The sequence below is a fragment of the Trachurus trachurus genome, assembly GCF_905171665.1.
Source record: "Trachurus trachurus genome assembly, chromosome: 9".
NCBI classification, from domain to species: Eukaryota; Metazoa; Chordata; class Actinopteri; order Carangiformes; family Carangidae; genus Trachurus; species Trachurus trachurus.
Genome location: NC_139895.1, coordinates 31,774,177 through 31,916,386, shown reverse-complemented (window position 1 = coordinate 31,916,386; position 142,210 = coordinate 31,774,177). Strand labels below are relative to the sequence as shown.

Below are 142,210 nucleotides of genomic sequence, written 5' to 3'. Positions count from 1 at the left end.
AAGAAAGCCTGCAGCGTGCCAATAATTGCACACTCTGAGTCCCACTGTGCCCCCCCTCCCCTCCCCTAATCAGATCTGAACGAACGTTGGTGTGTACGTTGCCCCTCTGTTTCTGCTACAAAAAAGAGCAGTAAGAGTTATCCACAAGGCAGGTAATAGAGATCCCTCAAATAGATTTTTTATTTCTGCAGGTTTGTTGAAAATGGCCGATATAATAGAATACAGACCCTAAAAATAATGTTTAAATGCATTTACAAAGCTTGTTTAAATTGGAGGAAGGGGACAACAGACTGAAGCTTGATTTTAAACATACTTTGCAAGGTTAAGCTTAAAACAAGTATGTCTCAGTTTAAGAAAATGTTTAAAAAAGAATAAGCATCTACAAAAAAGAAGAAGGAGAAAGAGAAAAATAAGGGGAAAAAAGAAAAGATAGATAGATGAGTGGTGTCTACCATTATTTTATTTTATTTTGTTTGTTTTCTTGTCATTACTGTTTCATCATTCTTAACATTTTGAAACAGAGAATAATATTGGTGTTGAAGTAAGCCAATGTAATTGTAACAACAGAGAGGTATAAGTTTTCTTCATCCTGCTCCTTTTCATTCATGGTGAAAATGTGTACATTATGTAAATATGTGCTACCATGTGAGAATGTATACCATCACTGAAATAAATCCAAATGAAATGAACCTAGCCCTGAATTTCCCCAGTGAGTTTACTCAGGATTGCTCAAAGGCATCTTGAGTTGTGAGCAATTATGTGATAGGCCGCCACGCCCACTTGCACCATGTGGCACTCCATTTACTATGCAGGAACTATGCATGATTTATACCTTAACTATGCTACATTTTTACCTTGATTAAACAGCTTTGGAGTAATAGTGCCAGTTAAACCAATGACTTGTAACTAGTTCCAGGGAGAATGGAGGCTCTCTGCCTTCCACCTAGCGTCTCTTGGCTGAAAACCAACCTTGTAAGATCAGAGCCTCTGCCTCTTGTTTCTGCGGCACCGCAACACCCGAACTGTAATCTATTGTTTATGACAAATATGATAAATAGTTATCCACTGTTCCATGGATTGCTTTCTTGCCAGCTTCGTTGAAAACAAACAAATGCACATGGCCGATGAGTAGGGTTAGCAAAACAGCGGAAAAGCAAACAGACTTGCATAGTTCCCCTTTAATACTTGAGCCCAGAGTATAAACACCAATTCTGGTGAAATGATGTCCACTGGGCTTTTAGATACACATTTGTGGCGCCCCCTATGGGTTGAGCTCAAAATGCTTTGGTAGGCATATTCCCAATCCTGTTGTGAAGATAGCAACCAAGATTTATGATGACGTGACAAAGCGTTAAAGGGATAGTTCACCCAAAATTGAAATTTCACTCATTATCTACTCACCCTCATGTGGACTAAGGGCTGGGAGAAGTTTCAGAGTCCTCCGTGGCTTCTCTGAGTTACAGGGGGTCTCGGCGTAGCAGTGCGTGTCCATATAACGGTTGCAAATGGATACCAACTGTCTTCGTAACAAAAAGACACACCAAAAGACATCCAAATACCTCCATGCTGCTCGTATGTAATGTCCGTCTTGTATTGAAGCCCCGAAATGCGAAATTGTCCCGAAAAAAAGTCTATTTTTCAAGCTTGTTTGTAGCGGAAGCTCCTCTTCCAGGTTCGTCAAATTTGGATGAACCAGGGTCTGTCCTCTTCCCAGTTCGTCCAGAGACGAACCGGGAAGAGGAGCTTCGAGAAGCTTCTGCTACAAAACAAGCTTGAAATATAGACTTATTTAATTTTTTTCTACAATTTCGCATTTCAGGGCTTCAATACAAGACGGACATTACATACGAGCAGCATGGAGGTATTTGGATGTTTTTTGGTGTGTCTTTTTGTTACGAAGACAGTTGGTATCCATTTGCAACCGTTATATGGACATGCACTGCTACGCCGAGACCCCCTGTAACTCAGAGAAGCCACGGAGGACTCTGAAACTTCTCCCAGCCCTTAGTCCACATGAGGGTGAGTAGATAATGAGTGAAATTTCAATTTTGGGTGAACTATCCCTTTAATCAGGACACAAGCTGTCCCAAGAAGAAATGCTCAGACATTGCGTTTGTTTTTGTTGCTTTAATATGTTGTAAACTTCAGACAACATCATATATATATATATATATTTGGGAAAGTATAGATTGAAAGGCCGACAGCTTTAACGTCAACCAAGTTATTTACATAAGAAAAACCCAAATGGTCCGTCAGACCGTGACAATCATAGTGTTAAACTTCAAGTACATGCCAGTTCATTAAAGGAGAATTACGGTCATTTTCTAAATAACACTCTGGAGCTCTAGGCCCCCGAGTGCTACCATAGGAAAAGACCCGACTAGTCGACTGTCGAGCGTTGACAGTCTGCATCGGTGCAGAAAGTGGAAGAAGGAGAATATGTCTGGATCCGATGTGGAAGAGGTAGAGGAACATTTTGAATTTGATGGTCGTGCATGTTTATTCGAACCAGAACATACAGATGAGGAGCAGTCTTCATTTATATGGAAACAGTCCTGAGCTCGACAGTAACAGAGCTAACAGAGTAACAGAGCTACATGACAAAAACACACATGTAGCACTGCTTTCTCATATCAACGGAGTTCATGCACAGTCAGTGTTGTGTGATAAGGCACTGGTGGATGTTGCAAAGCATGTGTAGTGATATTTTGAGCATAATAGAGGCCAAAGTCACCCAAGTGTCAGACAACAAACTATAATAATGATAAGCCTGGCCAAAAACATTAGGTTTCTACCCTAATAAGAATAACCATCATCAAGATCAACAGATAACTAGAAAAGAAACTTCAAAACTCAACTATTTACAATATTTACAGAATCCATCCATGTCAGACATTTTACTGCGCGTCATGCCACTGCTCAAAACAGTTCTTGGTTGATGTCAAGCACAGGGCGACGTTGCAGTTTCTGCAGTAAACGGGAGTTTTCACCCTCTTGATGCCAGCGTCCTTACACCTCCTACAGTACCTCCTAGATTCGGAGTCTTTGCGCGGCATGCAGGAGAGTCTGGGAGTGGTATTGGGCGGGGCTACCCATTCCGCCGAGCCTTCACTGAAGCCCAACATTTCAGCAGCAAGCTGCTCCCTGAAGACTTTCTGGGTGCACTCCTTCATGGCAGGATCAGACTTGATCTTACAGAGCTGCTTATGCAGCAGGAAACTGTTCACAACAGCTACGTCTATGAAGTGATAAAAAAAAGTCTTGTACCACTTTTGGGTTTTGTGGTGGACGGTGTAGTATCCAATAAGAGCATCGGACAGATCGACGCCGCCCATGTTCTTGTTGTAGTCCAACACAGCATCGGGAACCGGTACGTCCTTTATGCTCCACTCCCCATCCTCCTTCACCCTGCGCTTCACCGTCTGTCCGCTGAAGGCCTTGTGGAATGTCGAGCACATCGTCACCACGCGCGTGTCCAACCACTTCAGAAACAGCAGGTTCTCTTTCCTCATCCAGCGAATATCCCCCCTTTCTGGCTTTTTTGGTAAGTCATTTGCTTCTGTTTGTGGAAAACCAATCAGGTTTCTCCTGATGGTCCCACAGCAGGAAATGTGTTTCTTGAGGAGATCTCTAAAGAGGGTAGGGCTGGTGTAAAAGTTGTCCACATATAAATTGTAGCCCCCACCAAGCAACGAAAATGGCATAAGATTTACTACAGAAGAATAGCTCACACCGTGAGCTGCGCTGCCCTCTCTCTTCTCACACTTCCCCGTGTACACAGAGAAGTTCCAAGTGTAGCCTGTAGAAGAATCTGCAAGTACAAAAAGTTTGTATCCCCATTTTGTGGGCTTGTTCTTCATGTACTGCTTAATACTTATACGGGCCTTGCTTGCAACCATTCTCTCATCTATGGAGATGTTCTGATACGGCTGGAAGTGAGCCTTGCAGGCTGTCACGATGTCCGAGTACAGGGGCTTGATCTTGAAGAGTCGATCGTAGTCCGGAGTGTTTTTTTTGCTATCGTTGTCCTCATCCTCTTTGGGGTTGCTGAGGTGCAACGAAGAAAGGATCGCCTCGAATCGGTCCCGCGGCATCTTATTGCCAGGGAACATAAAGTTGTACGGCCATCGTCTCCTCCAGTAGTCTCCTCTGTGGTGGACATGCACGAGGCCGGAGAAGATGATGATGGCCAAAAAGATATAAAACTCTTCCACTGTCAGAGTCTTCCAATTGAACTTCAAGCCAGCTACGATCTTCCTCGACGCATTGATATTTGTGTTGTCGATAATCGTCCTGACAACAGATGTGCTAAAAAACAGCTGGAAGAGCGACAGAGGGGTCCATGCTGCTGTGGTGTCAAAGGTGGGGCCGGGTTTCCGGGCTGGACAGAACCGGAGGGGGTCGGGCCTTCTGTCCTCCTCCTCTCTGCTGTTCCACCTTTGTCCTTCCCCTTCCGCCTTTCGAGCAGCGTGCAGACTAGTTCGACGACGCTTAGGTGAACTCAGCAGCGGGGTTGGAGGGGGACGGGAACGGGGACCGGGAGGGGGAGGGGGAGCAGAGGCCCCTCCAGAGCGCCGTCCATGTTTTGACCCAGCAGAGGAGGGCTTTGATGGCTTATATTCATCATCATCATCTTCATCCTCATCGTCAGTGCTGAAATAAATATATAGAGAGAATATTTATTTATTGGCAAACAACTGTACTGGTGTATTTACATGCGTGCAGGTGTGTGTGGTGCAGTGGGTGTATGAGAACGGGGGGGGGGGGGGGGGGGCGGGGTGAGTGTGAGGAAGACGGCGCCTGTGTGTGTGTGCGCGCATAGACATCTTCTTGTGCGCATAGACATCTTCTTCAGTAATTATTTTCTCATTAGAGGAAAATGTGGATAAGCCCACTCTTGCATTGAAAAGAAAAACATCAAATACCGTGAAACATATGATTTTGAAAAAAAAAAGGGGAGGGGGGTCAGCCCTAGTTTTAGTGTTTACACAAGTACAATAAAGTGTGAATCATTGCAATTTTATTTTTTAGCCTATTCTTTTTTGCACATATACGGTAGGTTATTTGCTGTTTTGATTTCAAATAAGAATCCTCCAATGGCTTTTTGGTGCAAACCATTGGCCATTGACCATTGGCCCATTACTAAAAGTATAGGTAACTACTTGAGCACTAGTTAAAGCCCAAATTAGGCAAAAATAACTAATTAAATTGAAATAATTTACTGACAGCTTGGTCCCCCCTCAGTTCAAAAATCCTATCTGCGCCCCTGGGTATTCAAGAAAAAGACACTCGGACGCCATTACACTTAGCCTACTGTGTGTATGGAGGACTGTAATATAGTAGTCCATACACACAGTGAGTGTAATGCATATAACTCCACATAACAGTATTGTTGTGTGGAGTTGTATGCCCTATAGCACGTTGTGATCGTTGATTGTTTACATGCACGTACAGATGTGCACTGTTCCGTTCTGTAAAGTTGCTGGTGCTTTAATCCTAAACGTCTGCGACCGTAGCATTGCATTAACAGGCAAATGTACACACACACCTTTCATCTGGTGGTATCTGATAGTCTGGGTCGTCCATGTTGTAGAAGTCTGCGTCGTCGTCACTGTCGGTGTGCAGCTGGATGAGATCCTCTTCGTCTGAGGAAGAAAGCACAGGTCTCATCCATGTCTCCACCAGGTCAGGCTCGCTGCTAGCTTTGCTGTCCTCCATCATCATGGCCATGTTTTCCTCGTGTCCTCATCCACACACTCACTACTAGCAGCTCGCAGTGCACTCTCCAGATTTGTACAGATACGCGGGACAATGGCTCCGCTCCACATTGGTCAATATGGATGATTGACACCGCCTTCTTCTTCTTCTATTGGAATTTGATTGGCGGCTGGCATTTGCGCCACCTTCCAGACTGGAATGCGGTAGCAGGAAGAGAAAAGGGAAAACAGGAGGAGCCCGCTAGGAAACTCCTCTAGACTCCACTCCCGCAGTTTACCAGTAGGTGGCGGTGAAGCGCCCTGAAAACCGTTGCGAGGAAACAGTCAGTATCGAGCACTTCCATTGGCTCCCCTGTTTAGCGAATCAGAGAAGCTCTTGTATGGACGTTGTGTTTCCACGTGAGTCGTGCTGCTCGCCTGCTGCTAACAACCAGCTACACAAGAAAACATGGTAAGTTGGTTTATCCAGCGGTGAAGCGCTGGCTTTGTTTGTGTCTGTGAAGTGTGTTGTATGTTGAAACGTTAGCTTTCAACAGGACTGCTGACGTTAACTAGTGCTGGCTTGATATCCTTCCTCACTGACGTTAACGTGAAACTGTTCCACGACTTGTTACCCGGTCAGTCAGCTAGCAGGACTTCTGTGGTGGAGAACAGGAGGTTTTGTATTTGGTTTTAATACACAACACATACATGAACACGCGTTACTATCGTGTCATATCACCCATACAACCCAGTTGTTGTACCACATTTAACCTGTAAATGAGTTTATAATGGTTCCAGCTGCCTGACACTGCCTCTTACTGTTACCTCTAAGTGACTAAACATAAAAGCAGCTTAATACGTCACACCGTAAAATGTTGTAAACTTGTACAAATTAACACTACAGGGTACTATATGTATATGTATAGTTGTTGGTGCAGTATAAAGGATGTGTAGTGTTTGATAAGGAGTAATATCAGGCCTGGTGCTCACCCTCACTCCCTCTGTTGTTGTCTCACAGTCCCTCTCCTGCCACCTCCATCACAGATTCCAGCTGTGTTCTGCCCTTCTTTTTACAGTCTATGGTTCTGCCCAGAGCGATAGATATCTATCGCTCTGGTTCTGCCTCTAGAAGCAGCTCACCTGATCAGTTTGTCCTGCAACATCATGCCTCCTTTCTTAAAGGGATAGGTACAAAAAGCTGCTGAGTATAATACAACATATAATGTAATAATTATTTTCTGGGCAAATTGAATCATAGGCAACTGGACTTGTGTTTGTCTGGGAAGACGTTTTGCCTCTTATCCAAGGGGCTTTATCAGTTCGTACACAACAAGTCTCACTAGTCCGCACTAGCTAGACAAAGACAGTGGAGTACCTAGGTGTTTAACCCTTGTGTTATGTTCACATTTTGGACCCTTTGGAACTGTTCGGGTCAAATTGACCCGGAACATTATTGTTGGTTTTAAAAGAAATATAGAACTAAATATTTACATAAAAAAACTCCAACATATATTTTCTTTATCTCAGTTCCAAACAATATAGATAACATACATGAATCATGTTTGCATTTAATCTCTGCTAGATCACATTTAACAATGGAAGTGTCATTCGTTTTTTGTGATAAAGTTATAATGTATGTAAAAAATACACTATAGTAAAGCCTTGGGGTGTTTGTGTGTGTCTGTGTCCATGTACGTTTGTGTGTGTCTCTGTGTCTGTGCGTGTCTGTGTCCATGTGTGTGTCTCTGTGTGTGCGTGTTTGTGTGTCTGTGTCTGTAAGTGTGTGTGTGTGTGTGCGTGTGTTTGTGTGTCTGTGTGTGTCTATGTCATGTAAGTTTGTGTGTGTCTGTGCGTGTGTGTGTCTGTGTCCATGTGTGTGTCTCTGTGTGTGCGTGTTTGTGTGTCTGTGTCCATGTAAGTGTGTGTGTGTGTGTCTCTGTGTGTCTGTGCGTGCGTTTGTGTGTCTGTGTCCATGTAAGTGTGTGTGTGTGTCTCTGTGTGTGCGTTTGTGTGTGCGTGTGTGTGTGTGTGTCCATGTAAGTGTGTGTGTGTCTCTGTGTGTGTTTGTGTGTCTGTGTCCATGTAAGTGTGTGTGTGTCTCTGTGTGTCTGTGCGTGTGTGTCCATGTGTTTGTGTGTGTCTGTGTCCATGTAAGTGTGTGTGTGTCTCTGTGTGTGCTTGCATGTGTTTGTGTGTCTGTGTCCATGTAAGTGTGTGTGTGTCTCTGTGTGTTTATGTGTGTGTTTGTATATGTGTGTGTGTGTTTGTGTGTGTCTGCGTCCATGTAAGTGTGTGTGTGTGTGTGTGTGTGTGTGTGTGTGTGTCTGCCTGTCTGTCAGTCAATGTATTTCATCCGGGTCAAATTGACCCGAACATCCTATGAAGGACATAAATGCGTAGGGGTATTGTAGCATATCCTGTCAATATTTTTTTTTTCTTTCACACGTTCTTCACATAAAATAAGCCAAGGCCATGGATTTTCAGGTCGAAAAGTCGTATCCTTGTATATTTTATCTTTTAGTAAAAATTTGAAACGGGTCAATTTGACCCGAACACCACACAAGGGTTAACCTCTGTGGGAGTGGTCACCAGAGTACCTGTGGGTGTGTTTACAAAGGTACTGGTTTCACTTGACCATTGTTGGGGTCCCATGTGACAGTCGTTAGAGTCCTGTGCCACTTGGGGAACGACAGTCAGGTGAAACTGAAATTGGGAAACTTCCAAAGGAAACACTCCTTCTATTCTATTCTATATTCTATCACTCAGTAGTATAGAATATTCACTCTGTATTCTATTACTCAGCCACACTAAGTAGGTTATGTGTCGCCACATTGCTGCGCTCCAACCACACTCACTGCACCAAGCTTTTAAAGGCTGGTGACGCCAGGGACACACCGGTTTTAATTTGAAAACAGTTTTCAAAATAAAACACCACGATGACAAATGGGTATGATATGTGTGTGTGTTTATATAGGCCTATTTGTCAGTCCACACAACAACAACACAGGACAAGCGGGATAAACATGTACCCGCCCCATGGCATGTAGCCCTCCAAAATGAAGTCACATGGGGAATATTTTAGTCACATTTGGTGACTAAAATAGCTAGTTTACAGCCCTGATTATGTAGCTACAAGATGAACAAAGCTGTACGATTAACCATCTTGCTGCTGTTCGAAATAATATCTGTAAACTGTCCAACATTTGTCTAGTTCATAAAATAATTAATAATACAGCTCCTCCTCCACTGAAAAAATTCGTCCTTCCTTGTTCAGAAAACAAAACAAGAGCTTTAAGATCTGCGACGTGTGGAGACTGTAAAATTCCATTTCGAAAATCCACCTTTGGCCAATCAGCTTTTTCTGTTAAGGCCATTGGTGAATGGAACAGTCTCCCCAACGACCTGAAGACCAACAAAAACTATCGCAGTTTCTATCTTACTACAAAGAAATGGCTCCTTTGCCATCAAAGTTGCCAACATTAGATGGTGCTGTCAGGCTCTCTGCCCGACTCATTGGGTTGTTTCTCTTCTTCGTTAGCACTTTTTGTCTCTGTTTTCTTCTGATATCCATAGATACACCTGTCACATTACCATAGTTGGTAACTTTTTATTTTTTGTAACTGAGAACTACCATCGTTGGTATTACATCTGCCACTGTTGCCACTTTCATGTTTTACTTATTACCACTTTATTTATTACTATCAATACTGTGAATAACAATGCTGCTATGAGCACTTTGCACTTTGTCCACTACACAGTTACTGTACTGATATGTCCACCACACATAAGTGTATGACGGTCAACATCCTGCTGCTATGGGCACCTTGCACTTTGCCTACTATTTCTTTTTTGGTGTTCTGTGTTCCTCTATTCTGAATGAGGAGATGTAAGTCTGTGTTTTCAATGTTGTCCCCCTGTTGTCCATGTGGCTACTGGGCGGCGGTGTGTGTGTTGCCTCTGTGCGTCCATGTGTTGTTCTATGTCTTGGGTTTCTCCTGTATTTTACTGTGATCTGTATTTTTCTGTAAACTGTATTTTATTGTGATTGTATTGTGAGTTTTATGTTGGGACTACAGATGGAAATTAGCCTTAGTGGCTAAATCTGGTACAACCATCTCTTCTCTGTTCTGGATTAATGGTATTGTACATTGTCCCGTAATAATAAACTAAACTAAACTAAAACTAAACTAAAATGCCGGTCTGTGGCCTGGCCTTTCTACAGCAGATATTACACTTAGTGGCTATTTGGACCTCATACCACTCCACTTAAAAAAAAATGGAACTATCCCTTTAATCCTTCCTCCACAGCATTTCACAGAGTGGAGCAGAACACTGGCAGCCATGGGCACAGAAAAAAAAACTGCAGGAGTTTCTTACCAACGTTTAGAACCCCTGGTGGGCACATGTGTCTAGTTTGTCATCCAACTCCACTATAGAACGTCTAGGTCCAGACATCCTCCTCATCAGGGCCCTTAATGGAGACTGGATGCACCAGTTTCCCAGACTAATGATAGTAATGGTAATGATAGTTTATAGCCTCTCGGTTTTGTCCATCCCTGTCGGTGCCATCTAAGAACTCATCTCATCTCTGAGACGTTGAGATTACCCACATGTTCCTGCTAAATGAACATTAGGCCTATTAAGAACTTGCGTCTGTTGTTGAGACAGTTTGGTCTGACTCTGACGGTCTCTGTTACCTCCAGCTTCGTCGGGAGGTGAGACTGAGGAGAGAGTACCTGTACAGGAAGGCACAGGAGGACCGGCTCCGAACAATAGACGACAAAAAGCAGAAGCTGAAGAAAGCACTCGATGGTAGGATCATGGCACATTGCTGAAATTCTGTTCTACACAAATTGCTGTACACACTCTGGTCCTTGTATTACATAACCCTCTCTTTCTCTTTGCAGAAAATGCTCTTCTGCCAACTGAGATTCGCAAAGATGCTCTGCAGCTACAGAAACTGGTGGAGTATGAAGACGAAGGAGCAGAAGGTTGGTGGTGTTGTTTCTCACTGTTGTCAACAGACTTCCGTCCTCTATCTTCTTCAATCATCATTAATTCTTTTGTCCCTGCAGGCGTCAGCTCTCACATGGATGATGAGTACAAATGGGCTGGAGTGGAAGATCCTAAAGTCATGGTCACTACATCCAGGGACCCCAGTTCTAGGCTCAAAATGTTTGCAAAGGTCAGGACGGCTTTTGTGTTGTGACTTAATCTAGAGGTTGTAAATTAAGGACAGGCCAATGACAGGAAGCTGCCTGTAGGATGTATGAGCACAGGGAGTATGATGCAGGAAGTCTTTATGAAAGCACAGCAGACATACAAAGCCCTTCAGTTTTTAAGTCTCTACCGTAAGTTGTTGTTGTTCCCAAGTTGTTCACCAAGTGGTAAACTGGCCATAGTTTATTTTTTATGTGTTGTTGTTGCACATCACAGCACGGATTAAAAAAAAAATATATATATAAATATATATACTATATATATACATACATTATATTGAAATTGTCTGCAGAAAGATTCAATATCTCACAAACGAATGAGTAGCAGTACATTTAATTCCGATTAGAAAGATTAGAAGGACTAATAGACTTTTACTGACAGCCTGGAGGGATGATGGTGCTTAATTTAGTTGAATAACATCCATAACAGTAACAGTTTGTTCATTTGTTCAGGGCCTTAGATAGACTAAAGCTCATCCCAGCACAGGCAGATAATCCTACAGTCACATCAGACTGCACATTCTGCTCACAATCCTTAGCACTTGTGTGCTAACCTCACTGTTAGCTGCTAAGAGCTAATGCTGCTCATTAAAGGCTGTTTTTATAAAAGAACAGCAGACATCTCTTTTTTTTTTGTACAAACCCATTTTCCTGGATTTGACTGAAACATTTAGAGTCAGAATAAATTCACATGAGGGACTTGTCAGAAAAGAGCTAGGGGAAGTTTCACCCAACTTCTTGTTTTCATTCTCAGTTTGTTCTTTATTTAAAGGGATAGTTCAACATTTTGGAAAATTGGCCCATTGCCATAATCCCTATAGTCATCGCAATAGGTTTGTTACCTTTAATTGTTAATTTAATTTTAGAACTGCCGAGCAGTGAGCTGCTCAGAGCTACGCTACGGAGGCTAATGGGATTTCTTGGTTTCCCTCATCAAACTCACAATCCAACAACTCCAAAACGCTCTGGTGGACAAGTTGTGACCTGCACATTCACCACGCTATGAGATAATAACGGAACGTTATGAGACAGAGTTGTTCTAGCGGTAAATTCATGCAAAACCGCTGATGTGCGTTCCCGTCGGAGGCTGTTTTTCGGCAAGCAGAGACTGCTTTACCTCTAAAACAACTCCATCTCGTAACATTCCGTTATTATCTCATAGCGTGGTGAATGTGCAGGTCACAACTTGTCCACCAGAGCGTTTTGGAGTTGTTGGATTGTGTATTTGATGAGTTTGATGAGGGAAACCAAGAAATCCCATGAGCCTCCGTAGTGTAGCTCTGAGCAGCTCGCGGCTCTGCTCCGCCATTCTAAAAATAGCTTGCACCAACAATTAAAGGTAACGAACCTACTCCTAAAACTATAGGGATTATGGCAATGGGCCAATTTGCTAAAATGTTGTTGAACTATCCCTTTAACAATCAGTTGAGTTGATGTACATTGTGGAACTGGTTACAGGAGGTAAAGCTGATGTTCCCTGGTGCCCAGCGCATGAACAGAGGAAACCACGAGATTGCTGCGCTGGTGCGAGCCTGCAAGGCCAACAACGTCACAGACCTCGTCATCATGCATGAAACCAGAGGACAGCCAGGTATAATCAGTCACAACCAGGTCCTAATCATTAGGATTCACTGCATTTTTAATAACTCTCCTCCATGTCTTCTCCCCTGAATTGTCTTCATCCACTGCAGTGTTTCACATGTTAAACTGTAGATATTAGGGGTGTACCCGACTAAGACTTTTCACAGTTGAATCTGATTGGTCAGGTTTTTGCCTTTAGAGAGACTAATCGTCGAATCATTTAGTTTTTTCCCTCATTGATCCATCATGTCATTTGCGTCTTTGAGCTAAAACACCCAAATAAACACATTTAATTCTATATACCCTAACCCAGGGTGATCAGATGAATGTAGAAACAGATTAAATGCTATTGAAAGCCAAAATAGTTTAGGCATACAGGTGATGTACTTGGGAAGAATTGGCAGAAATACCTAAATATGATGTGTAAAAGTGTACTCCACCAATTTAGAAGGGATAGTTCAACATTTTGAAAATTGGCCAGGTTCGTTACCACAACATCAATACAAACCAACATTTCTATTTCTTCTTTTGATGAATTGATGTTGGTTTGTATTGATGTTGGTTTATATGTGACATGTTGCCTGTGAAGCACTTTGGTGCAAATGCTCTTTGCTTTTAAGGTAATAAATTAAACTTAAACTCATTGGAATAAATGGATTCATAGTGTAGCAGTGCCGTTGTTACACTGTGTCTGACCTGAGCTCCAAAATCTAAAAATGTATGGCATTTAACACCAAGTTGTGTGTTTTTGTGAACTTCTACGTGCACTATTGAAGAACTTTTCCATGGGACTATCTGATTTTCTTCTCTCCTGTGCATCAACAGATGGCCTGGTGGTGTGCCACTTACCATTTGGACCCACTGCTTATTTCACACTGTACAACGTGGTCATGAGGCACGATGTTCCAGACATAGGCACCATGTCTGAGGCTTACCCCCACCTCATCTTTCACAACTTCACCTCACAGCTTGGCAAGAGGGTAGGTGCTGGACCGCGCACTGTACGCATGCCATCGGTATTTTCTTTCAGCGCTCGTTTGAGTAATACAGCTAATTAATTGTGTTTGCACAGGTATCGAATATCCTCAAGTATCTTTTTCCAGTGCCCAAAGAGGACAGTAAGCGTGTCATGACATTCGCCAACCAAGAGGACTTCATCTCTTTCAGGTCAGCGAGAAAGCACCCCCTCAATGTAAATGCCCTACACACCTCATGTTACTGGAACAGTAATAATAGTATTCCTTTTCATTACAGGCATCACACCTACAAGAAAACAGACCACAAGAACGTTGAGCTGACAGAAGTGGGACCCAGGTTTGAAATGAAATGTAAGTATGGATAGATAGGTCTTCTAGAGCAGCCTTTCTCAAAGTGGGTGCCGGGGCACACTGGGGTGCCGTCTGACTGCGTCAAGGGTGCCGTGAAAAAAATACCTCTTCTGACATTTCATAGAATACATTCTCTTTATGCAAAGGGGCCGTGTCCACCGTCTACTTTCCATTCAGATCCTATGGAGCTCGAAAAAAAGCTGTCGGAGTTTCCTTTTTTTGTTGCGGCACTCAGAGCGCTCAGAGTTGAAATATATATTTATATATATACCAGCTGCGGAATGGCTATCAGGACGACCAGGAGATCTCCCGGTCGGCCGCCCAGCCAACATGCTCCAGCATACCATCGAGCAGGTTGCCCTGCGCGGTTATGCGGCCTTTATGACCAGCCTCAATGAGGGTGATGTAAGTCAATCATGTTCTCATGATAATCTTCAAGGTTTCCTTGAATTAATTGATATTAACAGTCCAGCCATTATTTATACCACCTCTTGTCTTTTTACATCTCACTCATGGTTGCGATAGTGACGCAGACTCTCATCAATCCAGACTACTAAATGATTTTTGTTTAGCCTCCTGTCTTTATCTAATTCTTTTTGTTCAGATATAACTGAACTTTAATGACCAAACATATAAAATAACCAGCAATGTTTGTTCGTTCTTAAATTGTAGAATGGCGCAAAGCCTCATGGGAAATGGGAAACGCGCTAGAGAAAAGTCACTGAGAAAGTTATCATTAAACTAGCGGCTACGGCTAAAAATAGAAAAATAGAACTCACGGAAGCTAAACAGCAAAGCTTATCAGTCCTGCCCGTGTGTCACGTTATTTATAAGTTATATTAATTTAACAAGACAACACAGTCCGTGCTAAGTGGGCCGGTACGTCGGTACCTGGTCGGTACGCGGTACCGTTACTTCTGGATTTTAACCACTTGAGAGTCGGAACCTATGGGCACCGAAGCATGTTGGTGAGTAGGACAAGACCGGAACAGTGGCGTGTGCAGCGCTGTCAGTAAGATCCATTCGCAGAGCAGAGTAGGGAGGGGGAAATATAGCCTACCTGACTGGATGTAATGTTATGGTCAGCAGCGTTAATGCTTGAGTGGCACTAATTGCAGCTCTTTCACCCCATTCAGCATTTCTGTAGCCTACTTTAACTCATTGAGTGCCAGCCCTTTTATAAAATGGTCAGTGCCATGTGCCAGCGTTTCGGGGCATTTTGAGTAATATTTTAAGACCAAGAGAATATTTTGTACTATGACTCTGAAAACACAAAATAGCTCAAAGGAAAGAGGAGACTCTCTATTTAACTAGGGAAAAAAACATTTGTTTGTACCTTGTTCCATTCTTGATTTATCTTAAGCTGAATAGAGCCTGGTTGCACCAAAAAGACCACTTTTTTTCTAGAAAGCTGAGAAAAATGCATTTTTGTGAAAGAGAGTCTCTCAAGAAAAACAGTGATTTATCCGTTTTAATTTTGGCTTCAAAAACATGTAACACATCTGAAAATTTCATTTCACATGTTTTTTCATTGTACAAAAAAAATAAAAAAATAAAATACAACAAGTAGGAGTCCTACTATGCAGAGTGATGCCTGCTCTCCTACTCCTCCTGCAGTTGCTGCCCCCTCACCCTCTCCTAACCCCCTCCTCCCCCCTCCCCTCACCCCCTCTCTGCCCCTCCCCTCTCCTACTTCTCCTCCTGCTGCTTCCCCTCGTCTCTGAAGGAGGGAGTGAGACGTCATGGCGTCTTCAGCCTCTCTGCTGGACGCGGCCGCGGCAGCGACGCACCGCGCTGATCTCTCGGTTCGTCGTCACGACGTCGGTTTACAGCAACTGGTGAAACTGACTCCGCGATCCGCTTTCGCTTCGGCATTTCGGTGCTTATCATCTAGATCAGTTTACCTTTCCTGCCTCCTCCGGTCACTTCATGCTGGAGCTATGCTAATAGCATCCGTAGCTAAGCTTCCTCCAGCTCCACGTTACACTTGTTCCAGGCTCTGCCCGTCGTTTTCCTCTAGAAATAGAAATTTTCCCCAACTTTTTTTTAATCTCTGTACCGATCGCACTCGTCTTCTCCTTCCTCTTCACTTCTTGCTCTGATCTACAGTCTTCTTCGTTCTACACATCCCAGAAGCCCCAAAATTACTCACAGTGTGCGCAACAGCGTCCCCATTTACCAGCCGCAGAAAACTGCATTTGACGTATATACGTCAATGGCACTCATGGATTTTGATTGACGTATATATACGTCAATGGCACTCAATGAGTTAATACAAATCCATGATCTAACTGGTGCCCACTTCTGAAGGAAATAGCAAAATATAGCTACCCATATTTCTTATTTTTCTTATTCTAACCCTGCCCCACTCCACCCCTGATATACACAGTATATCAAGCGGCGCTGGCGACTCGTTTCGGCAGCGTTCAGAGAGAGAGAGAGAGAGAGAGAGGCCGTTGGTCACGGGCACTCAGAGCAGTAGGGTCCGTGTCCACCGGACGCTATGAAAAAAATGCGTTGTACCAGGCTCACGTCTCACATTGATGGTGAGTCACAGCCTCCTCTGTCCTCTTCCACCGGTGGAAATTCTCTGATTGTTCGCAACGGAGTCAGAACGGAGCGGAGACGCCGGTGGATATTCATGTGAACGCGTGCCTGCGCTGCGCGCATGTAGACCTTTCTCTCTTCCTCTCGGATTATTGTGTGTGTGTGTGCATATGTAGGCAACATAGGCACCTATGCATAAATACTGTGATACTGTCCCGTCTAAATAAACAGGACATTTACATTTAGGCTATGCAGTGTCATTTTGAATTATATTTTACACAGGGGTGCCGTGAGATTTTATGCACTTTTGAAAGGTGCCCTGACTGAAAAAAGTTTGAGAAACGCTGTTTGTGATTTATGAACAAAATCCTGATGGCTCTTGGATTTATAGGTAACAAACTTGTCAGCTTAAACATGACATATAATACTCCTCTATGTGGAATCTTTTCAGTAGTTCTCTGCACATCTGCTCTGGTCTTAATGGCAGTTGTGGCCCAAACATAGCCTGAGACATTGCTCAACAGTTTGTATGAGACAGGATGTTGCATCCCAAAGGAACGTCATCATGGCTAAAATCACAACATCTCCCACTGACCACAGTAACATCAATAATATTTTGTTCACACACATATTTGATTGGTCGGTGCAGTGCTGGATGATGATGATGATGCAGAATCCTCTACTTTAGGTGACGGGCTGTGTTATTATAAACTGATATTATCTTATGATGAACATATGACAAATGTATTGATATAACTTATATGTCAGCCTTATAAAAAAAGTTTAGAAACTGTGATTTAAGCTAGTTGTAAGACTAGGCCTAACATTCAGTATTTCTGAATGTACTGTATGTGTATATTTCTTGGGGAGGTGCTTTTTATAAGCCCATATAGGGTTTTTTAACCTCTCCCGCACTTACTATTCTTGTTTCATTTCTGTTTTTTTGTAATTGTCTTTTATTATGGTGCAAATAAATAAATACAAATACAAGAATGTACAGAAATAACTATTATATTGGTTAAAATAAGGACCAATGAAAGTTTGGTGAAAACACTTCAAGTCTGATGTTTAAAAGCATTGCTGTTTACAAACTGTCCTTCTGAAAATGCATTACAGAGGTAAAAAAAAATAATAAAAAAAAATACATCAAATAAAATAGGAATTAGGAAGAAAAGGAGCCAATGTGAAATAGAATTTTTGTTTTTAGACATTTTCCCTTTTTTCTCTGTTGTATTCCTCTGTTCTGTTCCGACTATTTTGGGATGTGCTAAATGTTTACATGTGTTCTTTTGTTTAGTGTACATGATCAAACTGGGCACCCTGGAGAACGAGGGCACGGCAGACATCGAGTGGCGTCACCACGCGTATACACACACAGCAAAGAAAAGGAGGTTCCTCAGTGTGCAATAGGAGCTATTCATGGACTCTGAGAAACTTTAACAACACTGTTGTCAAAACAGTGATTTCTCATTTTCTGACTAATAACATTCTTAAAACATGCAGTTTGTTCAATAAAAAGCCAGCTTTTGTTAAATAACCATTTCATAAAAAAGGGTTGTTTTCTCTTCTTTGTATTTTATTTTTTTTCACCTTATACATACTATATGGACTGTATTATAACTGTCTACTGTTTTGTATTAAAGGTTGTTTCTAAGGTCCTGTGTGTATCAGTGGTATTTTGTGTTGTCATATACACTGAAGTGAATGAATATCCACCCACCACTATATTCGCTTTTGCGAAGTGCATAGTGTAGTTTTTATTTTTGTGCATAGTGTAGTTAATGTACATACAGTAATACAGAACGACACTCAGAGCGCCTACTCGTTATAGACCCCTTGCTGTTTGTCAAATGACAGAGCGCAGCCACGGGGAGTTAACCAATGAAGACGCAGCATTTCGGAGGTTTTCCGCTTTCCCCGAAGTTCTTGACAGATCCGACTTCAGATTGAGAGAATTCAAGATGGCTGCTACAGGTAAGAGTGTATCTTCTATCCAAACTGATATAAAACACCGGTGCGAAGAGTTTTTGCTATTATGACATGTGCGGTTAGCAGTACGTCGTGCTCTGTTACGCACGTCAGGTAAATAAGTCACGGTTGTGTACTTTAGGAAGACACCGAAGTAGCCAACGAACTGACGCGGTGGTAACCCCCCCACCCCCCCTTCCCTAAGTTGGCTAACGTTAGCTGGTTAGAAGTAACGTTAGCGTTAAAGCAGTACACAGTGGTTAATGTTAAAGTAGGCTAGCCACTCGGTTAGCAAGATAATCTTCTCCAGCGCTGCCGTCGGCTCTTAGCCGGCTAACGAGCTAGCTAGCTAAGTTGTAAGTCGAGCCGAAAGGAGTTTACAGAAGCTCTGATAACTTTGCATCGTTAGCATCGCATCGCCAATCTGTCACTTCTTACCTGCTTATTACTACTTTTTTAAAGCAGGTAACTAGTCGGCGAAATACTTTTAACTGGCTCCACGACAGAAACGAGGCCTCCTTATACTCGAAATGTCAGATTGCAATAGCAAGTCAAATCCTATGGGGAGCTAACTGGCTAACGTCAGCTAGCATTAGCAGCACGCGAGTAGGTAGCAAGTTTGCAGCTTTGACTGTCACAGCCTCATTCCTGCAGTAAATTAATGCTCAGCTCTTTAACGTAGGTAGGTTACAACGAGGGAAGTTTAATATTGGTTTTGTGGGCTGTCTGAGCTGGAAGTAGCATTGTCGTCAGCGCCGCTAAATATCACAGATGTAAGTTAACGTTAATACTTAGCAACGTTACGTGTCATTCTCTCGTGTATGGACAAGATCTAAAAAGTCGTGTGATTGGGTTAAACGTTTTCCTCCTCAGGGACAAAGCTTATCAAAACCTTTTTACGACTTCATCTGGTTAACCCTTTATGGTGTATCAAGTAAACAAAGTAGTTTCATTAACGATATGGAGTCAGGATTTCGTAGTGACCGTGTGGCTTCCCCTCAAGCGCAGTGATTCTTGTTATCTGAGATATGTACCTGTGGTGCCTGACATTACCTGCTTTCCATATAAATAGGACAGTGTTGAGTAGTTCCACCCCACTCTAATTTGATGAATTTTCCTTTATTCATAATTCAGTAGCCATGAACAACTAATTCTCTAAATAATTTGATTGCATCTGATTACTTTTTTATATTGTAATGTAGTGTAGTATGAATAAACTGGACAGTGTTAATGAAGACAAAATCTGAAATGAATATTCCTGCTTAATGCTGTGCATGTACACACACAGAGACACACCTCCATACATTATTTTTCTCACAGATCAACAATGATTGTGATTTTGAATAGTTAACTTGCCTTTGCATGTCCTGTGATGTTTGGACAGTGATGACGATGCAAAAAGAATAGCCTGTATTAGTGTAGCCCCTAATATCTAAGGCAGGTACTACCCTTTTCCCCTAGCAAATACCTCCCATATATTTACACAAGGCATGTTGTGTCCATGTTCTTACAGGTTCCAAGTAAAGAGCCAACTCTTCTGGACCCCACTGTGTGCATGAAGCTGTCCTGAGGTTGCAGTATTGCAGTGCAAGTACTACACCCCCCAGCTCCTCTTGTCTCTCATCATGTCCTCCACCTCTTCCTCCTACTCCTCCTCGGGGGAGACCAGTCCGGAGGATGTTCCCCGAGGTGGGGGCACCATCCGAGTCTACCTCCCCAACAAACAGAGGACAGTGGTGAGATGATTGGTTCTGTACTCTCTTTCTGTACTCTCTCTTTTCTAATCATAATACATTGAGTAAATAAAATATGATTAGGCTGTAATTGGATCAATTAGACATTGTTGACGGTAAGGCAATGATTTTTTTTTCTTCTTGAAAATGACGTGTCGTGTATTGCCTGATTGCAGCATGCGGTAGATCCTAGTATCGTGGTTATCTTGTTATTGTCGCAGCTCTAGTTGACAGTTACCACCTGTGAAAAAAAATTGCCAGCACCGTTAGTTGGAAGTGTAATTGTTCACAGAGAATATGACAGCTTTCACAACGTGTTAATGAGTAAGCCACTAGACGGTGTCACAGATGGTGCCTGCTGCCATCAATCACTTTTTTATAAATCCTATCATAGATTTCATGTTCTATTAATTTAAAATAATTATTAAAATTATAAAAATAACTATTAAATCTTGTCATGGTGGTATTGTGATTAATTGTAATGTTAAAGATAATGTTGATTGAGTTGTGTTGAAAGAAGACAATGTGTTCTTCATGTTAGAACTATTATACTGTATACCTCAAAGAAGTCAACATACAGCACAAGTCCAATTTTCATACCTTGAAGTAAATGTTTTTGTTTTTTTTTCACAACTTTTTTTTTTGCAGCACTGCATACAAACCGTTGTTGAAAATGTGGCTAAATGGACGTGCAGTTGAATGCACTAACATAGAATTCTCATTCACCACAGACAGAAATAGAGAAGTGCAAGTGCATTTTTTCTAGATGTTGGTTTAAGAAGCCATGAAGATTTGCTGGCTGAATTAATTCCTGACACATCAAAACTTTACTGAGCCCTTTTAGTTTTTCTTCTTTGCTTTTTGTATAAAACAACTACACAACACTTTGTACCAGGTACTGTGTTATATACATTGTCATGGTAAGTTAAATTTAATCAATATAACCCATAGGCTTGAATGGTATTAGCATATAATATAACAACCGCTATCTTTTCATTACTGTCTTAAAGGGATATTCTGGCGTAAATTTAATCCATGGTCTAACACACCGTGCCACCACATAAGACCCCCACCCCCTCCAGAGATCAAGTCTGCCGACCACGAACTTCTATAATTGTAGCAACTTCAGCAAAGACCACACTATAGCAAAACACTGCAGTCTGTATCTCCATGAGCAAACCGCCATCAAAAAAGCCACTCATAGCCACAAATAATGCTCAGAACAGCATCAAACTTCAGCAACAGTACAAATAGGGTCCCAGCCCATAATACGAGGCATCAAACACCCGCTAGGTTTGCCTGAAAAGAGATGGAAACAAAATACCCACTCTCCTCCAGCCACTTGCTCGTTGTGGGGAAGCCCTGACAAGTCGATTCAACTGCTTCAACTTCAAGTTTGATGCTGTTCTGAGCATTATTTGTGACTGAGTGGCTTTTTTGATGGCAGTTTGCTCGTGGAGATACAGACTGCAGTGTTTTGCTATTGTGCGGTCTTTGCTAAAGTTGCTACAACTAGAGAAGTTTGCGATCAGCAGACTTCATCTCTGGAGGGGGGGTCTAACTCGGTGTCACGGTGTGTTAGACCATGGGTTAAATTTATGCCAGAATATCCCTTTAAGACAAGTCAGTTTGCAGGCAATGATAAACACACGAGGAGTGTTTTTTTCCATCACTATTGTATCTGTGGTTGATGATGCTACTAAAGTGAAGACAGGACTTTATTTGTCAACAGTGTAATTTGTTAAGTCGTAACACACTGTGTACCTCACACAACTGAGAGCTGGGAAAGAGACAGACAACTTTGTGGAATTTCGTTGAAATTTTACCTGTTCTACAAATTGACAAATGAATGAAAAAAAGACAATATTTTGCATATATTAAAAAAAAAAAAAAAACTCAACACTTCCATTGCAGCCATCTGGTGGAAAGAAGTGATATAGCAGCTACTGGTGATCTCAAACACTGGCAATATTATATCCTGCAAAAAAAAATGAGGACATTCAAGTTTTGGGCTTGAAGTTGGATTCTGCCTTTACCCAATTTCACTAATCACAATTTTAGAGTCATAATAATCTGCACAGTATTACAACAATCCCTGTTGATAGAGACCCTTGAATCAGATGAAGAAAATGCCCGAAACCTAGAGAAGAGCAACTGAAGAGAAAAAGACAGAGAGCATAGCAGCAGGCAGTGTGGAGAACCAGGTTGACATTAAAGATTGGAAACATTAAGAAGAAGATGTGAGAGGACACTGAACCACTTCCATGTCCTGCCAGCAGATAGGGCTGTAATCACACAGGACTGTGATATTGTTGGCAGGACTACATAGTAAATGCTCTACAGTTGTAAAAACATCTTGTGTGGTAATATCACCATGGAACCAGCAGCTTTGGTTGACTGTCTGCTGACCTTAAGCAGGGCCCTACCTGTTTTATTTTTCCCAAATTTTGTTTTATTTTTTCTGTTTTTATTATTTTAATACCAATAAGAGTGTGTTTGTAATGTTAAAGCAGAAGTAAGTGATCCGGTCGTTTTCGCTAATGCTGCGTTCCAGGCAGGCTTTTGAAATCGTAAATTACAGCTTCAAGTCACAACTTACGACTTTGTAGCGTTCCAGGCAACCCACTCGTGTTTTTCCGACCTGTTTTACCGGTGAAAGTCACTATAACGGCCACTCGTAACTTCTGACCGGTGAACTCGTACCAGATCGAACTGGTACGACTTCACGGTCGGAAAAATACGAGTTTCCTTGAACGCACCATAACAGTCCTCGTCCCTACGTCGCCACATTCACGGCGTCCCTTGGCTGCACACACAGCCCTGCATGCCGTTCTCTCTCCTCATTGGATAAAAACTGTAGGATACGATAAATGTTTTCTCCTCGACTCAGAGCAGAGCAGAGTGACTGACAGACCCGTGTTTCAGTCCAAACACTCTATGTAAGTGATTGCTGTCGGAAGATATAACTATTTAAGACTTATATTAACACAAATATATCACTTACTTCTGCTTTAATGACTAAAATTTATACAAATTAAATATAAATTACTTTTCATCCATACCTTAAGAACAAATAGGCTTACTGCATGATGCAACATAACACTGAACCCAGTGTCACACAGATTTGCTTACCCCAGACATACGTTCCTCTTCCACACAAAAACAGTATTTCAGTCAGATTCTGCAATATTCCGCAAAATCATAGAGCCCTACTCGAGAGCTTTTTCTGAGGTGAGAACAGGAAAGGAACATTGTCTGAGGGGGAAAAAGAATCTGTACCCTGGTCACTGTATGGATAATTTGTAGTATCAACATTAACGCAATATGTGGCTGTCGCTTTTGTTTATCACTGTTGTGTTTTTGTGTCATTTGTGTGAATGACATTCCAAATGCCACACTTGCTCAAACACTGTTTCCGGTCCTCAGGTGAATGTTCGCCAAGGACAGACGGTGCACGAGAGTCTAGACAAGGCGCTGAAAGTGAGAGGACTGAGCCAAGACTGCTGTGCTGTGTTCCGTCTTCTGGAAGGGTAAGACTGTCTCACCGTCTCCAGGTCCACCCACAAGACCTGCATGCTTCGCTGCCCACATAAAAGAGCTTTTGTGGCCTGTCTCTCCAGATTCAAAATCAATTCATAAAATCAGCTCATATTTCTCTGCCTGGTAAGAGTGCCAGTTCTCACTGTTCCTGGTATGAGTTTTGACTCGCCAGGCTGAGAGATTTTGGTTTCTGTTGCGCTAGTCCTGTGTGTGTTGAGTGAGAGCAGTAAAGTCACCCACATAAAAACCAGTTTACTGTAAATACCGATGAAGGCTTTTATCTGTTTCTGCTGAACTGACCAGGCTTATATTAGAGACAGGCGTCAATAAGGGACAGGCTTTTATTTAATTCTGAACAAATCTTATAATCAGTGAAGATGGAAAATACTGTCAAAATGTTCTGTACTGTTCCTTCAATTGTACTGGTTGCCAGGTACGCCTATAGGGAGCGGCTACTAGCTAAAGCTGAGCTAACGCCAACCATATTTATCGAGCAGCAGCGGACTGAAAACACTTCTGAATCATTTCACACTAACTCACCTGCAGACGAACCCGACAAACCCACAGCATCACGCCTGCACCGGAAATGATACAGTACCGGCTGACCGTTGGCACAATGCCATTTCTCCACAGAGATATCATGATCTAGCACCCCCTGTGCCCCCGTTGCCAACGTAACCAGATGTATATATTTTGGACCCGTCAAAATTTATAAAACAATTATTTATATGCTATAAAAAAAGAAAATCAGTAAAATTAATACTTTTATTCTGCACCCCTCTAGATGTTCTGTGGATGTATTATTTTTTTTAAATGAACCGTTTGGTGAAAAAGTTGTAGCTATGACCTTTAAAAGAGTAAGACTAGAAGGAAAGAGCCGGATCTGGAGCAGAGTTCAATCGGCGCCGATTAAACTCCTTCTAAATAAATGCGTGTTCCAGCCATAGACTGTATACAGGCTCTGACTCTTTCCTTGGAAAACATACAAGTAACTCGGGTCGGGTCACACCACAGGCTTCCTTCTTTTGGTCGCATTTGGGCCAAGAATTAATGCTCATGAGTCCGGCCACGTCGGCTTTTATTTGAGAATTTACAGTATGTTAAGAACCAACGAAAGACACAGCTATCCTGTTCGTAGTAAAAATCACTCTCCTTCCTGTCCTGGGATGAATTTCTTTGTGCTCATCAAAGGAATGTTGGTCATTTTAGCCGGGCGGGCCGCCTTCATGGGTGTAGAACAAGTCTCCAGCTCTGCTCCTCCCTGGCCGTGCTGAAAGCCTCAAGTCTTATGTGGGTCATCCTGTGGCCAGAAGCATCAAATGATGTGTTCACACAAAAACCATGCATGCACTGTTTTCCTGCACATGAAGTGGTATTTAGAAAAACTGTGTGTGAGAGTTTCTCACCTCACACACTCCTCTGTGTCCCATGTGAACACAGTGAGACAACAACAACTGAAAACAGAGACACATGATTTTCCATAATGTGTATTGACAACACAGAAGTGACAGTTTTAGAATCCATATAAGGGCTTGGCAATATGGCCTAAAAATAAAATCTAGCCTGCAATATCTCCAGCCTCTATTAAAGCCTGCAAAGCATTCATATAAGAACCCCTGTATTTAAATGTATGTGCCAAAACTGACAATATGTTTAAACTTTATTTAGACTTTTTCCATTTACATGTTTTCTTTGTTTGTGTCTTTGCCTGTCCAGCCGTAAGAGACTGACAGACTGGGACACGGACATCACTCCTTTGGTTGGAGAAGAGCTGTTAGTGGAGGTCCTGGATGATATTCCTCTCACCATGCACAACTTTGTAAGTAGCTGGCTCACATGCCCATGTGTGGCCTTTTGAAGTGCCTCATATTCACAGTGCAAAGTGTTTTTGCATGAATGTGTTTTAATCATTGAATTACTGTTGAAATGACTGCTCTTTGTCCCTGCAGGTACGGAAAACCTTCTTCAAGCTAGCTTACTGTGATTTTTGCCACAAGTTTCTTTTTAATGGCTTCAGATGTCAGACGTGTGGCTACAAATTTCACCAGCACTGTAGTAGCAAGGTCCCGACTGTGTGTGTGGACATGGACACCGTGAGCAAACGGTGAGTTGAAAAGTAGCATTCATCATCATGAAGTGATTCTGTCTGTTTATTAATGGATGGAGTAGGAGAAGGACACCAACTGCCTTTATAGCCATAAGGTGGCAATAAGGGCAAAAGTTTATTTTTCAACTTGCCAATGTTTCTATAGCTGATCTTTGGTAGAGGTGGGAGGACGAATTCTCTAGAAATAAAGAAACGCATTAAGCTTTTCAGGATTTTTCACTCCTGTCTAAAATTCACAGTGCTGTTAAAAGATGACATGATGACCAGAAACGGACACCAAAAGTAGTAGAGCATAGTGAAAATCTGGCCTGCAGGTGCTACAATGAGATCATTTTGGTTCAGATCAAAATAAAAGCCAGTCTTTACCCGGTGACCAACAGCCTCAGATGAGCTTCACCAACATGAACTCCTTCGTCTGGCCCCTGTTTGTTTGACTGTGTGTCTTCAGTTTCATCCCCTCACGTTTTGGCCTTGTGTTTTACCCAGGTGTGATCCTAATCCTTGCACAGACGAGTACCCACAGATACTATTGCCAGAAAATTCCCCATCGCAGAGCAACCTAGCCTTAACCCCTGATCCTTCCGGGTGAGCTCCCACACAGAGCAAATGATATTCCAATTAAAATGACCGCACAGTGACCGCGTAGTCTTATTAGTATTTAGACGTGATATTCTAGTGCCATCTGTTTAAACTTGTCCCACATAAATTTGTTCCACAGGATGGACCTCTTGTCCCCAACCTCGGCCTTTCGCTTCCCCATGCCTGGTGGAGACGGCCAGTCTCTACAGAGGCATCGCTCCACCTCTACTCCCAACGTTCATATGGTCAGCACAGTGGGCCCCGTTGGCGTCAACATCATAGAGGTCAGTGTTTGCCCATGTTCTGATTTAGTTGCTGTTGTTACAAGGTGGCCCTGTTTCTAAGATAGAAACCATTCAACTAACTAGTTACTGCTCAACAAGCTTACTCTGATCGGCTGTCTACCAGGGGAAATAGAGTTCTGTAAAAGTCTGAGTAGCTTCCCCATTAGTTGACTTAGTTTAGTCATTACAGGAAACAGGGTGGACACTGCTGCATGTATTTCTATCCATAATCGATTCAGTCACAGGAAACACTATGGGTTAAATATCTCTGCAGCAAATGGTCACGGTGTTAAACAGAGTGAAATAACTCAGGGCCAAATCAGGAAGTGTGTTTGAAAGGTGTGATCTTTATGAAGTAGAAATGAACAAAAATCCACAGTAACACTTCATTTATCTATGTATTAAGCTTTCTAATCTGAATGAACTCTTCTCTCTCTCTCCTCTTCTTAGGAAGCACTAAAATTGCACAACAACACAATGGGTGCGTATTTGATTATTTTTCCCTTTGCCTATTTGGGCATGTATCATCTTTTTGATGCATTTTGTAATCCTTTACATTTTATTGTCCTAAGTTGTTTTTTATTGTGCTGTCTCTGGATGCCACAGGTCCTGAGCCGTCACCGAAGCCCTCCACCAGCCCGCCCTCTACTCTTGGCTCTCCAGGTAGGAGACCTCCAAAATCACCCTCAGAGCACAAAGAGCGCAAGCCTTCCTCATCTGACGACAAAAAGAAAGTGGTAGGTAGTCGTTCACCTTACTCACCAAACATGTAGTTGTAGTGAAGATACCAAGAGTTCAGAACATTCAATTCATGTGTTGTTCCAGCACCGAGGGGGCTACAGAGACTCGAGTTACTACTGGGAGGTCCACTCTCGAGAAGTCAGCATTCAGAAGAGAATAGGCGCTGGCTCCTTTGGGACGGTGTTTAAGGGGAAGTGGCACGGAGACGTGGCAATCAAGATCCTTAAAGTCACTGAGCCGACGCCTGAGCAGCTACAGGCATTCAAAAACGAAATGCAGGTCTTACGGTCAGTGCCACACACTCATTTGGCTGTTGGTATAAAAAAGGTTTTAAACATTTAGCGGATCATCATAACTGTAACCAACTATTGCTGTTTCTCTCCTCTACAGGAAGACCCGCCACGTCAACATCCTCCTGTTCATGGGCTACATGACTAAACCCAACTTTGCCATCATCACACAGTGGTGTGAAGGCAGCAGCCTGTACCGCCATCTGCATGTCACAGAAACCAAGTTTGACACTATGAGGCGCATCGACGTAGCCAGACAGACAGCACAGGGCATGGAGTAAGACCTGCCGCTCACTTCCATCTCACCACCAGACTCACCATCAGCACACTTTCACACCTGCAAACTGGTCACCTTTTGGCTACAGTCACCTTTGTGTCAACCAGAGTAGTAGAAGTGAATGAAGAGGGTTTTAGTTTTGTAACTTGTCACCCTTTTCACTACTCCAGAGTTTGTAGGTCTGACTTTTCAAAGTATCTTAACACATCAGCTGTCAGTTAAAGGGATAGTTCAGCTTTTTTGAAGTGGGGTTGTATGAGCTACAAAGTACACTAGATGCAGTAGAAAGGTCTCCTCCACACAGGCAGGCTCTGCAACGTGCTGTATCACTCCACCTATCAGCTGTTTGGATCAGCAGTGTGAAGAGGCGGAGTGATACAGCGTGTCGCGTGTGGAGGAATACAGAGAGCAGAGACCTTCTACTGCATCTAGTGTACTTAATGGGCATTTGTAGCTCATACAACCCCATTTCAGATTACTATTCCTTTAATGTGTTGTTTTGTTTCCAATACACAACTTGAAATCTGTAATAATACCGGTAGTTAATTTGGTACAAATAAATTATTCAGTGAGATGCATCACTACATTTCACTCCTAACCTTAATCTGTTAAAATCCTGTTTAACTTGGCTTCACACTGGTCTGTAACAGTAAATGTGTTATTGTTAGAAAGCTGATGACAATAAGTTTGATGCTCTTCCTGTGTCCTCAATTAGAATCAGTGAAATTAAACCAATGTCATTTATGATTTCTCTTTCAGTTACCTTCACGCAAAGAACATAATTCATCGAGATCTGAAATCCAACAGTATCCTTTCAGTCCACTGCCAGTGGAGAGACCCTTCCAGGCCCCGTCAACGACATTCTGACTTGACATGAAACTCATAGGCTCAAATTTTGACTTAAGGCTTTTTAAGACCTCGAAAGCTGTTTGTGTTTATATTGGGTCAACAGTGTAAGCATAAGTTTTGTCAGTTGTTAGTTCTATTTTGATACAAATGTGTATAACAGGAAAACCAAATGTTTTGCGTAGTTTCCTTTCTACAGCTCTTGGTGTAATGTTTGGCTTGTTGAAGTAGTTTGAGCTAGTTAATGGCGTTAGTACTCTGTATGTATAGCAGCTGTCTGTGGTAACATTTCCTCAGCTCTCCTGCTAGATATTTTTCTTCACGAGGGCTGGACTGTTAAAATAGGTGACTTTGGCTTGGCCACGGTGAAGTCTCGGTGGAGTGGTTCTCAACAGGTGGAGCAGCCGAGTGGATCCATTCTCTGGATGGTAAGCCTCTTGTCGACACTATGATGACAATGTTTGAACACGCATAAATCCATTACTTCACAACTTGTGAAAAAAGTTGCAATTTAATATACTTTGTTATCATCATTCAAGTCATTTAGTAGCTTTGTACTGCTGCTGCTAGATTATAAGCACTAATTTCAGTGGGTTTCAAATTATTTTACTTGACCACTGTGTGAGCATCCAACATGATCTTTGTTTGGAGTTGGTTAGAGTCATTTACAAGTGTATGAAATCCTCCCAGAAACTCTGAGCAGTGTAGCTCACAGGTTACAGCTCAGCCCACATATGTCCCAAAGAAAAAGCTGCTACGTTCATTAACGCAACCATTTAATTTAGTTCATTCAATGACCACATCAGTGTGCCTTTATAGAAACAACCAGACTGCATACTGCTGAAAAAGTGGTTAAAATGTGACTTGTCACAGCAGGCCACTTGTTCTCATATGTCCTGGGTAACGCTCCTTACTTGTGTTTAGCTACATTTTGTGTGACAACCATGTGATTAAAGTCTTATGGTAAATGCTTCTTTAAAGGTTCAGCTGTGCTGCATGGAATTTCACCAGTTCCATAAATGTGTTGTGTGGTTTCTTTGGCCTGTTTGACTTGATGCGTCATCCGATTGTGTCTTTTTTTTTTTCTTCTTTTTTACAATTTTATTTTTGCTGTTTGTCTGTGTCATTTGATGACCTCATTAGACTCCATACTGGAAACATATTCATGTAAATATGGACAAACATATTATTATCCTGCATATGCTTTACAACCCACATCCACATATGTAGATAAACATACTGTATACAACGCTTAAGACATAATAGCCTAATAAGTGTACCTACTAGTGTTGGGGAATCACTGGGAATCATTACATCAACTAACTACTGTTTTTCCTCCTTTTTTCCCACAAAGGCTCCTGAGGTCATTCGAATGCAGGACACCAACCCATATACATTCCAGTCTGATGTATATGGCTATGGAGTAGTGCTGTTTGAGCTGATGTCAGGGACCTTGCCTTACTCCAATATCAACAACAGAGACCAGGTGACCTCACACTCTACTGTGCTTTGTGTTAACACTCACTCAGTCCCATGCATCCTATTCATTTTGACCTAACGTGATGATTGAACTCGCCTCAGTGTCATGTAATACCATAGACACCACAGTGTTAGGGCTGTTATCAGTGGTGTATCTGAGTGACATATCCCTAAGTCATGGAATGTGAAAATGTCATTTTCCAGGCCTGGAAAAGTCTTGAAAACTTGAGTACACCCCAAAGGTTTAGGAAAAGTCATGGATTTTTTTTTCTCACTTAGTAATTACAGCCTATGTGGTTGATTTAAAATTGATAAATAAAAATTTTGTATGGTGATGGCTTCACACAGAAATATAAGTCCTGGCTGGAGAAGGTAGAGAACCTAGGGAAAGCTAAATGTGTCTTACGCAGTGAAACATGTCCTGTGATTTCCAGCCACCTTTCATATTTAATAGAGGGTGGACAACACCAGAAAGTAATATTCTCAGCCACCCCCCACCCTCAGCTGTAAAGGGTAGGTTAAATATAATGGGTAGAAGGCTGAAAAACACAGGACATGTCTGTTCTGATGATACAAGTCCACAGTGTAAAGCTCAAGTATGTGGGAGCCTCCTTTTATATTTAATAGAGGGTGGCTGTCAAGAGGATGTTTGTTTGTTTTTTTTGTTACATAGTTTTATTCCTATATTTCATGCATACATTTACCGTTTAGGGGTCATGTTAAGTCATGGAAACTTGCTGCCAAGTCATGGAAATTTGTTGGCTAAAATGTATATGAACCCTGCTGTTGCATGGTGGCAGAAGATGCAAAGTCAGAGCAGCAACACAGTCATCATCATGATTCATCCTTTGTCATCACAGTACGTGATGTTTCACTTACATTCAGCAGCTCTGACCTCAAACATGTCTGTCTGTTCTCTTTCTAGCAGCTTAACCTAAGCAGAAACATCTCTGGCTTTCTTCCCCTTCTTGAATGACACTGTCACATTTTAGTAACTGTCTCTGTTTTGTTTTTCCCTCTCAGATAATATTTATGGTTGGACGTGGTTACTTGTCTCCAGACCTCAGTAAGCTGTATAGTACCTCACCCAAGTCAATGAAAAGACTCATCATTGACTGTCTGAAGTTCAAACGTGACGAGAGGCCCCTGTTTCCACAGGTGAGTGGTGTGTAGCTCACTGCTGTGTTCAGGCACAGGCACTGAAACTCAGTATTAAACAGAACATTAACCACCAGAGTATCAGAAAAGCTCTGACGTCAGGTTCCTTTTTATTATTGTGACGAAAAGGTTCTCTGACACATTTTATCTTACCATCTCCATTTCTGATTACAGCACATCTTCCAGCACACACACATGCTCACTCTGCTATTAGTGGTAATGGTGGAGAAAACTTTGTTTTGAAGTCTGGTCAGGTCTTTTGCATGTAAGAGCGGACACACGAGCATCCTCAGAAGTGTCCAGTGAAAGTCTGTCTCAAGGCCTTTGCACACCGAGTCTGTTTTTTGTTTTTTTTCGTCTGGAATTGCAGCACGTTAAAAAATAAATTTGCCCTAATATTGTGTCGATCACGATTATACACCCACTCCAAAACTTTCGTTCGTCATTAAAGTTTTTGGAACAGGTTGGATTTTCTGCGTTTTTCGCATCCATGAAAATGCTTTCTGACCAATCACATCAGTGTTTGGAGGCTGTTAGATCCCATTGAGCCGCCAGCCGTTCAGGATCATGGAAATTGGTCATCTTCTTTTTAAAGTGGTGCTCCAGGAGAGCTAACAATCAGACTCTTTGTTCCTGATTCTCTCAGGATTGGATGGACACAGTATTTTCTTTTTCTCTTTTGATTTCTCAACAAGTGACTATCTCCCTTTCCGAAGTTTGGAGCAGAAAATAAAACGCATCAGACTTGGTGTGTAAGGTGTCTGTGCGTAACAATTTTTGTCGGTTGACGGATTAAATAAATGCATAAGAATAAAACGGACTGAGTGTGCAAAGACTTTTACATGCATGGACAAATGTCCAGTTCCCAGCTGACCAGTTCATTTATTCACCTGTCACCTGTATCAGGTGTGTTTTGTCTGCTGCAGCCTGCAGCACAAACACCATCAGCTGTATTATACCGTCAAGGGTTAATGATGTAAAGTTACTATAACCTAATTGCTAATGGTGTGTTTTCAATTCATACAGACTGTATCAGATTTATATTCATGATCAGACCTGTCATTCAGGAATGCAGTTGCAAGTTTCTCAAATTCCAGTTATTACAGTATCGAAGCTGTTGGCTGTTTGTAAAAACGTCGACTGTGGGCACCACACTTCAATCTTCTGTTGACAGTTCTGTTACATTTGGTTTCCCTCCATTAGATCCTGGTGGCCATTGAGCAGGTGCAAGACCTGCTGCCAAAAATCGAGCGGAGTCGTTCAGAGCCTTCGCTCCATCGGGCCGTTCACGCCGAGGACCTCAACCCACTCCTGTTCCACACCACCAGGCTGATGCCCCTCTAAGCTCCCTGCAGCGTGACCCTGTCCAAACCCACAGCATTCCTGTGCCTCAGAGAGGCCACAGCCAGCTGCCCTGACACACCACCACCCAGCACCAAACTCACTCACCTTCACATTTACATTCACTCATTTGGCAGACATTCGCATTTACTTATCCGGCTCTTTTTATCCAAAGCAACTTCCATCATAACCCCCCAAGACATGTTGCTGTCTAAAATGTCAGAAGACGTACAGTAGCCTGTGTCCCACGCAGCGCAGGACAGCTGAGAGTCTTTGTCTTTTTCTGGTCAGTTTCTATCATAGAGAATCTTCTTTTTCCTTCATACAAGAGACAGTAATCTGCTTATTAGGTGTAAGAATGGTCTGTACATGGACGTTTGGTAGAATCCTTCATAACAGGCGATCCATCTGATCCACTGGGAGGTATGTGGAGTTGTATTTAATCAGTTTAGTCTGACCTGTAGGGGCTGTTGGTGGAGGTCACCTGATTAGCTGACATACTTCAAATGCTCAGTGCGCCCCCCTCTCTCAGACTGTGAGTTATTTTAAAGCAGAGCGTTTGCCTGTTTGAGAGTGTGCAGGACGTTTAGTCTCAGTCTTAATGGGGACGTTCTGTATTTACTGCGTTTTACCAATAGGTCACAGGTTTCATATGCACGCAAATAAACATTTAGAAGCCTAAAAATAAGTTGGCAACTTCATACAACTGTGTACATACAAACACAGCAGTGAAGCACCTGAAAAGCGGAAGTGAGTCGTTGCAAAAGACCTCGTCTTCCAGCGCTGAGAAAAACTAATGGGGATAAATGTCATCAAGCAGCCAACCAGAGTTTCCACCGGCGCTGCAGTGGACTGATGAAAAGTTACAAATTTGACTTTATTTGAGCATTTGACATGTGGAAGTTGAGCAGCTGACCCAGCAGGATGTGGTGTGATTTGCTGTAAACCCCAACCATAAATGGACTGTGTTTCCGACACACACACTAGTCACGCTAGTGCTGGAAAACCCTTTGTTAAAGGGATAGTTCAACATTTTGGCAAATTGGCCCATTGCCATAATTGCTATAGTCATAGCAGTAGGTTCGTTACCTTTAATTGTAGGTGTAAGCTATTTTTAGTACAGCGGAGCGCAGCAGCAGGCTGCTCAGAGCTACGCTATGGAGGCTAAGGGAATTTCTTGGTTTCCCTCATCAAACTCATCAAATACAAAATCCCAAAACTCCACAGCGCTTTTGTAGACAAGTTGTGAGCTGCACAACCACCACGCTATGAGATAATGACGGAACGATACGAAACGGAGCCGTTTTCGAGGTAAATTCATACAAAACCGCTGATGCGCGTTGTGTTCAGGGACAGTTTTTCAGCAAGCAGTCTCCGTATTTACCCTGTATTTACCTCGAAAACGGCTCCGTTTCGTATCGTTCCGTCATTATCTCATAGCGTGGTGGTTGTGCAGGTCACAACTTGTCTACAAAAGCGCTGTGGAGTTTTGGGATGTTGAATTTGATGAGTTTAATGAGGGAAACCAAGAAATTCCATTAGCCTCCATAGCGTAGCTCTGAGCAGCCAGCTGCTGCGCTCCGCCGTACTGAAAATAGCTTACACCTACAATTAAAGGTAATGAACCTACTGCTATGACTATAGCGATTATGGCAATGGGCCAATTTGCCAAAATGTTGAACTATCCCTTTAACGTTAGTGAGGTCGTCCCAGGTCTCTTACCTCCTGGTGGAATAGTAAAATGTCAATAAGATGATTAAGAAAATGCAGATTAGTGGCTCTAAAACACCCCGTCCTATATGTTAGTCCACCCCCAGCACAAAGACAATAGCATACAAGAAAGAAAGACCAACTTCCTATCAATGAAGACTCTTTATTCCACAGATTCCTTTCCACTAGTTTGAAATCAGAATGTCCTAACACCCTAGATTGCAGGATTGCAAATGAGACGGTTTGTACTCTCGGTGTTTACCAACTGATGGTCTTCTTCAGCCTGATGAGAAATTGACAGCAAGGTGCAGTCTTAATAGAAACGGTTAGTTTTGCTGCTACGTTGAATGAGTTTTCTACTGAGATTGTCACACCACACCACGGTGACGGCAGATCTGCAGTGGAGTCCACAGCTTCTATGAGTTTCTCGAAGCCCTGTCTTAAAATGTATTCTTAATTCCCTTTAAACATCCCATCATGGATTAGCTACTAGATATCTGTCTGTGTCTTTTAAAGACTCTGGTTGTGGCGGAGGCTTTATGGCATGATGCACGCACTAAAGGGCTCAGTAAGGTTTCGATCAACTAGACTGTACAGCATGCCTGAAATCAAAAAGGGCTCTACGTGAGCACAGCGCAGGTTTTTCTCTGTGAGCTTCAGACTGAGACAAATGTTAAGTACGCAAATAACTTTGTGTCTGTCCGTCTGTGGCTGCGTTTGTCTGGGTAGGTCGCGGACTGCTATTTTGAAACGGTGAGAAGTGATCGACCAGCAAAACCTGCAAGCTGAGTGTTGTACAGTTCCCGTCATACCCCGACTACATCTGTCCACTGTTTCATTATGAACCACAGATTTATTTCCACTCTCTCATCACGTAACATCACATATTTGGAGCATTGTGATTTGTGCTGTTACTTCACAGTAACCCCCTCCCTCCCACACCTGCTGCCAGGCACACCTGGCTTGTAAAGGCAATGGGAGTCAGATGACCCTGTCATGGGTTTATTGCACATGTTAACGTACTTCATACAAAACCCCAGAGCAGCAACTGTATTTTCCGCCATCACAGAAGCAAGCGACACAAACTCGCCCTGAACTGCACTTCTTCCCCGTAGCTGACAGTCTCGTTTATTAAAATAGAACCTGAAATGCGATGAAAGTATTTTTGGGAAGAACGAAACAAGCTTGAAAGAGAAGCTCAAACCCTTACAGCTGCTGTCAACCCAGTGTGATAGAGCGGTTTGAGAATTGCCTTGTAAAGGGGGTTTTAAACATTCTGTGTATAAGGGTCATTCGGCACTTGGCCAGTTGAGCAGTCATGTCATCATCTTTGGAACAGAAACATATTCATCTTGAGAAGTCGGTGTCGCAGTAAAGGAATGGCAACTCTGTGTTTGCAGTCAGTACACCTCTTCTTGCTTTCACCTCTGAAAAAGAATCATGGACCCAAGCAGTGATCTGCCTGCAAGTCAAAGAGAAGTCTTTGGTTTATACCCAATTTCCACCGACATTTCCCCTGCGTTCCGACTCCTACTCCTACTCCAACGCCTGAGCAATTTGCTCCCATTCAGTTCGGTCAAAGCATTTCCACCGCATGCACCACGGCCCGTCTCCGGTCCATCACAGCTCCAGCGGTCCGGCAGGTGTATTTTTGCCGGATGACAGAGCCAGCACGCACCGACCCACGCCGATTAGATCGCCCCACACAGGAAGTTAAAACGCACAGAGCATCTGGTAAATTTCAAAATAAAACCACAAACTTTCCGACCATAAATGATCACTTTGTCAACATTAGTTTCATTGGCTGGCACAAGCAAAAACTTATCAATCGCTATGGATGAAAAAATGTTAATCATGGATATGGAAAACTTGCAATACTTTATGATACAACACACCCACTTTACAAGAACACAAACAGAAAGTAACAAAAATACAACAAGTAGCCTAACAGAAAATCACCCTCAGAGGCAAAGTGCCCTGTTGTTTATCTCACTTTGCACACGATAGTTTGTAGTTCTCTCGTGATTCCAGACGCGGACGCATCCAGTGGGCGAGGATATGATACATCAAACGGAGCTAAACCATGTCGGAGCGGAGACGGAGTCAGTGGAAATTGGGGGTTAGACATTCAATTAGTGGCTGTTGTCCTCTGACTAACCTGGTAAATGGATTTTGTTTCCTGGAGTTTCTTTGGGTTTCAGGATCAGGTGATACTCAGGTGCGAACAGTTTCATGATGCAATAACTTTCCAGTGAATGTGGATTTTTTCTAACTTCAACTGAAATGAATTTAAAAAGCTGCCTTTTGTCAGACAGGGTCAAAGTAAAGGATAGATCTGCAGAAAGATAGTAGTGATAGCAGAGGCGGGCTTTGGTGATAGGGAGGCCATACCGGTGTGTGTGGTGCCTTCATGTGTAGTTGTAAATTTGGACGTCAGAGACTGTATGAACCAGGGTTGACAATGGAAAGCATCAGGGTTCAGCTAACATCGCTTTGCGGCTCCAGTTCCTGGATGTGACAACCTGTGCCTTGTTGATTGGGGGGGTGTAGACTCTTGTGTAACACCGCTCCCATTAAGAGCACAATGCATCATGGGATTTAAATTATAACGGGGAATAATTAGCAGTTTGGGGACAGGGCTGATCCCTTTCATGGATTATAAAGATAATCCCACCAGTGTAGAACCATTGAAATGTCTATATGGAGCCGGGCCTTTGTGGCTTTTTCCTCTCAACTTCTTTAATCTGTCACTCTAGTGGGGCGTACTGTGTCAACACAATGTCATCTGACTTCTGCTTTGTCTTTTCAGAAAAGCTTTCAGTAGAGTCTGAGGCCCTCACATGATTTAAATAGATTCAGAGCTTTGGATTTGGATAATGATGATTATTAATGACGGTCAGAGGTGGCAAAAGTACTCATATTCTGTACTTAAGTAGAAGTACAGATACATGTGTAAAAAATTACTCTGGTAAAAGTAGAAGTACTGATTCAACTCCTTTACTCAAGTAAAAGTAAGAAAGTACAGGCTCTGAAATGTACTTTCAAAGTAAAAGTAAAAAGTAAAAATGAATTTTTGCCGTTAATGAAACCTACATCATTTGATAATTTTGTTAAACAAAAAAAGTTCAGACAGAATAATCAAGATTGAACTGACCAGAGGCAGTGGTTCCCAACGTTTGGGCCGCCACAGACTCTCACAAAATAATAATAAGAATAATTTTTAGACAGCGTTTCATCACCTCTCACCTCTGTCAGTCAGTCCACCTGCCGTCTCTCTCGCGTGCGCGCGCACCCACGTACAAGTACGCGCGCACACACGCGCGCGCACGTACACACAGACACGGGCACATGGACAGGTTGCTTTTGCCCCTCGTAAACGGTAAATGCGCTGATTGTACAGTGTTCAACCCCCCGCCCCCAGTCAGATAGTCCGACCACCATCGCTTCCTTCCTCCATGCTGCTGCCTCCATGTCGCTGCTACAGTACAAGTTGGTAACTCTGTTCTCTCTCTACCACCCCCCTCCTCCCTCTTTCCCTCTCTAGTTCGTCACATCTTTTACCGGTGCTTTTACGTCGTGTCAAAAAAAAAAAGTAACGAGCCTGTTTTTACAATGTAAGGAGTAGAAAGTACATATTTTTGCGTATAAATGTAGGGAGTAAAAGTAAAAAGTCGTCAGAAAAATAAATACTCAAGTAAAGTACAGATACCTGAAAAATCTACTTAAGTACAGTAACGAAGTATTTGTACTTCGTTACTTGCCACCTCTGATGACGGTTTGGCCTGTTGGGTTGTGGATATTCAGATGTTCAGATTTTCATTTTTCCGAGCACTTTAAGGACCTCTCATGCCTTAGGGAGCATCAGCGCTGGAATAAGAATCTCACGCCAAACTCCAGAAAGAATCTCTTTGGGAGTTTGTGTTGAAGACCATTTCTGGTTACAATGGAAGTCGTTTTTCGCTGGAATGATCTTCCGGTTTCTGTTTCTATTAAAAACACAAGACTTCTGCCTCCTTTTTTGGCATGATTGTTAGAAACACACACTGAGTAATGGGAGAAACAACATCCTCTTTACACATGTTTTTCTAGTTTTTTTTTTATATATATTTCCACAGAAAAGTAACCTATAAAAAGAACAAGCTTGTTTGCTCCACGAATGTTGCTCACAGCAGTGGCTTTGGAGTCGATCAATATTATGGACTAATAAGGAGTATTAGCTTCATGATGCTAATGAGTCATAGGTTTCTGCAGCAGTGGTGGTGGGTGTTGTGACTGGCTGATGACCTCTGTATACTGTATGTGATGAGACTTAGTGGAACAGATGTTAATGTTTGTGTCAGTCAGAGAATCTTGATGATGAATAGTTGTCAAACTAGGGGCAGGGAACCCTAAATGTTCTTACTCATTCCAGTTCTGTTGGTGGGTTGTGATCAGAGGGGGATTCTGGTTTAAGGAGTGTGGGTTTTTTTGGGGGGGTGGGGGTGGGGGGTTTCTGAATCACGGTTGGGGAAATGTTTCTTCTGTCTTTCTCTTATTTATTGATGTTTTTGCAGATGTTAACATCTGCAACAGCAGCTCTATGAGGTGGATTAAATGTTAAGAGAGAGATCCATGTTGTCACTGTCTCTAATAAGAATGTTTTCTTCTAGGCACGGTACTGTCTTTTCCTACAGACGACTTGTATTCCAGTACCACTTACTGCAGGGGCATTTGTACTAGCTGTTCTTTAACGGCGCTTCTTGTAAGGTTTTGCTACCGCTACCTAGCTAAAGTTAGCATTAATAGCTGTTTTTACTAACCAGTCTCCAAGCAATGTTGAGCTCAGCATCAAACTTCATTCCTTCCCTCAGCAAAAGCAACATCAATATTAACTCTTTTGTTCCTATTCCTTTCTTCTGCTGACGTTAGCATGCTAACGAGCTAGCCCCCTATAGTCTTATATAGCGAGTCACTCTGGCGTCCGGTCCTGGCGAGACACCATGTTCGGTGGTAGAGAAAAACATACAATGCAGCACCTTCACAAACATCTTCAGCACAAAGTAGTTATCAAACTTTCTAGCAACGTCTTGTTCATAGGGTTTCACTACAATAGCGTTTATGAATGGCAACACTTCTGAATACTGTAAAAGTACCGTGAGTCGTGTGTTTTAAACTTGAGCCTCGTCCTGTGATATTTAAGAGTAGCTTCTGAGTATTTTGAATGGCCTCACGGCTGCTGAACGGAACAAATCGACCTGTTCTCAACAAGCTGCTTCATAAAACCTTTGAGCAATAGCAAGGGCAGAATGTCTTTTTCTTTTCCTTTTTTTTTTTTTAACTTTTCCATCGTTCAACAACAGGAATGTTTTACAAATAGCTTGCGTTGCCACTCTGCTCGGTTTTCTGTAGGTGTGGACTGTTAAAGGCCGTCAGAGAGGACTGTGCTCATGTGCTATATAAAGGAGGAGTTACTGGAAGTCCAATGCACCTGAATGGCTTCATGACACACACACAAGGCACTGTCCTGCCTCTGGAGACTTGTACAGGGAGGGATACCCAGCCACCCGCGGGGGGAAATACCAGTCTTAACGCAGCCGTTTGTCTCAGAACAGAAGGGGATGAGAGAGCTGTATCAGAGTAGATGTGTTGTTGTTTTTTTTGTTGTATTTTGTCTTTTCATATCTGTAGGTGAATTACAATACTTGTGTTCATAGTTTATGAGGTGTCAGGGTTATTCAGTTTGCAATAAATGGTATATTCTGCTGTGTACAGTTACATTTTTTTAATTACAAAAATTGTACTTGTTTCTATTTTTGTGTGTTGGTTTCGAAAAGAACAAAATTATTTTAAAGTGTAAAGGAAATCTTAGTATTTTTTTAGTTTTTTTGTCTTAAACTATTGATGCAGGATTTATTCTTTAAATAAATAAATTCTTCTGTGTTACACACTGGTTCGCGTATTTCTGGAGTGTGTGAGTCTTGTGTGGGATTGGGGGACAATGTTCACAGGTTGTGTGGAGTTTCTTGATGGTAACCCATGGATTTACTTTACACAAGAAACTCTTGCTGCCTCCCATAACAACAGAAGCACAGCTGTCAGTTTTTAGAGGAACTGGTTGATGGTTGAGCACGGTCAAAAGAGGAAGTGGTTACATTGCAAGTAAAAGACAGGAAATGATGATCTGAAAACATGAAGACAGTCAAAATGGAGGATACAGTGGCATTTTTAAAAGTAATACTTTATTGGGACATTATAGGACTTCGAAAAGTTGTCAGTGAAAAGTTTGTGGAAGAAAGTTTGTTACAGTAACATATATTCACAATTAATAAAAAAATATACATGAAAGAAACTTGCCATCAGAGCAGTTCACACAAATCTGGATGCATTTCTTGAGACTTCCTGAGACTAAAATAGTATTCGACAGCCTGACCTCGCCCCACCACGCCTGGAAGACAACTGAGTTTCATTTCTCACTGCAAACGTGTCAAACACAGGATTTTTTAAAGGACAAAACCAGAACCGTACAATAATAATCTCCTGGGCTGTGTATGAACCAGTTAGGGTTAATTGTGGGCCACATGTTTTCAACGTTCCTCAACAAGCCAGCATCAAGTAAGGTCTCCTGGTGAGATTTTTGGGTCAGTGCTGAACATCTCTGAACAGGACAGGTTGACTCAGAGCACTGTCAGCATCCAAAACCTAACACAGGTTATGTGTAATCTAAGGTTTTTCCTTTTTTAAAGAACAAATGTAGGACCAGCTACAGTAGCAGCTGGTTGCTCCCCAGTCTAGAAAAAATGTTTCAGATGAAAAAGATAAATATATCCCTTTTCACTACTTGATGGGTTCTTTTTTTTAACCTTTTGATCAGCAGACTATTATTTACATTGTTGCTTACATTAGATCTGTGGAAAAAAACAATGCAAACAGTGAAAGGTAGCTTTCATAGTGCGACCTCATATTTGAGTGGAAGACCCATATTTGCCCCACAGGCCACACCGGTCTATAACTTGTAGCCCAGTCCGGATCGACTGATGTGGCAGAAGAGCGTCATGGCAAAGCACATTCCCAAAACCTGCCACAAACAAAGAGAACAGTGTTATTATAAAACATCTGCTGTATTCTGAATGGACAGATGCTTAATAAGCTGAATAATAATAATAATAATTTGCTATATGTAGAAATTTAAAAATCAAGATTTGTGGCACTTGATTCCAAATTGTGAAGTTTGGTAACCATTGTTAATCAAACAGTGCATGAAGAGTGTGGATTAAAATATAGAATTAAAACCACATACAGTGGCATGCGAAAGTTTGGGCACCCCTGGTCAAAATTTCTGTTAATGTGAACAGTTCAGCGAGTGGAAGATGAAATGATCTCCAAATGACATTGAGTTAAATATGAAACACTCTTTTGCAATATTTTAAGCAATATCAGTGTATTATTTTTGTTTTCTACAGGTTTAGAGTGAAAAAGGGAAACAAAGCCTGCAAAAGAATGGGAAACCCAGGAGACTTGAGCTTTGACCAAGGTACCAGACAAGATATTTACTATTTACATGCTGTGATTGTTGTTTTGGGTCATTTCAAGATCAAAAATAATCCTGATGAAAAAAAAACCCCACAAACTAAAAAAAAAATTCATCAGTTAGACGTGCTGTGCAAAGACTCACAACACAATGGAAGTGTTTCCAGGGCAACATGAAAAAAGTGATGTACAATACTAGGATGCACCAGAAACACTGATGCTGTTGTGTTGTCAGTGTGCGCTCTACAGGTCTCCCTACCCGCTCCCAGTCCCACATCAGACTCCACCTCCCTTACACAAACTCAGAACTAGGAAAAACTGCCTTCTCCTTCTATTCCCCACACCGATGGAACAAATTACAAAACTCACTGAAAATCGATAGACTTATCTCACTTGAGGCTTTCAAAAACCTACTTCTCACCACAGTTTTGGGGGCTCAGACGTGCACTTGCTTCAGTTAGTGATTTTACTACTCCTGTTTTCATAACTGTATTTTATTGTGTTGTATTGATGTTTGATTTTCTGTGAACTCTGTATGCTACAGGGCATCCTTGAAAAAGAGAGCTCGCTCTCAATGGATCTACACTGTTAAAATAAAGGTTAAATAAAAAAATAAAAAAAAATAAATTAGGTGGCTCCACCATCAGTTTACCTCGATAATGCAGAGGACGATGACAGAGACCCCAGTGTACAGGAAATTATCCTCAAAGAACTTCACGAGTGTGTCCAAGCATCCCTGAAAAACGGAGAGCAAACGTTCGAGATGAACCAAACCAACAGACAAAACCAGCAGTTTGACTCTTCTACAGTTAAATCACTGCGTCTACCTGCTTCCAGTACATAGGAGCAGTGTCACAGGCCTTCTCACAGCAAGAGTGCGGCACCTTATTCCCCCAGTCTGTCGAATTATGGATCCCACAGCACTTAAGCTGAAGCACAAACAGAAAGAATGAACACGTTAAACCAAGGCGGTCAGGTGCATCCTCGCGCTATGTGAGCGGTCAACGCGTCTCTGCTCGGAGAGACTTACCTGTTTTTGAAGAATGTCCCACTCACTCTGTACAGCGGATGCATTTGCATGTCTTGCAATGGCTAAACCCTTGTTGAGATCGTCCTTCAGAAAAGTGCCGAGCTAAACAGAGAGATGAGACTTTGCAAATTCTGTAGAGTCTGTACTGCATGTGTGTGTGTGTGTTCACAACTGAGAACCGATGGATAAAACCCTACCTCGTCCTCCTTCATGAGCAGGATGCATGCTGCAGTCAGCTCCACCAACATCAGGATGAACAGCAGCAGGAAAAACTGTGCAAAAAAAAAAAAAAGTTTGAACCAGTCTGTGACATCTGAGCTCTGTCAGTTTACATCCAGACATCACACACAATATTTACAGAAATGAAAGGATAGCCAATCAGGCCAGACCGAGCAAAGGTGGCTCATTGTCTTATTTACGCTGTTACGGGAAGCAAGTGGTTCATTTCTGAAGGCTCTGTGGCTGATAATAGTGTATGATGTGTTGAGTTCTACACAGCAGAGGAGGCCTCAGAGGTTTGTTTTCCAGAAAAGCAGAAGTTTATCACCTTACTGCATCACTGCATCAGGGCCGCTGGACCCTGACTACTACTTGTACTACTAGTACTTCTGCGTGGCACACTAAGCCGAAACCTGAACAACAGACCATTACCAACAGAGGGTTAGAGGCATGTTCACTAACTTTGAGTGATGGCATGCTAACATGTGCTAATTAAGACGAAGCAGATCTGAGGCTGGGGGACAGTGCTGTTAGCCCATGAACCCTAACCCTAACCCGACTGAGATAATCCTTTGCCCATCTCATTTCCCCAATCTTTCTCTTAAAAATACTAAGTCCAAGCTATATATATGTCTATGTAAATATATATACAACTATATAGACATACAAGATATACATGACTATACACTATACGTATATATTCCCAGTTCCTCTGAGAACAGTTCCTCTGGGAACTAGAACTGTTTATGACAGCAACACTGACCAAGATATCATTTCATTTTGAATGACATGTTTCTTTTTGGTACCAAGCTGGTGGCGGTGTTAAAAATTACTGACTACAACTATAATGTATGTTTTTTTCCTGGTGGCATTAGTTCAGGTTTTGAGATTTCTGTCTCTCTTCCAGTGAGATGAACAGAATTTATTTTTTCTGTTGCTCACAAAATGGAAAAAATAACATTTAAAACAATCAAAAGCACAAGAGAAAATTTAAATCTCCCTGGCCCCAACCCAAATAAACTTTCTCCCTATGGACTGACAGCTGGAGGATTTTCAGTGTGTGCTCGTCAGACATGGTCCAGATGTAGAGGTAACATCTTCAAATGATGCTGTACATTGGCCAGACTCAGGGTTAATGTGAAAAGATAAGTTTCTTTTCAAAATTGATTTTGATAGAAATCACACCAGGTTGTCCTACCTGGATCAGCTATTAAAGATAGTAAGAATCAGAGTATGATGTAACATCCCATTGTTCCGACCCACAAACTGTTAAAGGTGACAGTAAAACAACAGCAGCAGTGTGTCGTACCGTCAGCAGGAGACAGCGGTTCTCCTTCAGGGCGCCCATAAATCCCAGGAAGGCCACGCAGGTGATGATGATGCCACAGATCAGCAGGATGTTGGCAAAGTTCAAGCTGGCCAGGGACGGGGCGAGGGCGGCCATCTTGAAATTCACGGACAAGTACACACCCAGGCCCAGGACGGCAGCGCCACACATCTGACAGGAAGACACACACAGGCAGGTTCATACAACTGACCTGTTCATCATCAGAAAACTTGCTCAAGGGCACTTTGTTCCAGTGATGGACTGTTACTAGTTGTTGTTTTTTTTTTTTACATGTTTCTAAAATATAACAAGTGTATGAAATCCAGTGTACTGTTGTTTAAGTTCAAGTTTACACTGGGTCATCCTGGTGCAACATGACCACTTAAACCATTTATCCAGCTTTCTTCTGCTTGATAGGGGGGCTTTGGTCTAATGGTACACTTAATTATCATAAATAGACTATTAGACTGTTATAATATGGATAAAAAAGGCAGCTGTCATCTGTTACGTCAAATAGTGAGCCTGTGTGGTTACTTCTCAGTTCTGTTTCTCCATCATCCAGATTTTGAATCTACTGCTTCATCACATTTGTTGATTTACCAGCTGAGTTACTAATTGAATGACAGACTGGTACTCTGAGACATTGGCAGGTGTTGATCAGACTGTTGTGTACAGTGGATATTAATATGGAGATCCGTCTTTTAGTTTTTGCTGCTGTCGGTGTCCTACACTGCAAAAACTCAAAATCTTACTAAGAATATTTGTCTTATTTCCTGTTTTTAGACACTTTTTACTTCTTTCAAGCATATTTTCAATTGAAATCATCTGATAGTGGGGCAAGTTTTTCTTTCTTATTACAAGCACACAAAACACTTGCTTTCACTGGCAGATTTTTCTACTTATTTTAAGTAGCCTAAAGATTTGTTTGAAACAAGTGAAAATGATCTAAAAACAAGTTAATTTTAGGCGATGAGTCTTATTCTAAATGGAAAGAGATTAGCTTTTACTAGAAATTAGACATTTAGACAAAAAATAAGACAAATAATCTTGGAAAGATTTTCTGTTTTTGCAGTGTATAATTTCCAGCTCAGGCTTGCACTTTCTTTGTTTAGCTACAGTACCCACTTTGCATAGAAATCCCTCAAGTTGTTATTTCCAATCAACTGTTATGTTCGATGTTGCAGCCGGGTTTTTTTTCTTTCATATTTTTACTTTATCTTTGTCTATTGCAAAAAAAAAAACTTGTAAAACCATGATTGCTTTGTTAGTAATGGATTCTATGCAATGTGCACCTTGCAATAAAAAGTATATCAAGGGGGAAAAAAACATGAAGAGGCTTGTTCTTTAAGACTCAAGCTGTGTTTCGTTGCTAGTAGTGAAGTGTATCATAATGAGTGATGCGGCCTGTCATAACCTCTCCACATGCCCCCGCTGCACTTGATAAAAATAAACGCTGGCTCATCTCTGAGCCAGACGGAGGATGATTGAGACATACGTACAAAACACAGGAAGTTGGCGACACACATGGTGTACTTTAAACACTTGAGGCAGCCTTGAGCCATGGTGCAACACCTCTGATCAGACCTGTAACGACAAACAAACAACAATTCTACCATCATTTCCGTGGTAGGTGAAGAACCAACAGTGGGGGGTGGGGGGGTGGATGGTGGATGGTGGATGGGGGTCTCCAGGGTGACAAACCGTGTGGGTCACACTTACGGGGGAACGTTGGTGAAACATCTCACTTCCTGTGTTTGGTTTCAGTTTACCGACAGTGCATCTAAGTACTGTCTGTTAACCACAGTGTCAGTTGTGTAGCTAGTTGTGATGTTGCCGATGACATCACAGGGGATTGGGCGGCTGTGGAAATACTGTAACTTCCTCAAAATATAAAAAGAACACTTCTGAGTTTAAAAAATAAAACTTTTCTTAACTAATGACCAAATAACACATGTTTAAGTTATGAACTCTATATATGTGTGTCTATATTCATCTCATTATATATCAAACATCAAATGTTATGTAATCTATTTACAATTGATATCTGTTTTTGTTTTTTTAAGTAAACTAAACAATTTTTTCAAAGGCAAAACTTTGAATGACATATCTAACTGCATTGGATTCATTTAATTTTTTGGGGTTTCTGCTTCTTCTTTTTTTTTAACCAAAAGTGTTCTCTTAACATATAATGTTGAGAAGAAAAAGAATCTACCACAAGTAGAAGATGATCTTCACAACATTCTTATTGAAAGTTTTTAAAAAAAAAAAGAAAAGAAAAAAAAAACTGAAGGAGAAATAAAGCGTCTTGTCTTACCTGTTTAGAAGAGTAACTTTTTTGTCTCTGTCTCAGTCCGTGTTGCTGCTCACACTTCCCCTCTCATAATGCTGTGGACTGTGCAGCTCTTTGGGGCTTTCAGCAGCACTTCTCACTTCCTCATTATCAGTATGAGCAACGCGGAAATTTTATGACTGAGAAAGTAGTGCAGATCATAACAGAGACAAACATGGCATGTTGACACTCTGTGTATATTTAAAGAAGATGTAGGTTCAGAAATAAAAATCTGTGCCCAAACAGGCCACAGTGATCAAAAGCTGTGAAGCTGAGAAACCTTCATGATGCAAAATATCCCACAAGTCTGGCTGATAGAGTTACACTGATATGGGCTTGAGGGCAAGAGGATGAACTTAATCAAAAACATATTTCAGTTACAGCTGAATAGACTGAAAGTTTTGTAAGAAATGTATTCAATTAGGTATTCAAAATCTATAGCTTAATTTATTCAAAATGAATTATGCTGTAGCCTAATTAAAAAAAGGGTTCGGTTGAGGTTGAAGTCAGGATTAGAGGCCAAAACTCCAATTGAAGCCGCTGTTATTCTTGATCCCTGGTCGGATAAGTTGATATGTAGCCTACAGTTGCTGCTGTAGCGGTTTTAAGGTCCGGTTTCTCCATATAATTAATTGTGTGGGGGGAAAAAAAGAGGTAATGATCTGACTGTGAAGTTCATTCCTCTGCTAAAAACTAGAGGTTATAGAGTGGAGTTGAGTGGAGCTGTTGGTCTGGTCTGATGGGTATTGTAAAGTGGGAGGGACATGTCCCCCCTGTCCCCAGGGGAAACATGTGCCCTTGGTTACATTAGAATCTCTCAGCAGCAGTGTGGGACCCCTCACCTTCAGAGACCACCGGATAGTCTTCTGTGTGGCAAGATCAGGCCTGATGGAAGGAAAGGTGTAGAATAGAATGTCTGAAACATGTTTTCCTCCAAAAATCCAAAGATCATTATCCTCATGAAAAGCACAGCCTCTTTCTTGATCCAATGGGAGAGTCCCAGGCAAAAAAAACTAAAGGTACCTTGAAACAACGAAGAGACAAAACAAAACAAAAAACCCTGCAAATATTGTAAACATAGGGATTTATGAAAACTCGTGTATTTTTTTATGGTGTTCATGCAGTGGATAATTTGCAATGTGGTGCTATCTTCTAGGTTGTATAGCCTACATTGAGTGTATGGGGTTTGGTTCTTAGCAGGGCCACTAACATTATGTTAGGCAGTAATGTTACTCTAAGTGTCAATAGCCAACTCTCCTGAGACACTTGAGTAGCTACCTGTTCCATCACTGTCAGTTATTATTGGAGATATTTCAGAGTGTGTTTTAATGAATCTAGATTGCTTCTCTGCAATCACAGAGACAATAGCCTAGATATTATTTACATTTTCTTGGTAAATCCTACAGCAATCGCAAGAAGATACTGGATGCTATTGTCTATGGGAAATTCCCTTTGCATTCTGGTAGTAAAGTAGTTAGGCCTACGATTGACTCATTGAATCATCATAGTGAGAAACTGAGTAATGAGCAATTGAGTTGAGCTCATAGAAATCCCCGGTAGGTCCGTCTCTACGGGAACTTTCATTACTTAACGTGGTGTGTGTAAAGTCGGAGGAGTATTACTGAACCTCAGACTCCTCTTTGACTCATCCTTTTCTTGTCACAGCCTCCTACATCCACGGCGAGACACCAAAACCGTTTGACACCACCGAGCTGCTGGAGCGCTCGTGACGTGGGCTTTAATTGGTCACGTGACCTGCCGTCACTACTCCCGAGCAGAGCGGGGGACTCCACCGGGCTGACTTCCATGTGAGTTTTGTTGATAACGACGAGTTGTGTGTTTGCTTTGTATTAAATTAACGTGACTTTGACTCCGGACATTTGAGCTACGCATTTAAAAGCCCGCTCAGCATCAGAAAAGATGCAGCGCTGCAGCCAGTTAATTATAGCTTTGCTCGCTAGCTAGCTACATAGCTGTCAAACAGACTCGGTTAGCTCAGTTAGCCTACAGAAAGTTAGCTAGATAACACAGGATGGACGTGCTACTTATAGACTTATCCGGACTTATGTGGGTTCACTTCCGGGGACTGTGTTTTCAGCTGCAGCACCAGCGCGGTGATGTTATGCGGAGCAGCTGGCCATGGCTTGGAAGTCGAGGACCCGCAGTCTACAAGTGTTTGACACTGAGCAGAGCGCTGACACGGTGGAGTGGTGTCCTGTTGCCCCCAACCACAGTATCCTGGCCTGCGGGACATACCAGCTACAGAAAGGGGTGAGGTTACACAGCAGCAGCGCCCCCCAACACCCATCCATCAGCTGTCATAGACTGTCACTGATCCTCAGATTAATGTCGGTATGTTTATAGTGTAATTAAAAACAGACAATACTGACCACACAATATTGAGACACTAAACAGTCATGTGTGGTGGACATTAGCATTACTCTCTTTATAATAAGTGATTTTTTTTTTTTTTTAGTAGTCTCTGTAGTTTTAGCGTTGTGGCAACCTGTTAAAGTCTATTAGAGGTAACCTACTGAACCCTGACTGCACTAAACCTGGGAAAGAGTAAAGAAGACAGGATGAACCTTTTTGAGACTGAACTGCGTTGTAAATTCCTATAGTTAAAGGACAATTCCGGGCAAATTCAACCTGGGGTTATAGTTTCCTAGTATTTTAGGTCTAAAAGAATGAATCTGAAGATTTTAATGTCTGTTCTGCGGTAGTTGTGTCTGTCCCTGCATCACCACAGCAGCGTATGATGGGAGCAGACCGATCTTACTCTGTTTAGGCTGTTTACATCCCACAATACCACTTTTTTCCCCCCCACAAACAGCGTCAGATGTCTTCAAACATACAAAAGGGGTTTGTTTACTTCAAGAAAGCCGACGTGTTTGTAAACAAAGCTGTAATACAAAGTCTCATGCAAGAGTCAAGTTGACATCTCAGTATGTTTACAGGTAGAATAAACAATATCCACACTTACTCTTACTGCTACGAAGACGTTGTGGCTCTGAGTTGATATTCCTTTGTTGATAAAACAAACGGGAGCTTCAGACGACCTATAAATATACTGAAAAGGTCAACTCGACTCTCACGCGAGACTTCACGAGATCGTGCAGGACTTGGCGAGACTTTGTATTACAGCTCCGTTTAAAAACATGTCCGCTTTCTTGAAGTAAGCAAACCCCTCTGTGTATGTTTGAAGCCATCTGACGCTATCTGTGGAAGAAAAAAAAAGTGGTTTTGTGGGATGTAAACAGCCTAAGATCGGTCTGCTCCCATTATACACTGCTGTGGCGACACAACTACTGCAAAACATGAGACATTAAAAAGGAAATCTTCAGAGTAATTCTTTTAGACGCGAAATACTAGGAAACTATAACCCCAGGTTGAATTTGCCCGGAATTGTCCTCTTAAAGCAACAAATGGGGTCATTATAACATCACCTGTGGGACACACATCCATTGATTAGTGCACCAAGATTGTTTTTTTGCCTAGGAGAGCTCATCTTATGACTGGGAATGAGATAACCAGTGGCATGATGGAGTATAAGAATGGGCTGCAACCATTGGTCAGTTGGCACAACCCTGAGCTACTAGAACCTGTGGTTCTGTGTTGTGTCCCTCTAGAAAATAAAATCATTGCACATTATATTTCAGTTGTTTTTTGACTCTCCACAGGCAGGCCTAAAAATAAAAAAATAAAGGCCTAAAAACAGGATGCTCTTGTTCAATGTTCTTTACTTTAAAACTCATTCAGCAGTGCACCTTTCTAGGATCTATCTCCAGTACAATAGCTGTAGTAGTGTTGTTGTTGTGGATTAAAACAACTTCACAAGAATTAATAGTGTTTTTTAAATGTGTCTCATGAGTTTTTGTGACTTTACTTTCTGCATATTGATGAAGCTGCTGCTCTCTACCATGTCCCCCTGTAGACAGGGGTAGAGGATGCCGCCCCCAGCCGGACCGGTCGCTTGTACCTCTTTGACTTTTCCCGAGAGAAATCGATGGGTCCTCCCCTCACTGAGCTGCAGCGCATTGATACGGTGGCCATCTTAGATTTGAAATGGTAAGAAACCAGCTGTCACTGTGTGGTTGTTGTTGTTATTTTAGTTTAGCTTCTGTCTTACTGGCTCTTTCACATGTTCTCAGGTGCCATGTGCCGGTGTCGGGGAAGGCGTTGCTGGGAATAGCAGCTGCTACAGGGGAGCTGCAGCTGTATTCTATGTCAGATGGTCAGGTCAGCCATCCATGTCTTTTTCTTTACACAGTCAGCATGCACAGTTTCTGACAGGACATACGGTAATTTAATATATCATTGGTCCCCAAGGTTTTTCAGTTGAAAACCTTCCAATCAGTCATGTGCCATTGTCTTGTAGAGCTGCACCTGGTTACAGAATGGCTTAATGTGAGACTGCTGAGGTACAACAAGCGTAACCAAACCAGAAAAAAAAGATAACCAACAAAGTTATAAGTAATTAAATATAGAGTAGAAAAGAAATTATTAAATAACAGAGAAAAAAGAAAAGGAAAAAAAACATTTACAAAAACATCAACATTTGTAACCTTCAAAAATCCATGTTAGCGTCATTCCAACAACAGATATACATCTCCTTTTAGTCTCTTTTCTAGCTTTTTGTACAACAAATTTATAAACATCTCACAAATCATATTGGGGCTCATGTGTTGATAACAACTTTTGTACACAGACAGGGGGCCTGTACCCTGAAGTTACCTCAATAAGTTGAAATCCTGCTTCGTAGTACAGGCCTCAGGAGTATTGTTATGGTTGTTCAGAGGAATGCAAGATGAAGGTTTAGTTGGCTGGAGGTTTAAACCGATGAGGTCTGGCCAGTGCAGGATGTGTGTGTTAGGGTGTGACCGCTGTGGTAGCCGCTGTGCACTCAAAGATGTGTGTATCCAGTAGGAAGGTAGCCGCAGTCTGCAGACTCTGAGCAGTTTGGAGGTGGGGGCGGAGCGGCTGGCTCTGTCTTTGGATTGGTCCACCGGAAGGATGGACAGGTGAGATACTCGGCGTCATCCAGAGCCAGAGCAACAGTGTCAATGTTTGGATGAAGAGTGAGTGACCATGGTCATGTGACATGTGTCCCCCACCCTCTCCCTGTCTGTGTCAGCAGCAGCGATGTGCGCGTGGTGTGCAGCGACTCTGCTGGATGTGTGAGCGTGCTGTCTCTGGCTGACGGCGCTCTGAGCACCGTGGCACAGTGGAAGGCCCACGACTTTGAGGCCTGGATCTCAGCCTTCTCCTACTGGGACACACAGCTCATCTACTCTGGTAACAGTCTGTCACCTCCCCCAAATTCTCCACTCCACTCCATTGTATTACACTTTAAAAAAACAAAAAAACAACATCCTTCTCCACAAGTAGACTATGATGGAGGTCAGCAGTCTTCTCCATGACAGTGGAGCTACTGAACCAGACTAAACTTGAACCTTGTAGTGTAAAGACGGCCTAGAGACCATTTAAAGGTTCAGAAACCTTTGCAGGTGTTTGGAGTTAATCAACCGATTAGAGTGTGACACCAATAGGTTACTAGTGAACCTTTTCACTAATTCTCATTCTTTGAGATAATGAATTTTGGGTTGTCATTAAATGTAAGACATAATCATTACAATTAAAAGACATACAGTCATGAAATATTTCAGTCTGTGTTTAATGAATCTATATTATAAATGAGTTTCAACCCTATTTGAATTGAACTACTATTGAATTTATTGAGATGCACCTGTGCAGCAAGTTGTTGTTAGTAATTTCCTTACAGATGGCAAATGTTATAAACAGTTATCTAGAAACTAAATGGACTGTTCACAAATGGTTTGGAATAATAACTAGGTTAGTAGCACCAGCAGCAAAGGCCACTGTGGCTGAATGTCAAAGAGCAGCAGTTACAGAGTAAACAACAGGGAGCACCTGTTGCACAACAGAGGAATAATTACAATATAATCACACATTTATTCATTCACTGTGGTCCAACTGAGTCTTTACATAGGTCCTGCATATCATAGCAATAATATAATACTTCCAGTATATTATTATTCATTTTTCTAGATACATTTGATGGTAATTGTATCATTAAAATTTCATACCATCATGTGCTGTTGACATGCTCTGTAGCAGCAATTCTTGCCTGTCCCTGTTTTCCATGAGCCCTTCACCATGAATCATGTTGTGTTTCTCCGTAGAAGTGTGCGCACACACACAGAGTTTGTCTTTCTTCGTCTTCTGGAACAACTGTAGTTAGTGAGTTTGAGTTTCTTATAAACCAGCTGTCTTTCCTGACCAGGTGGTGACGACTGCAAACTGAAAGGCTGGGATCTCAGAGTGGGTCCCTCCTGCCCCACTATGACCAGTAAAAGGTGAGTGATGATTCATTCCATTGGACTGTCCATTTACGTAAAGGCCAGGGATGACATCTGGTCTGTTCCTCTTGCAGGCACTCGATGGGTGTGTGCAGCATTCAGAGCAGCCCACACCGGGAACACATCTTGGCTACAGGCAGGTAAATCTCCCAGTGAGCTACATGCCGTACCCCGGCGCTGTGTAAGAATTTAGTGATGGCGACTCCTATCAACCGCTGTGGCTCTTTGATTCGTGTGGTTGACTCGGTGTCACCGACCTCTCTGTCTGCAGCTACGATGAGCAGGTGTTGCTGTGGGACGGCAGGAACATGCGGCAGCCTCTCAGTGAGAGCGCCCTGGGTGGAGGAGTGTGGAGGCTGAAGTGGCATCCAGCCCATCAGGACCTGCTGCTGGCAGCCTGCATGCACAACGACTTCCACATCCTCCACTGCCAGCAGGCCCTGGGTGAGATGTTGGATCTGTATTCTGAATATCAACTTTGAAAATTTATTTATTAATGTTTTTTTTTTTATTTATATAGTGCAATACAGGGTGAGGACACATAATCAAATAATAAGGCTGCAACATAGTTGATCAACAAACAACAGCACAGCACAAACAGGACACAAATAGGCAAACAGAGAGAAAAGAAGCACAAAATAGAATAAAACAAAAATAAGGTGGAAAGAGGAAAAAATGAAAAGTAAATAAGTAAAAATAAGTAGTAGTACGAGCTGTGATTGGAGCTTTGGATTTTTGCAAATACGATTCCAGGCTGTAGGCGGAGCCACAGGAGTTGGATTTTGTCCTGAACGAAGTGCAGGAAAGAAACCTCCAATGTATCAGGGTCTCAGCTGTAGCTGGCCTGGCACTGACTGTTGCTTTTTATTAATCTTATGACTAACTGAGTGATGGACTCTGTATGTAGTTAAGTATCTGATCTTAGTATTTGATTTATAGTTTTACTTTAAGCTTATCTTAAAATGTAGTAACTTGGATCTTTAAAATCAGATGTCAGATTTAGCAGACTGTAGCTCTTAAGTGTCACATATTAAAAAATGAATGCCAAGCTTGCTGCTATATACAGTACCGTATATTACTACTTTCACTCGTGTTTAGCTCAGTTGGTAGAGCAAGAGATTTATTTCTGCCATTAAGGGAATTCTATCTACACTCAGTACCCTGTTTTCTACTAGATGGTTTTTATTTGACATTCTTTGTTAAATTAGTTTTTTTTTATATTGTTATGGTGTAGTATTTATTATGTTATTTAAAATTTTAAATGCATGTGCAAAGACCCTGCAGAACAAACCTGTGGTCAGGACTGTTTGTTTCTGCCTGTGTAACCGTGTTTCCTCCCTGTCGTTGTCCAGGTGGCAGCGGAGGAGCTTGTCCCGTCGTAGCCTCCTACATCCTCCACAACTCCTTAGCTTACGGAGCCGACTGGTCCCGGCTGTCCCTGGACAGTCCCCTCCCGTGCTCCCCTCAAGCTACAGAACCAAAGGAAACCCTCGCAGAGAGCAGAGGACACGTGAGGATTCAGTACGAGTCTCCCACCGCCAGCTTCGACACCTCCCTGGAGGACGACAGCGGACAATACATCCCAGAAAGCGTGGCAGCGCCACCTACCCCTCCTACCGCAGGCCCTGCCCTCAACCCTGACCACGACGCCCCCTCTATGTCCTGTCTGCTCGCCAGCTGCTCGTTCTATGACCACATGCTCCATGTGTGGCGCTGGGACTGGACTCCGGATGAGGCTCCACAAGAAGCCGAGTGCTGCTGACCCTGAGGAAGACCGGGCTGAAAGGACTCTACAGCTACACCTTCCATCAGATTCTAAAACCAACCAAAGTACAGCTGAATATTCAGACCAGCAATCACGTGGGCCCAGTCACTTTGGAGTTGTCATAATTAACAAAACCCTCTATTTTCATAATTATACTGATTTTTATAAACTTATATTTAAACACAAATTGTGTGTAGTCTTCTACTGTGTATTCTCAGTACAGCCATTCACCTGCAGCCCCTCCATTTGTAACAGCTTTTAAAGGCATTTGATGTGATGTTGATGACCAGCACAGGTTTATTACACGAAGTGGGACCCCTGTAGTGTGTGTGAATGCTTATGATGACTGTATTAAAGGGCCCATTTGTAAATTTTCCCTGTTGTTACGTAGCCAGTGTTAGCATCAACAATTCGTTTCTTACAAGGAGGAGGTGATGAAATGTTGTCTGAGCAGCTACCTCTTAAAGGGATAGTTCAACATTTTGGCAAACTGGCCTATTGCCATAATCCCTATAGTCTTAGTAGTAGGTTCATCACCTTTAATTGTCAGTGCAAGCTGTTTTTAGAACGGCGGAGCAGAGCCGTGAGCTGGTCAGTGAACACAATGGAGGCTCCCTCATCAAACTAAATACACAATACAACAACTCCAAAACGCTCTGGTGGACAAGTTGTGACCTGCATTGTGTATTTGATGAGTTTGATGAGGGAAAGCCAGAAATACTGCACGCCGTGCAGAGCTCACGTCTCTGCTCCGCCGATCTAAAAGCAGTTTGCCCCGACAATTCATGGTAATGCACATACCTCTAGGACTATAGGGATTATGGCAATAGGCAAATTTGCCAAAATGTTGAAATATCCCTTTAACAAAAGACTAGACTAGGTTAGCATGCTAACTTAAATAGCAGAAAACAAGCGACATAAACCTGGACACAGCTGTTGGTGGGTAAAGGAATGAAGTTTGATGCTTAATGCTAACATTAGCTGTGTAGCAATAGGGAAATGTACAAGTGGCTGCTTAAAGTTTCCTTATATGCAACTCTGTGCTCTTCTGGGTGCTTAGTGCTCCTAGTTTGTGGCTGGTGACATGATTCCAGCCCAGACGAGCTGCATGACGGCTGCATGGTATTAATTAAGGTTCCCTTGTAGAGAACCGCTTCCTCCACTTGTTCCAGGCTCTGTGTCCCTGGCAGTGTGAAGTGGTGACCTTCACCATATAATGATTTTGGAAAACTTTACATCACAGCACTACATATATGGAAATATCTCAAAGGCACTTTTACTGCTGGTTATGATCTTTACACTTTCTGACCAATACAGTTACATTGACAGCTTCTAGGATCACTAGTACATATCTTGACAGTTGAATATTTGTTCAATCAAAGTGTAATAAAAGAAAAAAACAGAAGTAGTCGTTGCAGTGAATTTTATTGTGAGCCCTCATGAATAAACCCTTGATGATCAGCTCAAATAATTTAACTGAAGTTTACAGTAAGGAATGAACAGTTGTGATCACTAGTCCCCTGTGTGCTGAGTCTCCTCAAAGTTCCACAGTCAGTAAACACTCAGTGCCTGTCTTCACAAATGAAGCACCAAGCGCATCTTTAGCGCACATAGTTCTTTGGATACAGCTTGAAGAGCTTCCCTTCCTGTGTGGGCTCAAATCCATATTTCTCCAGCTGTTCTTTGCTGAAATTGCCGTCATCAAAGTCTTTCTTTATCTGCGGCGCCACCACTTCGTCAAACACACTTTGCGCCGTCAGCGGAAGTTCTGTTCCTTTGGGGGCACGGTACGAGACGTAGGGTTTGAGTTTGAACCCTTCCAGGTGGGGCACCACAAACTCAGGGATCATGGCCCTTATGGACAGAAACTTTTTGCTGGGCAGGCTCAGTCCGGTGGGTCTTGAGCCCCTGCCTTTGTTATGAGTCCTCGATCCACGCTTGCTGGTAAACTCAGACATCCTGTCCGCTCCTCTGACCAGACCTCTCATCAGATTGGATAACACACCCATGGTGCCGCTGTATTCTCTCTGTCCAGAGCAGAGAAAACCTGTGGAGAGGAGGGGAGAAAAGCCCAATCACTATGGTGAAAAAGTCTTTTTGAAGAAGGTTCCTAACTAAATTGCATGTCCCAGCTGGTCCAGTTCAACAGGAGGTCTGTGATCCCTAGGGGGTCTGCAGAGGTACTGAAGGGGGGGTCACAACATTTTTGGTTGATTAGACTTTTTTTTTTTTTTTTCTATTTCCACATTTATGTTACAAATAAAAACCTCAATTTGAAAAGCTTGTCTGCATGATTATCATGCAATTGACAGACATTGTTGATATTGGCATTGGTACCAGCAGGTCTGTCTATCAATGGCAGTGGCACGGCCCCCTACTCACTGTACTGTACATGTTTAATATACAAACCTGTGTATTATTTCAACAACTTTATACATGGCACTAGGCCCAGTTTGATATAAAACACAGTTTTATACAAAATATACAGTAGGGGGTCCCAGCTCCATCTCTCCATCAGTTTGGGGGTCCTGGCCTGAAAAACGTTGAAGACCCCTGCTCTATATGATAAAGAACGTAGCAACAATGCCATCATGAAGAACACGCATTTTTATTATACAATAATCATCATCAACTAAACACTGTATCCTATGCCTACAAAATGTATGCATTGTGTAACTGTTAATTAGAAACGAATGTTCTCTGCCACGTACCAACATGATTCTAATTATTACTCAGTTCCCTCATCTTAATATACATATATTAATTTACTTTACGTGTAAAGCAATTGAGTTATGAAAACCAGAGGGACTAACATAGCAGTTTGACAGTGTTGTGATGCTACTAGCTAGCTAACTAAGCAGCTAGTGTAGCGGTCACTCAATGCTACACTAGCATTGTCGGCTAGCAGGCTAATTATCGATTTATTAAACCACAGTATAAACACCTTTAACCGTTCACAATCCAAACTCGTCATTCATTTTTCACACTGTTTCTAAAACCGGCTCCCCTCTCACCTTGAGCACACTTGTCAGTCCAACGCCAGCGAATGTGTCCCGACCGTCCAGTGAAATATCGCGCGATTCGCCGAGAACCTCCGTCGTCCTCCAATCAAAACCCGACATACTGGAGCTCATCTGTCAATGATTGGCCAACGAGCTCACTACGCCAGAGATCACTTCAACAAGGCGAATTCCCCTTCAAAATAAATCAGTAAACGCGCCCCATGTGCAAAACAATAACATGTTGCGTATTTATATCAGTTTAATTAATGTTGAGGTGAATAACTGAGCTATACACTGCAGCCAGCCGCTGGAGTCTCTTTAAATACACGGTATGCTTGCATCACGGCGGGGTCATCGAGCGGTTTGGCCGATAAGGGTTTTACTTTGTATGACGGGACATTCAGATTGTTGTTACGGTGCAGTCTTTACACTATTATAAGGCACACACACACTATGAAAGGTACGTGGGACATCTGTTCACTCTGTTTAACTCTGAAATAGTCGATCTGTTCGTGTGTATGTGTGTGTGTGTATCTGTGTTTGTTTCCCAGTGCAGACTTTCTCCAGTTTTCTCCTGTAATGCGCTGGTTTGTCCTTTTGTTGTGTAGCGGATCGCAGCCAGTCTGTGAGAGTTAAGTTAACGTGGACTGATGTTGACATTAAAGTGTTTACTGCTATTTGTCTCTAAGATTTACTTCTTAATATATAATATACAGGATCAAAGTATAGAGTTAGTTGGACTTCACCCACTCCACACTGCTGCAGTTAACTCCTGTCAACAAACAGTCCCACCACAGGCTCCCTGTTGTCACCAACAAGTCTGTGATCAGGAGGAGGGGGGGAAAAAAAGAAAATCAAAGTCTTCCACAGTCATCCTGTCATTCTGACATTTGTCCCAGTTGCATTAAACTGTTGTTTCATGTTGTGGAGCAGAGCTGTGCACAAGTGCAGGAGGGAGTGTCAGGTTACAGACCCTCAGCTTGTGACCTCTTTCTCCTCACTTGTGTATGTGGTTAGTATTTTACTCTGTGACCTGTTGGTCAGCTGAGCAGAATAGCACATCCCGGACGGTTATTGAAATATGACACAAGCTTAATCAAAGGTTAAGCTTTTGAGCTTTAAGGTTTCAGGACCCATTTGAAATGTACAATCATTTAGAAAATAAGCCTCTATTCCATTTCCATTTGTTGCAGGCATGCAGCAGGACGACGATGACGAGGAGAGCTGCAGTGTCTACCCAGTATGTCCTCCATTCACTGCACTACACTGTCTGAAAATGTGCTTTCACTTGGGCTCAGCACATTCAGGACAGTTGCTCTGCTTTTTTTTTTTTTTTTTTTTTTTTTTTTACATTTCTCTCACTTTCCTCAGTGATACTTCGGACCATAGCCAAACCACTTTAGATTAAACAAACATTAACTTTGATTAAATTGCCATTTAAAGCTGATTACATCTACAACACAGAACAAAGACGTTTGCAACATATTGTTCAATGAATTATAGTTTACCTTTGGCTTTTTGTGTGTATTGTATGGTATTCTAAAAATATAGGTTATTTTACAATAACATTATAGTTTATTATTATTGAATAGCCTAATATTCGTGCAGGAACACCTGAGTTTTGTCTTGTGTAAAAAAAGAACCTTCCATGAGACACAATTTATCTACTTAATTTCTTATAATAAACAGAACAAGAAATACTGTTATATTGAGTTATGTATATTCTTATCCATCATTGGTTCATCCGTTCTCCTTTAGGATAAAAATTAGCTGAATATTTTGTCGATTTTATACTGGCAACCAGACTGCAACACACTGCAAACAGACTCACACACTGACAATTGAAGAAACCTCTCCATTAATTAAACAACACATGCACTGGAAATTCATAAAGCACAACAGAAGTGTGTTTGAAGGATACTAAAAAGTAATGAAATTGGCAGGAACTTGTTGTTTAAGGCCCCGATTGTGACTTAAGAGAGAGAGGGAGAGAGAGACATACAATGGTGTGGCACAAAGGGCTGGACTCAAATCTGGGCTGCTGAAGTTAGGGTTACGCCTTCGTGACACCCCCATCCCCCATCTCCCTCTTCTCATCCCACCACTCTAAACACTTGTGTTGTGTTGTAGGAGTGAATTTGCAGCACGCTGAGCTCTCAGGGCCACTACAGCTTTAAGCTACAACATTTAAACACAGTGCTGAGAGGTTTGTTTTGACTTGGCTGCTCAGCCATGGCAGAACATCACGTGTCAGACACACTGACCTTGACACACGGCCACCCTGTCATTTACAAGTCAACAAACAGTGATTCAAACTCAGTGAGTTGAAATTAATTCATGAGAAGCTCAGAACAGTACGACAACTGTCAACAATTCCTACAAGTTCATTACAACGCAGTAATGATCATGACTAAAATGTAGGCCTACATGGCAAAGTCATTAGACATTCTCCATAAGATTAGGCTTTGTAGCTCTATTTTGCTTCCTTAAAGGGACATTGTGTAACTTCTCCTGTTATCTATTCACGAAAATCGATAATTTTGTTCAAAAGTATGTTTTTCATTAATCAGTAATCCCCCCCATCAACAAACTGAAGTGTTCCTTTCAGCTCTGAATGAGCCGTTCATATCATTCATATCTACATGGAGCGGGTAAGCTCGGTGCTGGCTGCCATGTGGTGTCTCCATGTTTTTACGTTCAGTGGCAGCGTGACGGTAGGAAACCACGGAAACTCAGCGGAGACACCGGAGCTGTCGGCTCAGGTCGAGGTGGCGTCTCTGAAAAGTCACCGTGGTAACGCAGTGAGGAGGAATGGAGCGTTACACTGATGCTGCATTCACCTGCAGTCAGGCAGACAGCCGTCGGTAACAAACCAGATGTCATTTTAGTCACAGAAGTCCAGAGAAAGCCGGTAAAACGTGGGTCAGGTAAACAATACCACATCGCCATGACAACATATTGTCACGTGTATTGTTTTGCCTCGTGCTGATGGACCACTTGTTTACATAGAGGCTTGTTTATGCCGTTACATGCAGCGGCTGTCGTCCGTCTGCCGTCTGCCCAATTTCACATGAATGCAGCATGAACAATACTATACATTGAGTTGCTTGTGATATACAACTGCAACGCTAGATGGGAGTAATTCCTACACAATGTACCTTTAAAATGCCGAAGAAAGTTGAAAGATGTTGACTTTTCCTTTTTTGATGTTTCAGAGCCTGGTTCCGCTCGGCAGTGAGATTAAGGCCAGGATGCAGCAGTTTGTGGAAGAAAGGACGGAGGCCAATATGGTAACGGCAAGCAATCAATTCCTCAATCATCAGTTTCTGACCCCCTGTCTAATCAATTGACTGTGCAAATATATTTTTTTGCCATTGGAATGATATTTAAATGTTCACGAGTTCATAAGTGTTCATTAGTTTTATATAAGTGTTCATTTAGCACAACCATTTACCAAAAACATGTTGTATTACTTTGCATAGTATTTAAGATTTTTTTATGACAGTTTTTTCTGAATTGCCAAAACACTGATGTCCATTGTCTGAACCAAATCCTCACTGGCCTGAACACATTGAATGAATCAGTCCCTCTTTTGGCAAAAACATAAACAATTTTCACCAGATACACACAAGTTGCAGATCTCATTTCACTCTTTTGCAAACACACTCTCACTCACTAAAACACATTATGCACCATGATGCACAGTTACAGCACAGATGTCATCGCTTAGACACAACTCAAAACTGTTCACACTTTTTGCTGCTGATATGATTCAACCAGACCAGGGGGGAGTGCTCAGGCTGTTGAAGGTTGAAAGGAACAAAGGGGGAAAGTAATTTGCCTGTATTTATTTTCCAGTGGACGGCCGTGCTGATGGCAGCTGCGATCGTCATTCCAGTGGTTGGAGTGGTCGTGTTCCTTCTTTACAGAAGATACAAACGGTCAAGTCAGTGCCCTGCACACTGTACACACACTGCTCCATTCCAGACAACAGAAGCTGTACAGAACACACCTACACACTCTGTTTCTGCAGCTTCAGATGCACGGTGGCACAGCTCAGTTCACACTTAGTGTTGTGGTAAAGACCACCTAACCCAAGACCAAAGCATACCAAAACCAAGACAATACCAAGACTTTGAGAAGGTCGACTCGAGACCAAGTCAAGACCAAGACCAAGACCAAGGGGGTTAGGGTTAGACAGAGTAAATATGTAATCGATTCCGATACAAGAGCAAGATCTCAAACCTCAGTACCACAACACTAGCTCATACAGACATACATTTTATAAATGAACATTGTTCTTTGAAAAGTTTTCAATGCCACTCTGCATTCTGCAGTTACAACACAGTTGTTGGATGGTATATTAAAACATTCTGTTCATGCAAAAGGAAAATAAATCATGCATGAACTTCAATTATTCCATGGGATGGAAAGTGTAGACAGAAAGGTGATTTACTCAGGCCAGACATTCTTACAGAGCATGCCTGCTGTGTTTCAGAGGAGGAGGCTGGAGTTCCTCATTATCGCTTCAGGAAGAGAGACAAGGTGATGTTCTATGGCCGGAAGATCATGAGAAAGGTCAGTGTCTTTTCAAACATCCCACTCAAGGTAGACGTTTATTTGTACAATCATTTTAACTGTCATGATAAAAGTAGGTGTAGTATGAGTGTGATTTTTTTTCTACTACTGCTCACCCTGTATTTTTTTTTTAATCATCAGATTTTATTTTATTTTCTGAATTTACATATCAACAATGCATATAAGCATACATCATTAAGTAGTGGTCTGAGCTTGGGGAGGAAATTAGCAAAATTCAATTAAAATAGAAAATGAAAAGAAAAGTGACAACTCACCCTGTATTTTATACTGTAGGCCTATGTATCTTTGACTGATTGACTGACGTATTAATTAATAACGTATTATTAATAAAATATAGCATATGAGCAGAGATAGAAGGAGAGGAGCAAACTGATGAAGAACTGAAACCAGCTGACACCAGGCGGAATATAAATATGTTGAAATGTCAGTTGTTAGCAGTTACAGTGGCTCAACAGCAGTTTTCAACTGTGTCCTCACGTTGATCATCCACTGCAGTCTGGCCCAATGCCAGCTTTTAAGCCGCTCCTGTTCCTGGGATGTTGCATATTTGTCTCAGTGTGGTGCCTGTTCTAAAGGTTTGAATGGTGATAAGATCAGGAGAAATATCAGCAGTTTTCTTTCCGTCTGTAGAGCATCACTTGAAATGGAACAGGTCCAACTAGAAAATTTCCTCTGGGCTGTAATCACATTAGGTTAACTGTGTGTGTGTGTGTGTGTGTGTGTGTGTGTGTGTGTGTGTGTGTGTGTGTGTGTGTGTGTGTGTGTGTGTGTGTGTGTGTGTGTGTGTGTGTGTGTGTGTGTGTGTGTGTGTGTTAGAGTGTGGGAGAGGAGTGCGCGCATTTGTATGTTACCTGTGTGTTTTGATGTGTGTGTGTGTGTGTCTGTAACTGTAATCACATGAAGCTGGTTCTAGAGTTTGTGTGTGTGACTGACTTGACACATGTTATGAGCTGCATCCTGTGTGAGTCTGATTTAGCTGTGTCTGTTATAAACATTTAAACGAGCGCCAGGTGGATTGTTTATGAAGTTAACGAGCTCTGGCCTGAGGATCAGACATTACCACGGCAACTTGAGGTGGTTACCACGGCGATAGAGGCCCCCCAGGCTGAGACAGACAGAAACGTGGAGAAAAAGAGTGATTTTCTGCCTCTACACTGGTCTCGCAAAAGGCTTAAGGTGGCAAAACGGTAACTCCTATCAGAACAAAACACAGATCAACGGTGCTCTAAGGACTTCCTGAAAATTTTGGTACGATTTGGTGTTTCTACAGTAAATATTTTGGAGACGCTGGCAGTTTTAAAACATCGGTCCATTCTGCTTCTCTCAGAAAATCTTTGTATTGGAGTCAATGAGGAGCAGAGACAGACGTGGCCGCACTTAGAGGCTGATTCTGTAAATTCTGTAAGTCTCTCTGATATTTTGAGCATATGATGAGAGACAGAACAAGTTTGTCTTACAAATTCTGAAAAAATCATGTGTGTAGAGTGTAAATTGTGGCCGGGCTGAGTGTGGAAAGAGAAAAAAAATTTCTGGGCTTTCTCCCACTCTAACCGATGATGCCACCCACTCTGACACGAACATTCCGTGCAATACACAACCATTATAATCTCATAATTTTGATCAGGGATTGAAAAACTATATGACCTATCAAAACGTGGAGTAATACGACAATACACAAGACTTGTGTCTACTGTTTAAAGTTTAAATGGAGTCTCTAGGTGAAAGTATGCCTGAGCAGTAGACGTTTGTTAAACTCCAATGATTGGTCTTTTTCGCTCTTTTTTTTTCGCCCGTCCCAATGACTTCAATGCTAAATTTTGCGCAGTTTTTCGCAGTTTTACGTCGCGAAAAATTAGTAAACTGTTGAGAAAAGTAATAGCACACCGATCCGGATCAAGATGCACGTTTTCATATAGTATCAAAACGTGTGTTTCGATAGTAGCGAATCGAAAGTCGGCCGGAAGTGGAAAAATAATAACTAGGAAAAAATCCACACAATAAGCGAAGCCCGAGCACTGGTCCCTGCAGCTATTTCATAGCTGTAGGGACCAGTGCCCGGTGCGATGGCCCGTGGCCCTAATAACTCAGTGGTTCTCAAAGGTTTTTACATCAAGGACTCCTAAATTGACACAAATTAGACCATGGACCCCCACTTGACAAAGTTTTGAAGCCAATGTCAGAAATACACAAATATTTGTTCTGAGACTGAAGAACGTTACATTTTTAGTCAATGTACGAGTCGATGTTCAAATTAGGGCCAATGGCGTGAATTTTTGGAAATATTATAGAGAAATTTCTGGAAAAAAGTGGTACAATTTCTCTAAAAACATTTCTACAACAAGTGGTAAAAATTCTGAAACAAAAATATATTTAAAAAAAATTCTAGAAAAAAGTGATTGAAAAAAAAAAGTTAAAATTTTTCCAGAGAAAAGTGGTAACATTTCTCAAAAAAAGTTTGAAAAAAATTATAGAAAAAAGTGGTAAAAAATTCTTTAATATTTTTTTTTAAAGGGAAAAATAAAAAAGAGTGGTAAAAATTTCTCAAAAAATTTGTAAAATTTCAAGAAAAAGTTGGGGACCCCCTTGAACCCTCTCAAGGACCCGTGAGGGTCCCTGGACCCCACATTGAGAACCACTGCAATAACTAAACATTCCATGTTGCTGCTGTTGCAGGTTCAGACCTTGTCGTCACCTCCTCCCTCCAACTCAAACCCAGGCTCCCGGCAGAGACTGAGGAAGAGGACTAAAGTCCTGTCTATAGCTCGCAAGTGAGTCTCTCTTTACTGTAAAGGCTGGTTCATGTTTTATCCTGGAGACAGCTGCTGTGTTTGACTGAATGATAGATTCACTTTGCTAGACCTTGGAGTGAGATTTATTTGCCAAAGAAGACACACAGATTTATTGAACATGTTACCAAAATCAAAATGATGAAGAATCAACTTTGAATAATTCTGAATACTTTTTCAGTAATGAACATCTTCAAGTCTTCTCAGGAGGAAACAAAACTAAAATAAACATTTACAGTATGAAGGATGTGTGTGTTGGTAGAATCCTGCGTATCCGGAGGGAGCCCCCCACCCTGCAGCCCAAGGAGCCCCCTCCCTGCCTGCTGGAGGCTGACCTGACTGAGTTTGACGTGCAGAACTCCCATCTCCCCTCTGAGGTGCTGTACATGTTGAAAAATGTCAGGTAAGATATAGATACATACAGGTCAAATGTAATACTGTGGGTTTGACAGAACAAGCAGTTTGCAGACCCCATGCAGAGCCATGTCAAACTGTTATGGACTATTTTCTGACATTTTATTATTTTATAGACCAGCTGGGGTGGTTTCATCTTCAGAAAATGATAAACATTGATAGACAGTTAAAAGGGTGGAGGTTTCTATAGTAACAAAGTCCATGGCTGCATTACGTGGGTCAGAGTATAGGCTGCAGGTGTTCAGCCAAGTTCAACCCCTACCTGAGTTAAGGTTGGAGTGCTTGTGACAATAAAGTTTACCCTGACCCTGACCCTGACTGACTGAATTGACTAAACTCTTGTAAAAATCTGCATTTCCTCCACCTGGGAAATGATGACTGAATCAATCTGAGTCTGTCCTGTAAACCTAACTGTCCTGATGTCAAATGTTGGTAAATGACATGATCAGTGATGTAACTGCAGCGTGTGTGTGTACTGTATGTGTTGTAACCAGGGTGCTGGGCCACTTTGAGAAGCCTCTCTTCCTGGAGCTGTGTCGTCACATGGTGCTGATCCAGCTGCACCAGGGAGAGGCTCTGTTCAGACCGGGCGACACCGACGACAGCATCTACGTGGTTCAGGATGGCCGCCTGGAGCTGTGCATCCATGAGAGTGTAAGAGCAGGGAAGACTTTCACACTCAGACAGACAGATTGGCCCTTTTCTTCTCTTGCCATCTTGTTTCCTAACTGTTGCTTGTTATTATTGTTGTGTCGCTGCAGGATGGCACAGACGCAGTGGTGAAGGAAGTCCTACCAGGAGACAGTGTTCACAGTCTGCTCAGCATCATGGACATAATAACTGTACGTCTGAAGCCCAACTGTCATCTCCTCCTAGCACCGGCGTGTTGAAATGTGTTGTACACATGGTGGTTCAGCCTCATGTGATATAATTTAGTGAGCAGTGAGCTTAAATTTGGTGATCAGAGCTTTTGGTTTGTGGTATGACATGAACACCTGTACAAACTCTCAATATTCACCCTGTTTAACTTTGGTTATACTTAAAGGACAATTCCGGGTAAGTTCAACTCGGGGCTGTTTTTTCCTAACATTTTAGGTCTAAAAGAAGGAATCTGAAGATTTTCAGTTTAATTGCTCCTGTTTTGCGGTAGTTGTGTCTGTCCCCGCATCGCCACGGCAGCGATGAATGGGAGCGGATGGAAGTTCCGCTGCTTAGGCTGTTTACATCCCTCAAAGCTGCAATGTTTTTCCACAGACAGCGTCAGATGGCGACTCAAACATGCACCGAGAAGTTTATTTACTTCAAGCAAGTCAAGAGTTGATATTCCTGTGTTTATGACACAAACGGGAGCTTCCGACTGCACGTGAACACACCGAGCGCGTCAACTTGGGTCTTGTGCGAGACTTTGAATTAGATCTAGTTTTACAAACATTTCGGCTTGCTTGAAGTAAATAAACGTCTCGGTGCATGTTTGAGTCGCCATCTGACGCTGTCTGTGGAGAAAAATTGCGGCTTTGAGGGATGTAAACAGCCTAAGCAGCGGAACTTCCATCCGCTCCCATTCATCGCTGCCGTGGCGATGCGGGGACAGACACAACTACCGCAAAACAGGAGCAATTAAACTGAAAATCTTCAGATTCCTTCTTTTAGACCTAAAATCTTAGGAAAATACAGCCCAGAGTTGAATTTGCCCGGAATTGTCCTTTAACACTTTTATGCCACATGGTATAATTTAAATATTTTATACAGATCACATTTTCCTGAATGTGATCAGTATGAATATGAACAACTTCAGTCTGTTTTGTGGGGTTTTCAGAATCCGAATCCGAATAAAATGAATGTCGTCGACGTAACCAAACTTAGACTGGAAACTCTCTACAAAACTGTTTTAACTGTTTTCATTTATTGTCTGTTTTTAGAGATTTTATAGTTTTGTAGAGAGCTGCCCGTCTAAGATTCTGACTCTGAGAACCCCCACAAATCAAAAACACCTGCCTTTCTCCACGCACTGTGACGTATCATCTTTGCTGTTGTATATTACAGGGCTATCCAGCTCCTTACAAGACGGTGTCAGCCAGAGCGGCAGCTCCCTCCACCGTCCTGCGTCTCCCGGCTGCAGCCTTCCAGTCCGTCTTTGAGAAATATCCTGAAACTCTGGTTCGAGTCATTCAGGTGAGGCTCCGTCCGCTTCCAGAGGATTTCTTTTTGGTAGAAACTCTTCATTCTCTGACTGTCTCCCTCCCTCTGCAGATAATCATGGTGCGTCTTCAGAGAGTGACTTTCCTGGCCTTACACAACTACCTCGGCCTGACCACTGAGCTCTTCAACCCGGTACTGCAGCTTTGCTTTGAGCTGTGTGCTCCGACTGTGGGCAAATATGTTTAAGATTAGATGACCTCAAGTCTAACCTTGTGTATACCTGGCAGTGTCCACCCGACACTGTTTGTTTTGTTTTATTTGTGTGTTTCTCTCTAGTCTCTGATTTGCAACACAACAAGAGTAAGAAGAGCGGTGTTTAAAGGGATATTACATTTTGGCAAATTGGCCTATTGCCATAATCCCTGTAGTTTTAGGAGTAGGTTCATTACTTTTAATTGTCGGTGCAAGTTGTTTTTAGATCGGCGGGGCAGAGACGTGAGCTGCTCAAATAACGCAACGGACACTCATGGTATTTCTACGTTTCCCTCATCAAACTAAATACACAATCCAACAACTCCAAAACACTCTTGTGAACAAGTTGTGACCTGCACATTCACCACGCTATGAGACAATAACGTATAATTATGTAACATTACGACACATGAAGCAAATACTCGGAACTACTTGCGCTTTTGAAGTCACTCTGCTGAGTAGCCGTGTCTGGAATGTAGTTCCAGTTACGTATTAACCTCGAAAACAACACTGTCACATAACGTTACGTTATTATTTCATAGCGTGGTGAATGTGCAGGTCACAACTTGTCCATGAGAGTTTGTTTTGGAGTTGTTGGATTGTGTATTTGATGAGTCTGATGAGGGAAAGCCCGGAAATTGCGACGCGCAGAGCTCACGTCTCTGCCCCGCTGATCTCAAAACAGCTTGCACCGACAATTTTGAACCTACTCCTTATGGCAATAGGATAATTTGCCAAAATGTTGAAATATCCCTAGTAGTTAGTTATCCCATAGTTACTCATTCATAAAATAATCCAAAAATCATTGAACATGAATATATTCTCTGATTCGTGTATTTGATATTTAATTGATTAACTGTTTTTTCCCTGATATGGATGGATGTGTGTTACAGGAGAGCCAAGCCATCTCCTTGGTGTCCGTGGCCCATGTTCTGGGTGAGACTCACTCATACAGAGGCGTCCGCAGGCAGCCCTCCCACTCTGACGACCCGGGTTCAGAAAAATCAGAAGCAGGTCAGAAACAACACCACTCTCATAGTCTGCAGCCGTGTGTGTATGTGTTTGTGTGTGTGTGTGTGTGTGTGTGTGTGTGTGTGTGTGTGTGTGTGTGTGTGTGTGTGTGTGTGTGTGTGTGTGTGTGTGTGTGTGTGTCTGTGTGTGTGCGCAGCAAGAGTAATCTGTTCTCTTTATATCTCCTCATACGCACCACAACAGAGAAGTCCAACCCCACCGATATACCCTCATCAAAATACAAGAAGTCTCGTTCTTTCTCCACTCCTGTGGCTGTTACAGGTACATACACACAGTCACTGATTTATTGTTTTATATAATATATAACATAGTAGGTAACACTTTACAATAAGGGTCCCTTAATTAACGTTAGTTAGTACATTATTAAGCATTAATATATAAACTAATGTGTTAATTAATGCTGAGTAATGCATACATAATGATAACTAATTACATTATTCAACTTTTATTATTACTTAATAATTTATTAACTAACTTTGAGTAGTAAACATTAATTAACTGCTTACTAATAGGCTGCATTAATTAATGTGTTTCCTAATCCAAAGTAACACATAGTAATGATTGTTAATATATCTGTAAACAGTTAATTAATGCTTAATAATGTACTAACTAATGTTAATTAAGGGACCCTTATTGTAAAGTGTTACCATGTATATAATGTGAGTAACAAGAAAGGAAAACAAGTTATAATATTATACAAATAAGAAGTTAAATTTCAAACTCTTTTTTTCCCCTCAATGTGACTTCATTGAGCATACTGCAATTCAATAAACTATGTTTAGTCTATCTGCTCTTACTGTAGGTGTTCTAAGTTGACTCAAATAATGTATATTATTTGTAATAGAGACATTACACATGTTGGATATTATGTGGAAAATTGAAGGAACAGGAAAAGTTGTCATTACATTTGAAATCCAACAACTGTATGTTCCACGTATGCGAGTCTTTTTGCAGGTCATCAGTTACTATCATTGTAAATGAATCATCAATAATTGTCCACTTTTGCAACTACGTATTGTTAATGTGCCCATAGACAGGCCCAACTGCAGAAGATTTTTATAGAGCCCTTTAAAACCAAGTTGTACAGAAGCATAAACATACAGTATGTCTTATAAATCAATATCAATCTTGTCTGTGTTTTGTTTGTGTCATGTAGGTGAAATGTCAGATGACCTCAACAGAGTGTATGAACGGGCTGGAGTTCCCAGAGAGGAGATGGCGCCTCACAGTCCTGTTAAGGTCTCTGGATAAGACACTTACTTCACCCTCTGTTAGAAGTTTTCTGCTCAGGGTCCAGACAGGTTGGATGACAGGGAGATATTTACTAATGAAGGCTGACTGAGCATGGAAGTTTGAACCACTGTCTATGCCCTCATTTTATCAGCAGTAAAGCTGTGATGGGAGGGGGAAGTATATCACTCTCTTCTCCCACAGTACGGTAATCAGTGAGGTTGGTGTAAGGACTTGAACTGGGGATTTGATGTTTTAATACAACTGAGCTAATTCCTCTGTCAGTTCAACCAGAGCACAGTCTCACATAGAGCACAACTAGGTCAAAGCCGGGTATGTCTGCGCTGCACATGGTCAAAGTGTGAAATTGAGAAGATAAATGGAAACTCTGTGGAACTAGACCAGGACCTTTATTTACCTCAGCCGCAGAGAGTAATATATCTTTCCATCTAATCCCCTGTTAGTATTAAGTCTCATTTTCAGTTGTTCTTTCTTGTTTGCTGTCTTAAAGGGATATTTCATCATTTTGGTAAATTCGCCACGCTATGAAATAATAACGTATAATTATGTAACATTATGGCACATGAAGCAAATAACTACTTGCGCTTTTGAAATCACTCCGCCCAGGAAATGTGTCTGGAATGTAGTTCCGGCTATGCATTTGCCTCAAAAACAACTCTGTCTCGTAACGTTCCATTATTATCTCATGAATGTGCAGGTCACAACTTGTCCACCAGAGTGTTTTAGAGTTGTTGGATTCTGTATTTGTTGAGTTTGATGAGGGAAACGTGGAAATACCATATGCCTCTGTCTCTGCCCTGCCGATCTAAAAATAGCTTGCTCCGACAATTAAAGGTAATGAATCTACTTACAATTATGGCAATAGGTGAATTTGCCAAAAATGTTGAAATATCCCTTTAAAGTTCCTACATTATGTGTTAATACAAACTAAAAACTTCCTGCAATTGTTTCAATAGAAGGCCTTTGGAGTTTAGTGGGTTATCTTAGTGCACTAAAGACACATTGGTTGCTAAGAGTAAGTGTGCAGTGTGTGGTCACTATAATTTCATGTCTCTCTTTATTTCCTCAGTCTATTCTAAAGAAGACTGTCACAATGCAGCGCAGTCCATCTGCTGTTTACCAATACAGCGATGCTGGAGGAGGACACGCACACCATAATAAAGTTAATGCCATTTTCCAAGCTGCAAAGAAGGATCTGCTGCAGGTCATCCAAATACAGGTAAGTTACAATGCAAACTTCATGCACATTTGTGTTTTGTCTTTTCTTTTTAAAGTATTTTATGCTGCTATTGAATTGCCCTTGGGAGACAATAAAGATTTATAATACAATGCAATTTCCTGAAAAAACAAATAGAGTGCCAGAGTGTATAGTTTAATTGTTTTATATCTCACTTTTCTCAGACTAGTTTCCGTTCATATCCCCCATCATACAATATATGAACTATTTGTGTGAGAAATAGCTAATAAGTGACCTTGACCTATGACCTTTAGTCACAGAAAATGTAACCAATTCATAATTTTGATCAGAAAACAACATGCCATCACAGGATGTTTCTGAGAGAAGAACAGTCGCCTCTCTGATCTTGATCTTGTCTTTTGATGCCATCAGGACCACAGTCTGCTGGAGGGGAGGGTGACTCTCCGCCAGGTCAAAGCTGGCTCTGTTGTGGCCCATCAAGGAGACCAGGTCAGTGTCAGTGTCAGGTCAACACTGGCAGAAGCTCATATTGACAGAACATTGACCAGTGCAGCTCCAAGCTGAACAAGCTCAAGGGTGGTGCTGAACGTGGCTCACACTGTGGTCAGGAGGGTGTCACCGTTTGTCAGACCGCAGATCATATCGCTCAACAAAAACAAGACAAAGAAAGCAAAGTGTGGAAACTCTGCTCCTGTAGAGTTTATCTGCGGAGAGAGGCGGAGAAGTAGAATCATCTAAAAGCATATAGATCCACATGATATAGTGAACTAACAGTAGTCCAAACCACATTTAGCGTAAGCGTAACTATTTTGTAATGATAATACAGCAGCAGCACACAACACAAACACAGATTTACTGCACGTAGACACCTCTTAAAAGAGCAGAAATATGAGAAATGAATCAAGTTAAAGTAAGTAAAAAAATAGCAGCAGGCTGGCAGTAGTTTAGGAGAACAGCATTTGCACAGAAAGTTTTATCAATCTATGGTTGCTCAACATGGAATACACTACCGCTGGTCATAAGGGAAATTTCAATATGTAGCATTTAAAAAACAGCTGAAAACATGGCTTACTGATAACCAGGTCTGTAAACATCAAGTAAATAGTAGGCACTTTACTCCATGCACTTTAAAAACCAGCACTTTCTTACAGATGCACTTTAATGAATCTTAACAACACTATGCGACAACTTTGTCGATTAAATGCATTTTAATTTTACTACTACTCCTTACTCCTTCTGACTGAAGCTACTGTGTGATATGGTATTTGTACCATGGTTATGCTTTGTTCTTATTCTCGTCCTTGTCTAATGTTGTTTTTGTGTGAACTGCGGGACTGCAGATGGAAATTAGCCATAGAGCTAAAATCTGGCATATTTACATACCGTATTGTATGTTGCAGAGAGAATATGCAGAGTCCCGTTACAAATTGACAAATAAATGAAATGAAAAAAGGCAGTAAAAACTTAAGATGCCGCTCAGTCTCACATTTTGGGGATATCAGTCTTCATAAAAGATTGTGTAGCTCAGATGGAGTCGAGAGTGATGAGATCAAAAAAGCACAACTGGACCGCTTTTCTCACTTGTCAGCAGCATCAGCATCAACAATAACTCCAAGATTCCTGCCAGATGTTCTTGATCAGGGAAGTCAACCTGTTGTGAAGCAGGCCGGATAGAATCATGAATTATGAGTTTACAAGTTTCGGAGCTGTCAAATTAATCTCTAAAGCTGTTGTGGTTGTTGGTTTCATCATTTCCATAAGAACATATGAACTGGTTTGTAATCTCTGCACCTCTTATTTTTCACCTCATCTCGGCTTACAGGACGTGAGCGTGCAGTTTGTCATCTCAGGTGCGCTCCACGTTTACCAGCGTATGATCGACCGCGAGGACGAGACCCTTCTGTTCCTCACCCACCCGGGCGAGATGGTGGGTCACCTGGCCGTCCTCACGGGCGAGCCCCTCATCTTCACCGTCCGAGCTCACCGAGACTGCACCTTCCTCTCCATATCCAAGGCTCACTTCTATGAGTAGGATCGAGTTCACGCGCAAAATACTCGAGCCACTTGTTTGTGGCACGCAAACTCACCCATGTCTTCAACTTGTCAGGATCATGCGCGAGGAGCCGAGGGTGGTGCTGAACGTGGCTCACACTGTGGTCAGGAGGGTGTCACCGTTTGTCAGACAGATCGACTTCGCTTTGGACTGGATGGCTGTGGAGGCCGGCCGCGCCGTCTACAGGTACATAGTCTGATATCAATACAAATCTAATTTGATCAATTTAAAGTGAATTTCTAAAAGTTTTCACAAATATATGTATGAGAGATCTGTGTTTATAATCATGGTAAGACTCTGAGTTATTTGCTTTTCTGTCAATGACTTCATAGACCTCCACCTACTGATTTTTGTCTGGTTTGAAGGCACAGGCTCTATTTGAACTGGGTAACGGTGGTAGAGGCAACAACCTCCGTGATCCCACTCATGAAATCACTCACCGCTGTCTCTGTGATAGCCCAGGAGACAGAAGTTACAGGCTCTGTGTCAAATCTTTACATGGAAACTGTTAAGTTCCTCCTCCCACTTAGTTTAGCAGACACGAGAACAACAAAGAAAGACGAGGTCATGTTGGTCGTGACGGCAGCAGAATATACCGCAGATCATATCGAGCCAGTTAAATCAAAATGAACAGTTATGTGGGTGGAGCCATTTTTGACGTTACTGTTTCCTAATATTGTTTTCAGACAGGGAGACAAGTCAGACAGCACCTTCATCGTCCTCAGTGGGCGGCTGCGCTCTGTCATTGCAAAGGATGATGGGAAGAAGGAGCTGGCTGGAGAGTATGGCCGCGGGGACTTAATTGGCGTGGTGAGTACTCAGAGTGGGCTTAACTGACTTTTTTTTTCTTTTTAAACATAAATGTATTGTTTTTTTTCTGTTAATACAACATCTAACAATTTAAACATCCTAAACATATGGAAGTAATGAAAATGATAATGAAAATATTACTGTAATAATACTGAAAAGGACCAAAATAAATGAATAATTAAATAAATAAAGATAACAAAAAATAGATCATATAAATAAATAAATTAAGTTAAAAAAATATCAATTAAATCACACTAATAAGTCGATAAATTACTGTGCAATTAATATTAAATTAAAATAAATAGCTAAATAAATCAATAATAATAATGAAAATAATAGTAAAAAAGTATTTTTAATGTAGGTTACAGCGTTCATTCCCAACAATAAATTTAATATTTTTCATTATCTCATTCTCCCACTGCCTACTCCGTATCTCCATTCCTCAACAGTCCCTGAAACTTCTTCCAAATGTTGTAAAATTCAGAAACCCTCTTTCTTACAATATAGGTCTGTTTCTCAGGAGCCAAACTGTTAAGTGATGTTAAGTTATTTAACCAGTGGTTAAAAGAGGGAGGGGCAACCAATATTCTTCCAACATACTGCAATACAGCGTTTGGCCTGTATTACAGTAAACAAAGGTCAACCATTCATCTGAACAAATGCCTAAAATACATGGTTAACTGACTTTTGAATTTATAAATTAGAAAAAAATTATAGACAAACCTCTGACAGAAGCACATTTCAGTAACTACACACACTGTCTTGTGCACCGATCAGGTGGAGGCCGTGACACACATGAACCGAGCCACCACAGTCCACGCCGTCAGAGACTCTGAGCTGGCCAAGCTCCCTGAAGGAGCCCTGAACTCCATCAAGAGGAGGTATCCTCAAGTCGTCACACGGCTGATCCACCTCCTGGGGCAGAAGATACTGGGCAACATGCAGCAGATGAACGGACCTCTGGCTGGTACGTAAACACGCTTTGTCTCAGTGTGTGACAAGGTGGGGCTTAAATGCAGCTCATGTGCACAAAAAATAACAAGAAAGGATTGAATATTGTTTCAGTATGACATCAAATACCATATGCAAGACTGGGAAACTGCTTTAAAGGGACATTGTGTAACTTCTCCTGTTATCTGTTCACGAAAATCGATTATTTTGTTAAAAAGTCTGTTTTTCATTAACCAGTAATCCCCCCCATCAAAAAACTGAAGTGTTCCTTTCAGCTCTGAATTAGCCGTTCATATCATTCATATCTACATGGAGCGGGTAAGCTCGGTGCTGGCTGCCATGTGGTGTCGCCATGTTTTTACGTTCAGTGGCTGTCGTCCGTTAGCCTCGTAAACCAGCCTCTCGCGGAAGTGCATTTCATTTCATTCCGAGGGAGAGTCTGGCCTCATCCCCATTCTAAGCGTTTGGACTGAAACCTTCAGAAGGCCGAGCCAATCAGCGTCGCCCGCTGTGATTGACACAGCACGTTGGCCAATCAGGGACCGACTGGTGCAAAGCCCCGTCACTACACCAACTTGCTGATTGGCTGAATGGGGTTGTCTGTCAACGCTACTACCAAAGAAAAAACCGTCTTTGCTACTACTCCCGCCCAGCTCCCGCCCACCCCAAACGCTTAGAGGGGGGATGAGGCCAGACTCTCCCGAGAAATGAAATGAAATGCATTTCCGCGAGAGGCTGGTTTACGAGGCTAGTCGTCCGTCTGCCATCTGCCCAATTTCACGTGAATGCAGCATGAAAAATACGATTGAGTTGCTTGCGATATACAACCACAACGCTAGATGGGAGTAATTCCTACATAATGTACCTTTAAATAAAAGACCATCAACAATTTGACCAGGAGATCATGTAGCTCATGTGTGGACTGTCTGCCCTGCAGCTCGGAGTCTGGCTCTCTCCACCCCCTCCAGTAAGTGGGATGCTGGAAACCCAGCCTCCAACCTGTCCACTGTGGCCATCCTGCCTGTGTCCGACGAGGTCCCTCTCACTTCCTTCACTCTGGAGCTGCAGCATGCACTCAGTGGCATTGGTACACACACACACACACACACACACACACACACACACACACACACACACACACACACACACACACACACACACACACACACACACACACACACACACACACACACACACACACACACACAGATTCACCCTGGTCGCCCTTCTGTCAGTTAGCCTAATATATAGCAAATTTAAAAAAAAATAGATTTTGTAGTCTATAGATGCATGGGAATAAACATTATGCATGTATAAGTTCAGTATTTATAAAGCACTTTATGAAACCAAAAGCCTCTCAGTCTCTCAGTGTTTTTAAATTATTCCTCAGAACCAGTGTACCTCACAGGTGTATCAGAAGATTCATCACCAAAGCTTGATGTCTGTGTGTGACAGACATCAAGTAGCGTAGACTGGTTAACTGTGCAGGGACTTGATTGTACAGAGCTCTGTATATAAGCGTGAGCATTTTCTTTTTGTGATCAAATTTTTATTTTGTTTTCCAAACTTTGAAAACGCCAGTATATATTAATAACAAATACAAAACATAACGACAGACATAAAAATGACAAGATGAGAAATAAGAGAAACCACATTAGTAAAAAACAAAACAAAACATAAAATAACCCTCCCCCCTACCTCCCACCACCCCAGGGCCCCCCAGAACCAGAAGCTACAAGCAGATTAGGTGGCTCAATCCGCTCCTTTAGTTTCCCCACCACTGAGACCCATAAATCAGTCTTGGATTTCTTGACTCCAATCACACGAGCAGTGGACAACTCCACGTAAATAATATCAAGAAATGTGAGGATCCAATTGTAAGTGTGAGCATTTTCAACTAGATTTTACATTCAACAAGGAGCCAGTGAAGGGAAGTGAGCACTGGACTGATAGGAGATCATCTGTTTGTCCTAGAGAGACGTCTAGTGGTGGCATGTGGGGTTGCTTGCAGATGACGCAGGGGCAGATTTACTATAATGGGAAAGAGGAGTTCACTGCACCGCAGAGGTCAGTGCATGAGGAAATGAAACATGACTGAATAAATTATACAGGCTGGATTTTGATCGAGGGAACAAGCCAAAGCTTAACAAGCACCTGACAATGAAACAGTTACTACAAACTAAGCACAGATAAAAAAAATTAAATTAAAAAATTAAAAAAGTGCAAAGGTAAAGACCTGTAACACTGGGAGGATTTATTTTAGAATCTTTACCGTGATACAGGACACCTCACTGTCATTCACAGCTATGAAAGTAGGCCCTGTTTCAAACATTTGATGGATGTCTTTCTCTTTACTGAAGGTCCCACTCAACTGCTGACCAGTGACATCATCAAACAGCGACTAGGCTCTGCTGCTCTAGACAGGTAGACCTTTGATCAAACGATAAACTGTAAACAGATTAAAACTGTGACATGAGATGAGTATTTTAATAGTTAAATACTTAAATACAAACAGAGTAACAGGTAACATGTTGCTCCTGGATGGTTTGTACTTCTCCTTTAAAGTGTCCATGAGTACCGTCTGTCCAGTTGGCTGGGGCAGCAGGAGGACATCCACCGTATTGTCCTCTACCAGTCTGACTCCAGCCTCACGCCCTGGACCCAGCGCTGCATCCGCCAGGCCGACTGCATCATTATAGTGGGACTGGGTGAACAGGAGCCCACGGTGGGAGAGGTGAGTGTTGCCTTCCAGTGAAACATTCCCAACTCTTGTTCTTTTTATTTTGCATAGTTTCAGTTGAAATGAAGAATGGTACTTAGCCATTCATCTATCTATATATCCATCTATCCATCCATCTATCTATCTATCTATCTATCTATCTATCTATCTATCTATCTATCTATCTATCTATCTATCTATCTATCTATCTATCTATCTATCTATCTATCTATCTATCTATCTATCTATCTATCTATCTATCTATCTATCTATCTATCTATCTATCTATCTATCTATTAAACAAAGATCCAGTGTTTTCAATGCATTTTCTTCATGTTATATTCAACCAGTGAGAGATCCTCACTGCCAGTGTTCTCTGGAGCCGTGAAACAACACACATATACCCACTGAGCATCATCAATCATTCACACAGCATTTCCTGTCCTGTATTTTCATGTGCATTTACATATACAGTAAATGTGTGTGTGTACATCTATCTATATCCATTACTGTAATTCATTCCTCTGATGCATTGCATAATGCACCTTACTGTAAGTTTCTACGCAGTCAAGTAAAATATTGTTCCTGTTTATGGTAAACACCGCTGTCCTTCTCCCTTGTGCACTCTGTTGTTTCTCTGCTATGAGTTTTCACTCATAGATGCATTTCAGAGAAAATCACTAGCTCAGTTTCTCTAGATAAACACAGGGTTGTTGTTGTTGTTGATATACAGAAGAACTCAGAGTTACTTCCCGATGCTTTGGGGAAGTGAATCTAACGTTCCCCTTTTTAACAACTAGTGATGTAAGGAAGCACCGTGGAGAAAGGCTGGAAGTCACCGCTTGCAGTCAGCAGGGTCCTTCTTAGATGTGGCACGTTTATGAGAAACAGCACTGGTTCCAAAGTCAGAGCTGTGTGGAACGTGATCAATGGGATGTTTCAGTGTATGCTTTGTGTCAAGACAGTGTCATTAACCAAAGCACTTATTTATTTATTTATTTATTTATTTATTTATTTATTTATTTATTTATTGGTTTATTGTAAAAGGGACAATGCAACACTGATCAACAGTATTTACAGTAAAAGAAACTGCAAGTGAGCCAGAGTTAGCCAGTAAGGCTAATTTTCATCCATTGTCCCTGGTCAGATGTTGAAGGCAACCTAAAAACCAAAAAAGGGCAACGATTAAGTAATGCATTAAAATACAACTACCTGGTAAAAGCTCATTAAAACAAATAAGACAACACCCCCCCCCACCCTCTCTTTGGCTCAGTGAACTGACCTCTTGTATCCCCAACGAGAAAATAATGTACAATCTAAAACAAAGGCCAGATAAATTTGAGGGAATATGGGGTAATCTGTCTGAACATCTGAACTCAGTGGACATAGTTGATTAAGGGACACACCAAAGCTGGAGCTGCTGGCTAGAGATATTGAACTATCTATATTTTACTTTTACTTTTATTAATTTATCTATATATTTTCACTATGTATCATCATTTGTTTTGTTTTATTATTTATTTATTTATTTATTACTATTTATTTTACCTATTTTATGTTATGATCCTATTGTACTATTATTTATATTTAAGTTTATCTTGTAGATACTATACCAGTAATGGGAAGGAGGGGAGGGAGTGCGAGGGGGGGGCTTGGATTGAAAATATGTTCACAATGTGTTATTCAAATACTTGTCCTGAATATGGAAAAAAATTCAATAAACAGAATGTTCAAAAAAATAAAACAAATAAGACATGTATATTAAAAAATGTGTGCAGACTATGAAAAATAGTTATTTATTGTAAAAATAAATAACTGAAATTTGTTAATGATTAGATTTTGTTTTAAGTTTGTCTAATACCAAAAAACCCTGCTACAGTATTTAAGTTTAGAGAAGCTACAGCTTCATCATTACTCGAATTGTTGACTTACTATTTACTCACTGATGAACTGAGTGGAAGCTCCTTGCTTCTTCTTCCTCCTCCTCCTCCTCTTCCTCCTCCTCCTCCTCCTCCTCCTCCTCCTCCTCCTCCTCCTCCTCCTCCTCCTCCTCCTCCTCCTCCTCCTCTCCACCTGCAGCTGGAGCGAATGTTGGAGAGCAGTTCAGTGCGGGCTCAGAAGCAGCTGGTGTTACTGCACAGGGAGGACGGCCCCCCACCCAAAGGGACGGCCGAGTGGCTGAACATGAGGAGCTGGATCTCCAAACACCATCACCTGTCCTGCCCCCGCAGGGTCTTCTCCAGGAGGAGTTTACCGAAGCTGGTATGAACCACCACCACCACCACACCTCACTCAGTCTCTATGGGCAGTTCTAGTCCAGTGCACACGGTGTTTATCTGTGTGTGTGTGTGTGTGTGTGTGTGTGTGTGTGTGTGTGTGTGTGTGTGTGTGTGTGTGTGTGTGTGTGTGGTTTTCAGAGAGAGCTGTACCAGCGTGTTTTTGAGAAATGTCCAGATCGTCACTCTGACTTCTCCCGCCTGGCCAGGATCCTGACAGGAAACAGCATCGCCATCGTACTTGGGGGAGGGGGCGCCAGGTAGGACGGCTACGTACCATCATGTTTAACACACTAACACTGTCTGACCAGTGACCACAAGGTGTCCTCATGTAATAACAAGCTGGCTCAAACTCTCTACTCTGGGAAATTAATACTTCTATATTAGTTATAATTTTGTTAAGTGTTTACACTGTTAAATAAGAATCTGCACAGTTTCAGTTCAGATCTTACAATTGACAGTTCATAACGGCAATAAAGGATAAAGACACGAGTGAGATTAGTAAACTGTACACCTACAGTAAAGTTAGTGTTTACCTCTAATGGCTGATGGACAGCGGAGGCTTCGCTGTGTCACTTTATGTTCTTTTTTTTGTTTGTTTACTGGTATCATAAAAACATTTTCACTTTTTTCCTCAACATCAGCTGCAGCAAATAGCCTACTTCTAGATTTTGTTTTGCTCACCATCATTCCATTTGCTTATTCTCTCGGTTCTACAGTCGTCAATCAGCAGGTTGTGTCAAAGTCATTTGATTCTGTTCATTCAAAAAATATATTTTTCGATGATGTATTTTTTAAAATCAAATACATTGGTACAGTAGAAAAAAGAAGTGAACAACTTTTCGCTTGTATTGGAGTCATATTTGACCAGGAGGATCTGTACTCTCCATCAACAGTTCACATCAACACATGATGTGCATAATATGAACGCTCCAATAAACAGGTGTATTCTGATTGTCTTTATTCTGATCCATCTGTTTCTCTTCCTCACTGCTCTGGCTTGCTCTGGAGCTCTGACAAGGTAGGGACTGTATTCCTGAGACATACTGTATGGTAGACATACTGTATGACCCCATTAGTTATGTAGTATGTACAGTAATAGTAGAACTGAATATACATTGAGTCCTACCCTCTGTTCTAGTGGATAGTGTGACTCTGTAGACTACTATGACTCCAATCTATCAATTTAATAGTAATTGAGTTAACATGGCTGAGACTTGATTTGAGTGACTTGACACATTATATTTTAAAATCACATCAAATCAGTTTTGTCCATAACAAGTTTTTTGTCCATAAGATATGAGAGATTTGAACTGAATATGACATTAGATATCATGTGTAACGTTATTCAATGGGTTCCTCTCCAGGGGTTGCTCACAGGTGGGCGTCCTGCGGGCGCTGACAGAGGCAGGGATTCCCATCGACATGGTGGGAGGCACCTCCATCGGCTCCTTTATGGGAGCGCTGTACGCTGAAGAGAAGAGCTACAGTCGGCTGAGAGTCCGGGCCCGTGAATGGGCCATGGTGAGTTCACATCATACTGAAGATATGAGAGTGCTTACGTTTGAATGAATCATGTTGTTTTTTCCCCTTTATCAGTATGACATGACAAACCTTGTTCTATGAACATCAGCATTGTCTTTACTTCCTCAGGATATGACCTCATACTTTAAGAAGCTATTGGACCTGACATATCCAGTTACCTCCATGTTTTCAGGAGCTTCCTTTAACTCCAGCATCAGTTCTGTCTTTAAGGATAAACAGATAGAGGTAAGGACAAGGCTTCCTTTACAACGAAATATCTGTACCAATTTCGATTAGATCTTCCCACTTTCTGTAAAAACTTGTGGAAAAGACAAAATATTAAATATAAATATACTATATTAGTATTGTTAACTTAACACACTCACCAAAATAGATTGATTGATTTATCTACTGATTACAAATGACTGTTTATGAATGTTGATCACAAATGTTGCCGTGTCTGTCTTTTTCAGGACCTGTGGCTGCCATACTTCAACATTACAACAGATATCACAGCTTCCTCCATGAGAGTTCACACTGACGGTCTGTCTCACGTTGAAACACAGTAATTATTACAGTAATTTGATTCGTTGTTAGTCCAGGTGGACTAGACAGTCCTTGGTCTGAGTCTCCTCTAAAAAGACATACAGGTCAAGCTGATTTCCCTTTGCTACCTCCGTCCTGTCCTCCTCAGGGTCCTTGTGGCGATATGTCAGAGCCAGTATGTCACTGTCTGGTTACCTGCCTCCTCTCTGTGATCCTAAAGATGGACATTTACTCATGGATGGAGGCTACATCAACAACCTGCCTGGTGAGGAAGAAGACAGTTTTTTCTTGATGATGATAGAGACGATCTGTTTGTTCACCATCATGACTCCTCATGTGATTTGAAAGTGAGGAAATCTATATTTCTGGATTTGGAGCTCAGACAAATTTCGTCTTGCTACAGGCATAAAATCAATGCTCTGTGTTTTATTTATTTATTTTTTTGTATCTATTTTTACTTATTTTAATTGTGTTTTTGTCTTTAAATGTTATTTATTTATTGGCTATTTTGCTATTTTTTGTTGTTGTTATTTGTTGAATTGACTCAATTTTAACAAGTTTCTAAAACCTTTTAATAATCTTTTATATCTGACCTGGGGGGACTTCTGCACAAGAATTCCTATTGTACCCAGCTTGCTGTGTACAAAATGGCGAAATAAATTTCTTGAAGTCTTGAAATTACAATCCTGTGTTGTATTAAATGTCAAAGAGCTTTAGAATTTGACCAGCTTAAATTTAGGAATACTTTCAGGTTTCTATCAAACCTAAGCAAAAGAGACTTTTCACATCATGTGACCAGCGTTCCAGACTTTGTTTCCTCATGCTGCCTTAATTACAAGTTTTTCCGTTGTTGCTTTGCAGTAGTTTTCAGTCTTCCTGTTGCCTGAAGCTCGGTTCCCTCAGATCACCTCAGACTGAGAACATAACCTGAAACATCACAGTAGAAAAAGAAAAAAGAAGTGCAGATTTAACGGTCACAGTCTGCATAGATTTGATAGTGTTTAGGTTATTCAGTCTGTCATAAAATGTGCTACAAACATGCATCTGTCCTGTCTTGTCATCCAGCCGACGTGGCTCGCTCCATGGGGGCCAAGGTTGTGATTGCAATCGACGTTGGGAGCAGGGATGAAACCAACCTGACCAACTACGGCGACTCCCTGAACGGCTGGTGGCTGCTGTGGAAGAGATTCAACCCGCTGTCTGAGAAAATCAAGGTTCACTGAGCTTTGCCATAAAAGTCCAATGTCCGCTGTAGTTGCCCCTTAACCCAAAAAGTCAAACAATACTGAATATTAGAAAGAGCTTTTACAGCATTGCTTCATTCTCCTCCCAGGTCCTGAACATGGCAGAGATCCAGACTCGGCTGGCGTACGTCTGCTGTGTACGGCAGCTGGAAGTGGTCAGAGACAGTGACTACTGCGAATACATCCGACCGCCCATCGACCACTACGGCACACTAGAGTTTGGCAAGTTCGATGAGATCACTGTGAGTTTAAACTCTCAACACAATGCCCCATAATTATGTCTCCATCGTGTTCTGGCTTTGAGTCCTCACACCTTCCACCTTCACTCTGGCCGTAGGAGGTAGGATACCACCATGGGAAGACACTGTTTGATGTGTGGCAGCGCAGCAAGGTGGTGGACAGCATGCTGAAGGACAGACATCAGGAGGAGTTCCACAAGACCAAAACTGGCCATGTGAGTCAGGAACTGATGTCTGCTCTGAATGTCCAATCAAATAGAGCTGATGAGGTCATCACTGGGATAACGCTGTGTGTCTTTCAGGTGGTCACCTGTCCCAATGCCTCCTTCACTGACCTGGCAGAGATTGTGTCCAGAATAGAACCGGTCAAAAATGCCTTAATCAACGGTTAGCTATGAATAACTAATTGAAATAATGAACCAAATAATATCTTCTATCTTATATATGTAGTGTGTATATATATATGTTGTGTTATATAATATTGTGCTCTGTGGTGTCTTCAGAGGAGCTGTCTGATGAATACCAGACAGACTATGATGAGGAGGCAGTGGAAAGTGCATTGTCTGACTTTGAGGCATTCACCCCAGGCAGTGAGCAAACAGAGGAAGAGGAGACCGCAGACACTGCAGAAACAGTATGTATAAACACAAGATCTAGTATTTTATTTGGATGATTGACTTCATTATTTATTATTTCTCTTTGCTCTTTCATTAGTTTATGCATAATATTCTTTGGCTCAATAAAATGAATGTGAGGAACAGATCGCGTCTCCTGAAGACTTATTCTGATTTATGCAAAATGAATAACAGCCAATGATAATACGTTTTTTTCTTTCTCTCTCTCTTTATTTCTTAGGATGAAGAAATCAGAGGATGAACAGGCAGTATACGCCTCATAATATTTGGTCAAGACCTCCATCAGAACCAACACTACCTGCTTCCTGACACACACACATGTTAATGCAGTGTTTCCACTGAGCTTCGGAAATGCATTACAGACATGTCACAGCCAGGGAGCAGCCTCAGTGACTCGCACACAGACACAAAACTGTTGATGAATGCGGTCATTTCGTGTAAGTATTAAACCTGCCAGTGGAAGGAAATAGTTTGAGTTGGATGAAGAACCATCATGTGTCTTGATGTTTTTTTGGACTTCTGAATGTCAGTGATTTAAATAGTTTGGTTTGAACGTCCTAGGTTTCTGCTTTTCATGGATCTATCAGGGAAAACCAAACCCGTCCATCGATTCTCTGGGTGAAATCAGGGAACACTGGGATTTTACTGGTAGCCTTACTTCGCACTAGCACATTGTGCACAAATGCAATACATGATGCACTATATACTTTTAGCATTAAAATTCATATAATACAGTGTCAGTTTCCTGTGCTGCTGGTTCCTACCTACAGTATGACTGAGTACAAGTCCCACATGGAGGAAAAACCACAATCCTGAATCTTTGAATGACATTACGACCTCATTCTTGTTGTATTGTGGCTTTATTCTTAAAATTTCAGATCTGATATGCTCCTAGTACTCCGCCATACCTGCCATAATAAGCTCAGCCTCGTAAACCTCTACAGTGCACTTAATAACGTTTACAGACAAGTTAAAAACATATAAGTAAATATGTTTTTGTGCCTACAATACACTTCAAGTACAGTGTTACCCTCCTTTATGATGATCTGCCCAGTGTAGATGTGACAAGTGTAAAAGTGAATAATAAACTTGTCTAGCACATGTCAGATGTATATCATGGACTTATTTCTTATTGGACCTTCAAGTTTCAGCACAGGAATAATATCCATTACCGTTATTAATATGTACTGTATATCATTTATCTGACTTGTAGTGAAGATATAGTTAGTGGTAGTCTACTTCAAATGTCTCATCTATATGTAATTGGTCTTTTGTTCATATGATTGTAGAAGAAGAATACAAATAATGCATTTTATGTGTGATGGATAAAATGTATATACATGTAATGTTGAAGAGCTTATTTTCATTGAAAAAGACAAAAAAAAGTAGGGAAAAAGCTTAAACGTGAAGAACCATTCATAAACAAATGCAAATATTTTTGACACAAACTATGGAATTGTCGGTGGTGTATCGCCTGCTGTGGTACAACACCCACAGCTATTTAAATGACTGAACATATTAGTAACTTTATACCTTTATCAGACTTGTGTTAATTACTTAACAGGTAAGAATCACCCTCCAAATCTTTGACGGTATCAAAGTTCTAGTTTTTGAGAGTAAGAAAACTCAAAACTGAAACACCAAACACCTCCATCCCCACAGCATCCCATTTGTACATATTGTTCTAAGTCCCTGAAGCTACACTGCATGATACTCATGGACAGGAACATTTATTCACTGGTTATACTCGTACCACAGATGTCATCTGGGTGATGGTGTGTGGTGTTTGAATGTGTTATTTTTGTGTGTTAGCTGACATTTGACGTGGATACAACATTAGAACAACGTTGTACTCCAATGTTGGATTTACCATTGGATTATGATATGGATTTGAAAATTGAGTTTACGTTAAAACTTAACGTTGGCTGGACGTCAGCCCTGAACATTAAATAGGCCAGACATTGGTATTTGTACGTAGCCTTGACGTCAACCTTTTACATTAAATAGACATTGGATTTTGGTTGTACTAACCAACGTTGGATTACTGATTGAAAGTTAGGTCTACATCAAACCCTAACGTTGGCTTGACGTCAAGCACCAATACCAATACACATTGGATTTTAGTTGCGAAACAGTTGCCCCCCGCCCCAATTGTTACCGCATGTAGTGACTTCAAGACCAAAGGAGTCACTGAGAGGCTGACTTTGGGCCCAATTGTCCGATGTGCCAAACAAAAGAACTTGCTGACACTTCGAACAAAGGTTTGACTGTTTATTAACAACAACAAAAAAGTGCACAAAATTCTAGCCAAAGTTATCACAGCAATCAACAAAAATAGTGGTCAACAAATAAATATGGCAACCCAGCTGACTCTCTCTCTCTCACAAAGAGAAATCAACAGGTGAATATATTAACTGATATCACCGCTCAAAACCATGTGACCCGCTGTCTTCCTACTCATTGTGGTCACATAAACAATATCATAATCAAAACAAACAACACCGATCAATAACAATATTCCTTCACCTTAATACTAACAGAAAAAAACACAATTCATTCATGGCTCGTACACTGCCTATACACACTCTGATTATAGGTATTTACAGTATGCATGTTTTCTTTTTTGGATCCTGTCATTGAGTACGGTCCTGTATCCACTGGCTGAACCTGTGTGAGTATTTGCTGGGTCTAACTGTGGAGAAAGCTCTGCCAGGAAAACGGAGGCTCTTCCACAGGTTCTCCATTTTTTTCTTCCAGTTGTAGACAGTAAAAATGTCTATAATGCCCACAAAGTAACGATGGTCTGGCCCGTCGATCACATGAATGGCATTTTTGCAGTTGGGCAGTAGTCTGTGATGGTGCTCGTGGAATTCCTGCAGCACTGAGTCAGTCCCTTCGGCAGAGCAGGAGATCTCCTGGAGAGGGATCCCCTCACTGGAGCCGTCAGCTGCTGCCTGTGGCTGGCCGGGCCCACGGTCTGTAGTATCTGGTGCCACCTCACCCAGCAGTGGCACGGTGGAGGGGTCTGACTCCGTGGAGCTGGCATCCAAGTCCAGAGACCTATGGAAGAGACAAGAAGGATCAACGAAACATGAAGTAGCTCAGGCGTATAGTGAAAACCTTGTCTTTGAGTCTAACAGCCTGATCCAGGATGAAGCATTTTCATAAAGCAAAGTCCAAGCTAATAAAACCAGATTCTGTTCTGCTTCTCAGTCCCATTACATCACACAGTGATCACATAAAGGCACATTATGGAAACAAAAACACAAAACTGTCAGTTTACAGAGAAACACACGTCCAACATCTAATATGGACCATAAAGTGCAGTTGCCTCAACAACCAGTAAAGTTGCTGTCATTGACAAGACAAGAACTTCAGCAGCATGTGGCAGACCAGCAGTTAACTCCCACTCCCACTCATAATCCTCTAACAGCTCAGTTGCATACACAGTGTCCCTGACTGGCGTGCACATAATATGCTAAAAAGAGTTTTTATGTGGTAAACTTACAGCATATATTTCTTGTCATACACATGCCAGTTTTAGTGTCTGTCTCAATCAAGCTCAAATCGGTACCTGATGAAGTAAAGCAGAAGTAAGCAGAATGTTTGTGTTAATATAAGTCTTAAATAGTTATATCTTCCGACAGCAATCACTTACATAGAGTGTTTGGTCTGAAACACGGGTCTGTCAGTCACTCTGCTCTGCTGTAAGCCGAGGAGAAAACTTTCCTTGTATCCTACAACCTTTATCCAATGAGGAGAGAGAACGGCATAAAGGGGCGGTCCTCTCTGTGTGTGCAGCCAAGGGATGCGCGTGAATGTGGTGACGTAGGGACGAGGGCGGGGACTGCTAACTCCATCGGCTGACAAGAAGTTAGCCAAAATGACCGGATCGCTTACTTCTGCTTTAAATGAGCAGAAACGCTCTAAAAATTTGGGTGACATGATGTCACCCACATTTTTAGACATCAGTCCTGGCTCTCCAGCTGCATGTCATGCAACTGGAGAGCCCCTCTACTCAACAACGAGGCTTACTCAAATGATACTGAAACTAAAACCTACTTTGTGGTGCGAATAACAAGGTTTGCCAGTGAGTGTTTTCCATCGATCTCGTCTTGGTGCAGAGGTTGTTGGGCCAGCAGGAGACTGTAGTCCAGCACATTAAGCACTTGAAGAAAGGCAGCATCTGCTTTGACTTGCTTGGCAAACCAGGTTTTCTCTGGACCTACAGCAGCCACACAAAGATTTCCAGTCAGTATTTATAGCCTTTACATCAGTCGACTGCATACAACTCAGTTTTCTTGTGCAGCCGAAAAAGAAACTGATGTCTTATTAATGTGACTATAGACATAAGTGAGGACACTCACCTAATACAATGCCCTGTCCTTCAAAGTTATTGTCCTTCAGAACTTTTATTATTTGTTTCCCCCCCGTGTCAGGATTTGTCCATCTACCCACCTCACAGCCTTTCATATCATATCTATGAAATAAAAAATGTTTACACCACATACAACCACCAAATACAGTGTATCAGAAATCCACAAAAGAAGACATGAGAAAACATAGGTACTGTACCTGATATTGATCCTCTCATCAGGGTAAAACACACTCTGCATCACAATGAAGTACTTCTGGAGAGCATTGTAAGTACATCGTTAGAATTGATATTGAATAAGGATATATAGGATATATAAAGTTATTGATTAGCAAGTGGATGAAATACCTTTATTTGGTTGGGGATAACAATCCTGTGGACACCTAGGAGACAGAAAGAAGGATGCATATCTTCATTATTATTGTGAGATTTCTATTACTGTAAGCCCTCAATCAACAAAAGCTTTTTAAAGTCTGCTCCAAAAGGGTTCAGTTACAGTAAGTCAGTGTTTATGGTTATACACATTACATGGCTCTATGATAACAAAACACCGGCTTGAAGTCCAAGAGCTGAGAGTCAGCTGTAGTGGAAGTGAACCCACCCCATTCTTGCATTTATTTTCCTATGAAACATGGAAATTAGCATTTTAAATTAAACTTGTATAGCTGGAGTGATGCTATGTGGAGATTCAGTACGCTGGTCCTGAAAGATCAACACGCTGCCAGACACAACACAAACAGATTCAGAAAACATGATCTGTATGACAACACATGCTGCCGGCTCATCTGATAGAGCATCATGTTTCATGGAGACACAGTCCTAACAGCAGTGGTGCAGGTGGTATGAGTCCTGCTGCATCTTGTATTGTCCTTCATGTGTTCCCCTGTTGAGTTTGAGTGTTTCCTGTTTTATTTTGAAATTTCTTTGTCCTTTTTCCTACCCTGTTGTGTCTACCTTTGTCTGGGTCTCATCTCTCTCACCTCGTCATTACAGTAAGCCTGTGTCTATTTAGTCTGTGTGTTCCCTCCTGTCTTTGTCAGTTTGTCTCGTCTCTCTCGTCATTCGTTGGTTTTCCCTTCTTGTTTTTCATCCTGTGAGTATTTGGTTTATTTTGGATTTTTTGGTTGTCCTTTGTGGTCCTGTTCTTTGTAGCCCAGGACTTATTCCCATTGACCCTTTTTGTTGATACTTTGTTTTTTTTTAGGAGACTTTTTGTCTTTATTTATTATACAAAAATTGAAGTGTATTCCTGTCAGGTTCATCACTTTGCCCCTTGAAACACTTCCTTTGTGTGGTGAGCGAGCTCATATGTTGTCAAATTGTTGCAGAGTTGTAGGTTGCAGTGTGGTTAGCTCTCAGGGGCCACCATAGAGATGAGCCTTAGGAGGTTCCTCCACACAGGATCTATGGAGCTCTGCCAGAGTGGGTTTTGAGGGTTTATGCCAACTTGAAATTGGTTTTCATTTTAGATGGGACATCACTGCTTGAAGCCTTGTTCTAAAGCTGTATAACGTGTTTGGACGTGTTTGTGTGGGTATAGTTTGGGAGGTTAGAGAGATTGCTCAAAAATATTTTCATACACAATAGAGAACTTGACAGCAGTGGCGTCATTAGGCCTATTTTAGGGGGGCTTCAGCCCCCCTAAAATATTCTTAAGCCCCCCCAAATAATTTTGTGTTCTTTTATTATGTGACTTTTTTTTTTTATATATATATGTGACATATATTCTCCTTTTAAGAACCCCAGCTGTCATCGCATTTGTTATTTCTGATTTGTTTAATTTAATTAATTCTCAGGGTCAGTCATTTAAACCACCCCCCAATGTCTATTTCAGCTCAGAAAAAAAAAATCTGAAATTTCTTGTGAAGGTCCTGGTTGTGTAGAAGATGAAGGGGTTTCTAGGGGGAAATGTGCATATAAATATCTGCTCCAGTTGGAGTCGCACTTCATTTCTGTTGTCTGGTCTTATTTGAATGGGGAAAATGTGAGGAGGTCTGGGTGAAATCAAAATGAGCCAAAAACAGCTGTATTTGGATGGAGTGTATAACCATTATGACACAGGCTACTAGTGAAATATAATTAGTTTTCCAGTCTGGTACCTGAGGTACCAGACGTCAAATTCCGCCTGGACATATCCATGATAGTCACAGGTTCACTTTTTTTAGCATCTACTTGTACCCAGTTACTCATTAGATGTACTACTTTACTTATTCTTAGATTCAATAGCCCATGAGTCAATACTCAAAATTTACTCTAAATTCTAAATGTTGTGTTTTTTCCGGGCCATTGTGAAAGTTCGTGCTTGCGCACTACATTCGCTCACATCCTGTGCATCTACTGGGGGCTAAGCCTAGCCTGATGCATCAGCCGCTTACTTCATTACATTTCATATAGCGTCTGAACACGAGCCATAGGGATTCGTTTGCTTCCGGGAGGCGGTTGCTTACATTTGCTTCAACTAATCGCTGCTGCTTGGTGGTCACGTGTGCTATACACCGGTTAAGCTCATAGGTTAATCTTGAGCGCTTGAGTTCAACGTCATCGCCTTCACTTACCCGTCAGTTCGCTGATTGGTAGCAAACCGAAACGCATTGCTAGTGTCCTGACTACATTGTTGAGGCAAATGAAATTTGCCGGAACCAGTAGGCGGCGCTAGCCTGGCTAGGCTAAGCCCCCCCTGTCCTTAAAACCTAGTGACGCCCCTGCTTGACAGCCAGTGTGTGGGGCAAGCACAGGTTTGTACACTTAAGCTATAGTTCATTTTGATTGGACAAGCTTAACTGTCTCCTGGGGACCTGTAAAGCTCACCAGCATCCAGAATCTATCATGATAGAATGATGTAAATCTACACAACCACTCTTACCTAGAAATCTCACCAACAGTGAATGGGGGTTTTTCTCCAGGTGGTCCACATATGCTTTCAGGTTGGAGAGGAGAAACCTGACCTCACGCCTGCTCTGAGTCTTTAGGAAGAACCTTTTGTCATTCCTAAAACCAAGCACAACTTTATCAACTTACAAGCACATACATGTTGGACCTAAATAGGCTTGAAGACATACCAAAACCCCATAGTTCTAAATACACATGAAAAAAGTTTTTAGTTCTTAACAGAAAATATTAATCAACATTTCAGAACGAAACATTTCTAGACTTTCCAAACATAATCGGACTGAATGGATCAAGTTCCAAACATAATCGGACTGAATGGATCAAGTTCTGGTCGTGAAGCGAGTCGTTTCGTGGGGTGAAACTCAAAAAAATGTATCCACCATTTTATAGCCGCTTCTTTTCCCGTTAAGGTGCATTAGCGCCACCTACTGTGTTGGAGCGTGAACCAGAGTCACCTATGTGCTGTTGCTCCTCTGCGATAACGTAAGGGACTGAGCCTGAGGGCTCTCTTCACCAAAACCAAACTGTGGCAGTGTCTCGTGCATGGATGTGATTGGCTCAAACATGTTTTTTTGTTCCATTTTGATAATCTCTTGTAGTTGGCTCACAATCATGCTCAAAACACGCATCCAGACGTTTATTTTTCTTTAGAAAAAAGCTCATGACTAATGAGGAGAAACTAAGGACAGAAAAATGATTCTGGATCAAAGCATTATTTGTGTACTTCCGAATAACGTATTCTGGTTCAGGTACATCCCTACTTTCTGAGTCTTCACCAATATGGCCAGCTCTTCATCACTCTTGTTGGGCAGACAGTTGACATTTCCCATGATGACTGATATCAGAAAGGACGGACATCTCCACCTTCAAGCCTTTAAAGCAGATATCAGCTTCACGGCCGTTTCGGCTAATGCTGCGTTCAAGGCAGGCTTTTGAAACCGTAAGTTACAGCTTCAAGTCACAACTACGACTTGGTAGCGTTCCAGGTAACCCGTAGCTCGTGTTTTTACCATCCTGTTGTCTGTGAAAGTTCCCTATAACGGCCACTCGTAACTTCCGACCCGTGAACTCGTACCAGATCGAACTGGTATGACTTCACAGGAAGGAAAAACACAAAGTACGAGTTTCTTTGAACGCACCATGAGTTAGCAGCCCCCGCCCTTGTCAGGCATCAATTGGTCCTCGTGCTACGTCACCACATTCACGTGCATCCCTTGGCTGCACACACAGCCCTTCATGCCGTTCTCTCTCCTCATTGGATAACACTTGTATCCCACAAGGAAAATTTTCTCCTCGGGTTACAGCAGAGCAGAGTGACGGAGAGACTCGTGTTTAGGCTGAAATACTTCATGTAAGTGATTGCTGACGGAAAATAGGACTATTTAGGACTTATATTAACAAAAACATTCCACTGATATCTGCTTTAACCTTTGCCAACCTTTGCATGGCATCCTCCAGACTTGCTCCATTTACAATGAAAGAAGCTCCTATCTGAAGAATCTCCTCTCCCCACATAAGTATCCATCAGTAGTTGACAAAATACGACAAAAACACAACAAAAATAAAGCAATGGTTGAGTAAAGACTCAGAGCTACCAGACTTTGCTGCTACCAGTTGAAGCGCCCAATAACTGTTAAATGTTATTTGACATGCTGGCCAACCTCCACATGTTTCGCCCTGCTCCATGAGCACCCACAGTACTTACAAGATAAAAGAAAGTGAAGGGTTAATCAATGAAAGGTGTGATTATACTTACGTGACAAAGAAATCTGCCTTGCTCTTGGAGTTGCTGACAAACTGGAGGTAGCAGCCGTCTGAGCAGAGGGAGTTCATATATTCCTCCTCTGTGATGTCCAGTGAATGCCTCAGTTTAGCAAACACGGGTGCAGCAAAAGTGTGCATCTCAAACTCCTGAAAGGTGAAGATTAAACAGAAGCCTTAAAAAATTTCACTCATTGCTTCAAGGAACAGGAGTTGTATGAACAGACCAGGACATCTGGATGTGATCATAACTGATAATAGTGTCTAGGACTGACAACAGGTCAAAGCTTAAAAATTTGCTTTGTTATTAAAATAATGTGAAAATGACAACTTGCCTCATGGGTTTGTGTTTCCTCTGATTTGAAATGTTCAGCTGTCAGTGCGTCCTGCCCAAAAAGCCACAATGTATTCGTGAAATTACATCTATAATATTTCATATTTCCAACTAGCACCTTGCAGTCTCTCTCCAGCCAAGATATGTTTGGGGGAGGAGGTGTTTTCTCAAGATTCCTGATTAGTTCATCATGATATGTCTTGTAATAAATACATTTTTTTAAAATAATAATTTGGACATCAAGAAGACTGAAAATGAAAGGAACATTTGGTAACACTTTACAATAAGGGTCCCTTAATTAAAGCAGAAGTGAGTGATATATTTGTGTTAATATAAGTCTTAAATAGTTATATCTTCCGACAGCAATCACTTACATAGAGTGTTTGGACTGAAACACGGGTCTCTCAGTCCCTCTGCTCTGCTCTGAGCCGAAGAGAAAACATTTATCGTATCCTACAGTTTTTATCCAATGAGGAGAGAGAACGGCATGCAGGGCTGTGTGTGCAGCCAAGGAACGCCGTGAATGTGGTGACGTAGCGACGAGGACTGTTATGGTGCGTTCAAGGAAACTCGTATTTTTCCGACCGTGAAGTGGTACCAGTTCGATCTGGTACGAGTTCACCGGTCGGAAGTTACGAGTGGCCGTTATAGTGACTTTCACCGGTAAAACAGGTCGGAAAAACACGAGTGGGTTGCCTGGAACGCTACAAAGTCGTAAGTTGTGACTTGAAGCTGTAATTTACGATTTCAAAAGCCTGCCTGGAACGCAGCATTAGCGAAAACGACCGGATCACTCACTTCTGCTTTAACGTTAGTTAGTACATTATTAAGCATTAATATATAAACTAATGTGTTAATTAATGCTGAGTAATGCATACATAATGATAACTAATTACATTATTCAACTTTTATTATTACTTAATAATTTATTAATTAACTTTGAGTAGTAAACATGAATTAACTGTTTACTAATAGGCTACATTAATGAATGTGTTTCCTAATCCTAAGTAATACATAATAATGATTGTTAATATATCTGTAAACAGTTAATTAATGATTAATAATGTACTAACTAACGTTAATTAAGGGACCCTTATTGTAAAGTGTTACCGAATATTCACCTGGTCTGGTGTGTCCATGGTGACCTGAATTGAACCACGCATGCCGTCTTTCATCATGGAGGTGAGATGGTAGAACTCGTGCTCTGGGTTGATCTCAAACACCCCTAGCATCCTCCATCGTCGTCTCAGTTGCCACCAGTACCTCCTCCGGGCTGTTCCGGAGGTGCCAGCAGCTGTTGTCTGTGCCATTGCTTACACAAGTTTAACAAAAACCACAGTGTTACAGCTGAAATAAACAAAGATAAACATACCAACACCAACTGTGATTAAGGTGAACTTCAGTGAGTTTAACATCAGTCTCGGTTATCAACTTTGTGGTAGCACACACGCAAACACGCACGCACGCACGCACGCGCGCACACACACACACACACACACACACACACACACACACACACACACACACACACACACACACACACACACACACACACACACACACACACACACACACACACACACACACCACCAGAGAGAGTAGTCTGTCTTTCAAGATGATTCTGAGAAGCTAACATATATCAAGTAGCTCTTACCTGGATTCTCTTCCTTGGAATAAGGTGTAAAATGAAGCAAAGGTTTCACACAATTTGTGTGCCCGCTCGATGCCTATGGGTGTCTGTACTGAGTCTTGTCTTTGTGTATCTAATGCTCCCTCCCATTCTAACAAGTACCGCATTCCATACTGGTTAGACAAGCTCTGCAGGGTGTGTCAAAGGTGTGTGAGGCATGTACAGTAATACAGGAGGAGGAAACCCTGAGGACAGGAAGCACCGGTAAACTAGAATCACCTCCTAGTGGTTGTCTTTTTCTGAAATTAGTAAGATTACATCTATTGACATCCCTGTGGTGTAAACTATTGTTTTATTTTGAAAGGTGAGCTTTTATTATAATTATTGTACTTGTATGATCATTTAGCCTTTTGTACGATGTACGAGATTCTATTCTACAAAAATATGAAAACCCACAAATGAATAATTTCGACCTTCCTATTACAGTAAATAGAAAAATGGTCAATGGTAAATTATGCACTTACACAGCACTTTTCTAGTCTCTTGGGCCACTCAAAGTGCTTTCCACTGGGGCATCGTTTGGCTTGGTTGGTGGAGCAGACGCCCCGTGTGTAGGGGCTGTAGTCCTCGCTGCGGCCGGCCCTGTGTCGAGTCCGGACTCGGGTGGCCCTTAGCTGCATGTCATTCCCCAACTCTCTGCCTCCCGTTTCCTGTGTCTCTCTCTGCTGTGCTGCTTAAAAAAAGCACTTTACACTGAAGGTCATGCAACTCCTGAATGAAATGGGGGAGAAGCAAACTTGTGTTGTCAGCGTTTTTTTCAATGAATTCCTTTTTAAAATTAGATATGGATCAAATCAAAAAAGAAATGGAAGAAAAGAAGAAGAAGAAGAAGAAGAACAACAACAAAAACGACTACAACTACAAAAAAAGTAGCATAGGATAAGTTCAAGTAATGGCTGCAGACCAGCCATCTACTCATCATCCTAGTAAATTCCTAGGTCTGAAACATGTCGCCGTGCATAATTTTTTTTATATCATCTGTGAACTTTTCTTTTTACAACTATATACCTAGCCACTTTTGTATAAGGCAGTTATACATCACACACACACACACACACACACACACACACACACACACACACACACACACACACACACACACACACACACACACACACACACACACACACACACACACACACACACACACACACACACACACACACACACACACACACACACAGTAATTCAACACAGTAGGTCAGATGTGGAACAATCATATAACAATATAGAATGTACAATCCTTTATCATCGAACAACTCTTTTGTTTGATGTAGTGGAGCAATCATTAGGACTACGGGCCATCACACCGGGCACTGGTCCCTGCAACATCTGCAACATCTTTTGTTGCATACATGAGAGCAGAGTGGCGCAGCGAAAGTGTGCTGGGCCCATAAACCAGAGGTCGATGGATCAAAACCATCCTCTGCTACTTCTGTGAGCCTTCCTGTGTGTCACCAACGATACGTAGACTGGACTGGTCTTCCACTTTAATGGAGTGACACTACTTGTCCGGCAGAACCTCCTTGGCTTTTTTTCCCAGTCCTTTTCGGAGCGAGTCCTGTTTGGAAGTTTCAGGTTTGCACCTTTGCTCTTTGCAGTGATGTGGTCCCCTTGGCTATGTCAGAGTGTGACCTCAAGTGCTCCAGTGTAGATGGATGGAGGGAAGGCAGCAGGGGATGTCCCAATGAGGGGTTCCTCCAATATGATGGAGTGTTTTGTCGGAAGTCAATTACAAGGTGGACAATATAACATTTCAACTCAGGAAGAATGTAAAAGTCGGGTGATGATAAGGGTACATGAGAGCAGAGTGGGGCAGCGGAAGCGTGCTGGGCCCATAACCCAGAGGTCGATGGATCGAAACCATCCTCTGCTACTTCTGTGAACCTTCCTGTGTGACACCATGATATGTAAACTTGACTGGCCTTCCACTTTAATGTAGAGACCCTCCTGGTCCGGCAGAATCTGCTTGCTCTCTCAGGCCCTTTCAGAGCACCCATGGATGCATGAATGTCACAGCCATTGGTTCTCTCAGTATCTTTCTCTTGCATATAACTCCAAACTAATTGATGGCATTTCATGCATCTTTTGTTGCATGCAGGGCAGGGTTTGCATTGTTGTTCGACCTATTGCACTGGTGCTAGGTCTCGACTCACCCTGCTTTGGCTGGCTAAGGATGGAACACAAGTCACCTGGTAGTGTGGCAGAGCGGTCCAAGGCGCTGGATTAAGGCTCCAGTCTCTCAGGAGGCGTGGGTTCGAATCCCACCACTGCCAATTGCTACAGTTTGCCCACATGAGTGGTGCAAGAGCTCCAACCGTGATCATCAGACAGAACACATGATGCTAGTGGAAAGTGCAAAACTATGATCAAAGTGCACATTATGTTTTCTCTTATTGCATGGTACTTGGGGTGTGCCTTACTAATCTTCAAGCGTTGATAAATACGACTACTACAGCTAAACTGCAAGTAGGCTACCCAGGTAAAGCACATAGTTTGGACACATGCATTAACCCAAATGTGAGACAGCGTCAATTGGCAGAGGTGGGGGCTGCCGCCTTGAGTTGGCTAAATGCGCCTTATGCTGTTTCCACAGGTAGTGTGGCCGAGTGGTCAAAGGCGCTGGATTTAGGCCCCAGTCTCTAAGGAGGCGTGGGTTCGAATCCCACCACTGCCAGTACCATGTTAGTCAGTAGGGCGAGTGTGCTTGCTACGGTTCAGAACTGCTCTTGGCGAATTCCAAAACATGACTGTGGCGTTTGCGTCCAAACAGCAGCTGGATACAGATGCTGACCTGGGGCCCGTTGTTCGAAACCTAGATAAGGGATTAAGCCGGGATATGTTGGTTATCCTGGCTGAATTTAGCCTCAAGTCGGTTGTTCAAAAGCAGGATACCTTTATCCTGGTCAAGTTACTATGGTGATTTATTCTCTGCAGCTAGCCTGCTCCAGACCAGGCTAACAGCCAGGCTTAGTTGATTCTGTTGTCTTTATCTGTCAAGTCAGCAGTCACTCTGATCAGAAATCAACGTGTTTCATACAGTTATGTTCTTATGTACCCTACATATTGGCCTGATTTCTAAACAAACAAAATACATTTACAATAATCAAAGAACATGAAACATTTACAATATTTATTAGGCTATTTTTCTTTCCTTTCCCATAATTAGGCCTATTCATGTGCTTCTCACACTGAATCTTTGCATCTGCCAGATGCTTCAGATGCAGGGCATACAGATATCTGATGGTTTGTGAAATCTGTAAAACACATTAGCACAGAATTGTGCACACTGTTCTTCAGTCAATACTCACTATTTTCGCTATCTGTGACCCATCTATGATATTTTCTGTGACCACTAGTACTACATGGCTTCTCATAAAAAGCATGGAGCAAAAATAGCAATAGATTTATTTTTATTTTTATAAAATATGTTACAAAATATATTGGCCTAAATATTGGTTGAGGGAAGACAACAAGAATAAAATTGTGTGAGCAGGCACCTTCCAAATAATTTATATACCTCATGTGAACATTGTTATTGGCAATTTATTGAAGCATCAGACTGCATGATGTTCTTATATTTAATTAATTTTCACCTGTTGCACTTTTGGCAACTTATTTGTGCTGTATGAACTTTACTTTAGATGATAAGAGATTTTTGCAATGTATCAACTTCCACTGCTCATCATTAAGGCACAGTGCAAAAATTGTGATTATAATTTTGGATTACTTCCACATTCAATCAGTCCGCAGTTGTCCGTGCTCTCTCTGAGCTTTACGACAGGAGGTGCTTTTTTTTCTTTTCTTTTAAGAGGTGAGTCACCTTACGTCAAGATCCGCTGTTGATTGGAGGAAAGTAGCCACACCTGTCCTCTCATCAGTGAATCTGTGATCAATCTCTGTGGTCTACTGACGAGAGAATTAGTTACACCTGGCTTGACAAAGCCACCCCTCCTCAGCCTGGCTCGGCGTTCCAACAACCAACTAAACCAGGATGGACTTATGAGACTTTGTCCAACCTGGCTTTTCCACTTATCCTGGTTATCTTTATTCTACTTTCGAACAACAGGCCCCTGGGCCTGTTGTTCGAAACCTAGATAAGGGATTAAGCCGGGATATGTTGGTTATCCTGGCCTAATTTAGCCTCAAATCGGTTGTTTGAAAGCTGGATAGCTTTATCCTGGTCAAGTTACTATGGCGATTTATTCTCTGCAGCTAGCCTGCTCCAGACCAGGCTAACAGCCAGACTAAGTTGATTCTGTTGTCTTTATCTGTGAAGTCAGCAGCCACTCTGATCAGAAATCAATGTGTTTCATACATGTTTTTATGTAGGCTACATATTGGCCTGAATTATAAACAAATAAAAGGCATTAACAATAATCAAAAAACATGAAACATTTACAATATTTATTAGGCTTTTTTTTTTCATAATTAGGCCTTCAAAATTATTTTCATAAAATATGTTACGAATACGATTATATTGGCCTAAATATTGGTTGAGGTAAGAAAATAAGAATAAAATTGAGTGAGTGTGAGCACCTTCCAAATAATTTATAGACCTCGTCATCATTGTTATCGGCAATTTATTGAAGCACCAAACAGCATAATGTTCTAATATTTAATTAATTTTCACCTGTTGCACATTTGGCCATGTGCTGTAAACTTTACTTCAGACTTGTGCAATTAATCATCTTCCACTGCTCATCATTAAGGCAAAGTGCACAACTGTTAATTTGTGAAAGGAATTTGAGTTGTGATTATAATTTTGGATTATTAAATTAGTCCGCAGTTGTCCGCTGCACTCTCTCTGAGCTTTACGACAGCAGCGGTGCTTTTTTTTTTTTTTCTAAGAGGTGTGTCACCTTACGTCAAGATCCGTTGTTGATTGGAGGAAAGTGGCCACACCTGTCCTCTCATCGGTGAATCTGTGATCAATCTCTGTGGTCTACTGACGAGAGAATAAGTTACACCTGGCTTGACAAAGCCACCCCTCCTCAGCCTGGCTCGGCGTTCCAACAACCAACTAAACCAGGATGGACTTATGAGACTTTGTCCAACCTGGCTTTTCCACTTATCCTGGATATCTTTATTCTACTTTCGAACAACAGGCCCCTGGCCATGGAACTGTGGACCAGCTCTTAAACATTGGAGTTTGACCAGACTTTTTCAGTGAATGCTAGACCATGGATAGCTTGTCCTTTGTCCCTGATTCTGGTTGTGGTATTCATGGACAGGCTCTCAAGGTGCAGCTGAGGTGAGGAGCGTGTGCTTTTTGGAAGCCTCAGGATTGCACCTTTGCTCTTTGCAGTGATGTGGTCCCTTTGGCTCTGTCAGAGTGTGACGTGCCCTAAAGTCGAGTGATGATAAGCGTACATGAGAACAGAGTGGCGCAGCGGAAGCATGCTGGGCCCATAACCCAGAGGTCGATGGATCGAAACCATCCTCTGCTACTTCTGTGAACCTTCCTGTGTGACACCATGATATGTAAACTTGACTGGCCTTCCACTTTAATGTAGAGACCCTCCTGGTCCGGCAGAATCTGCTTGCTCTCTAAGGCCCTGTCAGAGCACCCATGGATGCATGAATGTCACAGCCATTGGTTCTCTCAGTATCTTTCTCTTGCATATAACTCCAAACTAATTGATGGCATTTCATGCATCTTTTGTTGCATGCAGGGCAGGGTTTGCATTGTTGTTCGACCTATTGCACTGGTGCTAGGTCTCGACTCACCCTGCTTTGGCTGGCTAAGGATGGAACACAAGTCACCTGGTAGTGTGGCCGAGCGGTCCAAGGCGCTGGATTAAGGCTCCAGTCTCTCAGGAGGCGTGGGTTCGAATCCCACCACTGCCAATTGCTACAGTTTGCCCACATGAGTGGTGCAAGAGCTCCAACTGTGATCATCAGACAGAACACATGATGCTAGTGGAAAGTGCAAAACTATGATCAAAGTGCACATTATGTTTTCTCTTATTGCATGGTACTTGGGGTGTGCCTTACTAATCTTCAAGCGTTGATAAATACGACTACTACAGCTAAACTGTAAGTAGGCTACCCAGGTAAAGCACATAGTTTGGACACATGCATTAACCCAAATGTGAGACAGCGTCAATTGGCAGAGGTGGGGGCTGCCGCCTTGAGTTGGCTAAATGCGCCTTATGCTGTTTCCACAGGTAGTGTGGCCGAGTGGTCAAAGGCGCTGGATTTAGGCTCCAGTCTCTAAGGAGGCGTGGGTTCGAATCCCACCACTCCCAGTACCATGTTAGTCAGTAGGGCGAGTGTGCTTGCTACGGTTCAGAACTGCTCTTGGCGAATTCCAAAACATGACTGTGGCGTTTGCGTCTAAACAGCAGCTGGATACAGATGCTGACCTGGCCATGGAACTGTGGACCAACTCTTAAACATTGGAGTTTGACCAGACTTTTTCAGTGAATGCTAGACCATGGATAGCTTGTCCTTTGTCCCTGATTCTGGTTGTGGTATTCATGGACAGGCTCTCAAGGTGCAGCTGAGGTGAGGAGCGTGTGCTTTTTGGAAGCCTCAGGATTGCACCTTTGCTCTTTGCAGTGATGTGGTCCCTTTGGCTCTGTCAGAGTGTGACGTGCCCTAAAGTCGAGTGATGATAAGCATACATGAGAGCAGAGTGGCGCAGCGGAAGCGTGCTGGGCCCATAACCCAGAGGTCGATGGATCGAAACCATCCTCTGCTACTTCTGTGAACCTTCCTGTGTGACACCATGATATGTAAACTTGACTGGCCTTCCACTTTAATGTAGAGACCCTCCTGGTCTGGCAGAATCTGCTTGCTCTCTAAGGCCCTGTCAGAGCACCCATGGATGCATGAATGTCACAGCCATTGGTTCTCTCAGTATCTTTCTCTTGCATATAACTCCAAACTAATTGATGGCATTTCATGCATCTTTTGTTGCATGCAGGGCAGGGTTTGCATTGTTGTTCGACCTATTGCACTGGTGCTAGGTCTCGACTCACCCTGCTTTGGCTGGCGAGGGATGGAACACATGTCACCTGGTAGTGTGGCCGAGCGGTCCAAGGCGCTGGATTAAGGCTCCAGTCTCTCAGGAGGCGTGGGTTCGAATCCCACCACTGCCAATTGCTACAGTTTGCCCACATGAGTGGTGCAAGAGCTCCAACTGTGATCATCAGACAGAACACATGATGCTAGTGGAAAGTGCAAAACTATGATCAAAGTGCACATTATGTTTTCTCTTATTGCATGGTACTTGGGGTGTGCCTTACTAATCTTCAAGCGTTGATAAATAAGACTACTACAGCTAAACTGCAAGTAGGCTACCCAGGTAAAGCACATAGTTTGGACACATGCATTAACCCAAATGTGAGACAGCGTCAATTGGCAGAGGTGGGGGCTGCCGCCTTGAGTTGGCTAAATGCGCCTTATGCTGTTTCCACAGGTAGTGTGGCCGAGTGGTCAAAGGCGCTGGATTTAGGCTCCAGTCTCTAAGGAGGCGTGGGTTCGAATCCCACCACTGCCAGTACCATGTTAGTCAGTAGGGCGAGTGTGCTTGCTACAGTTCAGAACTGCTCTTGGCGAATTCCAAAACATGACTGTGGCGTTTGCGTCCAAACAGCAGCTGGATACAGATGCTGACCTCGCCATGGAACTGTGGACCAGCTCTTAAACATTGGAGTTTGACCAGACTTTTTCAGTGAATGCTAGACCATGGATAGCTTGTCCTTTGTCCCTGATTCTGGTTGTGGTATTCATGGACAGGCTCTCAAGGTGCAGCTGAGGTGAGGAGCGTGTGCTTTTTGGAAGCCTCAGGATTGCACCTTTGCTCTTTGCAGTGATGTGGTCCCTTTAGCTCTGTCAGAGTGTGACGTGCCCTAAAGTCGAGTGATGATAAGCGTACATGAGAGCAGAGTGGCGCAGCGGAAGCGTGCTGGGCCCATAACCCAGAGGTCGATGGATCGAAACCATCCTCTGCTACTTCTGTGAACCTTCCTGTGTGACACCATGATATGTAAACTTGACTGGCCTTCCACTTTAATGTAGAGACCCTCCTGGTCCGGCAGAATCTGCTTGCTCTCTAAGGCCCTGTCAGAGCACCCATGGATGCATGAATGTCACAGCCATTGGTTCTCTCAGTATCTTTCTCTTGCATATAACTCCAAACTAATTGATGGCATTTCATGCATCTTTTGTTGCATGCAGGGCAGGGTTTGCATTGTTGTTCGACCTATTGCACTGGTGCTAGGTCTCGACTCACCCTGCTTTGGCTGGCTAAGGATGGAACACAAGTCACCTGGTAGTGTGGCCGAGCGGTCCAAGGCGCTGGATTAAGGCTCCTGTCTCTCAGGAGGCGTGGGTTCGAATCCCACCACTGCCAATTGCTACAATTTGCCCACATGAGTGGTGCAAGAGCTCCAACTGTGATCATCAGACAGAACACATGATGCTAGTGGAAAGTGCAAAACTATGATCAAAGTGCACATTATGTTTTCTCTTATTGCATGGTACTTGGGGTGTGCCTTACTAATCTTCAAGCGTTGATAAATAAGACTACTACAGCTAAACTGCAAGTAGGCTACCCAGGTAAAGCACATAGTTTGGACACATGCATTAACCCAAATGTGAGACAGCGTCAATTGGCAGAGGTGGGGGCTGCCGCCTTGAGTTGCCTAAATGCGCCTTATGCTGTTTCCACAGGTAGTGTGGCCGAGTGGTTAAAGGCGCTGGATTTAGGCTCCAGTCTCTAAGGAGGCGTGGGTTCGAATCCCACCACTGCCAGTACCATGTTAGTCAGTAGGGCGAGTGTGCTTGCTACGGTTCAGAACTGCTCTTGGCGAATTCCAAAACATGACTGTGGCGTTTGCGTCTAAACAGCAGCTGGATACAGATGCTGACCTGGCCATGGAACTGTGGACCAGCTCTTAAACATTGGAGTTTGACCAGACTTTTTCAGTGAATGCTAGACCATGGATAGCTTGTCCTTTGTCCCTGATTCTGGTTGTGGTATTCATGGACAGGCTCTCAAGGTGCAGCTGAGGTGAGGAGCGTGTGCTTTTTGGAAGCCTCAGGATTGCACCTTTGCTCTTTGCAGTGATGTGGTCCCTTTGGCTCTGTCAGAGTGTGACGTGCCCTAAAGTCGAGTGATGATAAGCGTACATGAGAGCAGAGTGGCGCAGCGGAAGCGTGCTGGGCCCATAACCCAGAGGTCGATGGATCGAAACCATCCTCTGCTACTTCTGTGAACCTTCCTGTGTGACACCATGATATGTAAACTTGACTGGCCTTCCACTTTAATGTAGAGACCCTCCTGGTCCGGCAGAATCTGCTTGCTCTCTAAGGCCCTGTCAGAGCACCCATGGATGCATGAATGTCACAGCCATTGGTTCTCTCAGTATCTTTCTCTTGCATATAACTCCAAACTAATTGATGGCATTTCATGCATCTTTTGTTGCATGCAGGGCAGGGTTTGCATTGTTGTTCGACCTATTGCACTGGTGCTAGGTCTCGACTCACCCTGCTTTGGCTGGCTAAGGATGGAACACAAGTCACCTGGTAGTGTGGCCGAGCGGTCCAAGGCGCTGGATTAAGGCTCCAGTCTCTCAGGAGGCGTGGGTTCGAATCCCACCACTGCCAATTGCTACAGTTTGCCCACATGAGTGGTGCAAGAGCTCCAACTGTGATCATCAGACAGAACACATGATGCTAGTGGAAAGTGCAAAACTATGATCAAAGTGCACATTATGTTTTCTCTTATTGCATGGTACTTGGGGTGTGCCTTACTAATCTTCAAGCGTTGATAAATACGACTACTACAGCTAAACTGCAAGTAGGCTACCCAGGTAAAGCACATAGTTTGGACACATGCATTAACCCAAATGTGAGACAGCGTCAATTGGCAGAGGTGGGGGCTGCCGCCTTGAGTTGGCTAAATGCGCCTTATGCTGTTTCCACAGGTAGTGTGGCCGAGTGGTCAAAGGCGCTGGATTTAGGCTCCAGTCTCTAAGGAGGCGTGGGTTCGAATCCCACCACTGCCAGTACCATGTTAGTCAGTAGGGCGAGTGTGCTTGCTACGGTTCAGAACTGCTCTTGGCGAATTCCAAAACATGACTGTGGCGTTTGCGTCTAAACAGCAGCTGGATACAGATGCTGACCTGGCCATGGAACTGTGGACCAGCTCTTAAACATTGGAGTTTGACCAGACTTTTTCAGTGAATGCTAGACCATGGATAGCTTGTCCTTTGTCCCTGATTCTGGTTGTGGTATTCATGGACAGGCTCTCAAGGTGCAGCTGAGGTGAGGAGCGTGTGCTTTTTGGAAGCCTCAGGATTGCACCTTTGCTCTTTGCAGTGATGTGGTCCCTTTGGCTCTGTCAGAGTGTGACGTGCCCTAAAGTCGAGTGATGATAAGCGTACATGAGAGCAGAGTGGCGCAGCGGAAGCGTGCTGGGCCCATAACCCAGAGGTCGATGGATCGAAACCATCCTCTGCTACTTCTGTGAACCTTCCTGTGTGACACCATGATATGTAAACTTGACTGGCCTTCCACTTTAATGTAGAGACCCTCCTGGTCCGGCAGAATCTGCTTGCTCTCTAAGGCCCTGTCAGAGCACCCATGGATGCATGAATGTCACAGCCATTGGTTCTCTCAGTATCTTTCTCTTGCATATAACTCCAAACTAATTGATGGCATTTCATGCATCTTTTGTTGCATGCAGGGCAGGGTTTGCATTGTTGTTCGACCTATTGCACTGGTGCTAGGTCTCGACTCACCCTGCTTTGGCTGGCTAAGGATGGAACACAAGTCACCTGGTAGTGTGGCCGAGCGGTCCAAGGCGCTGGATTAAGGCTCCAGTCTCTCAGGAGGCGTGGGTTCGAATCCCACCACTGCCAATTGCTACAGTTTGCCCACATGAGTGGTGCAAGAGCTCCAACTGTGATCATCAGACAGAACACATGATGCTAGTGGAAAGTGCAAAACTATGATCAAAGTGCACATTATGTTTTCTCTTATTGCATGGTACTTGGGGTGTGCCTTACTAATCTTCAAGCGTTGATAAATAAGACTACTACAGCTAAACTGCAAGTAGGCTACCCAGGTAAAGCACATAGTTTGGACACATGCATTAACCCAAATGTGAGACAGCGTCAATTGGCAGAGGTGGGGGCTGCCGCCTTGAGTTGGCTAAATGCGCCTTATGCTGTTTCCACAGGTAGTGTGGCCGAGTGGTCAAAGGCGCTGGATTTAGGCTCCAGTCTCTAAGGAGGCGTGGGTTCGAAATCCCACCACTGCCAGTACCATGTTAGTCAGTAGGGCGAGTGTGCTTGCTACGGTTCAGAACTGCTCTTGGCGAATTCCAAAACATGACTGTGGCGTTTGCGTCTAAACAGCAGCTGGATACAGATGCTGACCTGGCCATGGAACTGTGGACCAGCTCTTAAACATTGGAGTTTGACCAGACTTTTTCAGTGAATGCTAGACCATGGATAGCTTGTCCTTTGTCCCTGATTCTGGTTGTGGTATTCATGGACAGGCTCTCAAGGTGCAGCTGAGGTGAGGAGCGTGTGCTTTTTGGAAGCCTCAGGATTGCACCTTTGCTCTTTGCAGTGATGTGGTCCCTTTGGCTCTGTCAGAGTGTGACGTGCCCTAAAGTCGAGTGATGATAAGCGTACATGAGAGCAGAGTGGCGCAGCGGAAGCGTGCTGGGCCCATAACCCAGAGGTCGATGGATCGAAACCATCCTCTGCTACTTCTGTGAACCTTCCTGTGTGACACCATGATATGTAAACTTGACTGGCCTTCCACTTTAATGTAGAGACCCTCCTGGTCCGGCAGAATCTGCTTGCTCTCTAAGGCCCTGTCAGAGCACCCATGGATGCATGAATGTCACAGCCATTGGTTCTCTCAGTATCTTTCTCTTGCATATAACTCCAAACTAATTGATGGCATTTCATGCATCTTTTGTTGCATGCAGGGCAGGGTTTGCATTGTTGTTCGACCTATTGCACTGGTGCTAGGTCTCGACTCACCCTGCTTTGGCTGGCTAAGGATGGAACACAAGTCACCTGGTAGTGTGGCCGAGCGGTCCAAGGCGCTGGATTAAGGCTCCAGTCTCTCAGGAGGCGTGGGTTCGAATCCCACCACTGCCAATTGCTACAGTTTGCCCACATGAGTGGTGCAAGAGCTCCAACTGTGATCATCAGACAGAACACATGATGCTAGTTGAAAGTGCAAAGCTATGATCAAAGTGCACATTATGTTTTCTCTTATTGCATGGTACTTGGGGTGTGCCTTACTAATCTTCAAGCGTTGATAAATAAGACTACTACAGCTAAACTGCAAGTAGGCTACCCAGGTAAAGCACATAGTTTGGACACATGCATTAACCCAAATGTGAGACAGCGTCAATTGGCAGAGGTGGGGGCTGCCGCCTTGAGTTGGCTAAATGCGCCTTATGCTGTTTCCACAGGTAGTGTGGCCGAGTGGTCAAAGGCGCTGGATTTAGGCTCCAGTCTCTAAGGAGGCGTGGGTTCGAAATCCCACCACTGCCAGTACCATGTTAGTCAGTAGGGCGAGTGTGCTTGCTACGGTTCAGAACTGCTCTTGGCGAATTCCAAAACATGACTGTGGCGTTTGCGTCTAAACAGCAGCTGGATACAGATGCTGACCTGGCCATGGAACTGTGGACCAGCTCTTAAACATTGGAGTTTGACCAGACTTTTTCAGTGAATGCTAGACCATGGATAGCTTGTCCTTTGTCCCTGATTCTGGTTGTGGTATTCATGGACAGGCTCTCAAGGTGCAGCTGAGGTGAGGAGCGTGTGCTTTTTGGAAGCCTCAGGATTGCACCTTTGCTCTTTGCAGTGATGTGGTCCCTTTGGCTCTGTCAGAGTGTGACGTGCCCTAAAGTCGAGTGATGATAAGCGTACATGAGAGCAGAGTGGCGCAGCGGAAGCGTGCTGGGCCCATAACCCAGAGGTCGATGGATCGAAACCATCCTCTGCTACTTCTGTGAACCTTCCTGTGTGACACCATGATATGTAAACTTGACTGGCCCTCCACTTTAATGTAGAGACCCTCCTGGTCCGGCAGAATCTGCTTGCTCTCTAAGGCCCTGTCAGAGCACCCATGGATGCATGAATGTCACAGCCATTGGTTCTCTCAGTATCTTTCTCTTGCATATAACTCCAAACTAATTGATGGCATTTCATGCATCTTTTGTTGCATGCAGGGCAGGGTTTGCATTGTTGTTCGACCTATTGCACTGGTGCTAGGTCTCGACTCACCCTGCTTTGGCTGGCTAAGGATGGAACACAAGTCACCTGGTAGTGTGGCCGAGCGGTCCAAGGCGCTGGATTAAGGCTCCAGTCTCTCAGGAGGCGTGGGTTCGAATCCCACCACTGCCAATTGCTACAGTTTGCCCACATGAGTGGTGCAAGAGCTCCAACTGTGATCATCAGACAGAACACATGATGCTAGTGGAAAGTGCAAAACTATGATCAAAGTGCACATTATGTTTTCTCTTATTGCATGGTACTTGGGGTGTGCCTTACTAATCTTCAAGCGTTGATAAATAAGACTACTACAGCTAAACTGCAAGTAGGCTACCCAGGTAAAGCACATAGTTTGGACACATGCATTAACCCAAATGTGAGACAGCGTCAATTGGCAGAGGTGGGGGCTGCCGCCTTGAGTTGGCTAAATGCGCCTTATGCTGTTTCCACAGGTAGTGTGGCCGAGTGGTCAAAGGCGCTGGATTTAGGCTCCAGTCTCTAAGGAGGCGTGGGTTCGAATCCCACCACTGCCAGTACCATGTTAGTCAGTAGGGCGAGTGTGCTTGCTACGGTTCAGAACTGCTCTTGGCGAATTCCAAAACATGACTGTGGCGTTTGCGTCTAAACAGCAGCTGGATACAGATGCTGACCTGGCCATGGAACTGTGGACCAGCTCTTAAACATTGGAGTTTGACCAGACTTTTTCAGTGAATGCTAGACCATGGATAGCTTGTCCTTTGTCCCTGATTCTGGTTGTGGTATTCATGGACAGGCTCTCAAGGTGCAGCTGAGGTGAGGAGCGTGTGCTTTTTGGAAGCCTCAGGATTGCACCTTTGCTCTTTGCAGTGATGTGGTCCCTTTGGCTCTGTCAGAGTGTGACGTGCCCTAAAGTCGAGTGATGATAAGCGTACATGAGAGCAGAGTGGCGCAGCGGAAGCGTGCTGGGCCCATAACCCAGAGGTCGATGGATCGAAACCATCCTCTGCTACTTCTGTGAACCTTCCTGTGTGACACCATGATATGTAAACTTGACTGGCCTTCCACTTTAATGTAGAGACCCTCCTGGTCCGGCAGAATCTGCTTGCTCTCTAAGGCCCTGTCAGAGCACCCATGGATGCATGAATGTCACAGCCATTGGTTCTCTCAGTATCTTTCTCTTGCATATAACTCCAAACTAATTGATGGCATTTCATGCATCTTTTGTTGCATGCAGGGCAGGGTTTGCATTGTTGTTCGACCTATTGCACTGGTGCTAGGTCTCGACTCACCCTGCTTTGGCTGGCTAAGGATGGAACACAAGTCACCTGGTAGTGTGGCCGAGCGGTCCAAGGCGCTGGATTAAGGCTCCAGTCTCTCAGGAGGCGTGGGTTCGAATCCCACCACTGCCAATTGCTACAGTTTGCCCACATGAGTGGTGCAAGAGCTCCAACTGTGATCATCAGACAGAACACATGATGCTAGTTGAAAGTGCAAAGCTATGATCAAAGTGCACATTATGTTTTCTCTTATTGCATGGTACTTGGGGTGTGCCTTACTAATCTTCAAGCGTTGATAAATAAGACTACTACAGCTAAACTGCAAGTAGGCTACCCAGGTAAAGCACATAGTTTGGACACATGCATTAACCCAAATGTGAGACAGCGTCAATTGGCAGAGGTGGGGGCTGCCGCCTTGAGTTGGCTAAATGCGCCTTATGCTGTTTCCACAGGTAGTGTGGCCGAGTGGTCAAAGGCGCTGGATTTAGGCTCCAGTCTCTAAGGAGGCGTGGGTTCGAAATCCCACCACTGCCAGTACCATGTTAGTCAGTAGGGCGAGTGTGCTTGCTACGGTTCAGAACTGCTCTTGGCGAATTCCAAAACATGACTGTGGCGTTTGCGTCTAAACAGCAGCTGGATACAGATGCTGACCTGGCCATGGAACTGTGGACCAGCTCTTAAACATTGGAGTTTGACCAGACTTTTTCAGTGAATGCTAGACCATGGATAGCTTGTCCTTTGTCCCTGATTCTGGTTGTGGTATTCATGGACAGGCTCTCAAGGTGCAGCTGAGGTGAGGAGCGTGTGCTTTTTGGAAGCCTCAGGATTGCACCTTTGCTCTTTGCAGTGATGTGGTCCCTTTGGCTCTGTCAGAGTGTGACGTGCCCTAAAGTCGAGTGATGATAAGCGTACATGAGAGCAGAGTGGCGCAGCGGAAGCGTGCTGGGCCCATAACCCAGAGGTCGATGGATCGAAACCATCCTCTGCTACTTCTGTGAACCTTCCTGTGTGACACCATGATATGTAAACTTGACTGGCCCTCCACTTTAATGTAGAGACCCTCCTGGTCCGGCAGAATCTGCTTGCTCTCTAAGGCCCTGTCAGAGCACCCATGGATGCATGAATGTCACAGCCATTGGTTCTCTCAGTATCTTTCTCTTGCATATAACTCCAAACTAATTGATGGCATTTCATGCATCTTTTGTTGCATGCAGGGCAGGGTTTGCATTGTTGTTCGACCTATTGCACTGGTGCTAGGTCTCGACTCACCCTGCTTTGGCTGGCTAAGGATGGAACACAAGTCACCTGGTAGTGTGGCCGAGCGGTCCAAGGCGCTGGATTAAGGCTCCAGTCTCTCAGGAGGCGTGGGTTCGAATCCCACCACTGCCAATTGCTACAGTTTGCCCACATGAGTGGTGCAAGAGCTCCAACTGTGATCATCAGACAGAACACATGATGCTAGTGGAAAGTGCAAAACTATGATCAAAGTGCACATTATGTTTTCTCTTATTGCATGGTACTTGGGGTGTGCCTTACTAATCTTCAAGCGTTGATAAATAAGACTACTACAGCTAAACTGCAAGTAGGCTACCCAGGTAAAGCACATAGTTTGGACACATGCATTAACCCAAATGTGAGACAGCGTCAATTGGCAGAGGTGGGGGCTGCCGCCTTGAGTTGGCTAAATGCGCCTTATACTGTTTCCACAGGTAGTGTGGCCGAGTGGTCAAAGGCGCCCGGATTTAGGCTCCAGTCTCTAAGGAGGCGTGGGTTCGAATCCCACCACTGCCAGTACCATGTTAGTCAGTAGGGCGAGTGTGCTTGCTACGGTTCAGAACTGCTCTTGGCGAATTCCAAAACATGACTGTGGCGTTTGCGTCTAAACAGCAGCTGGATACAGATGCTGACCTGGCCATGGAACTGTGGACCAGCTCTTAAACATTGGAGTTTGACCAGACTTTTTCAGTGAATGCTAGACCATGGATAGCTTGTCCTTTGTCCCTGATTCTGGTTGTGGTATTCATGGACAGGCTCTCAAGGTGCAGCTGAGGTGAGGAGCGTGTGCTTTTTGGAAGCCTCAGGATTGCACCTTTGCTCTTTGCAGTGATGTGGTCCCTTTGGCTCTGTCAGAGTGTGACGTGCCCTAAAGTCGAGTGATGATAAGCGTACATGAGAGCAGAGTGGCGCAGCGGAAGCGTGCTGGGCCCATAACCCAGAGGTCGATGGATCGAAACCATCCTCTGCTACTTCTGTGAACCTTCCTGTGTGACACCATGATATGTAAACTTGACTGGCCTTCCACTTTAATGTAGAGACCATCCTGGTCCGGCAGAATCTGCTTGCTCTCTAAGGCCCTGTCAGAGCACCCATGGATGCATGAATGTCACAGCCATTGGTTCTCTCAGTATCTTTCTCTTGCATATAACTCCAAACTAATTGATGGCATTTCATGCATCTTTTGTTGCATGCAGGGCAGGGTTTGCATTGTTGTTCGACCTATTGCACTGGTGCTAGGTCTCGACTCACCCTGCTTTGGCTGGCTAAGGATGGAACACAAGTCACCTGGTAGTGTGGCCGAGCGGTCCAAGGCGCTGGATTAAGGCTCCAGTCTCTCAGGAGGCGTGGGTTCGAATCCCACCACTGCCAATTGCTACAGTTTGCCCACATGAGTGGTGCAAGAGCTCCAACTGTGATCATCAGACAGAACACATGATGCTAGTGGAAAGTGCAAAACTATGATCAAAGTGCACATTATGTTTTCTCTTATTGCATGGTACTTGGGGTGTGCCTTACTAATCTTCAAGCGTTGATAAATAAGACTACTACAGCTAAACTGCAAGTAGGCTACCCAGGTAAAGCACATAGTTTGGACACATGCATTAACCCAAATGTGAGACAGCGTCAATTGGCAGAGGTGGGGGCTGCCGCCTTGAGTTGGCTAAATGCGCCTTATGCTGTTTCCACAGGTAGTGTGGCCGAGTGGTCAAAGGCGCTGGATTTAGGCTCCAGTCTCTAAGGAGGCGTGGGTTCGAATCCCACCACTGCCTGTACCATGTTAGTCAGTAGGGCGAGTGTGCTTGCTACGGTTCAGAACTGCTCTTGGCGAATTCCAAAACATGACTGTGGCGTTTGCATCCAAACAGCAGAGATACAGATGCTGACCTGGTGTGGACCAGCTCTTAAACATTGGAGTTTGACCAGACTTTTTCAGTGAATGCTAGACCATGATAGCTTGTCCTTTGTCCCTGATTCTGGTTGTGGTATTTATGGACAGGCTCTCAAGGTGCAGCTGAGGTGAGGAGCGTGTGCTTTTTGGAAGCCTCAGGATTGCACCTTTGCTCTTTGCAGTGATGTGGTCCCTTTGGCTCTGTCAGAGTGTGACGTGCCCTAAAGTCGAGTGATGATAAGCGTACATGAGAGCAGAGTGGCGCAGCGGAAGCGTGCTGGGCCCATAACCCAGAGGTCGATGGATCGAAACCATCCTCTGCTACTTCTGTGAACCTTCCTGTGTGACACCATGATATGTAAACTTGACTGGCCTTCCACTTTAATGTAGAGACCCTCCTGGTCCGGCAGAATCTGCTTGCTCTCTAAGGCCCTGTCAGAGCACCCATGGATGCATGAATGTCACAGCCATTGGTTCTCTCAGTATCTTTCTCTTGCATATAACTCCAAACTAATTGATGGCATTTCATGCATCTTTTGTTGCATGCAGGGCAGGGTTTGCATTGTTGTTCGACCTATTGCACTGGTGCTAGGTCTCGACTCACCCTGCTTTGGCTGGCTAAGGATGGAACACAAGTCACCTGGTAGTGTGGCCGAGCGGTCCAAGGCGCTGGATTAAGGCTCCAGTCTCTCAGGAGGCGTGGGTTCGAATCCCACCACTGCCAATTGCTACAGTTTGCCCACATGAGTGGTGCAAGAGCTCCAACTGTGATCATCAGACAGAACACATGATGCTAGTGGAAAGTGCAAAACTATGATCAAAGTGCACATTATGTTTTCTCTTATTGCATGGTACTTGGGGTGTGCCTTACTAATCTTCAAGCGTTGATAAATAAGACTACTACAGCTAAACTGCAAGTAGGCTACCCAGGTAAAGCACATAGTTTGGACACATGCATTAACCCAAATGTGAGACAGCGTCAATTGGCAGAGGTGGGGGCTGCCGCCTTGAGTTGGCTAAATGCGCCTTATGCTGTTTCCACAGGTAGTGTGGCCGAGTGGTCAAAGGCGCTGGATTTAGGCTCCAGTCTCTAAGGAGGCGTGGGTTCGAATCCCACCACTGCCAGTACCATGTTAGTCAGTAGGGCGAGTGTGCTTGCTACGGTTCAGAACTGCTCTTGGCGAATTCCAAAACATGACTGTGGCGTTTGCATCCAAACAGCAGAGATACAGATGCTGACCTGGTGTGGACCAGCTCTTAAACATTGGAGTTTGACCAGACTTTTTCAGTGAATGCTAGACCATGATAGCTTGTCCTTTGTCCCTGATTCTGGTTGTGGTATTCATGGACAGGCTCTCAAGGTGCAGCTGAGGTGAGGAGCGTGTGCTTTTTGGAAGCCTCAGGATTGCACCTTTGCTCTTTGCAGTGATGTGGTCCCTTTGGCTCTGTCAGAGTGTGACGTGCCCTAAAGTCGAGTGATGATAAGCGTACATGAGAGCAGAGTGGCGCAGCGGAAGCGTGCTGGGCCCATAACCCAGAGGTCGATGGATCGAAACCATCCTCTGCTACTTCTGTGAACCTTCCTGTGTGACACCATGATATGTAAACTTGACTGGCCTTCCACTTTAATGTAGAGACCCTCCTGGTCCGGCAGAATCTGCTTGCTCTCTAAGGCCCTGTCAGAGCACCCATGGATGCATGAATGTCACAGCCATTGGTTCTCTCAGTATCTTTCTCTTGCATATAACTCCAAACTAATTGATGGCATTTCATGCATCTTTTGTTGCATGCAGGGCAGGGTTTGCATTGTTGTTCGACCTATTGCACTGGTGCTAGGTCTCGACTCACCCTGCTTTGGCTGGCTAAGGATGGAACACAAGTCACCTGGTAGTGTGGCCGAGCGGTCCAAGGCGCTGGATTAAGGCTCCAGTCTCTCAGGAGGCGTGGGTTCGAATCCCACCACTGCCAATTGCTACAGTTTGCCCACATGAGTGGTGCAAGAGCTCCAACTGTGATCATCAGACAGAACACATGATGCTAGTGGAAAGTGCAAAACTATGATCAAAGTGCACATTATGTTTTCTCTTATTGCATGGTACTTGGGGTGTGCCTTACTAATCTTCAAGCGTTGATAAATACGACTACTACAGCTAAACTGCAAGTAGGCTACCCAGGTAAAGCACATAGTTTGGACACATGCATTAACCCAAATGTGAGACAGCGTCAATTGGCAGAGGTGGGGGCTGCCGCCTTGAGTTGGCTAAATGCGCCTTATGCTGTTTCCACAGGTAGTGTGGCCGAGTGGTCAAAGGCGCTGGATTTAGGCTCCAGTCTCTAAGGAGGCGTGGGTTCGAAATCCCACCACTGCCAGTACCATGTTAGTCAGTAGGGCGAGTGTGCTTGCTACGGTTCAGAACTGCTCTTGGCGAATTCCAAAACATGACTGTGGCGTTTGCGTCTAAACAGCAGCTGGATACAGATGCTGACCTGGCCATGGAACTGAGGACCAGCTCTTAAACATTGGAGTTTGACCAGACTTTTTCAGTGAATGCTAGACCATGGATAGCTTGTCCTTTGTCCCTGATTCTGGTTGTGGTATTCATGGACAGGCTCTCAAGGTGCAGCTGAGGTGAGGAGCGTGTGCTTTTTGGAAGCCTCAGGATTGCACCTTTGCTCTTTGCAGTGATGTGGTCCCTTTGGCTCTGTCAGAGTGTGACGTGCCCTAAAGTCGAGTGATGATAAGCGTACATGAGAGCAGAGTGACGCAGCGGAAGCGTGCTGGGCCCATAACCCAGAGGTCGATGGATCGAAACCATCCTCTGCTACTTCTGTGAACCTTCCTGTGTGACACCATGATATGTAAACTTGACTGGCCTTCCACTTTAATGTAGAGACCCTCCTGGTCCGGCAGAATCTGCTTGCTCTCTAAGGCCCTGTCAGAGCACCCATGGATGCATGAATGTCACAGCCATTGGTTCTCTCAGTATCTTCTCTTGCATATAACTCCAAACTAATTGATGGCATTTCATGCATCTTTTGTTGCATGCAGGGCAGGGTTTGCATTGTTGTTCGACCTATTGCACTGGTGCTAGGTCTCGACTCACCCTGCTTTGGCTGGCTAAGGATGGAACACAAGTCACCTGGTAGTGTGGCCGAGCGGTCCAAGGCGCTGGATTAAGGCTCCAGTCTCTCAGGAGGCGTGGGTTCGAATCCCACCACTGCCAATTGCTACAGTTTGCCCACATGAGTGGTGCAAGAGCTCCAACTGTGATCATCAGACAGAACACATGATGCTAGTGGAAAGTGCAAAACTATGATCAAAGTGCACATTATGTTTTCTCTTATTGCATGGTACTTGGGGTGTGCCTTACTAATCTTCAAGCGTTGATAAATAAGACTACTACAGCTAAACTGCAAGTAGGCTACCCAGGTAAAGCACATAGTTTGGACACATGCATTAACCCAAATGTGAGACAGCGTCAATTGGCAGAGGTGGGGGCTGCCGCCTTGAGTTGGCTAAATGCGCCTTATGCTGTTTCCACAGGTAGTGTGGCCGAGTGGTCAAAGGCGCTGGATTTAGGCTCCAGTCTCTAAGGAGGCGTGGGTTCGAATCCCACCACTGCCAGTACCATGTTAGTCAGTAGGGCGAGTGTGCTTGCTACGGTTCAGAACTGCTCTTGGCGAATTCCAAAACATGACTGTGGCGTTTGCATCCAAACAGCAGAGATACAGATGCTGACCTGGTGTGGACCAGCTCTTAAACATTGGAGTTTGACCAGACTTTTTCAGTGAATGCTAGACCATGATAGCTTGTCCTTTGTCCCTGATTCTGGTTGTGGTATTCATGGACAGGCTCTCAAGGTGCAGCTGAGGTGAGGAGCGTGTGCTTTTTGGAAGCCTCAGGATTGCACCTTTGCTCTTTGCAGTGATGTGGTCCCTTTGGCTCTGTCAGAGTGTGACGTGCCCTAAAGTCGAGTGATGATAAGCGTACATGAGAGCAGAGTGGCGCAGCGGAAGCGTGCTGGGCCCATAACCCAGAGGTCGATGGATCGAAACCATCCTCTGCTACTTCTGTGAACCTTCCTGTGTGACACCATGATATGTAAACTTGACTGGCCTTCCACTTTAATGTAGAGACCCTCCTGGTCCGGCAGAATCTGCTTGCTCTCTAAGGCCCTGTCAGAGCACCCATGGATGCATGAATGTCACAGCCATTGGTTCTCTCAGTATCTTTCTCTTGCATATAACTCCAAACTAATTGATGGCATTTCATGCATCTTTTGTTGCATGCAGGGCAGGGTTTGCATTGTTGTTCGACCTATTGCACTGGTGCTAGGTCTCGACTCACCCTGCTTTGGCTGGCTAAGGATGGAACACAAGTCACCTGGTAGTGTGGCCGAGCGGTCCAAGGCGCTGGATTAAGGCTCCAGTCTCTCAGGAGGCGTGGGTTCGAATCCCACCACTGCCAATTGCTACAGTTTGCCCACATGAGTGGTGCAAGAGCTCCAACTGTGATCATCAGACAGAACACATGATGCTAGTGGAAAGTGCAAAACTATGATCAAAGTGCACATTATGTTTTCTCTTATTGCATGGTACTTGGGGTGTGCCTTACTAATCTTCAAGCGTTGATAAATAAGACTACTACAGCTAAACTGCAAGTAGGCTACCCAGGTAAAGCACATAGTTTGGACACATGCATTAACCCAAATGTGAGACAGCGTCAATTGGCAGAGGTGGGGGCTGCCGCCTTGAGTTGGCTAAATGCGCCTTATGCTGTTTCCACAGGTAGTGTGGCCGAGTGGTCAAAGGCGCTGGATTTAGGCTCCAGTCTCTAAGGAGGCGTGGGTTCGAATCCCACCACTGCCAGTACCATGTTAGTCAGTAGGGCGAGTGTGCTTGCTACGGTTCAGAACTGCTCTTGGCGAATTCCAAAACATGACTGTGGCGTTTGCATCCAAACAGCAGAGATACAGATGCTGACCTGGTGTGGACCAGCTCTTAAACATTGGAGTTTGACCAGACTTTTTCAGTGAATGCTAGACCATGATAGCTTGTCCTTTGTCCCTGATTCTGGTTGTGGTATTCATGGACAGGCTCTCAAGGTGCAGCTGAGGTGAGGAGCGTGTGCTTTTTGGAAGCCTCAGGATTGCACCTTTGCTCTTTGCAGTGATGTGGTCCCTTTGGCTCTGTCAGAGTGTGACGTGCCCTAAAGTCGAGTGATGATAAGCGTACATGAGAGCAGAGTGGCGCAGCGGAAGCGTGCTGGGCCCATAACCCAGAGGTCGATGGATCGAAACCATCCTCTGCTACTTCTGTGAACCTTCCTGTGTGACACCATGATATGTAAACTTGACTGGCCTTCCACTTTAATGTAGAGACCCTCCTGGTCCGGCAGAATCTGCTTGCTCTCTAAGGCCCTGTCAGAGCACCCATGGATGCATGAATGTCACAGCCATTGGTTCTCTCAGTATCTTTCTCTTGCATATAACTCCAAACTAATTGATGGCATTTCATGCATCTTTTGTTGCATGCAGGGCAGGGTTTGCATTGTTGTTCGACCTATTGCACTGGTGCTAGGTCTCGACTCACCCTGCTTTGGCTGGCTAAGGATGGAACACAAGTCACCTGGTAGTGTGGCTGAGCGGTCCAAGGCGCTGGATTAAGGCTCCAGTCTCTCAGGAGGCGTGGGTTCGAATCCCACCACTGCCAATTGCTACAGTTTGCCCACATGAGTGGTGCAAGAGCTCCAACTGTGATCATCAGACAGAACACATGATGCTAGTGGAAAGTGCAAAACTATGATCAAAGTGCACATTATGTTTTCTCTTATTGCATGGTACTTGGGGTGTGCCTTACTAATCTTCAAGCGTTGATAAATACGACTACTACAGCTAAACTGCAAGTAGGCTACCCAGGTAAAGCACATAGTTTGGACACATGCATTAACCCAAATGTGAGACAGCGTCAATTGGCAGAGGTGGGGGCTGCCGCCTTGAGTTGGCTAAATGCGCCTTATGCTGTTTCCACAGGTAGTGTGGCCGAGTGGTCAAAGGCGCTGGATTTAGGCTCCAGTCTCTAAGGAGGCGTGGGTTCGAAATCCCACCACTGCCAGTACCATGTTAGTCAGTAGGGCGAGTGTGCTTGCTACGGTTCAGAACTGCTCTTGGCGAATTCCAAAACATGACTGTGGCGTTTGCGTCTAAACAGCAGCTGGATACAGATGCTGACCTGGCCATGGAACTGTGGACCAGCTCTTAAACATTGGAGTTTGACCAGACTTTTTCAGTGAATGCTAGACCATGGATAGCTTGTCCTTTGTCCCTGATTCTGGTTGTGGTATTCATGGACAGGCTCTCAAGGTGCAGCTGAGGTGAGGAGCGTGTGCTTTTTGGAAGCCTCAGGATTGCACCTTTGCTCTTTGCAGTGATGTGGTCCCTTTGGCTCTGTCAGAGTGTGACGTGCCCTAAAGTCGAGTGATGATAAGCGTACATGAGAGCAGAGTGACGCAGCGGAAGCGTGCTGGGCCCATAACCCAGAGGTCGATGGATCGAAACCATCCTCTGCTACTTCTGTGAACCTTCCTGTGTGACACCATGATATGTAAACTTGACTGGCCTTCCACTTTAATGTAGAGACCCTCCTGGTCCGGCAGAATCTGCTTGCTCTCTAAGGCCCTGTCAGAGCACCCATGGATGCATGAATGTCACAGCCATTGGTTCTCTCAGTATCTTTCTCTTGCATATAACTCCAAACTAATTGATGGCATTTCATGCATCTTTTGTTGCATGCAGGGCAGGGTTTGCATTGTTGTTCGACCTATTGCACTGGTGCTAGGTCTCGACTCACCCTGCTTTGGCTGGCTAAGGATGGAACACAAGTCACCTGGTAGTGTGGCCGAGCGGTCCAAGGCGCTGGATTAAGGCTCCAGTCTCTCAGGAGGCGTGGGTTCGAATCCCACCACTGCCAATTGCTACAGTTTGCCCACATGAGTGGTGCAAGAGCTCCAACTGTGATCATCAGACAGAACACATGATGCTAGTGGAAAGTGCAAAACTATGATCAAAGTGCACATTATGTTTTCTCTTATTGCATGGTACTTGGGGTGTGCCTTACTAATCTTCAAGCGTTGATAAATAAGACTACTACAGCTAAACTGCAAGTAGGCTACCCAGGTAAAGCACATAGTTTGGACACATGCATTAACCCAAATGTGAGACAGCGTCAATTGGCAGAGGTGGGGGCTGCCGCCTTGAGTTGGCTAAATGCGCCTTATGCTGTTTCCACAGGTAGTGTGGCCGAGTGGTCAAAGGCGCTGGATTTAGGCTCCAGTCTCTAAGGAGGCGTGGGTTCGAATCCCACCACTGCCAGTACCATGTTAGTCAGTAGGGCGAGTGTGCTTGCTACGGTTCAGAACTGCTCTTGGCGAATTCCAAAACATGACTGTGGCGTTTGCATCCAAACAGCAGAGATACAGATGCTGACCTGGTGTGGACCAGCTCTTAAACATTGGAGTTTGACCAGACTTTTTCAGTGAATGCTAGACCATGGATAGCTTGTCCTTTGTCCCTGATTCTGGTTGTGGTATTCATGGACAGGCTCTCAAGGTGCAGCTGAGGTGAGGAGCGTGTGCTTTTTGGAAGCCTCAGGATTGCACCTTTGCTCTTTGCAGTGATGTGGTCCCTTTGGCTCTGTCAGAGTGTGACGTGCCCTAAAGTCGAGTGATGATAAGCGTACATGAGAGCAGAGTGACGCAGCGGAAGCGTGCTGGGCCCATAACCCAGAGGTCGATGGATCGAAACCATCCTCTGCTACTTCTGTGAACCTTCCTGTGTGACACCATGATATGTAAACTTGACTGGCCTTCCACTTTAATGTAGAGACCCTCCTGGTCCGGCAGAATCTGCTTGCTCTCTAAGGCCCTGTCAGAGCACCCATGGATGCATGAATGTCACAGCCATTGGTTCTCTCAGTATCTTTCTCTTGCATATAACTCCAAACTAATTGATGGCATTTCATGCATCTTTTGTTGCATGCAGGGCAGGGTTTGCATTGTTGTTCGACCTATTGCACTGGTGCTAGGTCTCGACTCACCCTGCTTTGGCTGGCTAAGGATGGAACACAAGTCACCTGGTAGTGTGGCCGAGCGGTCCAAGGCGCTGGATTAAGGCTCCAGTCTCTCAGGAGGCGTGGGTTCGAATCCCACCACTGCCAATTGCTACAGTTTGCCCACATGAGTGGTGCAAGAGCTCCAACTGTGATCATCAGACAGAACACATGATGCTAGTGGAAAGTGCAAAACTATGATCAAAGTGCACATTATGTTTTCTCTTATTGCATGGTACTTGGGGTGTGCCTTACTAATCTTCAAGCGTTGATAAATAAGACTACTACAGCTAAACTGCAAGTAGGCTACCCAGGTAAAGCACATAGTTTGGACACATGCATTAACCCAAATGTGAGACAGCGTCAATTGGCAGAGGTGGGGGCTGCCGCCTTGAGTTGGCTAAATGCGCCTTATGCTGTTTCCACAGGTAGTGTGGCCGAGTGGTCAAAGGCGCTGGATTTAGGCTCCAGTCTCTAAGGAGGCGTGGGTTCGAATCCCACCACTGCCAGTACCATGTTAGTCAGTAGGGCGAGTGTGCTTGCTACGGTTCAGAACTGCTCTTGGCGAATTCCAAAACATGACTGTGGCGTTTGCATCCAAACAGCAGAGATACAGATGCTGACCTGGTGTGGACCAGCTCTTAAACATTGGAGTTTGACCAGACTTTTTCAGTGAATGCTAGACCATGGATAGCTTGTCCTTTGTCCCTGATTCTGGTTGTGGTATTCATGGACAGGCTCTCAAGGTGCAGCTGAGGTGAGGAGCGTGTGCTTTTTGGAAGCCTCAGGATTGCACCTTTGCTCTTTGCAGTGATGTGGTCCCTTTGGCTCTGTCAGAGTGTGACGTGCCCTAAAGTCGAGTGATGATAAGCGTACATGAGAGCAGAGTGACGCAGCGGAAGCGTGCTGGGCCCATAACCCAGAGGTCGATGGATCGAAACCATCCTCTGCTACTTCTGTGAACCTTCCTGTGTGACACCATGATATGTAAACTTGACTGGCCTTCCACTTTAATGTAGAGACCCTCCTGGTCCGGCAGAATCTGCTTGCTCTCTAAGGCCCTGTCAGAGCACCCATGGATGCATGAATGTCACAGCCATTGGTTCTCTCAGTATCTTTCTCTTGCATATAACTCCAAACTAATTGATGGCATTTCATGCATCTTTTGTTGCATGCAGGGCAGGGTTTGCATTGTTGTTCGACCTATTGCACTGGTGCTAGGTCTCGACTCACCCTGCTTTGGCTGGCTAAGGATGGAACACAAGTCACCTGGTAGTGTGGCCGAGCGGTCCAAGGCGCTGGATTAAGGCTCCAGTCTCTCAGGAGGCGTGGGTTCGAATCCCACCACTGCCAATTGCTACAGTTTGCCCACATGAGTGGTGCAAGAGCTCCAACTGTGATCATCAGACAGAACACATGATGCTAGTGGAAAGTGCAAAACTATGATCAAAGTGCACATTATGTTTTCTCTTATTGCATGGTACTTGGGGTGTGCCTTACTAATCTTCAAGCGTTGATAAATAAGACTACTACAGCTAAACTGCAAGTAGGCTACCCAGGTAAAGCACATAGTTTGGACACATGCATTAACCCAAATGTGAGACAGCGTCAATTGGCAGAGGTGGGGGCTGCCGCCTTGAGTTGGCTAAATGCGCCTTATGCTGTTTCCACAGGTAGTGTGGCCGAGTGGTCAAAGGCGCTGGATTTAGGCTCCAGTCTCTAAGGAGGCGTGGGTTCGAATCCCACCACTGCCAGTACCATGTTAGTCAGTAGGGCGAGTGTGCTTGCTACGGTTCAGAACTGCTCTTGGCGAATTCCAAAACATGACTGTGGCGTTTGCATCCAAACAGCAGAGATACAGATGCTGACCTGGTGTGGACCAGCTCTTAAACATTGGAGTTTGACCAGACTTTTTCAGTGAATGCTAGACCATGGATAGCTTGTCCTTTGTCCCTGATTCTGGTTGTGGTATTCATGGACAGGCTCTCAAGGTGCAGCTGAGGTGAGGAGCGTGTGCTTTTTGGAAGCCTCAGGATTGCACCTTTGCTCTTTGCAGTGATGTGGTCCCTTTGGCTCTGTCAGAGTGTGACGTGCCCTAAAGTCGAGTGATGATAAGCGTACATGAGAGCAGAGTGACGCAGCGGAAGCGTGCTGGGCCCATAACCCAGAGGTCGATGGATCGAAACCATCCTCTGCTACTTCTGTGAACCTTCCTGTGTGACACCATGATATGTAAACTTGACTGGCCTTCCACTTTAATGTAGAGACCCTCCTGGTCCGGCAGAATCTGCTTGCTCTCTAAGGCCCTGTCAGAGCACCCATGGATGCATGAATGTCACAGCCATTGGTTCTCTCAGTATCTTTCTCTTGCATATAACTCCAAACTAATTGATGGCATTTCATGCATCTTTTGTTGCATGCAGGGCAGGGTTTGCATTGTTGTTCGACCTATTGCACTGGTGCTAGGTCTCGACTCACCCTGCTTTGGCTGGCTAAGGATGGAACACAAGTCACCTGGTAGTGTGGCCGAGCGGTCCAAGGCGCTGGATTAAGGCTCCAGTCTCTCAGGAGGCGTGGGTTCGAATCCCACCACTGCCAATTGCTACAGTTTGCCCACATGAGTGGTGCAAGAGCTCCAACTGTGATCATCAGACAGAACACATGATGCTAGTGGAAAGTGCAAAACTATGATCAAAGTGCACATTATGTTTTCTCTTATTGCATGGTACTTGGGGTGTGCCTTACTAATCTTCAAGCGTTGATAAATAAGACTACTACAGCTAAACTGCAAGTAGGCTACCCAGGTAAAGCACATAGTTTGGACACATGCATTAACCCAAATGTGAGACAGCGTCAATTGGCAGAGGTGGGGGCTGCCGCCTTGAGTTGGCTAAATGCGCCTTATGCTGTTTCCACAGGTAGTGTGGCCGAGTGGTCAAAGGCGCTGGATTTAGGCTCCAGTCTCTAAGGAGGCGTGGGTTCGAATCCCACCACTGCCAGTACCATGTTAGTCAGTAGGGCGAGTGTGCTTGCTACGGTTCAGAACTGCTCTTGGCGAATTCCAAAACATGACTGTGGCGTTTGCATCCAAACAGCAGAGATACAGATGCTGACCTGGTGTGGACCAGCTCTTAAACATTGGAGTTTGACCAGACTTTTTCAGTGAATGCTAGACCATGATAGCTTGTCCTTTGTCCCTGATTCTGGTTGTGGTATTCATGGACAGGCTCTCAAGGTGCAGCTGAGGTGAGGAGCGTGTGCTTTTTGGAAGCCTCAGGATTGCACCTTTGCTCTTTGCAGTGATGTGGTCCCTTTGGCTCTGTCAGAGTGTGACGTGCCCTAAAGTCGAGTGATGATAAGCGTACATGAGAGCAGAGTGGCGCAGCGGAAGCGTGCTGGGCCCATAACCCAGAGGTCGATGGATCGAAACCATCCTCTGCTACTTCTGTGAACCTTCCTGTGTGACACCATGATATGTAAACTTGACTGGCCTTCCACTTTAATGTAGAGACCCTCCTGGTCCGGCAGAATCTGCTTGCTCTCTAAGGCCCTGTCAGAGCACCCATGGATGCATGAATGTCACAGCCATTGGTTCTCTCAGTATCTTTCTCTTGCATATAACTCCAAACTAATTGATGGCATTTCATGCATCTTTTGTTGCATGCAGGGCAGGGTTTGCATTGTTGTTCGACCTATTGCACTGGTGCTAGGTCTCGACTCACCCTGCTTTGGCTGGCTAAGGATGGAACACAAGTCACCTGGTAGTGTGGCCGAGCGGTCCAAGGCGCTGGATTAAGGCTCCAGTCTCTCAGGAGGCGTGGGTTCGAATCCCACCACTGCCAATTGCTACAGTTTGCCCACATGAGTGGTGCAAGAGCTCCAACTGTGATCATCAGACAGAACACATGATGCTAGTGGAAAGTGCAAAACTATGATCAAAGTGCACATTATGTTTTCTCTTATTGCATGGTACTTGGGGTGTGCCTTACTAATCTTCAAGCGTTGATAAATACGACTACTACAGCTAAACTGCAAGTAGGCTACCCAGGTAAAGCACATAGTTTGGACACATGCATTAACCCAAATGTGAGACAGCGTCAATTGGCAGAGGTGGGGGCTGCCGCCTTGAGTTGGCTAAATGCGCCTTATGCTGTTTCCACAGGTAGTGTGGCCGAGTGGTCAAAGGCGCTGGATTTAGGCTCCAGTCTCTAAGGAGGCGTGGGTTCGAATCCCACCACTGCCAGTACCATGTTAGTCAGTAGGGCGAGTGTGCTTGCTACGGTTCAGAACTGCTCTTGGCGAATTCCAAAACATGACTGTGGCGTTTGCATCCAAACAGCAGAGATACAGATGCTGACCTGGTGTGGACCAGCTCTTAAACATTGGAGTTTGACCAGACTTTTTCAGTGAATGCTAGACCATGATAGCTTGTCCTTTGTCCCTGATTCTGGTTGTGGTATTCATGGACAGGCTCTCAAGGTGCAGCTGAGGTGAGGAGCGTGTGCTTTTTGGAAGCCTCAGGATTGCACCTTTGCTCTTTGCAGTGATGTGGTCCCTTTGGCTCTGTCAGAGTGTGACGTGCCCTAAAGTCGAGTGATGATAAGCGTACATGAGAGCAGAGTGGCGCAGCGGAAGCGTGCTGGGCCCATAACCCAGAGGTCGATGGATCGAAACCATCCTCTGCTACTTCTGTGAACCTTCCTGTGTGACACCATGATATGTAAACTTGACTGGCCTTCCACTTTAATGTAGAGACCCTCCTGGTCCGGCAGAATCTGCTTGCTCTCTAAGGCCCTGTCAGAGCACCCATGGATGCATGAATGTCACAGCCATTGGTTCTCTCAGTATCTTTCTCTTGCATATAACTCCAAACTAATTGATGGCATTTCATGCATCTTTTGTTGCATGCAGGGCAGGGTTTGCATTGTTGTTCGACCTATTGCACTGGTGCTAGGTCTCGACTCACCCTGCTTTGGCTGGCTAAGGATGGAACACAAGTCACCTGGTAGTGTGGCCGAGCGGTCCAAGGCGCTGGATTAAGGCTCCAGTCTCTCAGGAGGCGTGGGTTCGAATCCCACCACTGCCAATTGCTACAGTTTGCCCACATGAGTGGTGCAAGAGCTCCAACTGTGATCATCAGACAGAACACATGATGCTAGTGGAAAGTGCAAAACTATGATCAAAGTGCACATTATGTTTTCTCTTATTGCATGGTACTTGGGGTGTGCCTTACTAATCTTCAAGCGTTGATAAATAAGACTACTACAGCTAAACTGCAAGTAGGCTACCCAGGTAAAGCACATAGTTTGGACACATGCATTAACCCAAATGTGAGACAGCGTCAATTGGCAGAGGTGGGGGCTGCCGCCTTGAGTTGGCTAAATGCGCCTTATGCTGTTTCCACAGGTAGTGTGGCCGAGTGGTCAAAGGCGCTGGATTTAGGCTCCAGTCTCTAAGGAGGCGTGGGTTCGAATCCCACCACTGCCAGTACCATGTTAGTCAGTAGGGCGAGTGTGCTTGCTACGGTTCAGAACTGCTCTTGGCGAATTCCAAAACATGACTGTGGCGTTTGCATCCAAACAGCAGAGATACAGATGCTGACCTGGTGTGGACCAGCTCTTAAACATTGGAGTTTGACCAGACTTTTTCAGTGAATGCTAGACCATGATAGCTTGTCCTTTGTCCCTGATTCTGGTTGTGGTATTCATGGACAGGCTCTCAAGGTGCAGCTGAGGTGAGGAGCGTGTGCTTTTTGGAAGCCTCAGGATTGCACCTTTGCTCTTTGCAGTGATGTGGTCCCTTTGGCTCTGTCAGAGTGTGACGTGCCCTAAAGTCGAGTGATGATAAGCGTACATGAGAGCAGAGTGGCGCAGCGGAAGCGTGCTGGGCCCATAACCCAGAGGTCGATGGATCGAAACCATCCTCTGCTACTTCTGTGAACCTTCCTGTGTGACACCATGATATGTAAACTTGACTGGCCTTCCACTTTAATGTAGAGACCCTCCTGGTCCGGCAGAATCTGCTTGCTCTCTAAGGCCCTGTCAGAGCACCCATGGATGCATGAATGTCACAGCCATTGGTTCTCTCAGTATCTTTCTCTTGCATATAACTCCAAACTAATTGATGGCATTTCATGCATCTTTTGTTGCATGCAGGGCAGGGTTTGCATTGTTGTTCGACCTATTGCACTGGTGCTAGGTCTCGACTCACCCTGCTTTGGCTGGCTAAGGATGGAACACAAGTCACCTGGTAGTGTGGCCGAGCGGTCCAAGGCGCTGGATTAAGGCTCCAGTCTCTCAGGAGGCGTGGGTTCGAATCCCACCACTGCCAATTGCTACAGTTTGCCCACATGAGTGGTGCAAGAGCTCCAACTGTGATCATCAGACAGAACACATGATGCTAGTGGAAAGTGCAAAACTATGATCAAAGTGCACATTATGTTTTCTCTTATTGCATGGTACTTGGGGTGTGCCTTACTAATCTTCAAGCGTTGATAAATAAGACTACTACAGCTAAACTGCAAGTAGGCTACCCAGGTAAAGCACATAGTTTGGACACATGCATTAACCCAAATGTGAGACAGCGTCAATTGGCAGAGGTGGGGGCTGCCGCCTTGAGTTGGCTAAATGCGCCTTATGCTGTTTCCACAGGTAGTGTGGCCGAGTGGTCAAAGGCGCTGGATTTAGGCTCCAGTCTCTAAGGAGGCGTGGGTTCGAAATCCCACCACTGCCAGTACCATGTTAGTCAGTAGGGCGAGTGTGCTTGCTACGGTTCAGAACTGCTCTTGGCGAATTCCAAAACATGACTGTGGCGTTTGCGTCTAAACAGCAGCTGGATACAGATGCTGACCTGGCCATGGAACTGTGGACCAGCTCTTAAACATTGGAGTTTGACCAGACTTTTTCAGTGAATGCTAGACCATGGATAGCTTGTCCTTTGTCCCTGATTCTGGTTGTGGTATTCATGGACAGGCTCTCAAGGTGCAGCTGAGGTGAGGAGCGTGTGCTTTTTGGAAGCCTCAGGATTGCACCTTTGCTCTTTGCAGTGATGTGGTCCCTTTGGCTCTGTCAGAGTGTGACGTGCCCTAAAGTCGAGTGATGATAAGCGTACATGAGAGCAGAGTGGCGCAGCGGAAGCGTGCTGGGCCCATAACCCAGAGGTCGATGGATCGAAACCATCCTCTGCTACTTCTGTGAACCTTCCTGTGTGACACCATGATATGTAAACTTGACTGGCCTTCCACTTTAATGTAGAGACCCTCCTGGTCCGGCAGAATCTGCTTGCTCTCTAAGGCCCTGTCAGAGCACCCATGGATGCATGAATGTCACAGCCATTGGTTCTCTCAGTATCTTTCTCTTGCATATAACTCCAAACTAATTGATGGCATTTCATGCATCTTTTGTTGCATGCAGGGCAGGGTTTGCATTGTTGTTCGACCTATTGCACTGGTGCTAGGTCTCGACTCACCCTGCTTTGGCTGGCTAAGGATGGAACACAAGTCACCTGGTAGTGTGGCCGAGCGGTCCAAGGCGCTGGATTAAGGCTCCAGTCTCTCAGGAGGCGTGGGTTCGAATCCCACCACTGCCAATTGCTACAGTTTGCCCACATGAGTGGTGCAAGAGCTCCAACTGTGATCATCAGACAGAACACATGATGCTAGTGGAAAGTGCAAAACTATGGTCAAAGTGCACATTATGTTTTCTCTTATTGCATGGTACTTGGGGTGTGCCTTACTAATCTTCAAGCGTTGATAAATACGACTACTACAGCTAAACTGCAAGTAGGCTACCCAGGTAAAGCACATAGTTTGGACACATGCATTAACCCAAATGTGAGACAGCGTCAATTGGCAGAGGTGGGGGCTGCCGCCTTGAGTTGGCTAAATGCGCCTTATGCTGTTTCCACAGGTAGTGTGGGCGAGTGGTCAAAGGCGCTGGATTTAGGCTCCAGTCTCTAAGGAGGCGTGGGTTCGAATCCCACCACTGCCAATTGCTACAGTTTGCCCACATGAGTGGTGCAAGAGCTCCAACTGTGATCATCAGACAGAACACATGATGCTAGTGGAAAGTGCAAAACTATGATCAAAGTGCACATTATGTTTTCTCTTATTGCATGGTACTTGGGGTGTGCCTTACTAATCTTCAAGCGTTGATAAATAAGGCTACTACAGCTAAACTGCAAGTAGGCTACCCAGGTAAAGCACATAGTTTGGACACATGCATTAACCCAAATGTGAGACAGCGTCAATTGGCAGAGGTGGGGGCTGCCGCCTTGAGTTGGCTAAATGCGCCTTATGCTGTTTCCACAGGTAGTGTGGGCGAGTGGTCAAAGGCGCTGGATTTAGGCTCCAGTCTCTAAGGAGGCGTGGGTTCGAATCCCACCACTGCCAATTGCTACAGTTTGCCCACATGAGTGGTGCAAGAGCTCCAACTGTGATCATCAGACAGAACACATGATGCTAGTGGAAAGTGCAAAACTATGATCAAAGTGCACATTATGTTTTCTCTTATTGCATGGTACTTGGGGTGTGCCTTACTAATCTTCAAGCGTTGATAAATAAGACTACTACAGCTAAACTGCAAGTAGGCTACCCAGGTAAAGCACATAGTTTGGACACATGCATTAACCCAAATGTGAGACAGCGTCAATTGGCAGAGGTGGGGGCTGCCGCCTTGAGTTGGCTAAATGCGCCTTATGTTGTTTCCACAGGTAGTGTGGCCGAGTGGTCAAAGGCGCTGGATTTAGGCTCCAGTCTCTAAGGAGGCGTGGGTTCGAATCCCACCACTGCCAGTACCATGTTAGTCAGTAGGGCGAGTGTGCTTGCTACAGTTCAGAACTGCTCTTGGCGAATTCCAAAACATGACTGTGGCGTTTGCGTCCAAACAGCAGCTGGATACAGATGCTGACCTCGCCATGGAACTGTGGACCAGCTCTTAAACATTGGAGTTTGACCAGACTTTTTCAGTGAATGCTAGACCATCATAGGCTCTCAAGGTGCAGCTGAGGTGAGGAGCGTGTGCTTTTTGGAAGCCTCAGGATTGCACCTTTGCTCTTTGCAGTGATGTGGTCCCTTTGGCTCTGTCAGAGTGTGACGTGCCCTAAAGTCGAGTGATGATAAGCGTACATGAGAGCAGAGTGGCGCAGCGGAAGCGTGCTGGGCCCATAACCCAGAGGTCGATGGATCGAAACCATCCTCTGCTACTTCTGTGAACCTTCCTGTGTGACACCATGATATGTAAACTTGACTGGCCTTCCACTTTAATGTAGAGACCCTCCTGGTCCGGCAGAATCTGCTTGCTCTCTAAGGCCCTGTCAGAGCACCCATGGATGCATGAATGTCACAGCCATTGGTTCTCTCAGTATCTTTCTCTTGCATATAACTCCAAACTAATTGATGGCATTTCATGCATCTTTTGTTGCATGCAGGGCAGGGTTTGCATTGTTGTTCGACCTATTGCACTGGTGCTAGGTCTCGACTCACCCTGCTTTGGCTGGCTAAGGATGGAACACAAGTCACCTGGTAGTGTGGCCGAGCGGTCCAAGGCGCTGGATTAAGGCTCCAGTCTCTCAGGAGGCGTGGGTTCGAATCCCACCACTGCCAATTGCTACAGTTTGCCCACATGAGTGGTGCAAGAGCTCCAACTGTGATCATCAGACAGAACACATGATGCTAGTGGAAAGTGCAAAACTATGATCAAAGTGCACATTATGTTTTCTCTTATTGCATGGTACTTGGGGTGTGCCTTACTAATCTTCAAGCGTTGATAAATAAGACTACTACAGCTAAACTGCAAGTAGGCTACCCAGGTAAAGCACATAGTTTGGACACATGCATTAACCCAAATGTGAGACAGCGTCAATTGGCAGAGGTGGGGGCTGCCGCCTTGAGTTGGCTAAATGCGCCTTATGCTGTTTCCACAGGTAGTGTGGCCGAGTGGTCAAAGGCGCTGGATTTAGGCTCCAGTCTCTAAGGAGGCGTGGGTTCGAAATCCCACCACTGCCAGTACCATGTTAGTCAGTAGGGCGAGTGTGCTTGCTACGGTTCAGAACTGCTCTTGGCGAATTCCAAAACATGACTGTGGCGTTTGCGTCTAAACAGCAGCTGGATACAGATGCTGACCTGGCCATGGAACTGTGGACCAGCTCTTAAACATTGGAGTTTGACCAGACTTTTTCAGTGAATGCTAGACCATGGATAGCTTGTCCTTTGTCCCTGATTCTGGTTGTGGTATTCATGGACAGGCTCTCAAGGTGCAGCTGAGGTGAGGAGCGTGTGCTTTTTGGAAGCCTCAGGATTGCACCTTTGCTCTTTGCAGTGATGTGGTCCCTTTGGCTCTGTCAGAGTGTGACGTGCCCTAAAGTCGAGTGATGATAAGCGTACATGAGAGCAGAGTGGCGCAGCGGAAGCGTGCTGGGCCCATAACCCAGAGGTCGATGGATCGAAACCATCCTCTGCTACTTCTGTGAACCTTCCTGTGTGACACCATGATATGTAAACTTGACTGGCCTTCCACTTTAATGTAGAGACCCTCCTGGTCCGGCAGAATCTGCTTGCTCTCTAAGGCCCTGTCAGAGCACCCATGGATGCATGAATGTCACAGCCATTGGTTCTCTCAGTATCTTTCTCTTGCATATAACTCCAAACTAATTGATGGCATTTCATGCATCTTTTGTTGCATGCAGGGCAGGGTTTGCATTGTTGTTCGACCTATTGCACTGGTGCTAGGTCTCGACTCACCCTGCTTTGGCTGGCTAAGGATGGAACACAAGTCACCTGGTAGTGTGGCCGAGCGGTCCAAGGCGCTGGATTAAGGCTCCAGTCTCTCAGGAGGCGTGGGTTCGAATCCCACCACTGCCAATTGCTACAGTTTGCCCACATGAGTGGTGCAAGAGCTCCAACTGTGATCATCAGACAGAACACATGATGCTAGTGGAAAGTGCAAAACTATGATCAAAGTGCACATTATGTTTTCTCTTATTGCATGGTACTTGGGGTGTGCCTTACTAATCTTCAAGCGTTGATAAATAAGACTACTACAGCTAAACTGCAAGTAGGCTACCCAGGTAAAGCACATAGTTTGGACACATGCATTAACCCAAATGTGAGACAGCGTCAATTGGCAGAGGTGGGGGCTGCCGCCTTGAGTTGGCTAAATGCGCCTTATGCTGTTTCCACAGGTAGTGTGGCCGAGTGGTCAAAGGCGCTGGATTTAGGCTCCAGTCTCTAAGGAGGCGTGGGTTCGAAATCCCACCACTGCCAGTACCATGTTAGTCAGTAGGGCGAGTGTGCTTGCTACGGTTCAGAACTGCTCTTGGCGAATTCCAAAACATGACTGTGGCGTTTGCGTCTAAACAGCAGCTGGATACAGATGCTGACCTGGCCATGGAACTGTGGACCAGCTCTTAAACATTGGAGTTTGACCAGACTTTTTCAGTGAATGCTAGACCATGATAGCTTGTCCTTTGTCCCTGATTCTGGTTGTGGTATTCATGGACAGGCTCTCAAGGTGCAGCTGAGGTGAGGAGCGTGTGCTTTTTGGAAGCCTCAGGATTGCACCTTTGCTCTTTGCAGTGATGTGGTCCCTTTGGCTCTGTCAGAGTGTGACGTGCCCTAAAGTCGAGTGATGATAAGCGTACATGAGAGCAGAGTGGCGCAGCGGAAGCGTGCTGGGCCCATAACCCAGAGGTCGATGGATCGAAACCATCCTCTGCTACTTCTGTGAACCTTCCTGTGTGACACCATGATATGTAAACTTGACTGGCCTTCCACTTTAATGTAGAGACCCTCCTGGTCCGGCAGAATCTGCTTGCTCTCTAAGGCCCTGTCAGAGCACCCATGGATGCATGAATGTCACAGCCATTGGTTCTCTCAGTATCTTTCTCTTGCATATAACTCCAAACTAATTGATGGCATTTCATGCATCTTTTGTTGCATGCAGGGCAGGGTTTGCATTGTTGTTCGACCTATTGCACTGGTGCTAGGTCTCGACTCACCCTGCTTTGGCTGGCTAAGGATGGAACACAAGTCACCTGGTAGTGTGGCCGAGCGGTCCAAGGCGCTGGATTAAGGCTCCAGTCTCTCAGGAGGCGTGGGTTCGAATCCCACCACTGCCAATTGCTACAGTTTGCCCACATGAGTGGTGCAAGAGCTCCAACTGTGATCATCAGACAGAACACATGATGCTAGTGGAAAGTGCAAAACTATGATCAAAGTGCACATTATGTTTTCTCTTATTGCATGGTACTTGGGGTGTGCCTTACTAATCTTCAAGCGTTGATAAATAAGACTACTACAGCTAAACTGCAAGTAGGCTACCCAGGTAAAGCACATAGTTTGGACACATGCATTAACCCAAATGTGAGACAGCGTCAATTGGCAGAGGTGGGGGCTGCCGCCTTGAGTTGGCTAAATGCGCCTTATGCTGTTTCCACAGGTAGTGTGGCCGAGTGGTCAAAGGCGCTGGATTTAGGCTCCAGTCTCTAAGGAGGCGTGGGTTCGAAATCCCACCACTGCCAGTACCATGTTAGTCAGTAGGCCGAGTGTGCTTGCTACGGTTCAGAACTGCTCTTGGCGAATTCCAAAACATGACTGTGGCGTTTGCGTCTAAACAGCAGCTGGATACAGATGCTGACCTGGCCATGGAACTGTGGACCAGCTCTTAAACATTGGAGTTTGACCAGACTTTTTCAGTGAATGCTAGACCATGGATAGCTTGTCCTTTGTCCCTGATTCTGGTTGTGGTATTCATGGACAGGCTCTCAAGGTGCAGCTGAGGTGAGGAGCGTGTGCTTTTTGGAAGCCTCAGGATTGCACCTTTGCTCTTTGCAGTGATGTGGTCCCTTTGGCTCTGTCAGAGTGTGACGTGCCCTAAAGTCGAGTGATGATAAGCGTACATGAGAGCAGAGTGGCGCAGCGGAAGCGTGCTGGGCCCATAACCCAGAGGTCGATGGATCGAAACCATCCTCTGCCACTTCTGTGAACCTTCCTGTGTGACACCATGATATGTAAACTTGACTGGCCTTCCACTTTAATGTAGAGACCCTCCTGGTCCGGCAGAATCTGCTTGCTCTCTAAGGCCCTGTCAGAGCACCCATGGATGCATGAATGTCACAGCCATTGGTTCTCTCAGTATCTTTCTCTTGCATATAACTCCAAACTAATTGATGGCATTTCATGCATCTTTTGTTGCATGCAGGGCAGGGTTTGCATTGTTGTTCGACCTATTGCACTGGTGCTAGGTCTCGACTCACCCTGCTTTGGCTGGCTAAGGATGGAACACAAGTCACCTGGTAGTGTGGCCGAGCGGTCCAAGGCGCTGGATTAAGGCTCCAGTCTCTCAGGAGGCGTGGGTTCGAATCCCACCACTGCCAATTGCTACAGTTTGCCCACATGAGTGGTGCAAGAGCTCCAACTGTGATCATCAGACAGAACACATGATGCTAGTGGAAAGTGCAAAACTATGATCAAAGTGCACATTATGTTTTCTCTTATTGCATGGTACTTGGGGTGTGCCTTACTAATCTTCAAGCGTTGATAAATAAGACTACTACAGCTAAACTGCAAGTAGGCTACCCAGCTAAAGCACATAGTTTGGACACATGCATTAACCCAAATGTGAGACAGCGTCAATTGGCAGAGGTGGGGGCTGCCGCCTTGAGTTGGCTAAATGCGCCTTATGCTGTTTCCACAGGTAGTGTGGCCGAGTGGTCAAAGGCGCTGGATTTAGGCTCCAGTCTCTAAGGAGGCGTGGGTTCGAATCCCACCACTGCCAGTACCATGTTAGTCAGTAGGGCGAGTGTGCTTGCTACGGTTCAGAACTGCTCTTGGCGAATTCCAAAACATGACTGTGGCGTTTGCATCCAAACAGCAGAGATACAGATGCTGACCTGGTGTGGACCAGCTCTTAAACATTGGAGTTTGACCAGACTTTTTCAGTGAATGCTAGACCATGATAGCTTGTCCTTTGTCCCTGATTCTGGTTGTGGTATTCATGGACAGGCTCTCAAGGTGCAGCTGAGGTGAGGAGCGTGTGCTTTTTGGAAGCCTCAGGATTGCACCTTTGCTCTTTGCAGTGATGTGGTCCCTTTGGCTCTGTCAGAGTGTGACGTGCCCTAAAGTCGAGTGATGATAAGCGTACATGAGAGCAGAGTGGCGCAGCGGAAGCGTGCTGGGCCCATAACCCAGAGGTCGATGGATCGAAACCATCCTCTGCTACTTCTGTGAACCTTCCTGTGTTTACACCATGAAATGTAAACTTGACTGGCCTTCCACTTTAATGTAGAGACCCTCCTGGTCCGGCAGAATCTGCTTGCTCTCTCAGGCCCTTTCAGAGCACCCATGGATGCATGAATGTCACAGCCATTGGTTCTCTCAGTATCTTTCTCTTGCATATAACTCCAAACTAATTGATGGCATTTCATGCATCTTTTGTTGCATGCAGGGCAGGGTTTGCATTGTTGTTCGACCTATTGCACTGGTGCTAGGTCTCGACTCACCCTGCTTTGGCTGGCTAAGGATGGAACACAAGTCACCTGGTAGTGTGGCCGAGCGGTCCAAGGTGCTGGATTAAGGCTCCAGTCTCTCAGGAGGCGTGGGTTCGAATCCCACCACTGCCAATTGCTACAGTTTGCCCACATGAGTGGTGCAACAGCTCCAACTGTGATCATCAGACAGAACACATGATGCTAGTGGAAAGTGCAAAACTATGATCAAAGTGCACATTATGTTTTCTCTTATTGCATGGTACTTGGGGTGTGCCTTACTAATCTTCAAGCGTTGATAAATACGACTACTACAGCTAAACTGCAAGTAGGCTACCCAGGTAAAGCACATAGTTTGGACTCATGCATTAACCCAAATGTGAGACAGCGTCAATTGGCAGAGGTGGGGGCTGCCGCCTTGAGTTGGCTAAATGCGCCTTATGCTGTTTCCACAGGTAGTGTGGCCGAGTGGTCAAAGGCGCTGGATTTAGGCTCCAGTCTCTAAGGAGGCGTGGGTTCGAAATCCCACCACTGCCAGTACCATGTTAGTCAGTAGGGCGAGTGTGCTTGCTACGGTTCAGAACTGCTCTTGGCGAATGAATTCCAAAACATGACTGTGGCGTTTGCGTCTAAACAGCAGCTGGATACAGATGCTGACCTGGCCATGGAACTGTGGACCAGCTCTTAAACATTGGAGTTTGACCAGACTTTTTCAGTGAATGCTAGACCATGGATAGCTTGTCCTTTGTCCCTGATTCTGGTTGTGGTATTCATGGACAGGCTCTCAAGGTGCAGCTGAGGTGAGGAGCGTGTGCTTTTTGGAAGCCTCAGGATTGCACCTTTGCTCTTTGCAGTGATGTGGTCCCTTTGGCTCTGTCAGAGTGTGACGTGCCCTAAAGTCGAGTGATGATAAGCGTACATGAGAGCAGAGTGGCGCAGCGGAAGCGTGCTGGGCCCATAACCCAGAGGTCGATGGATCGAAACCATCCTCTGCTACTTCTGTGAACCTTCCTGTGTGACACCATGATATGTAAACTTGACTGGCCTTCCACTTTAATGTAGAGACCCTCCTGGTCCGGCAGAATCTGCTTGCTCTCTAAGGCCCTGTCAGAGCACCCATGGATGCATGAATGTCACAGCCATTGGTTCTCTCAGTATCTTTCTCTTGCATATAACTCCAAACTAATTGATGGCATTTCATGCATCTTTTGTTGCATGCAGGGCAGGGTTTGCATTGTTGTTCGACCTATTGCACTGGTGCTAGGTCTCGACTCACCCTGCTTTGGCTGGCTAAGGATGGAACACAAGTCACCTGGTAGTGTGGCCGAGCGGTCCAAGGCGCTGGATTAAGGCTCCAGTCTCTCAGGAGGCGTGGGTTCGAATCCCACCACTGCCAATTGCTACAGTTTGCCCACATGAGTGGTGCAAGAGCTCCAACTGTGATCATCAGACAGAACACATGATGCTAGTGGAAAGTGCAAAACTATGATCAAAGTGCACATTATGTTTTCTCTTATTGCATGGTACTTGGGGTGTGCCTTACTAATCTTCAAGCGTTGATAAATACGACTACTACAGCTAAACTGCAAGTAGGCTACCCAGGTAAAGCACATAGTTTGGACACATGCATTAACCCAAATGTGAGACAGCGTCAATTGGCAGAGGTGGGGGCTGCCGCCTTGAGTTGGCTAAATGCGCCTTATGCTGTTTCCACAGGTAGTGTGGCCGAGTGGTCAAAGGCGCTGGATTTAGGCTCCAGTCTCTAAGGAGGCGTGGGTTCGAATCCCACCACTGCAGTACCATGTTAGTCAGTAGGGCGAGTGTGCTTGCTACGGTTCAGAACTGCTCTTGGCGAATTCCAAAACATGACTGTGGCGTTTGCATCCAAACAGCAGCTGGATACAGATGCTGACCTGGTGTGGACCAGCTCTTAAACATTGGAGTTTGACCAGACTTTTTCAGTGAATGCTAGACCATGATAGCTTGTCCTTTGTCCCTGATTCTGGTTGTGGTATTCATGGACAGGCTCTCAAGGTGCAGCTGAGGTGAGGAGCGTGTGCTTTTTGGAAGCCTCAGGATTGCACCTTTGCTCTTTGCAGTGATGTGGTCCCTTTGGCTCTGTCAGAGTGTGACGTGCCCTAAAGTCGAGTGATGATAAGCGTACATGAGAGCAGAGTGGCGCAGCGGAAGCGTGCTGGGCCCATAACCCAGAGGTCGATGGATCGAAACCATCCTCTGCTACTTCTGTGAACCTTCCTGTGTGACACCATGATATGTAAACTGACTGGCCTTCCACTTTAATGTAGAGACCCTCCTGGTCCGGCAGAATCTGCTTGCTCTCTCAGGCCCTTTCAGAGCACCCATGGATGCATGAATGTCACAGCCATTGGTTCTCTCAGTATCTTTCTCTTGCATATAACTCCAAACTAATTGATGGCATTTCATGCATCTTTTGTTGCATGCAGGGCAGGGTTTGCATTGTTGTTCGACCTATTGCACTGGTGCTAGGTCTCGACTCACCCTACTTTGGCTGGCTAAGGATGGAACACATGTCACCTGGTAGTGTGGCCGAGCGGTCCAAGGCGCTGGATTAAGGCTCCAGTCTCTCAGGAGGCGTGGGTTCGAATCCCACCACTGCCAATTGCTACAGTTTGCCCACATGAGTGGTGCAAGAGCTCCAACTGTGATCATCAGACAGAACACATGATGCTAGTGGAAAGTGCAAAACTATGATCAAAGTGCACATTATGTTTTCTCTTATTGCATGGTACTTGGGGTGTGCCTTACTAATCTTCAAGCGTTGATAAATAAGACTACTACAGCTAAACTGCAAGTAGGCTACCCAGGTAAAGCACATAGTTTGGACACATGCATTAACCCAAATGTGAGACAGCGTCAATTGGCAGAGGTGGGGGCTGCCGCCTTGAGTTGGCTAAATGCGCCTTATGCTGTTTCCACAGGTAGTGTGGCCGAGTGGTCAAAGGCGCTGGATTTAGGCTCCAGTCTCTAAGGAGGCGTGGGTTCGAATCCCACCACTGCTAGTACCATGTTAGTCAGTAGGGCGAGTGTGCTTGCTACAGTTCAGAACTGCTCTTGGCGAATTCCAAAACATGACTGTGGCGTTTGCGTCCAAACAGCAGCTGGATACAGATGCTGACCTGGCCATGGAACTGTGGACCAGCTCTTAAACATTGGAGTTTGACCAGACTTTTTCAGTGAATGCTAGACCATGATAGCTTGTCCTTTGTCCCTGATTCTGGTTGTGGTATTCATGGACAGGCTCTCAAGGTGCAGCTGAGGTGAGGAGCGTGTGCTTTTTGGAAGCCTCAGGATTGCACCTTTGCTCTTTGCAGTGATGTGGTCCCTTTGGCTCTGTCAGAGTGTGACGTGCCCTAAAGTCGAGTGATGATAAGCGTACATGAGAGCAGAGTGGCGCAGCGGAAGCGTGCTGGGCCCATAACCCAGAGGTCGATGGATCGAAACCATCCTCTGCTACTTCTGTGAACCTTCCTGTGTGACACCATGATATGTAAACTTGACTGGCCTTCCACTTTAATGTAGAGACCCTCCTGGTCCGGCAGAATCTGCTTGCTCTCTAAGGCCCTGTCAGAGCACCCATGGATGCATGAATGTCACAGCCATTGGTTCTCTCAGTATCTTTCTCTTGCATATAACTCCAAACTAATTGATGGCATTTCATGCATCTTTTGTTGCATGCAGGGCAGGGTTTGCATTGTTGTTCGACCTATTGCACTGGTGCTAGGTCTCGACTCACCCTGCTTTGGCTGGCTAAGGATGGAACACAAGTCACCTGGTAGTGTGGCCGAGCGGTCCAAGGCGCTGGATTAAGGCTCCAGTCTCTCAGGAGGCGTGGGTTCGAATCCCACCACTGCCAATTGCTACAGTTTGCCCACATGAGTGGTGCAAGAGCTCCAACTGTGATCATCAGACAGAACACATGATGCTAGTGGAAAGTGCAAAACTATGATCAAAGTGCACATTATGTTTTCTCTTATTGCATGGTACTTGGGGTGTGCCTTACTAATCTTCAAGCGTTGATAAATAAGACTACTACAGCTAAACTGCAAGTAGGCTACCCAGGTAAAGCACATAGTTTGGACACATGCATTAACCCAAATGTGAGACAGCGTCAATTGGCAGAGGTGGGGGCTGCCGCCTTGAGTTGGCTAAATGCGCCTTATGCTGTTTCCACAGGTAGTGTGGCCGAGTGGTCAAAGGCGCTGGATTTAGGCTCCAGTCTCTAAGGAGGCGTGGGTTCGAAATCCCACCACTGCCAGTACCATGTTAGTCAGTAGGGCGAGTGTGCTTGCTACGGTTCAGAACTGCTCTTGGCGAATTCCAAAACATGACTGTGGCGTTTGCGTCTAAACAGCAGCTGGATACAGATGCTGACCTGGCCATGGAACTGTGGACCAGCTCTTAAACATTGGAGTTTGACCAGACTTTTTCAGTGAATGCTAGACCATGGATAGCTTGTCCTTTGTCCCTGATTCTGGTTGTGGTATTCATGGACAGGCTCTCAAGGTGCAGCTGAGGTGAGGAGCGTGTGCTTTTTGGAAGCCTCAGGATTGCACCTTTGCTCTTTGCAGTGATGTGGTCCCTTTGGCTCTGTCAGAGTGTGACGTGCCCTAAAGTCGAGTGATGATAAGCGTACATGAGAGCAGAGTGGCGCAGCGGAAGCGTGCTGGGCCCATAACCCAGAGGTCGATGGATCGAAACCATCCTCTGCTACTTCTGTGAACCTTCCTGTGTGACACCATGATATGTAAACTGACTGGCCTTCCACTTTAATGTAGAGACCCTCCTGGTCCGGCAGAATCTGCTTGCTCTCTCAGGCCCTTTCAGAGCACCCATGGATGCATGAATGTCACAGCCATTGGTTCTCTCAGTATCTTTCTCTTGCATATAACTCCAAACTAATTGCTGGCATTTCATGCATCTTTTGTTGCATGCAGGGCAGGGTTTGCATTGTTGTTCGACCTATTGCACTGGTGCTAGGTCTCGACTCACCCTGCTTTGGCTGGCTAAGGATGGAACACATGTCACCTGGTAGTGTGGCCGAGCGGTCCAAGGCGCTGGATTAAGGCTCCAGTCTCTCAGGAGGCGTGGGTTCGAATCCCACCACTGCCAATTGCTACAGTTTGCCCACATGAGTGGTGCAAGAGCTCCAACTGTGATCATCAGACAGAACACATGATGCTAGTGGAAAGTGCAAAACTATGATCAAAGTGCACATTATGTTTTCTCTTATTGCATGGTACTTGGGGTGTGCCTTACTAATCTTCAAGCGTTGATAAATACGACTACTACAGCTAAACTGCAAGTAGGCTACCCAGGTAAAGCACATAGTTTGGACACATGCATTAACCCAAATGTGAGACAGCGTCAATTGGCAGAGGTGGGGGCTGCCGCCTTGAGTTGGCTAAATGCGCCTTTTCTACAGGTAGTGTGGCCGAGTGGTCAAAGGCGCTGGATTTAGGCTCCAGTCTCTAAGGAGGCGTGGGTTCGAATCCCACCACTGCAGTACCATGTTAGTCAGTAGGGCGAGTGTGCTTGCTACGGTTCAGAACTGCTCTTGGCGAATTCCAAAACATGACTGTGGCGTTTGCATCCAAACAGCAGAGATACAGATGCTGACCTGGTGTGGACCAGCTCTTAAACATTGGAGTTTGACCAGACTTTTTCAGTGAATGCTAGACCATGATAGCTTGTCCTTTGTCCCTGATTCTGGTTGTGGTATTCATGGACAGGCTCTCAAGGTGCAGCTGAGGTGAGGAGCGTGTGCTTTTTGGAAGCCTCAGGATTGCACCTTTGCTCTTTGCAGTGATGTGGTCCCTTTGGCTCTGTCAGAGTGTGACGTGCCCTAAAGTCGAGTGATGATAAGCGTACATGAGAGCAGAGTGGCGCAGCGGAAGCGTGCTGGGCCCATAACCCAGAGGTCGATGGATCGAAACCATCCTCTGCTACTTCTGTGAACCTTCCTGTGTGACACCATGATATGTAAACTGACTGGCCTTCCACTTTAATGTAGAGACCCTCCTGGTCCGGCAGAATCTGCTTGCTCTCTCAGGCCCTTTCAGAGCACCCATGGATGCATGAATGTCACAGCCATTGGTTCTCTCAGTATCTTTCTCTTGCATATAACTCCAAACTAATTGATGGCATTTCATGCATCTTTTGTTGCATGCAGGGCAGGGTTTGCATTGTTGTTCGACCTATTGC

The 142,210-nt window shown here is 44.1% G+C and overlaps 7 protein-coding genes and 1 pseudogene across 13 annotated transcripts in view; 4 read left to right on the top strand and 4 right to left on the bottom strand.

Moving 5' to 3' along the window:
- Positions 1 to 17,955, top strand: part of imp4 (IMP U3 small nucleolar ribonucleoprotein 4) — a 247,612-nt gene extending 229,657 nt beyond the window's left edge. Inside the window, exons 1-9 of one of the 2 annotated variants that reach the window (XM_083979104.1) lie at positions 6,077 to 6,168; positions 10,403 to 10,511; positions 10,607 to 10,690; positions 10,775 to 10,884; positions 12,377 to 12,509; positions 13,325 to 13,479; positions 13,572 to 13,666; positions 13,754 to 13,827; positions 17,672 to 17,955. In XM_083979104.1, the coding sequence (XP_083835230.1) occupies positions 6,166 to 6,168; positions 10,403 to 10,511; positions 10,607 to 10,690; positions 10,775 to 10,884; positions 12,377 to 12,509; positions 13,325 to 13,479; positions 13,572 to 13,666; positions 13,754 to 13,827; positions 17,672 to 17,784 (876 nt within the window). In that variant the 5' untranslated portion in view covers positions 6,077 to 6,165 and the 3' untranslated portion in view covers positions 17,785 to 17,955. Of the gene's footprint in view, positions 1 to 6,076; positions 6,169 to 10,402; positions 10,512 to 10,606; positions 10,691 to 10,774; positions 10,885 to 12,376; positions 12,510 to 13,324; positions 13,480 to 13,571; positions 13,828 to 17,671 lie in introns of those variants that run through there. The other variant, XM_083979103.1, reaches the window with a different exon arrangement.
- LOC310991066 (piggyBac transposable element-derived protein 4-like) lies at positions 2,898 to 5,730 on the bottom strand (the record flags this gene model as incomplete). The annotated part of the gene is made up of 2 exons (XM_083978636.1): positions 2,898 to 4,653; positions 5,549 to 5,730. The coding sequence occupies 2 exons, from the start codon at positions 5,728 to 5,730 to the stop codon at positions 2,898 to 2,900; spliced, it is 1,938 nt and encodes a 645-aa protein (XP_083834762.1).
- Positions 17,956 to 18,291: 336 nt separating the features above from the next.
- On the top strand, positions 18,292 to 33,728 carry araf (A-Raf proto-oncogene, serine/threonine kinase). 2 transcript variants are annotated; one of them, XM_083978209.1, is made up of 16 exons: positions 18,292 to 18,348; positions 19,856 to 20,078; positions 23,502 to 23,605; positions 25,332 to 25,434; positions 25,565 to 25,719; positions 26,209 to 26,307; positions 26,441 to 26,585; positions 27,036 to 27,066; positions 27,192 to 27,322; positions 27,411 to 27,613; positions 27,717 to 27,893; positions 28,653 to 28,699; positions 29,049 to 29,167; positions 30,094 to 30,225; positions 31,242 to 31,376; positions 32,580 to 33,728. In XM_083978209.1, the coding sequence occupies exons 2-16, from the start codon at positions 19,968 to 19,970 to the stop codon at positions 32,718 to 32,720; spliced, it is 1,833 nt and encodes a 610-aa protein (XP_083834335.1). In that variant the 5' UTR covers positions 18,292 to 18,348; positions 19,856 to 19,967; the 3' UTR covers positions 32,721 to 33,728. The 2 variants fall into 2 exon arrangements, with proteins under 2 accessions (XP_083834335.1, XP_083834336.1); XM_083978210.1 differs by lacking the exon at positions 26,209 to 26,307.
- Positions 33,729 to 40,634: 6,906 nt separating this feature from the next.
- On the bottom strand, positions 40,635 to 46,916 carry LOC310991798 (leukocyte surface antigen CD53-like). Its single transcript, XM_083979728.1, has 8 exons — positions 46,824 to 46,916; positions 46,009 to 46,093; positions 44,492 to 44,680; positions 43,161 to 43,235; positions 42,964 to 43,065; positions 42,761 to 42,862; positions 42,586 to 42,669; positions 40,635 to 41,481 (listed from the first exon to the last, which is right to left on the bottom strand). The coding sequence occupies exons 2-8, from the start codon at positions 46,069 to 46,071 to the stop codon at positions 41,410 to 41,412; spliced, it is 687 nt and encodes a 228-aa protein (XP_083835854.1). The 5' UTR covers positions 46,072 to 46,093; positions 46,824 to 46,916; the 3' UTR covers positions 40,635 to 41,409.
- A 1,676-nt stretch (positions 46,917 to 48,592) lies between these two features.
- Positions 48,593 to 56,378, top strand: dph7 (diphthamide biosynthesis 7). 2 transcript variants are annotated; one of them, XM_083979100.1, is made up of 10 exons: positions 48,593 to 48,646; positions 48,937 to 49,109; positions 50,773 to 50,906; positions 50,990 to 51,077; positions 51,765 to 51,859; positions 51,976 to 52,133; positions 53,143 to 53,215; positions 53,293 to 53,358; positions 53,490 to 53,662; positions 54,571 to 56,378. In XM_083979100.1, the coding sequence occupies exons 2-10, from the start codon at positions 48,978 to 48,980 to the stop codon at positions 54,978 to 54,980; spliced, it is 1,329 nt and encodes a 442-aa protein (XP_083835226.1). In that variant the 5' UTR covers positions 48,593 to 48,646; positions 48,937 to 48,977; the 3' UTR covers positions 54,981 to 56,378. The 2 variants fall into 2 exon arrangements, with proteins under 2 accessions (XP_083835226.1, XP_083835225.1); XM_083979099.1 differs by having other exon boundaries at positions 51,973 to 52,133.
- A 19-nt stretch (positions 56,379 to 56,397) lies between these two features.
- On the bottom strand, positions 56,398 to 58,071 carry mrpl41 (mitochondrial ribosomal protein L41). Its single transcript, XM_083979109.1, has 2 exons — positions 57,998 to 58,071; positions 56,398 to 57,030 (listed from the first exon to the last, which is right to left on the bottom strand). Exon 2 carries the CDS (start codon positions 56,990 to 56,992, stop codon positions 56,585 to 56,587), a length of 408 nt encoding a protein of 135 aa, XP_083835235.1. The 5' UTR covers positions 56,993 to 57,030; positions 57,998 to 58,071; the 3' UTR covers positions 56,398 to 56,584.
- Positions 58,072 to 58,198: 127 nt separating this feature from the next.
- Positions 58,199 to 85,980, top strand: pnpla7b (patatin-like phospholipase domain containing 7b). Of its 3 annotated transcripts, none has more exons than XM_083979092.1 (35): positions 58,199 to 58,314; positions 59,179 to 59,225; positions 61,201 to 61,275; positions 61,844 to 61,931; positions 62,484 to 62,563; positions 65,258 to 65,352; positions 65,633 to 65,773; positions 66,279 to 66,438; positions 66,546 to 66,626; positions 67,828 to 67,956; positions 68,035 to 68,115; positions 69,069 to 69,189; positions 69,391 to 69,468; positions 70,364 to 70,446; positions 71,528 to 71,677; positions 72,068 to 72,145; positions 73,479 to 73,684; positions 73,764 to 73,895; positions 74,396 to 74,519; positions 75,297 to 75,486; positions 76,408 to 76,557; positions 77,831 to 77,894; positions 78,036 to 78,204; positions 80,269 to 80,451; positions 80,607 to 80,725; positions 81,833 to 81,989; positions 82,119 to 82,235; positions 82,463 to 82,532; positions 82,684 to 82,800; positions 83,601 to 83,749; positions 83,869 to 84,021; positions 84,117 to 84,233; positions 84,321 to 84,405; positions 84,522 to 84,652; positions 84,874 to 85,980. In XM_083979092.1, exons 2-35 carry the CDS (start codon positions 59,181 to 59,183, stop codon positions 84,892 to 84,894), a joined length of 3,939 nt encoding a protein of 1,312 aa, XP_083835218.1. In that variant the 5' UTR covers positions 58,199 to 58,314; positions 59,179 to 59,180; the 3' UTR covers positions 84,895 to 85,980. The 3 variants fall into 3 exon arrangements, with proteins under 3 accessions (XP_083835218.1, XP_083835217.1, XP_083835219.1); XM_083979091.1 differs by having other exon boundaries at positions 58,209 to 58,445; XM_083979093.1 differs by lacking the exon at positions 58,199 to 58,314 and adding an exon at positions 59,067 to 59,087.
- Positions 85,981 to 87,286: 1,306 nt separating this feature from the next.
- Positions 87,287 to 95,322, bottom strand: LOC310991082 (phosphatidylinositol 4-phosphate 5-kinase-like protein 1; annotated as a pseudogene). The gene is made up of 9 exons: positions 95,134 to 95,322; positions 94,014 to 94,064; positions 93,674 to 93,828; positions 91,892 to 92,016; positions 89,377 to 89,411; positions 89,229 to 89,284; positions 89,015 to 89,133; positions 88,716 to 88,872; positions 87,287 to 87,713 (listed from the first exon to the last, which is right to left on the bottom strand). The product of its transcript is annotated as a phosphatidylinositol 4-phosphate 5-kinase-like protein 1 (transcript).
- Between the last annotated feature and the right edge of the window lie 46,888 nt (positions 95,323 to 142,210).

Bases quoted from the DNA above. Each gene is read 5' to 3' on its own strand.
- LOC310991798 (XM_083979728.1), bottom strand. From the start codon at position 46,071: ATGGCTCAAGGCTGCCTCAAGTGTTTAAAGTACACCATGTGTGTCGCC. The intron at 44,681-46,008 runs GTACGTATGTCT...TCTTCCTGTCAG, and splicing joins TCGCCAACTTCCTGTGTTTT to ATGTGTGGCGCTGCCGTCCT. The intron at 43,066-43,160 runs GTAGGGTTTTAT...CTCTCTGTTTAG, and splicing joins TGCTCATGAAGGAGGACGAG to CTCGGCACTTTTCTGAAGGA.
- dph7 (XM_083979099.1), top strand. From the start codon at position 48,978: ATGGCTTGGAAGTCGAGGACCCGCAGTCTACAAGTGTTTGACACTGAG. The intron at 51,860-51,972 runs GTGAGATACTCG...TGTCTGTGTCAG, and splicing joins TCCACCGGAAGGATGGACAG to CAGCAGCGATGTGCGCGTGG. The intron at 52,134-53,142 runs GTAACAGTCTGT...TTTCCTGACCAG, and splicing joins CACACAGCTCATCTACTCTG to GTGGTGACGACTGCAAACTG.
- mrpl41 (XM_083979109.1), bottom strand. From the start codon at position 56,992: ATGGGTGTGTTATCCAATCTGATGAGAGGTCTGGTCAGAGGAGCGGAC.
- araf (XM_083978209.1), top strand. From the start codon at position 19,968: ATGTCCTCCACCTCTTCCTCCTACTCCTCCTCGGGGGAGACCAGTCCG. The intron at 27,614-27,716 runs GTCAGTGCCACA...TCTCCTCTACAG, and splicing joins AACGAAATGCAGGTCTTACG to GAAGACCCGCCACGTCAACA. The intron at 31,377-32,579 runs GTGAGTGGTGTG...TCCCTCCATTAG, and splicing joins AGAGGCCCCTGTTTCCACAG to ATCCTGGTGGCCATTGAGCA.
- pnpla7b (XM_083979091.1), top strand. The intron at 80,452-80,606 runs GTATGAACCACC...TGTGGTTTTCAG, and splicing joins GGAGGAGTTTACCGAAGCTG to AGAGAGCTGTACCAGCGTGT. The intron at 80,726-81,832 runs GTAGGACGGCTA...GTTCCTCTCCAG, and splicing joins CTTGGGGGAGGGGGCGCCAG to GGGTTGCTCACAGGTGGGCG.